At 44.2% G+C, this 144,179-nt stretch overlaps 4 protein-coding genes and 1 pseudogene across 12 annotated transcripts; 1 reads left to right on the top strand and 4 right to left on the bottom strand.

Moving 5' to 3' along the window:
• The first annotated feature begins 39,530 nt into the window (after positions 1–39,530).
• Positions 39,531–53,856, top strand: MPHOSPH6 (M-phase phosphoprotein 6). Its single transcript, XM_008168634.4, has 5 exons — positions 39,531–40,330; positions 47,555–47,667; positions 49,176–49,266; positions 52,170–52,267; positions 52,913–53,856. The coding sequence occupies exons 1-5, from the start codon at positions 40,280–40,282 to the stop codon at positions 53,046–53,048; spliced, it is 489 nt and encodes a 162-aa protein (XP_008166856.1). The 5' UTR covers positions 39,531–40,279; the 3' UTR covers positions 53,049–53,856.
• Positions 53,857–58,848: 4,992 nt separating this feature from the next.
• LOC101940914 (arylamine N-acetyltransferase, pineal gland isozyme NAT-10-like) lies at positions 58,849–63,775 on the bottom strand. The gene is given in 2 exon segments (XM_005292336.4): positions 58,849–61,027; positions 63,636–63,775. A coding segment is annotated over 1 exon segment (873 nt). The 5' UTR covers positions 61,023–61,027; positions 63,636–63,775; the 3' UTR covers positions 58,849–60,149.
• Positions 63,776–67,361: 3,586 nt separating this feature from the next.
• Positions 67,362–68,202, bottom strand: LOC135975635 (arylamine N-acetyltransferase, pineal gland isozyme NAT-10-like; annotated as a pseudogene).
• Positions 68,203–76,178: 7,976 nt separating this feature from the next.
• Positions 76,179–80,936, bottom strand: LOC135975634 (arylamine N-acetyltransferase, pineal gland isozyme NAT-3-like). The gene is made up of 2 exons (XM_065567275.1): positions 80,798–80,936; positions 76,179–78,164 (listed from the first exon to the last, which is right to left on the bottom strand). The coding sequence occupies exon 2, from the start codon at positions 78,157–78,159 to the stop codon at positions 77,287–77,289; it is 873 nt and encodes a 290-aa protein (XP_065423347.1). The 5' UTR covers positions 78,160–78,164; positions 80,798–80,936; the 3' UTR covers positions 76,179–77,286.
• Positions 80,937–85,577: 4,641 nt separating this feature from the next.
• On the bottom strand, positions 85,578–137,615 carry LOC112059549 (arylamine N-acetyltransferase, pineal gland isozyme NAT-3-like). Of its 9 annotated transcripts, none has more exons than XM_065567269.1 (8): positions 137,410–137,569; positions 116,369–116,562; positions 113,719–113,799; positions 107,843–107,902; positions 107,246–107,425; positions 104,395–104,570; positions 93,275–93,368; positions 85,578–86,592 (listed from the first exon to the last, which is right to left on the bottom strand). In XM_065567269.1, the coding sequence occupies exons 7-8, from the start codon at positions 93,297–93,299 to the stop codon at positions 85,715–85,717; spliced, it is 903 nt and encodes a 300-aa protein (XP_065423341.1). In that variant the 5' UTR covers positions 93,300–93,368; positions 104,395–104,570; positions 107,246–107,425; positions 107,843–107,902; positions 113,719–113,799; positions 116,369–116,562; positions 137,410–137,569; the 3' UTR covers positions 85,578–85,714. The 9 variants fall into 9 exon arrangements, 7 of the variants coding, with proteins under 7 accessions (XP_065423341.1, XP_065423344.1, XP_065423343.1 ...); XM_065567272.1 differs by having other exon boundaries at positions 116,369–116,462; XM_065567271.1 differs by lacking the exon at positions 107,246–107,425.
• Positions 137,616–144,179: the final 6,564 nt, after the last annotated feature.

Raw genomic sequence — 144,179 nt, 5'->3', positions numbered from 1 at the left:
CGAGTCAGTTCCTACCTCTAAGAATTCTAGATTTTCATGCAAGTGAGAATTCCGGCTGCTTCTGAGGCTGATTTTTAGGATGCACATATAAAATAACAGCACTTTGCATTTCTAAAGCTCCTTCCAACTTAGGATTTCAAAGGCCTTCTTGAATATTTATGAATTCAGCCTTGCTGGCCAGGGAAGAAGTGTTGTTATCCCCATTTTACAGATAAGGAAACCAAAGCACGAAGAGGTTACAGGACTTGTAGATGACATCGGAAGTCCGTAGCAGAGCTCAAACAAAACTCAGGTCCCCTGTGTCTCAGCCCTGTGACTTACTCAACCCAAAGGAAAATTGTTCTTCTAAACATGGCCCTTCCCTGGCCTTTCTCCCCAAAGCTGCAAGCTAAGTTTCTCTGATGACTTTCTTTCACTTCTCCACACAAGCACTGGATGTCTTCAAAGCTCTGCACAAACAACAGTTAATCCTTGCATCACTCCACTAGTCCAGGTAAGTGACTTCTCTCAATTGTGCAAATGGAGAAACTAAGACAAGTGCCTAATTCTGCACACAAAGGAGATCCTCCCATGTGCATTTCTTCCCCCTTCCACTGAAAAGAGGGGCTGAGTTGTCTCTATGGCTTCACCTCCACCCAGGGCCTGAGAGGAAATCCCAGGCTCCAGACCATACAGCAGTCTCTCCATGTGTTCCCCCATGACCACAAGGATCTATCGAGCTTGGGGACGGCCCATGGTATTTTCTGCAGGAGTTACAGCCTCCTCCCTGCAGCGGGACAATAGGAGAGATCTCCACATTACTATCTTTGTGGAGATGTCCTCTCAGAGCCCCCTCCGGTGGGTTTGCCCAGGGTGGGGGAGAGGGAGGATGGGATCTGAGGGAGGAGGGGACTGAATGACTTGCCCTAAGCCACACAGCTAATCAGTTAAAACAAACTGTGATGAGTGAGACAGTCTAAAGCCCCTGCAGTCATTAACTGAGCTCCGGTTTTGGACAAATACCATTGCGTATCATAGAGAAGGGAGAGGAAGGTGAGAAAAAAAACTGATTTTTATAATGTGTCTGAAAGTGGTTTAGCCAAATGTTTGCTTGTCTGGCTATAACAAATTTCACCCCCTCAAAGGCAGCGGTCAAATTCTGGGCCAGGGAGTCTATGACTCAATAGAATTTCCATTCTGGTAGTAAAAATAAGCTGACATGCTCACCTGCCAGCACAGTTTGCCATTTCAAAAACCACTGATGACCTGCATATTTGCTGATCCCATCTTCCTCGTAAAACCTGGGGCAGAAAATTGCTATTCATTGGAAAGACGGTGTTTGTTTGATATGTCGTATAGTGCACCATGAAATATTACAGGATGTAATGTATCAGAGGGGTAGCTGTGTTAGTCTGGATCTGTAAAAAGCAACAGAGAGTCCTGTGGCACATGCGTTTGACGAAGTGGGTATTCACCCACGAAAGCTTATACTCCAATACATCTGTTAGTCTTAAAGGTGCCACAGGACTCTCTGTCGCTTTTTACAGGATGTAATGTTTCATCTCAGGTCTGTTCTCGGTCTAGTCATAGAGAGGCTGCTGTATTTGCATCCACACAATTTTTGGTGGAATGGAAAAAGGCCAGTATGCAAGTTACTTGTAGCCCATAAATGGCAACTCTTAAAGGCGAGGGCATCTTTACAGCTATCTCATCATTTATCTAGAGGGGTGCTTCATCCCATGGGAGAGCAGGTCGTCATAGCAGTGGCCTGTAGGTTTTCTGCCAGTGGAGGGAAACTTTAATTCCATAAGAGGCAGGCTGGCAACCCTTGCTCTGATATGCCAAATCATCACATTTCCAGCTGACTAGACCCCATACCACTCCCAGCAAGTGACACCCATATCTTGGCAAAGGCAAGTTTGCAACTGCTTTCTGCTGCCACCACCCATCTCCTGGCCAATGTTCTGCTATCATGGAACTAGTACTGAGTGTTTAGCCCAGGGGTCGGCAACGTTTGGCACGCGGCTCGCCAGGGTAAGCACCCTAGCAGGTCGGGCCAGTTTATTTACCTGCTGACGCAGCAGGTTCGGCTGATCGCAGCCCCCACTCGCCGCGGTTCGCCGTCCCGGGCCAATGAGGGCGGCGGGAAGCGGCGCGGGCCGAGGGATGTGCTGGCCGCGGCTTCCCGCCCCCCCCATTGGCCCGGGACAGCGAACTGCGGCCAGTGGGGGCTGCGATTGGCCGAACCTGCCGCGTCAGCAGGTAAATATACTGGCCCCGCCTGCTAGGGTGCTTACCCTGGCAAGCCGCGTGCCGAACATTGCCGACCCCTGGTTTAGCCCTTCATGTTCATAAGTACTATTGCATCTCTTTGACGCTAGTTCAAAGCAAAGAGCATTCAGGGATGCATTTATAAAATCAGCACAGCTGCATTCTTGGCCTGTTTTTAAAGAGCAGGAAATGTTGTACATCCCTACATTTTTGGAGTTCCACAGAGTTTAGCCATGTAACTTCCCTTAAGGATAATTTGCACTTCTTCAGATTAAGGGTCTCAAAGCTTTCCCTGATTTAAGCCTCTCCGCCTTTAAGTCTGAAATACTATAATCCCCCATTTTACATATGGGGAAACTAAAGCCCAGAGTTATTACAGAACTTGCCAAATGTCACACAGTGACTCAGCGGCAGGGCTTGGAATTAAATCCAGGAATCCTAACTTCCTATCCCTTGTTTTAACCACTAGGCCACAATGTTTCCTGATCAAGTCAATGGGAGTTCTAAGACAAATCCCTGTCACGCTCTTTGAAAATGAGAGGGATTAATTAAATCTAGCCAAACATTTCTGTCCTATGGACATACACAAAGTGAACACTACACTCTTTTAGTACTGGTGCCGTATGAAGAGGTTTTACTGCCTGCTGGAGAGAAGTTGCGATATTTTTCTCACAGAAAAAGATGCATCTGATAGAAAGCCAGCAAAGTTATGATAAAATGTATTACTGGGGGAAAGAAGAACTTGAAGAGACTGGCTTTCAGTTGCAAGCGGTGGTTCATTCTCTGGGGTGGAGAGGGGACTCTAAAGTCTTTTGAAGGCTGTGACGCTTCTCAGGGGTACCCAGTGTTGTGAGGCACTTCACCAACACCTGACCTTAGCAGGAGGAAGTCTTGTCTTCTACAGCATAGTGGTTCCTGTTGTGGATCAGCTCCCTGAAACCTCTGGCAACACGAGCTACCTTTCAGGCCTCTGCAGGCCTCACTCTCTGTACAGGTTAGTGATAGGCACACACCATCTCCCTAGTCCTCCAGTCGTTCCCTGTAGTATCCAGCCCTCATTCACTGAACACTCACAGAATTACCTGGCCAGCTGTTCCCAAAGGACCAGCACACCACAGTTTACTAATTACAGTTTAGAACACAGCTCTGCTGAACACACAGCATTTAGATATATTTATAGTGAAAACAAGAATGAGTTTATTATCAAAGAACAGAAATTTAAGTGATTGTGAATGAGAATATTGGAAACCAAAGGTTATGATTTTGTTTTATATGTAACATGCTTTCTAGAGACTAACTTTAACTAACAAGTTCTCCTCCTATCTAAAGAAGCTGATCTCACCCAGGGCCGGCTCCAGGTTTTTTGCCGCCCCAAGAAAAAAAAAAAAAACCCGATTGCCGCCCCTTGAAAAGAGCCGCCCCCAAAGGGCCGGAATGCTGCCCCTTGAGAAGTGCCGCCCCAAGCATGCTTGGAACTCTGGTGCCTAGAGCCGGCCCTTATCTCATCCAAAGTTCTCCCCAGAATTTTCAAGCAAGCCTGGCTGAGATCCCAGTTTGTTTCATGAAACAAACTTGCTGTCCATTTACTTCCTGTGTGAAGGATGCCAGGGGTGTCTCTTTGCACCCTTACATATACCGGCACAGACCTTTGATTTGCACCTCAAGACACAGTTGTGCACCACCAGATTGGTTAGAAGAGTCAGCAGACCAGCTTCTCAGCCCAGCAGCAGCAGTTCAACAGCTCAAAGCATTTGCTCACGGCTGCAATAGCTCCTATGCCAGCCTTGTTTCAGCCTTAGAGCCAGCCTCACTCCAGGTAACCCAGCTGTGACCCTTCAGCTCTAATGCCTGATGCCTAACTTTGGCTCTACCCCTTGTCTCTGGCATCTAGCCTCTAATTCTGGCTCAAACCCTGGGCTCCGTTTCTTGGCTACTGACTCCCGCTCCAACCACTGCCCATGTCCCAGTCACTGACATTACCTTAGCAACTGCCTGGTTAGCCTTCTTTGCTTTGCCCGTTTGTGTGCATTTTTGATTGTTTCATTGTCATGACCTACTTCCTCAAACTCTTTAAATAATTCATCCTTTCTTTTTAGCTTCTCTTGTACCTCAGACTTCCACCTCCAGCTTGTGCTCTGACACACACACACACACACACACCCCCGCATCTTACCACTCGCTTTGCCACATGGTACCTTCACTGCCTTCATGAAACAATCTTCTTCCTCCATTGACTTCATTGCCAAAATACAAAAGTTGTCCTTTACTTTTTGGTAGAACTCTTCCTTACATAACTACCAATGCTATTTCCTCCTCAATTCCATCTTCTTTCCTGTTTTCTTAGTTTGCAGTCTAATTTTAGCTATTAATACCTTGTGTTGTTCTGTCAGACATTCATTTGGTAGAATTTATGTCATTCACCGTTTTCATATCTTCTTATCAATATTATCCACCTGAGCGTTACTTTTTCCACTGTAGTTTGTCACTGTAGTCATCAGGAGAGAGAAGAATAGATAGGCATAGGGAATAAAGATATCAAGCTAGGATGAAACTGGCAGCTATATATAGACCATAGGCTACCCACTTCTCAAAATAAAGTCCTTAAGGTGGGTTTATTTTCATGAGACAGAAGAAATGACAACTAAAGCTGGTTAAAATTTTCCAAATTTCAAAGTTTTAGTTTTTCATCAAAACGTCACATTTAGATTTTTAAAAAATCTGGATGATTTCAGGTGTAGAGCTGGTTGACATTTTTCAAGTTTTAATGAAGAATGTTGAAATTTAGCATTTCAATTAGAACAAAAAATGGGGTGGGGGGGTCAATTTTTTTTCATGCAAATTTTCTACCAGCTCTAGTTGCAACTTACATAGAGGTTTATCGTGTGAAAGGAGGAGACGGGCAGGTAATTTGATTTGGTGACTTTCATTTTGTGAATGAAATGGTGGTCCCATTGAAATCAATGGCAAAACTCCCATATATTGGGGTCAGAATTTCACCCTGTGTGAGCTGGAGTCAAATAGAAGCACAAGGGATACAAACTTCCACTGAGAGGATATACAGTGAAGAGAAATTTCTTGAAATGGAGAATAGCTTGTGTATGGAACAAACTGAACTGTTCAGAAATAGAGAAAATCATTTAAAACAAATCATTTTTAAAGGAATTTAGCAAATATTTGGAAGGAAAGTATATTGTAAGGTGAATCTGACTCCAGGAAGGAACCAACTATGATTTTTTGGCATCTTTCCAAATTATGATGATGACGATGATATTATTTTGCATATCTATAAAGCCTTTCATTTGAGGATCTCATAACGCTTAATTATGACTCACAGTACCACTTTGATGTTATTAAGTATAGTTTAATAAATATGTAAACTGAGATATAATGAGATTAAATGATCTAAAATCATAATGTAAATCAGTAGTAGAGTCAAAATTAATCCCTGAGGCTCATCACTAAATCCCACTGCTTTCTTAACTCCTAAATTGTGGTACTTATCATTAATAGTGGTAGTAGCAGTAGTAGTAGAATAATAGCATTATGTAGCATGTAAAGACCCAAGATCACAACTCTACTGCACTAGGCACTGTACAGATACAGAATCATAGAAATGTAGGGCTGGAAGGGACTTCAAGAAGTTATCAAGTCCAGCCCCCTGCATGGAGGCAGGACCAAATAAACCTAGACCATCCCTGACAGGTGTTTGTCCAACATGTTCTTAAAAACTTCCAATGATGGGTATTCCACAGCCTCCTTCAGAAGCCTATTCCAGAGCTTAAGCAGAGACTTTTTCCTAATATCTACCCTAAATCTCCCTTGCTGCAGACTAAGCCCATTACTTCTTGTCCTGCTTCAGTGAACATGGAAAACAATTGATCACAGTCCTCTTTATAACATCCCTTAACATATTTAAAGAGTGTTATCAGATCCCCTGCCAACCCCAGTCTTCTTTTCTCAAAACTAAATGTGCCCAGTTTTTTAACCTTTCCTCATAGGTCAGGTTTTCTAAATCTTTTCTCACTTTTGTTGCTCCCCTCTGGATTCCCTTCAATTTGTCCACTTCTTTCCTGAAGTGCAGTGCCCAAAACTGGACACAGTACTCCAGCTCAGGCCTCACCAGTACCAAGTAGAGGGGGACAATTGTGGTATGTGAAGCGGCCCAATATGTGGTAAGAGACAGTCCCTGCCCCATACAATCTAAATAGATAAGGCAGACAAAGGGCAGGAGAAAGCAAGTATTATCCCCATTTTACAGAAGAAGAACTGAGGCACTGAGAGAATTAAGAGGCTTGTCCACAGTTAGTTTGTGGCAGAGTGATGAATTGACCTCTGATTTCCTGAGTCACAGTTTAGTGCCTTAAGCACAAGGCCATCCTTCTTTCCTTATGCTGCTTTTAGTTTAAAGAGTACAGAACAGCGATTATCTTCCCCCCCCCCCAAAGGATGAGTCTGATACTACATTAAAATCAGATTTTGTATGGATGAGCTACAGCCTTGTGCAAAGTGATCCTCACAGCATACTTGTCACTCTTTAATTGTGCATCTTTTTTCTAACTTGTTACAAGAGTGCATGAAAATAGATGTATGACAGTAAAAGTCTACTAAGTAAATGGACATTGTGTTAAATGAGTTATTTCTTTGCTGCTATTATCTCTAAGTCATCATAGATTATTCAGACTGTGGGCTTTTAGAATCATAAGTGGCTAAGATCATTTTTCAGCTCATCATCCCATTATCTGTAATGAGAAAATACTTCCAAATGTGAAGATTACTCTTCCAAAAGATCCCTAGTGAATGATCCCACAGACATTAACAATATTTTTTTAACTCCTGTCTTGCTGCACGAAAGGGACATAGAGAAACTAAACTTCCCAAAATTCTGAGTCCTAAAAAAGATTTTGAAACATTCAGTGGCTCAACATTTAATATCCTTCTCCTATGGCAGGAAACTACCTTCACTTCTGCACTTCAATCTCTAAAATCATTCTTTGTTTTTCCATCTCATTAGCTGCATTTCTACAGTATGTAAACTCTGTTCCTAGTGCTGAACCCAGCTTCCTGAATGGAACACAATAAAGCAGGGGTCGGCAACGTTCGGCATGCGGCTCGCCAGGGTAAGCACCCGGGCAGGCTGGGCCAGTTATTTACCTGCTGACGCGGCAGGTTCGGCCGATCGCGGCCCCCACTGGCCGCGGTTCGCCGTCCCGGGCCAATGGGGGTGGCGGGAAGCCACGGCCAGCACATCCCTCAGCTCGCGCTGCTTCCCGTCACCCCCATTGGCCCGGGACGGCGAACTGCGGCGAGTGGGGGCCGCGATCGGCCGAACCTGCTGCGTCAGCAGGTAAATAAACTGGCCCAGCCCGTTAGGGTGCTTACCCTGGCGAGCCGCGTGCCAAACGTTGCCGACCCCTGCAATAAAGCCTTTTAAAACTCCATTTCGTTATTTTTAGTTGGCCCTGTTTTACCCTGATTTTCATTTCCATTTCATCAAGGCCCAGTTTTATTGTTTCTCCAGCAGCCAAGAATTTCTTCTTGCGTGCTCAATACAATGACAGTACATAAAAAGTGTCACTGATTGATATCATGTGTGTTTCCTCTTCCATCCTTTCCTTTTTCACAGTGTCAGTGGCTGATTTCCTCATTGGATATTTCTATACTGTAGCTGGGAGCATGCTTCCCAGCACAGGTAAACAGACATGCTAGCGTAGCCTGCAGTAGCACGGGCAGCAGCTCAGGTTAGCCACCTGAGGACAAACCCATGGCTAGCCCAAGCCATTGATCATGCTACCCCTGGCTTCACTGTCATGCTAGCTCTAGCAGAACTAGCATGTTGTCTGTCTACCCACGCTGGGAAGCACAGTCTCATCTGTAAAGTAGACGCACACCCATCGTGTGGGTAGAATTATTTGATTTACCTATTGGGCTGCACATTTTGAACATGGAATCCATCTAATGTACAGTTTCATGGGGCATTTTTCACAGAATGCAAGCCTTAAAACTCCACTTCTTACAGGGGATTCCTGCCTTGCACTCCACTGAATGACATAGAGTTCCTGTAAAACATACAGTCCCTTCCTGCAGGGCAGGTGGAATTTTAAGACACCAGGCCCGGGGTCTAACCTCAACCTGAAGAATTTTTCTCTTCTTGCTGGGCTGGGTTTCGTTTTGTTTCTAGAAAAGAAACATGGTTTTGTGGTTCAAAAGAGGACAGGGAGTCCGGAAACCTCTGTTCTATTATTGGCTCTGCTTCAGACTTCCTGCATGACCTTGGGCGTCATTTAGCACCAGATTCTTCCACTCTCATTCACAATAAGTAGCACCTTTCTCCACTGATATCAGTGGGACTACTATGAAATTAGGTACTACTCAACTTGATCATGGGGGGGGGCAAAATCTGGCCCTTAATACCTGTGTCTGGGGTTCTAGATCTTTAAACCGTGGACAATATTTTAAAACATAGTTGCCAACATGTCAAAAATGTTGTTTGTGGTAATTCTCCATCTCAGATTGTCTGTCAATAACTTTTTTTTTCTCCTAACTACCTTTATGAAAAGAAGATTTAGGCTCCTAAACCAGTTAGTCATTGCGACACTGAGCACAGCAACACCTAAATATCTTAAAAAATCTGAATATGAAGTATGTCTTGCTCCAGTGGGAGAGATGCTTGATTTTGCCCACTCACACTAACAAGTGTAAATATAAATTATTTTGCCGATGACAGACGTCCTTTCTAGTCCCTAGACCAGGGGTTGGCAACGTTTGGCACGCGGCTCTCCAGGGTAAGCACCCTAACGGGCTGGGACAGTTTATTTACCTGCTGACGCAGCAGGTTCGGCCTATTGCGGCCCCCACTGGCCGCGGTTCGCCGTCCCGGGCCAATGGGGGCAGTGGGAAGTGGCGCGGGCGAAGGATGTGCTGGCCGCAGCTTCCCACATCAGCAGGTAAATAAACTGGCCCGGCCTGCTAGGGTGCTTACCCTGGCGAGCCGCGTGCCAAACATTGCCGACCCCTGCCCTAGACTGATTTGGCAAGAGAAACATTTTTTTAAGGATATGCTTGCTGCATAGAATGACATTGCAGATGCTGAGAAAGTTGATGCAATGGGACACATTCTCCACTGGTATCAAGCAGAGAGTATCTATTGAACTAAACGTGTTGTTTAACCTGAGATGCTACTGTATCATTTCCAAGATGTTCCCAGAGGATGCTTAGACAATACAGCCTGCTCCATCATTTTCTTCTTGAAGACACAGCACTTTAGGGTTGTCAGTCAAGTTTGTTATGAAATGCAAAACACTTTAGAAATTAGTATGCTAGTGTTTACCAAATCCAGCACAGAAAGCAACATATTCATATGAAAACACATTTACGTGGATTGAACATATATTATCTTTTCCCCATTTAAAACTAGTGGTTAGGAAGATTCGCATGTGCATTTGGTTACCTTTGATCCTTTAAAACAAGTTCCAGGTAACACGCACATAAGTCATAAAACACACATAAAGAGAAGAATTACTGTCTCCAATTTCTGGCTGTCTTGGCTGGAAAAGACTCTAAGGGTTACGGTGCTTAGCAATGCATTTTTAGTTTTGGTGCACTCTCTAAATAAAAGATCATGTATGGAGCTAGGCAAACTATTTGGTGTGTGCAATATTATTTGGTGGATTTAAACTTTGTTTTCTCCATTTGGAATGTGTCTGCAAACAGCTCATAATTTTTGTGAATTCATTAGTTATTCAAAATGGTTTGAATAATTTTATGATCAAATGTCAATCTATGGATTGTTCACAGCCTGTTCTGAGCAGTTCTTCATTTAAGGCAGGGGTCAGCAACGTTTGGCACGCGGCTCGCCAGGGTAAGCACCCTAGCGGGCCTGGCCAGTTTATTTACCTGCTGACGCGGCAGGTTCGGCCGATCGTGGCCCCCACTCGCCACGGTTCGCCGTCCCAGGCCAATGGGGGCGGCGGGAAGCCGCAGCCAGCACATCCCTCGGCCTGCGCCGCTTCCCGCCGCCCCCATTGGCCCGGGACAATGAACCGCGGTGAGTGGGGGCTGCGATCGGCCGAACCTGCCGCGTCAGCAGGTAAATAAACTGGCCCGGCCCGCTAGGGTGCTTACCCTGGCGAGCCGCGTGCCGAACGTTGCCGACCCCGGATTTAAGGACAAATTGTGATATTCTTTATCACACTAAATAGTACCTTATACCTTGAGTATCCCCACCTTGTGGAGTAAGGTACTACACACAATGTGAGTGAGATATAACAATCCAGCCCTTAATTCTTTTCTAGCCAGAATTTGCTCTTTGAGCCGTGTGATTGGTCACCTATGTAGGTCACACGATATGGTATTTTTTTCTTTTCCCTGTTGGATGACCTGACTTTTATATATTATACTTCTGCTTCCATTGGAAAATTAATTTTGTTTCATCATAAACGTAATAGTCTCTCGTTGAACAAATTTTGGCTACAAGCCCAAAATTCACTTGCTATGAACATTCACTTAAATGAAACTTTGCTTGTGTGAGCAAAGTAGATGCTCACACAAGACCTAATGTTGGGGGCAGATTATCTCACAGCTGCCTCCTGCACGGTTCTTACACGTGCCTCTGAAATACCTGGAGCTGGTCACCATCAGGGACAGGATACTGGAGTAAATGGACCTCTGGTCTGATTCAGTCTGGTAATTCTTATGTTCCTGAAGTGGAATGTGATTCAGAATTTGTAAAAATGTTCATAGATGCTTGTTTCCACTGTTTGCCCAGCCATGATTCTATATAGGCATTCAAACATAGGACCATCTCAGCTAGTGCAGCTCATCTGACTTCAGTGAAACTATGGTTGACAGTTCACACCAACTGGGGATCAGGTCCATAGCATCCATGCATAGGCGCACGCTAAAACACACTATGGTAAGAGATTCATAAAATGTCAAGTTTAGTATTAAAATTAGACTGAATTATTTGTAAATGTCAGTCTCTTTCGACTTCATGCTATCATTTTGTTCCCCTTCTTTGAAATCATTCTATCTGTCTCCCCAGTCATCTTAAACTTGAGAAAAGGGGAACTGTGTGTTCCACCTTCAGACATTCATTTGCTTCTGCTGTCTGTGATATAGTCTCCTTATCACTTCAGAATTTTCTTAATTTTTATTTCAAAACTAAAATGCCAAAAAAAAAATCACCACCAAGGCAAGTATTCAAGAAGCTATTAGCAAGTTTGGCCCTTTTGTCTCTCTCTGTGCCATCATTTATAATGGTGCCATTTCCCTGGGTCATTGTGTGGCATCAAATCCATTCATAAACAATATATCACACAAAATTAAATCTATGTTGCTTCATCAGTTACACCAAAATCGGTTTTAGAAGTTGTAACAATCTTTTAAAACAATGCCTAAAGTTGGGTCAGAGCCTGGAAGTTTTTACAAGAGCTCTAGAACTTCATTTTGATCTCCATGCAAAAAAATAGGTCCTGATATTGTATTTTGGGGAGCCCAAAGGAAATACAGGATTGGGCCAAAACCGAATAACTTGGGGAGTGTAAGTATATTTTTGAATAGCTCTGATCAAGAAACGGTGCCTTTGGTTCCCATGAAAAATGTCAATGAAAACAAAAAAGTTTCACTTTTGTTGAAAAAGTGAAAATCCAAAACCTAAATATTTTCAGTTTCCAGCAAACATTTGTTTTTTGCTTTGTTTTTCCAGTGCAACCCTACTTGTGGAAATGTCCATTTTGATTAAAAAAAAAGGGGCCATTTTTCATACAAAAACATTTAAATCAAAAATTTTAACTAGCTTTATTTGTCATAGACTCATAGATTCTGAGGTCAGAAGAGACTATTATGATCATCTAGTCTGACCTCCTGTATAACACAGGCCACAGAACTTCCCCAAAATAATTCCTAGAACATACATTTTAGAAAAATATCCAATCTGGATTTAAGAATGGTCAGGTATAGAAAATTCACCACGACCCTTGGTAAATTGTTCCAGTGGTTAATTATTCTCACCTTTAAAAATTTCCACCTTACTTAGTTACGTCTGAATTACGCTTCAGCCTCCAAACATTGGAAGGTTTTGTACCTTTTCTCGGCTAGACTGAAGATCCACTATTAAATATTTGTTCCCCATGTAGATACTTATAGACAGGGCCCTACCAAATTCACAGCCATGAAAAACACATCACAGATGCCCATGAAATCTGGTCTTTTGTGCGCTTTTACCTTATACTAAACAGATTTCACGGAGGAGACCAGTGTTTCACAAATTGGGGGTCCTGACCCAAAAGGGAGTTGCAGGGGGGTCACAAGGCTATCTTTGGGGGTGTTGTGGTATTGCCCCCCTTACTTCTGCGCTGCCTTCAGAGCTATGCAGCCGGAGAGTGGCAGCTGCTGAATGAAGGCCCAACTCTGCAGGCAGCAGCACAGAAGTAAGGCTGGCAATACCATATCAGACCATCCTTACGTCTGCACTACTGGTGGCAGCGGCTCTGCCTACGGAGCTGGGCTCCTGGCTGCCAGCAGCAGCACAGAAGTAAGGGTATAATTACCGCAACCCCCCGACAATAACCTTGTGACCCACAACTCATTTTTGGGTCAGGATCCCTACAATTACAACACTGTGAAATTTCAGATTGTAATAGCTGAAATCATGAAATTTAGTATTTTTAAAATCCCATGACCATGAAATTTACCAAAATGGACCGTGAATTTGGTAGAGCCCTACTTATAGACTGTAACTAAGACATCCCTTAATCTCTTTAAGCCAAAATAGATTGAGATATTTGAGTCTATCACTCTAAGGCATTTTTTCTAATCCTCCAGTCATTTTTGTGGCTCTTCTCTGAACCGTCTCCAATTTAGCAACCGCTTTCTTGAATTGAGGGCACCAGAACTGGTTCCAGCAGTATTCCAGCAGTGGTCACACTAGTGCCAAATATAGAGGTAAAATAAACTCTCTACTCCTACTCAAGATTCCTATGTTTATGCATCCCAAGCTAGCATTAGCTCTTTTGACCATAGAGTCACACACAGAGCTCATGTTCAGTTGATTATCCACCATGATGCCCAAATCTTTTTCACAGTCACTGCTTCCCAGAATAGAGTCCCCCATCCTGTAAGTATGGTCTACAGTCTTTTTCCCTAGATGTATAAATTTACACTTAGCCATACTAAAATGCATATTATTTGCTTGTGCCCAGTTTGCCAACCCAGCCAGATAGCTCTTCATTATTTACCATTCCTCCAATTATTTTGTCATCTGCAAACTTTCAGTGATGATATTATATTTTCTTCCAGGTGTTTGATAAAAATATTAAATGGTGCAGGGGCAAAAGTCGATCCCTGCAGTACTCCTCTGGAAACATACGTACTCAGTGATAGTTCCCCATTTATAATTGCATTTTGAGCTCTGTCCGTTAGCCAGTTTTTAATCTATTTAATGTCGTCGTAGTTTTTTAATCAAAATGTTGTGTGGTACCAAATGAAATGCCTTACAAAAATCTACGTGTATTAAGTCAACCCTATTACCTACATCAACCAAACTTGTAATCTCATCAAAAAAAGATTGCAAGTTAGTTTGACAAGATCTATTTTCCATAATCCTAGGTTGAGTTGCCTTAATTACATTACTCTCCTTTAATCCTTTATTAATTAAGTCCTGTATCAGCTGCTCCTTTATCTTGCCCAAGATCGATGTCAGGCTGACAGGTCTATAATTACCTGGATTATCCCATTTACCCTTTTTAAAAATTGGCACAACATTAACTTTCTTCCAATCCCCTAGTGCTCCAAGACTTACTGAAAATCTGCTATTTCCACCTAATAGGCAATACCATTGTCAGGATTCTTTTTGTTCCTAATTTTTTTTTTAAACCTCCTTCTTATTCCCCTTAACTCTGCTGACCGTAGAGTGCTCCTTGTTTCCCTTTGCTTCCCTTATCAAATTTCTACAATTCCTACGTTGTGATTTATGTTTGTTATCAGCTTACCCTTTCTTCCTTCCCCCCCCCCCTCTCTCTTCACTTCCTCTCTAAACCAGGTTGGATTTTTAATCAGTATGGCCTTCTTTCTCGAATGTGGCTTTGGGTGCATCTAGTAAGGTGTTTTTAAATGATTCCCAGGTGTTGTTCACATTTTTCAGATTAATTTTTTCCTCCCCAGTTGATTTGACTCATAATTATTTTCAGCTTTGTGAAATCGGCCCTATAAAAGCACTAAGTGCGATCAAGTCATGATCACTTGTCCCTAAACTGCCATTAATTTTTAGTTCTGTGACCAGTTCCTCTTTACCTGTTAAGATAAGGACTAATAAAGAATTCTCCCATTTTGGCTGCAACTCTTTTTGAGTTAGGAAATTGTGATCTATAACGTTTAGAAATTCAAAGGATGTTTTATTGCTGGCAGCATGAGACTTCCAGCATATGTCACTCAAATTGAAGTCCCTCATGATCACACAGCTTTTTTTCCTACACATTGTAGATAGGTGCATAAAGAGGTGGTTATCCTGTTCCCTCGTGTGATTCAGTGGTCTGCAGCAGACACCAACTAATACCCCATCTTGTGATTTATCAGTTAGGACATTGATCTATAAACATTCGGGATTATTTTTTTCTGAGTTATCAGTGACTCAGAAACAGATAATGCTATTTTTGACAGAGTGCCACTCCCCCTCCCCTTTTGCCCACTTGATCCTTTCTAAATAGATTATAATAACCATTAATTTAAACATTCCAGAAGTATGAATCACCCCACCGGGTTTCAATAATACCCGGTAGATCCAATTTATGCTCATAAATGAGCAATTCCAAGCTCCTAGCACTGGTATATAGGCAATTCGCTAATTTCTTTTCTTCCTGTCCTTTGGTGCCTTGATTAATTGTGTTCTCAACATCTCAGTTTAGTGTTGAGTGCTCATATCTTCCCTCTTTTTACACTCCCCTGTTGATACTTGTTTAATGCCAGCCTGTCCTGAGGACCCTGTCTACTGAGGTGGAGATTATTAGAGCACAGCTTAAACCATAGATTGCTCTTTGTTTTGGCAAATCTTGTATGTACCAACCTGGCTATAATAAGCAGGGTTCCTTATATGGGCATCCTCCACACATGATCAGAGTTCAACGCATGCTCCTGATAATATTTTTGCCACTGCTGTTATTATTCTATCCTATGAATGCAGAAAGCTCTATATTGACTATGCATTTGGGGAGGCTTAGGTACAGTGTCTGTTCCATTCAGCACATGAAATAGCTAGTGATCATGAAACATGCCTCAGACACAATGGTTTTAAGCAGAACTCTGAAAGCCCCTGGTGGGTGGGACTAAGGGCATGTCTACACTACCTGCCGGATCGGCGGGTAGTGATCGATCTATCGGGGATCGATTTATCGGTTCTAGTGTAGACGCGACAAAATCAATCCCCGATCGCTCTGCCATCGACTCCGGAACTCCCACCGTGATGAGAGGTGGAAGCGGAGTCGATGGGGGAGTGGCAGCGGTCGACTTGCCACCATCCTCACGGCCAGGTAAATCGACCTAAGATACGCCGACTTCGGCTACGTTATTCACATAGCTGAAGTTGCGTATCTCAGGTCAATCCCCCCTGCTAGTGTAGACCTAGCCTAAGACCTCACACTTCCATTCAAACAGCTCTCCTTTTCAAAACCCTTGAATGCTGTCCATGTGCCTTTCAGAGCTCATTATAACCCCAGCACCATTGTTGTTTTGTAGCAGAGGCCACTACCAGCCTCTCAAATGCGTGTGATGTTCTTCTTTTTGATATAACTTACAGTCAGACACAAGACTCAGACTGAGCCCCTACAGACTAATGGCCAAATCCTGCCCTTTGGATTTAGACTTGGGCAACTCCAATTTGGATCAGCTCCTTTGTTGATGGGAGCTCTATGAATGCGTCATTGAAAGCCCATTGAAATCAATGGGAGTCTTCATGGACTTCAGTGGCCTTTGAATCAGGCTCTAAATGAATTTTCCCACTATATAAAAATGATTTAGTTTATAAATTTATAATAAAGTGTACAACATAATAAAAATAGATCCTGGATTTTTCTTCTTGAATAAAATACATCTTACTGAATAGTAAGATTCTATGTATTATTTCATCAAATTTTACAGACATATAATAGATGACAGACATAAGTGAAAACACAAATCACTGCGTGCTACAAACTAGAATATAGTCCTGTCATGTCCTATCAAAGAATCCTTTCAAACTATTTAATGTAGTCTTGGGTTGTTGGTTTTTTTTTTTTCCTTCCGACACACATTAGATGCTTAGAGTGATTTCAAAATGTAAAATAAATTAATTAATTAACAACCTTGGGTAGCATTTGAGACATTTCCATTTTGCTTTTATTGTGCCATGAAGGTTATACAAATAAAGTGAATTATTAACTAAAAAAAGAGAAAGACTGGCACAACTATCTGGTTTTTTTTTAAGAAATTTAATAACTTTAGAAAGCTGCAAACCTGGCAGGCATTGTCTTATGAACATTATCCAATAATGTAACATAAAATGTTCCAAGAAGAATATCTCCATCAAAAGGATGATTTTAAATTGATTTCCCCCATTTCATTGTTTAAGATTCAGCAAAAGAAAGGCAAAGATTGTTTGCTCAGTACAGCTACAATCCCAACATGTACTGCCAAAATCTGTAATTGTCACTCTTCCAGTGGGAATAGCGGTTTTAGAAATGTTTATATATTATCAAAATTAGGTTTCAAAATGAGCTATGGTATCTATAAAAAAGGGACAATATTATTTCAGAGAAACTAATTGGAAACTTGTTTTTTACTCAAGTAGTTATTATTTCCATTATGGTGAGCTGGAAGTACATGAAATTCACCTTTATCTTTCTCAGACTGGTGTCTTACATTATTTATTCAAACTGAAATTAAAACCTGACAAAATCCCAGTGAGGCATTTCATACCAGTTAAAGATTATTCTTCTGGAAAAGAACTTTTGCTCAAAAATTTCATTATGTTGTTACAATTGTGTTTATTATAAAAATGTAATATTTAAATCAAAGCTATCTGGTCTTTATTATATTTTTTTTAAAAACTGAGATATTATTCCCCACACACACACACACACAAAAAAGGTTGTAGAAGGAGGTAAGGTAAATTATCAGCATACCTCAACATAATCTAGAATAAAGTGTGGTAATGCAAGTAAAACTCTCACTGCTTCCAGTAGCAGTGAGTGCCTCAGTTTCCCCCATGTGAGTTATTCTAACATAGCAGAGTGGAACCTCTAAGTTTTAATTTGCAATCTCTCCCCTCTGGAAAGGGTTTGTTTCCTTGGCAGAAGAGAGCCATAGTTCCACCTCTAAACCTGTAGACCTCCACCAATCTACCGCTGGGAAGGAACTTCCATCTGAGATCTCTTTTCTCCGTATTATTGCCCCTCACTTCATGCTTCCGTCCATGGACAGTGCTTAACCCCAGGAGCCATTCCTACCACAAGAAGTGTTCTTCCATGTGGAAGGGGATGCTGTACAACTGGAGACTTGTGTGTATTAACTTCTGAGGCTCTACCCCACAGGCTTATGTGGAGAATCTTCTAGAACCCAGCTTCCTCCTCCCTTGCAGTGTCAACCTGTGGACTTTGAAATCTCATCAGTCACCTGCAGAAGGATTATTTGAAGAAGCACAATCTACTTTATACAGTAACTTAACTTCCACATGGTAGTGAAACCACTAGTTATTACTATTGTGGAAGAATAACACAGTCTTCACTCTTAGGTTGGTTGCAACATGTCAGAGGCAGTTTATTCTCAAGCAATATTGCAAGGGGGAGAGTGCACAACGGCAGGTCTCCCAAAAGATAAACAATTAAGGCAAGCATTTATCCCTTTTGTTACATACAGTAATGATCAACAACTGCATTTTGTTTATACATATTCCTTCCTGCTATCTTACTTTTCTCAGCAGTTCTTGCAATAGTCTGCGTTCCATTCTTATCTAACACAAGGTCAAAACACCCTCTCTTACAGTTCTTTTCCACGCGCCCAGGCCCTGCCTGGAAGTCTCGCATTATTAGCTGTTAGAGTTAGCCTGACTCTTGCTCTTCCTAGAAGACTAAGATGTCTGTGCTTTTTTCCCACTTCCACACCCTGCTTTGCCCCTTCACCCTTCGCCCCCTGCCCCGCTGCTCCTCCATATCCCCCCTCTCCTCCCCGGCAGGGCGCATCCCGCTCCCAGAGCTGTGCAGTGAAGCAGCCCCTGGTCGGAGCACTTAGCTCACCAACAGCCTGGCTGGCAGGCTCCTTCCTTCCCCCACTGCCTCTGGCTGGGCCAGTACCCCGGGAAAGCCCAAGACCCTCTGGCCCAGGGCGCTGGCCAGGAGGAGCCAAGCCCTGCATGTGCCAAAGCCCCACACAGCGCTGGCACAGGGCAGCCTCTCCGCCCCTCAGCTAAGCTCTGGAGTGGCGGGGGGGGACGGGACGAGGGGGGAAGCAATTTCCAGCCTGTTCATTCCCTGACCCTGCAGATGCCACAGCAGCCTCCCCGGCAGGGGCTTAGCACCCTCTTCATCTGTCCCCCCCACCCTGGGTCGTGCCCCCAGGGAACCTGGGGTTGCTCCATTCCCTAGGCACCCTCCCCTGCTGAGCCACGTCTCTGGCTGGGTTTGCTCAAGCCCCTGCAGTCAGGTTCTGGTGCACAATGCGTCCTTAGGGCTTAACTCCTTCCTGCCGGGCTGTAGCCTGGGGACAGGAAGCGGCTGGGTTATGTCGGTGGCCAGCAGCTGCCTGGAGGTATTAGCTGCCTTTCGACACTGTGCGGGCAGGAAGGGACAAGCTGCTTCCAGCCACAGCAGGGGACTGCAAAGACAGAGGCCAGGTCATCCCTTCTCCTTTTTTGCCCCTTGTGGCTGGAAGCAGCTCTGGTCCCTTCCCTCCCACACAGTGCTGAAAGGCTGCTGCTGGCCACATTCTGGTATGAACCCTGGCAGAAATCTGGGGGGGGGGGATGTGACCCTGTGTGCCCCCCTACGTGTTGCCATGGGAAGAGGCGGCGCCAGGTACCAGAAGAAGCGATCCATCCTGGGGGCCCAGCCAGGCATGAAGGGCAGAGAGCGCCAGGCAGAGAGGGTCAGGTCGGTCGGTCACCCCCACTGTGTGAGAGAGGTATACAGGAGTATGTGTGTGTCACCTCTTCCTGCGTGAACCCTAAAGCCTTAAAGATAAGTAGGTAAATAAAAAGAATCCAACTACACAATATTTATTTTTAACAGAGGCTCAGTCAACTTGATGTTAATTGAACGTTAGAACTGCATAGTTCTGATTGATTGCCGTTGAACTCGCTTGAATATGAGTAATTTTACCAGGTGTCCTGTATTCAACATAGGAAAATATGGTCACCCTAGATATAAGTGTCTCCCAGAATGGGATTTTCCAGGTTGGGGACAGTCTCCCAAGGTTCCTGGCTGCTGCAGCTTTTTCTGTCCCTCCCTGTGCCATGACCCTGCTGGACCTGTAGTGTGGTTCATGAGAGGAGAACGTAATCAAGGACTGCACATTCAGCCCAACAGGGACTTTTGGCTACCTTAGTCTCCTCCATAGATTTGCATAGGAGAGGAACATAGCAGGTTCTGAGTTTGTATATTTAGTGGTTAAAAACAGCACTGAGTTTAGTAAATTAGTGGCTGGCTGTAATTACCTGCAAGCTATGTGCATTTATTATGTGAATTTAGAGCTGTCAAGTTCTGTGGTCACATCAGAGCTGACCTTTGGGGCCTACAAGCCAAGGAAACCAACCCCAGCATAAGGCTCTAATCGTCGGTGGTGGAAGTCAGGTGGAAGGAAAAGGGATGAAAAATTGTTTCCTGTTGCAATAGCTAAAGCTATTAAAAGGGGTAAGTTCATGGATCAGTCTGAGATCCCCCTGCCTTTCAGAGGTGTTAGCTAGTTTTCACATTTGGGAGATTGTTTTGCCTAAGTGTAAAATGATAATTACATGGGCAGAGGTTTATCAATGATTTCTCCCTCTTCTCCCCTTAATTTGAAAGCACAAAAGTTAATTGCAGTCTGAGATAAATTCTAGAATTCTTCTAATCCCCAGTTTTAGTTGCAGGGCATTGAATACTAATGTGATACTCTCACAAAAGGATAAATCCTGAATCCATTGATATCAGTGAGAGTTTTGCCATGGAATTCAGTGGGAGCAGGATTCAGTTTAGATTCTCTTAACTATTTACATGTGAATGAGTGAACTGGTTTAGATAAATGAAGACCCATTGTGAACCTTCTCTCAGAACAGAAGCAAAACTTTCTTGGACGTTCTGAAAAGTTGGGAAAACTTCCTCCTCCTCCTCCCAAACCACTCTGCGCTTCCTGATTCAGGACATCGCAAGAGAGGCTGTTCTTTTTGTGGAATTCCCAGTCCAGCTCCACTGCCTAAGTAATTTTAACAAACAAAACCAGAAGAAATATATTTAAAAAACAAGAGAGGCATAACAAAAATAGTGCCATCCCTAGAGCAGTGTCTTCTCACTTTCAGTTGTTTCTCTGCCTTCCCTAACTTCCATCCCTTCACCAAACTCTGGTGTCAACCCACGTTGCATTAAATGTCTAATTTAGAACCAAATCTATGACTGCCTTATTCCTCTGAGTAGGCCCAGTGAGGTCACACCGGGAGACAGAGAGATATAGCTACAGGGATCCTGAAGTTTTGTCATTGACTTCAGTGTGTGCAAGATCTAGCATCAGGATGGGGACAGGGCTTTGATTTGTACCTCTTATATTGACTTACTGTGTGATCTTGGGCAAATTGTTTAACCTCTCTGCTTCAGTGTCCTTCTCTGTGAAATAGGGGGAAAGCTACCCTCTTTGTAAAGTAATTGGAGAGCTATAGATGCAAAGTACTATGTAATGGGTAAGTGTTGTTATTTGTCTGAGTTGGGTGAGCAGGATTTAACCCTTAAATTGTAATGTCCATGTGGTGGGCATCTTGCCTTCATGTATTCATAATATATAAACAAACTCATGCATACATATAGTCAAATATAATTACTAATATTTCTAGCCCAACCAGAAGTAGAAATTACCTGAAATCTCACAAGAAAACCTACTTAGGGTTTCCACAACTTTGCACATTTGGATAAGGATACAAGCAGTGAAATTTATCTGATGTGAATGAAACCTCCAAACCTTTTGAAGTTCAGTCATCATTGACATTTAAACAGTGGTTTGGCAATTTCTACTATTTAATACAGAAAGGAGAACCAGATCAGTTGCAAATTCTGTCGACTGTTTTCAAATAGTGCCCCCCATAGTAATTATTTAGAATGCAATAAAAATGCTGTTCAAATTAAATAGATTAATTTACAACTCATGGCATGAGAAAATAGGAATACAAACCCAGATTTATCTCTCTGGATTGAGTCCCTCAGTCATGGTTCATAGTTCTTTGGCTTTAGCCAATTCTCCTTGGACCTTCAAAAATGTGGAAGCAGAGATGCTCTGAGATTCCAAATGAAAGAATTTTAATGTCACAAGAAATGTCATTAAAACCACTCATTCTTTTAATAAGATTCTTCTTGGGAGAATGGGTTTCCAGCCTTCTTGCAGCAGTGTTCCATAGAATAACTACAGTTAAGATTTGTGCCAGTGTCTGTATTACAAAATCTGTTTCTCAAGGGTTTATAATTATAACATGCTGGGGAAAAAAATTACTTCTGACTGAAAATGAGTACACAGTGCCTCAGACTGGGAGGAAATCAATTTGAAGTTTAAAGAATCCAAAAATAATAAGGTCTGTGATTTTTATATGCTTTTCTCTGTGGTTCTGTAACTCAGTAAAAAAAAATCACTTTGTAGAATAAAATGTCACATATTTGTTCAAAAAACAGACTAGAGAGAAAAATAACTAAGATAATGATTTTTAAGTGGCTACTGAATATTGTAAGAAAATAATTTAAAGATGAAATTTCCCTATAGAACCTTAATATATCAATCTTGCTTTAAACAGATATCATGGTGTATACCTTAAGGACACAGTGGTGATGTGGTTCACAAGCATGTAAGACTACTCCAAGCAACCGTGGAAATGGAGGATGGTATCCTATGTGAAACGTCTTACATTTCAGCTGCTTAGATGAGGGGTAAAGAAAGTAGAGATTCTTCTATTGCTTCCCAACAGCGAAGAAGTGAGGAAGGAAGAAGCAATGATGAATGAAGATGCAGAGAGCATCTCATGACGCCATAACCTTGCATTGCAGTATATCTGCTTTGTGACACTGCCTAGTCCCAATACAAAATTGTATAATGTTACAACAACACTACGATACAACCGTTGCAACATAATGTGCCAAGATGGTGTGGCTCTCTCCATTTTATATTGACTGAAGAGAGAACAGAATATGCCCATGTGTTTCTAATAAAGACATCAATAACTGCACTTCAAACTACTAAAAGCTCCAGTTTATGCAAATATCATGTGATACCCTACAGTATTTAGCCTTTAGGTTTTAATTTATATGAATAAGAACAATGCTGCTGCTGCTAAACTGCAGTATTGATGAAACAGACGAAGCCCAGCAAAAATACAAGAAGAGACAATGGAAAAAAGGAACTGTGTAAATTGCAGTGCAATATTTTTAATTTTATTTTGAATTTAAATCAAGTCAGTTTAATCCAATTAAGCATTATTCATTCTGCAGGTGTCAGCTCTTCCCCATTAGACAAAATGTTCTACTTTTCAATACAATAGCCTACTTTTGTCTCACATTGACAGTCATTTTTCACACTGCACAGTGGGATTTAGGAGCTGATATTATACCATTGTACAAAGAACAACTAAAATCATGCTTTAAAAAAGATACTCACTTTCTTTTGTTGCTGTTAATCATAAGAGATTTTGATGTATTTGCCAGTTATTTCAGAAGGTTTCTGTACATCTTAAATTCTTCCAGGAACACACAAGACCAACTCTATTTCCCAGCTTTGGAAATCATGCTTGGAGCTGTGATTCTTAAACCACTGACCTTCCCATAAGCCTGATCCAAAACCCATTGAAAGTTTATTGGAGACTTTACTTTGTCTTCCATGGGCTTTGGAACAGGGCATATATTTGCAGTTGGTTCCTCGCCAGAGTGAGTTGATTAATAACTGATGGTATGGAGTCCCCACAATTAAAAAAATTGTTTCAGCTATCCATATTCTCTAAACATCTAGGTTTGTATAAGGTCACCCATCACCATGGTATCTGGGACCTTCATCAGGAAATTATCTGTTCAACCTTTTTGGAGGTTCATAAGATTGACTTTATTTCTGTCCATGCATTGTATTTAATTAGTTTCTGTGTTTGTAATTTACCTTTCCTGCTTGCTATTTAATGTGGCATCTTATATCAAAAAACCATTGACAATCTGAATAATGTTTTGCATGTATTCTATTTTATTCAGGTTCTTATTCTGTGCCTGCCACCATGGTATCTAAGAGCCTTCTAGAAGTGCATTAAGTGACATGAGTGTGACTGGTTGGATCACAGAAACCCCCTTGGGAGCTGCCACCCGATGTGCAAAGACTACCCCTGCTCCTGTTTTCCCTGCCAGCTCAGGACTCCAGCACCCTGTCTTGTTGAGCCAGACACTCCAGTCTGCTGCAGCACAGACCGAGGGTCTGAATCACTTGTCCCAAAGCTGCAAGTTTACCTGAAAACAGCTTACAGAAGTGTGTTTGTCTCTAGCACTCAGATGCCCAACTCCCAATGGGGTCTAAACCCAAATAAATCCGTTTTACCCTGCATAAAGCGTATGCAGAGTAAACTCATAAATTGTTCACCCTCTATAACACTGATAGAGAGATATGCACAGTTGTTTGCTGCCCCAGGTATTAATACATACTCTGAGTAAATTACTAAATAAAAAGTGATTTTATTAAATACAGACAGTAGGATTTAAGTATCAGAGGGGGAGCCGTGTTAGTCTGAATCTGTAAAAAGCAACAGAGGGTCCTGTGGCACCTTTGAGACTAACAGAAGTACTGGGAGCATAAGCTTTCGTAGGTAAGAACCTCACTTCTTCAGATGCAAGTGGCATCTGAAGAAGTGAGGTTCTTACCCACGAAAGCTTATGCTCCCAGTACTTCTGTTAGTCTCAGTAGGATTTAAGTGATTCCAAGTAGTAACAGACAGAACAAAGTAAGTCACCAAGTAAAATAAAATAAAATGTGCAAATCTATATCTAATCAAACTAAATACAGATAATCTCACCCTCAGAGAAGCTTCAATAAGTTTTTCTCAGACTGGACACCTTCCAGGCCTGGGCACAATTCTTTCCCCGGGTACAGCTCTTGTTGCAGCTCAGGTGATAGCTAGGGGATTCTTCATGATGGCTCCTCTCCCCTCTTTGTTCTGTTCTACCCCTTTATATATCTTTTGCATAAGGCGGGAACCCTTTGTCCCTCTGGGTTTCCACCCCCCCCCCCACTGGAAAAGCACCAGGTTAAAGATGGATTCCAGTTCAGGTGACAATTTAGGGTGACCAGATGTCCCGATTTTATAGGGACAGTCCCGATTTTTGGGTCTTTTTCTTATATAGGCTCCTATTACCCCCCCCCCCCCCGTCCCGATTTTTCACACTTGCTGTCTGGTCACTGTAGGTGACATGATCACATGTCACTGCAAGACTTCATTGCCCACTTGCCAGCACACACATATACAGGAAGACTCACAGGTAAACACAGCCATCTGCGGATAATGGTCTTTGTTAATGGGAGTCATCAAGATTCCAAACCATCATTAATGGCCCACACTTTACATAATTACAATAGACCCTCAGAGTTATATTTTATATTTCTAGTTTTAGATACAAGAGTGGTACATTTATACAAATCGGATGATCATACTCAATAGATTATAAGCTTTATAATGATACCTTACAAGAGACCTTTTGCATGAAGCATATCCCAGTTACGTTATATTCACTTATTACCATATTTTTCTAAAACTATCCCAGTTACATTATATTCACTTATCATGTTTTTATAAAACCATATAGACTGCACAACATCACAATGAGTACCAGTTGTCATGTGTGGATCTCTCCCCCCCCCCACCCCCACTTCTATTTCTGGTAGGGGTGTGTATATTTTAATTAATTATTTTTTTATGTTCATGTCTATATAGTACATGTATAACTTTTCAGTTAAAGCATGTGCTCTACAGTATGAAGTCAATTCTGTCTTCAGTGGTTTTGTGTTACATTATGTGTTACACAGTGATAATATCCACTTTTTCATTTCTATTAAATGAGTAAACAAATTATTTAAAAAGAAACTTCATCAAAGTGTGACACATGGCTAGAAAGGGTTAAACTGCAAAATAAAGGGTATTGCTGGAAAATAAATAACCCTCCAAAGACATGTGGGGAGATAATGTCTGTGTTGTCATTTATTTACGCGTGTATGAGTAGGGTCAACTGATGTAATCAACAGTCCCTGTCTTTGCTGTATTCTGATAATTCAGAGATCAAAAGAACATCCTAGCATTTAAATGAACTGTAAACGGGATATCGCTGTATTCATCTCTCTCTTTGAGATGTATAGCAAATAATCTGTGAATGGTGGAGGGACAAGCAAATTGCCTTATGTTAATTCTATAGCTAAGTATTGGTGACGGACCACCTTCAAAGTCATGATAATTATCTTTTGAACTACAACTTGTCAAAAAGGACATGAAATTGGATAAAAGATCCTTGAGTCCTGATTCTGTTATCTGAGATCTGCTTAGGCTTTATCAGGGGAAGTCTGAGTCACAAGGTCCCAGTTACGCTGGTATGCCCTGAATATGATATTTGGACACTAGTGTATAACCTATTAACTGAACTCTAAAGGAACTCTTTGCAACTACAAAGCTCACCATCTCTGCTATGAATCTGAACCTCATTGTACTGAACTCATGTCTGTATGTATATTGATCTTTTAACCATTCTCTCTCTCTCTCTTCTGTTTTTTAATACATTTTAGTTTAGTTAATAAGAATTGGCTGTAGCATGTATTTGGGTAAGATCTGGAATATTCAATAACCTGGGAGGTAATGTGTCTGTTCCTTTGGGATTGGTAGAACCTTTTTTTTATATATATATGATGAAATAAGATTTTCAGCAATCTTCATCACATTTGACTTAGGTACCTGGATGGAGGCCTGAGGCTGGATCACTTTAAGGGAACTCTGTTGTTTGGATTTCTGAGTAACCAGTAAGGGAATAAAGAAGCTGTTTTATGCTGGCTTAGTAAATCTAAGTATTGGAATATCCACCCGCTTTATGGGGATTGTCTGCCCCCTTCTTTGCAGTTCACCCTATTTGGGTGACCACAGCTGGCCCCCACTGGGACCCCGGTCACACAAGGAAACAATTATAAATGTATTTTACTCCTCCTTGAACTTTGAATATTAGTATTGCCAATTTAGGTCCCATTTGGAAGGAAAAAATATACCGTATGTGCGTGGGCATAAGGGAGAATAGGCACATTTTCCATGCACAGCAGAAATCCAGGTTTATTCCTAAATCCAAAAGAAACTCAGCACACAAGCCATTCTTATGCACGGTGTGGGAGGATCATTGCTGTATGGGTGTAGGTGGGCTCTAATGAACAGCATTACCGTACAACACCATGCATAATGACGGAAGAGTGTACTCGAATGGTGAATGATTGCATTGATAAACCTCCGTGGTGTTTTATACTGATTTGCTTGTTGCTCAGGAGCTTTTAAAAAATGGTTGCTATGACAGGCATGAAGCTCCGAAAGGAGCTGCCGGGTTATGCAGGTGTTTCAGGAACAATATATCGGACACATTCTCAACATTATTTTTTTCAGACTTAGAGCTGGACTTGTTACCCAGCTTTGCAATTCAGTGCTATCAGGGTTACAACAAAAAAGTTGCATGTGCGCGGATGTCTCTGTGTTTATGGAGGGACTAACGTTCACCTGCTAACTTATTCAACAAGACCTCATAAATCCACCTTTCAGGCCAAATTCAGCCCTGCTGTAAGGTTGCAAAACTCCAGTGAAACCAAAGGCTTTACACCAAGGCTAAATTTAATCCTTTCATAGCTAGTCCAGTAAGGAAATCTTCATTTATGAAGCAACACTGATAGATCATGCCATGTTTGTCAGTGGTGATGGAAAGTTCAAGTTCCAAAGAAAAGACAGTTGATCACTTAGGATATTCTCACTATACTCCAACCACGCTATGTCTGTTGGCAAGCAGCAGAAAAACTTTTCCTTTATTTGGAGCCATTTGCCATTTTTTGAGGCATTTTATTTCGTTCCTAATCTGGGTTCAAACCAAATGGCAAGAGCCTAGAGATCTGCACCCCCATGAGAGAGACCCAGGAACCAACCTCAGTTGCACAGGATTAGAGATGCAGAATGAGATTCTCATCCCTTGGTATAGTTCCAACACAGCCTTTGGTATAGACACAACATGTTTTACAATGAAGGAACCTAATTGACTGCTGTTTATATCTTCTTTTGTAGCTTGACCTGTTCTCTTTAAATGTCATAGAAGATTGATTAATCCTGTTTGCCTACAGAGCATAGCAAAGCCTGCTTTTCCCTCCATAACAAGAAAAACCCTTCATCATCATTGTTGTGCCTCCTAGCTTGGCAGTTGTTAGAACAAAACATATATGCAGACATGCCAAGATAAAGTGGGTGGGCTATCACATGACAAGCACATGTTGTGATCGGTGATAGAAGAACAAAGTTGAAACAGAAGAATTTGGAAAAACTAACTTTTCATAAGGTTTGTTCATCAGTCACGCATCACTCATTGGCCAGAACCAACTTCCACCCTATACTGAAGGTGTCTGGGCCCCAGCTATATAGCTCGGGCTTACCACATTGGTCTCATAAACTAGGAATCACAAGTTCAAATCTCACTGAGGCTTGGGTAGCAGTTTCTGGCTTGTAGTCTTGTCACTCATTCAACAGACACTCTTCCTGAACTGAAGAAGTATTTGTTCCTGCTTCTCTCTTCTTTCCTAGTGCAGATCTGGATCACCACAGCCAGCCGTTCTCCATATCCTTTCTCACATTATTCCATTGCTTTCATTCCCTCTTCAGATGCTGAGTTCTGTTAGTTGGTACTGCTGAGGGTCACTGAGGTTCTTCTTTTCTCCTATGCAGTGCAAGTCTGAGCCAGTAAAAAAGGGACCTTTCCTTTTCCTTTCTGATAGTTTTGTAATGAAAAAATAAATTGGGCCTCAAAAGTTTAGCTACCTTCAGATGTGTTTCACCTAAATGTCTGAACTTTTTTAGGGCTTATCTAAATAGAATGGATCTTTGAGCATTTGTCCGCAGCAGAAAGGGCTTGTAAAACTGTGTGATAAATGTAAGCCTCCCTTTCTTCAAGACAGCTGTGGGGAAAAGTTAAGTTAACAATGATTTATCAGTCCCTAGAAAGACAGACAGAAAAGATTATTTAGGTTAATGCTCTTATATGTGTAAAAATTATTTGGGCTTATTAACATTCATGTATTGCTTATTAGCTTCCGTGAAAAAGATGAGTTGTACCTCCAGACACCTTCATTTGAAATTTACAAGATGCTAAACACAACTCGTAGCCAAAATGTTCAGAATTGTTGCTCTTTTTCATACCCCTAAATCTAGACTGAAGTCAATGGAAATTAGGGGTAGGTGATCAGTACTTCTGAAAAGCAGGCCACTTACTTAAGTGCTTTGTTGTGGATTTGGGGACATGGATTTTCAACCTGTCTGCCTAAAGTTAGGCACCTAACTCTGTATTTAGGCATCTAAATAAGTGGGCTGATTTTTTCCAAAAGTGTATTGAGCACCTATAACTGTGATTACCTGAAACAAGAGCTTTGGCTGCTCAAAATATTTGAAAATCAAATACTGAGTAATGTGTCTTAGTATGGATTTCAGGGCCTAACTTCAAGTGCTTGCGTGTTCAAATTTTGGCCCATCTTTTTCATTTACAGAGTTAAATGAAACTCGTATTTTCAGAGAACTTAAGCTTTTCTGGACCTTCCTTTTAAAAATCCAGCTGAGTTTTCAATTATATATTCATATGCAGAGGCTCCGTCGCAGTGGGTTTGCGTTTGTCACGGCACCTCAATTTTTCTAATGAGCTGCTAATGAGAGGTCAATTACTTATGCAAATTAGGAAAACAGTCATTGAGGGGTTGCTGTTTTAAGAGGTGAAGTATACTACCTCATAATGTTATGATATAAATCATTATAGTTTTAATGAATGTTTTACCCTTTTTTGTCACAGCTTATTTCCTACTACTGACAAGGGCTTACAGATTATTCTGAAGACATGAAAATGACTACCCTTGACTACATATATATATATATATACCAGTATCCCATTGTGATGTCCTTCACTGATTAGAAACACAGGTGTTAGAAACACAGGATTTGCCACATTGGATCAGAGCAGTGATCCATCTGTAGCCCAGTATCCTGCCTCCAGGAGTTACCACTGTTGATACTTCAGTGAAAAGTTTACACACCCATAATGCACCTGGCTAGCTGTGCGGTGTTCTAAATTGGTGATTGGAAAGTTTCTTCCTGGCCCATGAATGGATCCACTTATCCATACTTGTAACAACTAGCAGCTAACAGCAGAGTTTCAGTTGGAGGGGGAGATTGTAGGGGGGGATTCTTTTTTCCCTTCCCCCCCCCTTGCAGTAGGGACTAGGAAGAGAAGACAATGGTGGCTACCGAGGCAGCATTAGAAGTGAGCTAAGGAGTAGAGGAGACAAAGAAGTTGATTAGATGCAAAAGTTGTGGGATGTATGTAATCCTTGAATGGATATCTGATGGAAGGTACAGACGCATGGCAGAGAGGATCCGAGGATTAGAGATGGAGCTGGGAACGATGATGGAACGCATACGGGGAAATGAAGGTATAATGCAGGAGAGGATGAGAGACAACTCAAGACTTGTGAATACCTGACAAACAAAAGGACCTGGAGGGTGGGTTGCCAGGAGAGGAGAGTGATCTGTGGAAAAATGTGACCATGAGGATAAGGCAGAGGAAGAGACTGGCTAGTGGAAGTGAAATAGAATTGAGTAACAGGTTTGCTGCACTGGTGAACAAGGAGGAGAAATAGGCAGAAGACAGGGTGGCAAAGGAAAAGAAGGGAAGCCAGTCCCTGCAGAAGGGAATAAGGGACCATGGAGATAGTCAGAGACCGGAGCCCAAGGAAATGAGGATGATGTTCACAGGACTGTGACAGAGAACATAAGACAAATTCTCCTCAACACCAGGAAGAGAGAGGTCTGTGATCGGGGGCTACGTACTAAGAAGAATCGACAGGCCTGTCACTGGACAAGATCAAGAGAACAGAAGAGTGTGCTATCTGCCGGGAGCAAGGATACAAGATGTGGACAGGAGGCTGAAAAGGATCTTAATGGGAGTGGGGAAGAATTCACTGCTTATGCTGAATGTCAGGATGAAAGACACTGCTAGGTTCCCACTGGTATGGATCAAGGCAAGAAGTGAAAGGTCTGGTGATTTTCAGCAGAATACTTCCAGACCCTGGAGAGAGAGGATAAAGGTGTGCCAAGATAATGAAGATCATCAGATGACTCAAGGACTCAAGGTGCTATGAGGAAGTTTTGGGGATGATCGACAGTTGGAAGGCATTCACATGAAGAAAACTCTTCTCGACTCATGGATTCCACTTGAGTACCTTGACTACTAGCTGCAAAAAAGGCAAATGTGATCCTAGGATGTATCAGGTGAGGCATTTCCAGTCGAGATAGAGAAGTATTAATGCCATTGTACAATGCACTGGTAAGGTCTCATCTGGAATACTGTGTACAGTTCTGGTCAACCATGTCCAAGAAAGATGAATTCAAATTGGAACAGGTGCAGAGAAGAACAACTGATCAAGGGAATGGAGGGCTCATCTTATGAGAAGAGACTGGAAGAGCTTGGCTTGTTTAGCCTAGCAAAAAGAAGGCTGAGAGGGGATAGATTGCTCTCTATAAATACATCAGGAAAGTAAACAGCAGGGAGGGTAATGAGATATTTAAGCTATTAAAGGACAATGTTGGTACAAGAACAAATGGATATAAACTGACTATGACCAAATTCAGGCTGGAAATTAGAACGTTTCCAATCATCAGAGGAGTGAGGTTCTGGAACAGTCTCCCAATGGCAGTTGTGGGGGAAAACAACTTAATTAGCTTTAAAAGAGAGCTGTAAAAATTTATGAGTGGAATTGTATGATGGGGTTGCTTTTGAGGGTAGGGAGCAGGGCTCTGTATTCCTGGGGATCTCTTCTGGTGTGTCTCATGTTCCTACAGCTCATGCTTCAGAGCTTCAAATAGTAACCTGCAGGGGTCAGAAAGGGACTTCCCCCACCCTGCCCAGTGTATTCTGGGGTTTATTTGGTTTTCTTCCTCTGAAGTTTTAGGGATGGCCACAGCTGGAGATGGGACACTGGCCACAGCTGGAGATGGGCTAGTTTTCTGAGATGGCACCAAGCATTCTCTCTCTCCCATGCTTAGCTGGCTGGTTCTTGCCCACATGCTTAGGGTCTAACTGATCACCAGATGTGGGGTTAGGAAGGAATTTTCCCCCAGGTCACATTGGCAGTGAACTTGGGGGTGGGGAGGATTGCCTTGCTCTGCAGCATGAGATGCCGGTCACTTGGCTGGATTATCTGGGTATATCTCACAATCAATTACTTGTCATTGCAAGTCCTTGGGCTGATGCACCTCAGTCCCTCTTATTGTCTGCCCATGACACATAATAGTTTAGTTCCTGTGAGCTGTAATACTTTTGGTCTAATTTAGATAGTTGGGTTTAATATGCGGGTGCTGGGTGGGGTTGGTGGCTGGTGATATACAGGAGGTTAAACTAGATGATCTGGTGGCCCCTTCTGGCCTTAAACTCTGTGACTCTACGGGCTGGTCTACACTGGGGGGGGGGGCGAGAAATCGATCTAAGATACGCAACTTCAGCCACGAGAATAGTGTAGAAGTCAACGTATCGTAGATCGATTTACCTCGCGTCCTCATGGCGTGGGATCGACGTCCGCGGCTCCCCCGTCAACTCCACTTCCGCCTCTCCCTCTGGTGGAGTTCCGGAGTCAACGGGGAGCGCATTCGGGGATCGATTTATCACGTCTAGACGAAACGCGATAAATCGATCCCCGATAGATCGATTACTACCCGCCAATCCGACGGGTAGTGAAGACGTATCCTTTGTTGCAGTGATCAATGGTCATAAAACAATCTACCTGCAGCATATCAATCTATGACCTCCAATTTCAATGAATTCCACTGTAACCATTTTAGCAAAAGACCTGCCAGGACTTAAGGCATATAAGAAGTTTGAAGTTTAATGTCATCATTGGCTTGATAAAAGTCGTGATTTAATGATAAAAATGCTCTCTGTGGACTTATGTAGCATGCTTCATCCAAAGATTTGTAAAAGTAGGCAAGTATCCCATTTGACATGGTGAAACTGAGGCAAAAACAGTTTGATGGAATAACTAAGATTACGTTGCAAGTTAGTGACTGACTCGGGTTTACAGCTCAGAGGTCTAATTTACCACTGTGTTATTCTAACATAAGCAATTACATCAGATAAACCTGGAGTAACATAGATATGAATAAGGCCTAAGTCTCCAGCCCGCCAATCCCTGCTCTAATCAGTATCTCCCCTACATACATTGGTCTGCTGCCACTGGTCTTACATTAAAGACAAGCATGTTTGTTGTTTGATTTGCAGACTATGTGATTGTGGAATGCTGATTTAAATCAGGTCAGGGAGAAATATACTGTGCAGGGCCTTGGAAGCAAACAGCTAGTCATATGGAGAACATGGGTGACCGTTCATGAGAGTAAAAAACATCTGCATCACGTGGACATGAGTTTCTTTGCATCAAAAATGATGAGCCTTTTACCTGGACTTGGATAGCTGGTTCAGGACTGGGCTAGGGTGACCAGCTGTCCCGATAAAATCAGGACCGTCCCCATATTTCGGTATCTGTCCCGCGTCCCGACCGATCTTTGGTTGGGATGCAATTTGTCCCAATAGCCGCCGGCAGCACTGGGGTTTTTTTGTTGTTTTTTTTGCTCAGCCGGCAGGACTCGGTTTTTTGTTGTCGTTGTTGTTGTTTGCTCAGCCGGCAGGACTTAGCTTTGTTTTTGTTTGTTTTTCTCAGTCAGCAGGACTCCTCCTCCCCCCATGTGTCCCGATATTTCCTTCCCCTCATCTGGTCACCCTAGACTGGGCACACACTGGGAGGTGCTCAATAACCTCAAGTCTGGCTGAAGTCAAAGGAATTTGGGGGTGTTCAGAAGCTCTTTGGATCACAGCTCATCATTTTGGTGCAGGGAAATACATGCCCATGTGGTGAAATAGACCTCTGCCACTGATTTATAGCATGATCTTGGGTAAATCCCTTAAACACTTTGTCTCTGTTTTTCCATGTAAAATATGATACTTGCCTACCTTTATAAATTGCTTTGTAATGTTTGGCTGAAGCTTGCTACGTAGAGGAAGGATTGTTCAATGATTAAGATGCTCGCTTTGGACTCAGAAGACGATAGCTTGATTCTCAACTTTGCCCAAACTTCTGGTGTGACCTTGGGCAAGGAGTTTGGCACAAGTCTCTCTGGCTCAGATCCTTAAAAGTATTTAGGCACCTAGCTTCCATTAAATTGGGCCTATGGGCCTCAGTTCCCTACCTGTAAAACTGGGATAATTGTACTTCCCTATCCTATTGGAGGATGAATCCATTTAAGATGGTAAGGTGCTCAGATACTATGTGGAGTCCATATAAGTACCATATATAAACCAGGCCTATGATATGTTAAAGAAGGAGCAGGTTTAAATCTGGTGTACTTTCCGTTTGTGTCATAATCTCGACATTATTTTCCAATGCTTTTTTGAGGTAGTGGTGAAAGGCTGAGTACACATAGCGAATTAAAGCTCCTTTTTCTACTTAAAAATTATCAGCTAGTTTGCTGTATCAAAAAGCTGTCTCTTTACACAAATCACACTGTTAAAAATGCCAAGTTATAATTCAGCAACTAACTCAAACAATGACAATTTAATCAATCAGAACCAACCCTCCTGAGGAAAAAAATACAAAAAGCCTCCAACTTTTCATGCAATGATGCAACGTGAGTGGCTGAAACTATAAAAAGGTTCAATTGTTCTGGAACAAGCTTCCAGCATGAATGTTAAAGTCATGGGAGCCATTTATTGACCTTGGAAATTGCAAACCATCACCATTTCTTTTGGATTGCATTTTTATACACCTCTACCCCGATATAATGCGACCTGATATAACACGAATTTGGCTATAACGCGGTAAAGCAGTGCTCCGGGGGAGCGGGGCTGCGTACTCCGCCAGATCAAAGCAAGTTCGATATAACGTGATACGATTTTTTGGCTCCCGAGCACAGCCTTCTATCGGGGTAGAGGCGTACTTAACAAATGGATTGTGATGTTTTCCTTTTTCTTTTTTAATTGTGATTATGGCAAAGCCAGAAAGTTTAAGCCCTCTAGCTCTTTTTCAAGGAAAGCAAAGAGACTGACATTATGTAAAGGCTTTTCGCTCTAGGCGCCAGCATCAGGAGACAGGCAAGTCATTGCAACATGGGACCAAACTTCCAGGCTTGTCTACATACCAAGGGAATAACAGACATCTAGAGCACTTCCAGTGTAGGAGGGGGGTTGAAATTAGGGAGCCGAACTGCTATTATGAGGCTGTTGCTATCCGTAAGCAGAAAGGAATTACTGTACTTGTTATACATAAATAGCCTCCCTGCCATTTGGGCTGCCAAACACTTTAGAAAAACTGTCGTTTCCCAGATTGAGAACAGATGTTTCCTCAGATTAAAAACATCTCTCTGTCATTTTGAAACACTTCCCCTTATTTTGTTCCAAGGTGTATTCTAAATTCATGACTCTTCACTCTATATTTTGAGGCGCAAGGTTATGAAAATCCATTCAGAGGGAAACACAGATTCGACATAAGCAACGGGAACATGAAACTGCACATATGAGTCTATTGCCACAAAAATGTTTCAGTTTAACTCCTATATAGGACTTAGTCCTGCATTCCGTTTGCACCCCAAACTCCCACTGCCATCACAGGAGTTTGGAGTGCACAGAGGAACGCAGGAGCTCGGTGTAAGATAATCAGATGTACATGTGTGAAAACTGCCATCTCAGTCAACACCAGGATTTGAACTGGGGACTTCACGAACTAAAAGCGTGAGTTATTGTAGTTCAAGCTAACCATTCAAACAAAGAGCTGTAACACACCTACATACTCTGTTGATTCAGAACAAAGCAGATTGCATACTGACCAGTGGATTACACGTGCATGCAAAAGGCTAATATTTTAACAAATCTCTGGCCACCTAGGACCCTCAGAGGTGTTAGAATGCTATACCTGCTGTTTGCTCAGAATTTCATGTCAGTATCTGAGAGAGAGAGATTAGCTCTTCCCCTTTCAAAACACAGGACTCGACCCCTAAAGCTAAAAGAAAACTCATTTAGCTGCTATTTCTGTATAGGGCTTAGGATACACAACTAAGTAGTTGTATTGCATTCAGTGGAGGGCAGTCGTATGCAACCTACAGGCCATTACAACATCTTTTACAGTTTTCAAACTCACCATCAACACCTACCTCTGTCTCATTTGCGTGTTCTTAGACACATTGTGATGAGGTGTACGAGGCCTACTCCTTGCTGGAGGCATCACCAGCCCAAAGGAAAAGTATCACTGGGAAAGAGGGGCAGTGAGTTTAAATCTCTGAGCACTGCCTAAAAAGGCCTCTCAGGCTCTGAAACCAGCAGAACTAACAAGATTTAGATATCCAGTGGCTAGAAGGGCCAAGAGAAGGCAGCAGCCAATCAGGATCCAGTAGGTGAAATTAAAAAAATAAAGCGTGCTTACATCTTCTTAAGGGGAGTGCTAGGTGAAGTTGGGACAGTAGTGGAGTGTCCTTGTTCTGAATCTAGAAATGGGCTTAACAAACTGACTGCATCTTACCATAGGACAAACTATTTGTTGTGGAGTTTAAAAGCCCAGGTGGTCATTTCAATGAACTATTATCTGGCTAGGCAGGGGCTTGCTGCACAAGGATCTTAGCACCTGGTGAGTCCTGGCACATATGTATTATCCCTAATTACAATATAGTTGAGGATTTGGGCACAAATTAATGACCTAGCTGCTATACTTTAAGTGGCTTGTTTTTACAGAAATAATCAGTTAAAAATATTCTGAGGCCTTTAAAAGGCAACTCAGAATCCAAAGGTAGTTCAAAGGGAATCCTAGTTAATTCAAAGGCCAGTACAATGCTTGAAATAGGTATAGTGTGCTAGAATTCCAATCATTCTGGAAGTATAAATGCACTTTTTAAAGGGGAGAAATAATATTAGCAGGTAGGTAACCTCTGCATTATCTAAAACTGGAGCACACTGGGCATGAAATCAGTTCACAAAGATCATTTAAGAACTATTTCACATTGTTTAAAGAGAAACTACTCTTTAAATAATGTTAATTAAAACTTTGATTTAACTTTGATATTCACTGAAGAAAAGGACCCTCTGTCTCCTAGGAAATAACATCTTTGATCTGTCCGTTTAATGTAGAATCTTTGATGATTTAGGTTTTTTCTCCCCTGTGCTGTTTCAGTGAGCTATTCTCTTTTGGAAAAAATAAATGCATTTGTAGGTTGAAAGCAGAGTTGCAATTTTAGCTGCCAGAATTGGGGCGGGGGGCATTCAGAATGACTCTCCTACCCAGGGCCGGCTCCAGGCACCAGCTTAACAAGCAGGTGCTTGGGGCGGCCAAGGGAGAGGGGCGGCATGTGCGGCAATTCGGGGGCGGCAGGTCCCTCACTCCCTCTAAGAGCGAAGGACCTGTTGCCGAACTGCCGCCACCGATGATCGCGGCTTTTTTTTTTTTTTTTCCCAATTGCTTGGGGCGGCAGAAATGCTGGAGCCGGCCCTGCTCCTACCTCCCATCACTAGAGCCACTTTTTTTAATTCTTTCATTTAGACTAACCTCATATCATCAGAGGTTGAAGCGCTAGGGCCAGATTCTGCTCTCCTTGACACAAGTGTAAATTGTGAAGAGCTCCAATAGAATGTTTAATCAGTGTAATACACAGCATGATCTTGCCCAAAATATGTCTGATCGCTGTCTAGCCTCCTCACCATCCAACTGAGGGGTATAGATGCTCAGAGATGCAATCTAAAAAATTTTCTTTGATGCTTTTTTATGGCCCACGTACATCATATGTTGAGGCCCCCTTTTTACAATCTCTGCCTCTCTAAATAAACATAACATCTACCATACTGTATTGACTACAAAACACAGTGCTTCAGACTTGAACATACTGGGCCAGATCTTCATTTGGTGTAAATCATTATACAACTACTTTACTTACACAAGCTGGGGCTCAGTTAGGTAAAACCAGTGGATGGTGGTGTGGAGGGGCACCAACACAGTGGGAGCTCTGGAATGGCACAACTGTCCTGGAGCTCCCCATTGGGCTGGGGTCATGGTCCTGAAACCTCCCTGCCCCACAAGGGGTGCAAGCAAGGAACAATCCCTGAGCTTAGGAGACTGCAAAGCCTGACGTTCTGGCTGGCGATGTATGGGAATGGGGCCAGATTTAAGGTGGGAAAGTTGCCCATCTTCCCCACCATTCCCATCCCTTAGCATACTTGCAGTTGATGACAGATTTAAAGGACAATCCAATGGTGTAAATCAGGGGTCGGCAATGTTTGGCACGCGGCTCGCCAGGGTAAGCACCCTAGCGGGCCGGGCCAGTTTATTTACCTGCTGACGCGGCAGGTTCGGCTGATCGCGGCCCCCACTGGCCGCGGTTCGCCGTCCCGGGCCAATGGGGGCGGCGGGAAGCGGCGCGGGCGTGAGATGTGCTGGCCGCGGCTTCCCGCCGCCCCCATTGGCCCGGGACGGCGAACCGCGGCCAGTGGGAGCTGCGATCGGCCGAACCTGCCGCATCAGCAGGTAAATAAACTGGCCCGGCCCACTAGGGTGCTTACCCTGGCGAGCCACGTGCCAAACGTTGCCGACTCCTGGTGTAAATTATAGTACAATTGGCACCACCATGGTCCCCGAAGTCAGAGGCATCAGCAAAGTGACATGTGCATCAACTGCATACCGAAAGGATGCTACCAAAGGAGCAGGGTTCATTGATCAGTGGGCGTGGGCACAGGAATTCTAGCAAAGCAATAGCTCTACTATCGATAAGGTTAAGACCAGCTTTCTGTTTAAAGCTTGACTGTTCTAAGTGCTCTAAAATCTGTCTGGTTAATCAAATTGCCTTGAAATTTGGTGTGCCTCGTGGGGCTGCGAGGTAAGGGCAGTAATCCAAATTTGGGGCCATTTGATCAAGGGGTCCCAGGATACAGCCACCAGGAAAAAAACCAGCTTGCATTCTGACAAAGTTTTGTTGCTCACAGATAGAGATCAAATCAGGGGTCAGATCATTGCACCAGGGTCTCAAACAGTACAAGGTACCTATGACAGCTAGAGCAATTTCCTGCAATATCTTTGTAGATCTTACTATATTAAATGTATGTATCATTGTGGGTCAGGGATTGTATGTAATTTCTCCCATAGAATTAAGAACTGAGAGTGGGGGAAGGAGGAGTAGTTAGGCAAATTAACTCAGGTTGTAACATCCCCAGAGAAGTACCACTACCTGGAAAGGCTCAGGTATACTAGTTCAAACTGGATTCCCCAGAGACTAACAGACAAAGAATGAAGTTTGGATAAATAGCCTGAGTTTAAACTGATACATGACCTTCTTTCTGATCCAGCAAATGGACAGGACCTTCTGTCCACAGGGGGCCTCAATCATTCCTGGGAGGTATTGGAAGGACTTTGGCCTACTGAGACCCCATAAGACTGATGGGTGACCTCTGGTAAGGTTTTGCATGCATGTAGGAACTCTTATTGTTTTTAATATGTTTTCTCTGTAATGCTTTCACCTTAAGAATAAATATACTTGCTTCTAAAAAGCTGTGTGGTAACTTATAACTGCCGGCAATTACATTGTTTGTAGCCTTCAAAGAAAAAGTGAAGCACAGATGACGGCCTGGTTAAGCAGTTTGACTTGCTGGGAATAACACAGAGTAGGCAGGGAACCCCGCAGCCCAGAAAAAAAGCCCAGTCACGAGGGAGAAAGATGTGGGTCTCTACCCAAGAGAGATGATGGCTGAGGAGCCAGCAGCCTGGAGTGGGTGCCTTTAAGGGACCATGGAGGTGGGGGGAGAGGAGGATACATTAAAATGTTCTTTGAAAAAGAGTTTGCTTCTTCAGCTAGGCTCGCGGGTCCATTTGTAATCCTAATGGAGTACACTGAGCATATGCAGAGAGACAGGCTAACTATCTGGGAAATTATCACCATGAGAACTTGGGTGGCTCTGAGGAGACTCTAACCATTATTAAAACTAAATAGCATCCCAGGTACTGTGAGGTTTGAATCCAGCTCCGGGCAGAAATCTCAAGTTCTAAAAAACCAGGAATATTGCTCCAATCTGCCTCTGCCAAAGGGGGAGTCTTGTTTTGGGGAATGTAATGAGTACAGCAGAATATTGAGAAGGTGCTAAAACTGGGTTTTGGAAAGAAAATAAACTACAAACAAGCCAATGCTCGCTGGGAGGGGAGGGTCTGAGCCCCACTCTCTGTCCCCGTGGATACACCAGGCTCTGGGGGGCCCTGCCCCTCTATGGATGTGACACCCCCCATCCCTCCCAGCCGCGTTTCGCGGGCCTCTTCCGCTTTGAAACACGCCTGTCCCGGGTGAAGCGGCTCCAGGCGGGCTGGGCTGAGCCAGTCGGATCGCTGTTGGGCGGCTGCTTCGCCACCCGCTCCAGTCCGGCCGCACAGGCCCCTGGTCGGAAATCTGGCCCTGCCCACCCCGCCAGCTCCCGGCTTGTGTGTGTGACACCGGCCCGGCTTCTGCAGCAGGCGAGGGCGGGGATCGATCGGGGCCTGCCCGCGGCCCAGGCCCGGCCCCGCAATGGCCGGGGAGGTGAAGACCAAGCTGTCCAAGAACCTGCTGCGCATGAAGGTGAGAGGCGGCAGCGCGGCTCGGTTCGGCTCGGCTGCCGGCGGGGGAGGCCGCTATCGCGGGGCGCTGGGGAGCAGCAGGCCGCGGGGTGGGCCGCCGCTGGGAGCCCGGGCGGGTTGGGGGGCCGATCCGAGTGAGGGATGTCAGGCGGCGTGTGGGGACGGATCGGGGGGGAGGGGAGAGCTGGGGGCTCTGGGGCAGAGAGTGGGGGGTGTATGGGGCGAGCTGCCCCTTGTGTAGGGATGGGGGTTATGGGGAGAGCTGGGGGCTCTGGGGCAGAGAGTGGGGGGTGTATGGGGCGAGCTGCCCCTTGTGTAGGGATGGGGAGGGGATGGGGTTATGGGGAGAGCTGGGGGCTCTGGGGCAGAGAGTGGGGGGTGTATAGGGCGAGCTGCCCCTTGTGTAGGGATGGGGAGGGGATGGGGGTTATGGGGAGAGCTGGGGGCTCTGGGGCAGAGAGTGGGGGGTGTATGGGGCGAGCTGCCCCTTATGTAGGGATGGGGGAGTGGCCCGGGTGATGAGGGGGGTTATGGGGCAGAGAGTGAGGGGGTTTGGGGTCAGGTGATGGGGGTGTATGGAGCAAGATGTCCCCTGGGGAGGGCTTGGCGGCAGTGGGGAGTGGGGAGAGTTGGGGGCGGTGGGAGAGGGAGTGAGGGAGGTCAGTTTGGGGGGTTAAGGGGTAAGCTGCCCCCCCAGGGAGGGATGGGGGGTTCCCAGGTGCAGAGGTGATTGGGGGAGCCTATCCTGGTGGCAGAGCTGGGGCTGTAGGCTTAGGGAGCAAGGTTTGGGGTTGGTGCCCCGTGGGTGGATTGTGGGGCTGTAAGGCAAAGGCCTGGCATGTAGGGATGGAGTAGGGTATGGTATTTAGGAGGCTTGGAGGGAAAGAAGGGCAAGTTGCTCTGGGGTTTGGGGCTCATGGGAAGAGATCTGGGAGGATTCTCCACATGGCATGAGATCTGTGGAGGAGACAAAGGGAAAGTTTGCCCTCCAGTGTTTGCGGGGGAGGGTGGTCACAAGGGTTCGCAGACCCAGAAAAATATTTTGTTTTAAATTGACCTAGGCCCCTGAGGGATCCACATTAAGCTCTGTTTCACAAAAACTACTGCTCCTGCATTATGATAACCCCCCCCACACACACACACACACACACACACACACTCCCCACTGTGAAAGGATTGGGGAGTCACAGAAAGGAGACCATTCCCAGGGGTGGTGCAGATGAGGAAGAATGCCTCTTCAGGATAGAAGGGGAGATGACCTTGGCCGTGGGGAAGCTGAAGTAGTTAGGGCTCTCCAGAGATGAGAGGATAGGGAGGGAGTAGGGCATTGGGATTGGGGGGCTGGCATGAAGGCTGAGGGTGAGGAGGTGAGGATTTGTGTGTCTGCCTAGGCATTTGTACGGTGCTGCTTGCTGTTGAACTTGGAACTATGGGGGGAGGGGGGATAAAAGACTAAATGGGGCTATGCGATATGGGGTGATGGAAACCTGAGGGCATCTGGGGGCTTGGAAGGACATGGAGAAGAGCATGTTTGAAGGGTATGGAGGTGAGAGACTAAACACATGCAGAGCTAGATCACAAGGTGGCTTTTGCAGTATAAACAGGGAAGAGACATGGCATTATAACCAGCACCCCCTTCTCTGCTACAGGCTCTTCCACACCCAGGCCAGCCTGTTCTGACACAGGGCTTGAATCAAGGTGCTGTTTCTGGAATCAGGTCCCTTGTCCTGAGCCAGTGCAAAGGGACAGATGTCATCAGGCTTGTAGAAGGCATAGACACCAGTGGTGTATATAAACTAAACCAATGTATAAAATAAGCCACTGGGTGCTACACTCATCTGTGTAGATAAAAATGTGTAAATACAATAGAAACCAAAAACCTATTGTAAGTATTCTGTAGTAAATACGTAGTCTAGGAAAAGCCTTCTTGAAAACAGTGGTCAAATAACATGATGAGGATTAAATGTTCCTTGAGATTTTGAGTGGATGGAAGGGGAGATGGACTCACAGTGTCTGCTACTGTTACATGATTCAGGACCCAAACCTGGAGTCCTGATCTAGGTGGAAATTTGCCTGATTCGGGATTGGGTCCTCTACAGTAAATGAGGCCCTGGCTCAGCAAATTAATGGATGAGCCATAAGTCATGGGTAGAAAATACCTGGCAAGGGATGTCCATGTAGAAACCTAGGGTTAACCACAACGATCTAATATGGGTTTAAACACAACTGTCCTTATCTGCACTAAGGGCAACATTGTATTTTAATTTTATTAGTTAACACGTTTTCTACTACAGTACATTTTCCCAGGATAAACAAGGCCACACTTTTAAATTTGCCTTGTCTTGTTGTTGTCATTTCAAATTATGTTCCTCTTCATCTCACTAACTGACTTAAATATTTCTTATATGCATGTGGCCATGTTGGTCCCAGGATATTAGACAGACAAGGTCGGGGTGAGGTAATATCTTTTATTGGATCAACTTCTGTTGGTGAGAGAGATGAGCTTTCAAGCTACACCTGAAGAAAAGCTTTTGGTCCAATAAAAGATATTACCTCACCCAGATTGTCTCTTGACATTTTTCTTATTTGTTTTGGTTAAGGTCAGTTATGTAGTGAATGCCCCTCTTGTCCTTGTTAGGAATTTTTAAAGATATATATAATTAACCCTTTAAGGAAAAATTAGCATCCGGTAATTCTAGCTTCGCTTGCTCTCTTCACCAGTTCTCCAGCTTTCTCAGATGTTCATTGTTAGCGCTCTAGAAATATACTAAACAACATGGCACTGGCAGGTTTTGCTAAAGAAAATCCATAGTTCTTCTGTGGTAACTACTAAACTGATGATATGAAGTTCCACTTTGTAGCTGTACTACAAATACTAGAAAAAATGGCTGTGCTAACCCCTGATGAAATGGCATTTATAACACTGTCTTGAATACCACGGTATCTTCACTTGTAGCCAAATATTTAACTCCTTAGACTCCCAGAAGAAGTCTCCAGTGGTTTTATGAACTACAGCAGGGGTCGGCAACGTTAGGCACGCGGCTCGCCAGGGTAAGCACCCTGGCGGGCCGAGACAACTTATTTACCTGCTGACACGGCAGGTTCGGCCGATCGCGGCCCCCACTGGCTGCGGTTCGCTGTCCCGGGCCAATGGGGACAGCGGGAAACCGCGGCCAGCACATCCCTCGGCCCGCGCCGCTTCCTGCCGCCCCCATTGGCCCAGGACAGCGAACTGCGGCCAGTGGGGCCGCGATCGGCCTAACCTGCCACGTCAGCAGGTAAATAAACTGGCCCAGCCCGCCAGGGTGCTTACCCTGCCAAGCCGCGTGCCAAACGTTGCCGACCCCTGAACTACAGAGTGCCTGTTGTTTTGATCCAGGAACATACTGTGAACTACCTTCCTTATTTCAGAAAATCTTGCATTAGCAGAACTGGGATTTCTTTGCTGAAAAACATCTGGAAATTCCTTTCTTCCCATGAGCTATCTGTGCTGGCCTCTTTATCATGAACATAAATGCTCAAACTCTTTTTCTTTATAACTTTAATTTAAAATATTCCCTTTGCTTGTCACATCTGGTTGAGCTGCCTTGACTCAAAATATTTCCTAGCCTTGGATTTTGTTGTGCACTGATTTTTCTGGACAGTTCTCCTTTGACTGCTAGAAGAATATCCTATAACGGGGTGAACTTAGACCATTGTCCCTCCCTTCCCTCTCCCCTCCCACCCCCCACTCTTTTCCCAACTCATAAATGTAGTAGCATGAGAGAGGGATATTAATAAAGTACCGACCTAGCCATCGCCCTTGGAATTGTGAATCTAGCATCAAGTCCAAAGTGAAATTAGTCTCAGCTCAGTGGCTAATGGACTCTGGTTCATGTCGTGTAATGCAACACATAATTCAGTAGAGTACACACTGGCATGATTGATGCTCTCTCTGTTTCTGCAGAACAACACAGAAGCTGAATCGCCATTAATTTTTTAAAAATATAAATATTCATTAAATATTTATAACTTAATATAGCAATGCCTTCATGGCTTGTTTGCTTCGTTTTAGTTGTGCTGTTCCTTTTTTAGCTTGTTATTTGGGGCCATAGTCCTTCAAAGTACTAAGTGAAATGAGTTTTGCAATCTCCGTTTAGTCCTCAGCTGTAGCAGAGTTCACTTTCCATAAAGGTAGCAGAATAATTAGCACAATTACAAGTCGCTGCTCACCAAAGGCTTAAATCTGTGTTTCTATGGAGACTAAACTTTGACCCAAAGAAACACTCAGCATGTTTTATGTGCTTTGCAATTATTGCAATCTGTATTTTTTTTTAATCATTTTAAATGTAAGTGACCAGATATTTTTATCCAAGGGATCTCCCAGGTCATTTGTTTTTAGGAACATCATCAATAAAAATGAACATTAATTGGATGCTTATAATAAAATTTCTCCCATTGAGATTCCAGTTTCCTTGATTAACATGTTTTTCCACATAGACTCCCTCATTTTACTCACTTCTGAGAAAATCCAGATACTGTAATTTTAAATGGAAGGCTATGACATATTTTTGAATTATTTCAGAAAACAAAACTCCATTTTCTTTACTTAAGAAACTCACACAGAGTTGGGTACATATAGCAGTAAAAATGGAAAATGAGAAATTAAGATGGCTTATCACTTTTCAGACTGTGCTATAGAATTAATATATAAATAAACAAAATTTAAAATAATACACTTACTGTTTTGCATAGCCTGAAAAGTGATAAACCAACTTTTAATTTCTGATTGTCCATTTATATATATATTTGTATGGGGGTGAGGAAGTAGTGGCACATTGCAATTTCCATTCACAAGCCAAGCTCTGTCTACTTGGGACACCAAAATGATTTGTCACAGTAAATTGTGCAGATGTTTGAAATAGGGTCTTGCATGCTCTGCTGTGCTTTGCTAGCATCTTCTCTGGTAAGGTTTGGATGTTCTCATGGCTAATGCCAGATAAAGATGCAAGTGTGATAGGGATGTGCATAAGGGCTTGTCTAAATACAGGTTGTACTGCTTTACCAGTGCAGTTAGAGGTACACCTGTCTCCCCTTCCCCTCCTCCTACCCCTCCCTCCCCCCGCCTACTATGAATGCAATTATACTTGGGGCTCTACCAAATTCATGGCCGTGAAAAATCTCCCCTGTGATATCTGGCTATTGTAGGGGAGGGGCAGGGCTAGGGGTGCCCCACTCGGGGGCTCCTACCATGCGCCAGGCTCCGGCTGCTAGTCCCCTCTGGGCTGGGGAGGGACGGGACTTTCTCTTTCCTGCAGCGGCCCCCGCCCCTCCCCTACTGCGGCATGGAGAGGTTCCCGGAGGTGAGTCTAATCCAGCCCTGGGAGTATCTCTTCCCCTGGCCCTCTCGGGACTAGCATCAGGAGCCCAGCACATGGTGGGAGCTCCTGGTTGGGGCGCCCTCAGCCCTGCCACTCCCCAGCTCCAAACCCAGAGCTTGAGGTTTAAAGGGGCCATGGGCTGGCGGGGGGGGGGTGAGAGGGGACCACAGTACCCCCCAACCATGGGCCCCGGCCAGCCCTGTCCCCCTGCAAAAGTGATGACACCCCACATGTCCTGTGTTCTTCCTCTCCCCCGACACACACAGTAGCTTTGTGACCCCCCCCCACAACACTTTTTTGAGTTGGGACCCACATGGTTACAACACATGAAATTTCAGATGTAAACATCTGAAACGGTGAAATTGACGATTTTTAAAATCCTATGACTGGGAAATTGACCAAAAAGGATTGTGAATTTGGTAGGGCCCTAATTATACTGGTATAAATGTGCTTATACTAGTATAACTTATTCCCCTTCAGGAAGAGGAATACGCTATAACAATATAACTGCATCTACACTAGGGGTTGTATCGGTATTACTGTGGGTAAAAAAATCACATCCCCTAACAGACATATTTATACTGATACAAAAGCTGTCTGTAGACCAGGCCTGAGGCCCCAACTCCATTCATGGTGATGTCAAACCCTAAGCATTAATTTTAAAAGAAATGTTTATAGCCTTTCTCGTTGTGGAGAAAGTGAACCTTCAACGTTCGGTCGTGATTTGGTCACTGAAATAGTTAACATTGACTTTTAATTGTACTCAGTGGGCACTTGAGTTAACACTTCATGGAGATGAAATGGGCAGCTCACACTTCTTCAAGCTATTGTTGCAATCTCTCTGTGAACTCCTCAAACATCACTGCATTATGCCATATCTACACTACGGTCATAGCGTAGACACTTCCTACAATTTTCCCATTGCTGTAGTTAATCCACCTCCCTGAGTGGCATCTACACTGGGGGTAGGTCAGCTTAACCATAGCACTCAGCAGTGTGAATTTTTCTCACCCCTTAACAATGTAGCTAGGTCTACACTAAAAACATTAGGTTGACCCATTTATGTCTCTCATGGGTGTGAAAAATCCACGCCTGTGAACGATGTAGATAAACCAACCTAAACCTTAGTGCAGAGAACACTAAATCGATGAAAACATTCTTCCATCTTCTAGGTGGTAGATTAACTACAGTGACAGGAAAACCCGTACTGTTGCTGTAGCGAGTAGCTATGCTGAAGCACTCTAGTGGTGCAGATGCAGCTGTGCTGCTGTAGTGGTTTAAGTGTAGACATAGCCTAATTTTTAAGTGAAGACCAGGCCTAACATTCAGGTAACATAAAGGCTCTCTTTGCAGCCTCGTGGGCTAGAGGCTTTTTTTTTTTTTTATGAAATTTGAGAACCTGGAGGACACAGGGACTCCCTCAAAAGAATACAGTAAAAAAACAAATGCTAACCTGGCCTAAGCCAAGTCCAGTTTGTCCCCTGACCTCTTTATGTGGTGGAGTATAACCATTTGGCATCTGGTATGCAGCAACAGCTTTGAAATCGTTAAATTTTCCTCAGTCCTTTGCCAAAGCTCCAGGAATTGCGGGATGGTAATATGTCAAGGAAGTCAAAACTATCTCCGGTATTACTAAAGTGCTGGTCACCTGGGTATATAAGTGGTGATGCAACTGAATTTTAATATTGCAGTTATTTGTCTGTATGTTGGCAATTGCCCTAACGTTGAGTCAGGCAAAACGTCTTAACATTTTTCATGAAATACTGCATGAACAATAAATGTCAGGCAACCTATTAAATAGTTGTAAATTACATTAGGGAAAAAGAAACTTTATGCAGAAAAATCTTTGTGTGTGTTTCTTTCAGTTCATGCAAAGGGGATTGGATTCAGAAACCAAAAAACAACTAGAAGAGGAGGAAAAGAAGATAATCAGTGAAGAGCACTGGTATCTGGATTTACCAGAACTCAAGGAAAAGGAGTAAGTTGGTCATATTTTTTCATTACGTATATCTAGACCAGGGGTCGGCAACGTTTGGCACGCGGCTCGCCAGGGTAAGCGCCCGGGCGGGCCGGGGCAGTTTATTTACCTGCTGACGTGGCAGGTTCGGCCAATCGCGGCCCCCACTGGCCATGGTTTGCCGTCCCGGGCCAATGGGGACGGCGGGAAGCTGTGACCAGCACATCCCTCGACCGCGCCAGTTCTCGCCGCCCCCATTGGCCCGGGATGGCGAACTGCAGCGAGTGGGGGCCACGATCAGCAGAACCTGCCATGTCAGCAGGTAAATAAACTGGCCCGGCCCGCCAGGTGTTTACCCTGACGAGCCGCCTGCCAAACGTTGCTGACCCCTGATCTAGACTATTTGGGAGGCAAAGCAAAGTGTTGTGTATTAATCCTTTTCTGTCCCAGAAACACCTCAAGAATAATAGTAACTCTTAGTGACCAGTAGACATTAGTAAAATAGATTGGTAGGTGTAGCGTACTTATGCGGCATTTTATTCTTAGGAACCACTCTCAAGGTTTATAAGTCCAGAGTTTGACCTACTTCCCCTTTTTTCATCTGTATGTTTTTCTGGTATCAATGTAATTATTTTCTTTTTAGTGACCAGGTGATTTAATGCTGCTTTTGCTTTTTTTTTTTTTTTTTTTTTTAATGGCTGAAACCTTGTTAATTAGGCCCCAATCTTGCAATCAAGTCCACGAGAGAGAATCTGGCTCCTGCATGGAGCTCCACTGATTTCATTAAGGTTTCATGCAGGCACAGAGGTCAATCCAAGAATATCCAGTTGCAGAATCTCTAATGGAGATGCAACAATAAGGAAAACCTCTTCTAGTAAGGGCACAAACGTCCATTCCTGCCTTCAGAAGAGGTGCTATAAACAATAAGAAAACTATTTTTAAAATGTTTATTTTATCCTTTAAAAGAGGGAATTTTTTTAACAAGAGGGAGTCTCTTCTTAACATCTGGAGTTCAGAGAATTAATTACATGTGATTAAAGTGAATAAGGTTACTGATATTTAGTATTTTACGTGTGCAGGGTGGGGATGAGGAGGTGAAACACTTCTGCAGTACATGTATGTGATCATTCCTGAGGGCGGACTTCTTTTTGTTTCTTGTTTTGTTCATTAAAAGAGAAAATAAAACAATCTTTGAAGAGAGAACCACACGGTTTTATTTCCTACCAGTCTCTACTAAGGCCAGCTCTACACTAGAAATTTGCTGGTATAAAAATGTCACCCGGGATGTGAGGTTTTGTGTGTTTGTGTTTTTTGAGGGGTTTTGTTTGTGTTTTTTTGGTTGGATGGGTTTTTCAGGTCTGGCTGGGCAGGGGGCAGCGGCAACATTTTGTATACCAGCAAATTTTTTCAAACATAGATCTGGCATAAGACACTTAATTTTTTTGGTTTTGCTTTTTATTGCCTTTGGTTATTGTGACTATGTTAAGACACGCTGTTCAGACAAATACTTGGTTTTGTTTGTTGTGCAGGAGTTTTATAATAGAAGAGAGAAGCTTTATGCCATGTGAAGACCTGCTTTATGGCAGAATGTCCTTTAAAGGGTTCAATCCAGAAATTGAGGTACTGTCAAATGTTCTACTTCTGTTAGGGTCATGGAGTGTATGTACCCCACACTGGACCAGCAACCAAAGGGTTAATACAGGCACGGCCAGCCACTGCTGTTTGGAAGCCTCACAGCAGCTGGGAGGGTTAAAAGGGCTGGGAAGCAGATGGGTGGAGTGGCTACCAGAGGAGTGAGCAGGCTGGAGAAAGGAGTTCACGCCAGCAAGCTACTAAGGAGCTGCCCAGAGGCAACAGCCCAGGAGGGGATGAACGGATCAATAGGCTGGAGAGCCTGCAGAGACCCAGGGGAAGGTGGGAAGAAGCTCAGGGCACTGTCATTGTTGAAGAACCCTGATCCTGCTTACCTAACTTGAGGGCCCTGAGCTGGAACCTGGTGGAGTGGGTGGGGAGTGAAGAAAGAGTTTTCAGACCCCTGGGCACCAGGAATAGACTGACAGCCCCACTGGGGGCTGCACTACGCTTGGCCAGAGGGGATGGCACCAATGCACCACCCCAGTTAGTAACTAAGAAAAACTATAAATTGGAATTAGGTTTCAACGTAACTTCCATTGAAATCAAGAAGTGTCTTTCTGTTGACTTCAGTGAGAGTTAACTGAGCTTTATATGCTTTGTAGCACAAAGTGGATTATTGCTAAATGTGTCCAATCTTCGTGCTTCTAATTTGAGCTCCGCTAGGTAGGATGAAAATGGTAATTTCCACCTCAACTCCCCGTCTTCCTCTTATTCAACATTCCCATTGCTGTTCAGCAAAATCAGCTGCTCTTCTAACTGGATTGTTGATATTCGGTCATTAATTCGTGTGTTGATACGCTCTCTCTGTGCTCACACTTGTTGTTTTCAACTTTTAGAAGTAGAGCTATTTGATTGCAGGAATTTGAAAATAAATTAAAATGCAGGCAAAGCATTTTGAAGGATTTTATGAAATGTTTGCAATTCTGTACTGAAAATACAACATTCTGGGGAGTATTTACTCTTGATCACACTGCCTCAGTAAGAGCCTAGGTACTGGATTGGTATTTAAGAGACTTGTTCCTGCTTCTGCCTTTCATTTGCTCTGTGACCTTGGTCCGAGTCTCTTTACTTCTCTGTGCCTGATTTATCCAGCTGTGAAATGAGGTCCCTAATAATTTAAAAAAAAAAAAAATTGTGGATGAAAAGTGTTGTGTTCACTTGTGTTGTGTGTGTTTGATCCATTTGAACAAATGGAGCCTTTCACCTCTGAGGCACTTTTACTCAAGTCAAGAGGGATGAAATCTGCCTGGCACTATGAAATGAGTCTTTCCAGTCCCAGATTGACACATGTCCATGTCACACACTAGCGTCCATTGGCACCCAGTGTTGTTTATCTCAGCTGAATGAGTGTGGAGGCTGAATTCCCATCCTCCACTGAGAGGTGGCTCCAGATTAGCATTAAGACATACAAGCAGGTGATATGGAGGAGTTCATTTTGTTTACTGGTCCTCTGTCAATGCAGTGCTTTCTGCAGGCGCTGTCTTAAATAAAATGTATTTCTACATTGTGATTCAATGTGATTGTGATTCAAGCCAAGATTTTGGAAATAAATAAAATGCTATTTCTGGTAAATATCTGGCATTTTCCCCCCATATGTCAACAGCTCAATAGTTCCTATACATGATACGTGATTCCTATACATTTTCCTCCCTTCAAAGAACAAAGCCTCCATGCACTGCTCAGCAAAAGAACTGCCCAATCTCACTGCTCTCCCACTTTTCTTCCAGTCTGGATCTTCAGTCATCATATTGCTCCTTAAATTAGGGGCCAAACTTGCAAACTCTCAGCCCTGTTGACTGGAAACTACTCATGTGAATAAGGTCTTGCAGAATCATGCCTTTAAAATAAAAACTCTTTCGAGCAGAGGTGTCTTTAACTTCTCTTCAACATCACACACGTCTATGGTGCTATAATAGTAACAACAACACTGCCATTAATCTGTGTCTCACAGCTAAATAACTGCCTACGATGAAAAGTTACTGATGCTGAATTCAGATCTAATGTGATTTAGGGGGAATTATGATTACTGTCTCATCAGGGTTGGCATTTTCACTGGCTTTTTTTTAATGCAAGTAGTATTTTATTGTAAAGCTTTTCAGACAGATTCTCCCTGCTGAATAAACATTTTCAAGTTGCTTAGTTCCTAAATTTGACCCTCCCTTAAGATCTGGGAATTATATACACTAGATTATACTTGACAATGAAAAAACAGATCTGCTACATAACTTTTTAAAAAAGATTTATCCACAGTTTTTGTAGAACCTACGATCGATAGTGCATTGTCACTTAAGTGCCAACAATTGTAAAGAGTGCTAAGAAAACCTAGTCCCAGATGCCAGGCACGCATGCTGGTGTGCAAACAAGGAAGGAACAAAAAATAGGTTATGTTTGTATTAGAACAATTTTAAGATGCAGGAAAATTATAAGAAAACTCATTATTTTAAGTTTTGTAAGGGCTGAGTCATGAGCTGTTTTCAGGGCCAGGCTGGGTTGTATGGGGACCTAAGACACTCCCCTACGCAAGCTATCTGAATCACTGTGCAGTGGGGTAACAGTGGAGGAACTAAACTCCACCCAGGTATTGCACTGGTGCAAATCACCATCACTACCAGCCCGTGGAGCAAGGGGGAAGCAGCCAGTCACAGTTCATTCCCTTGTCTTCTCGCAGCAAAGCATTGCTGCCTGCTCCCTTTTATTCACGGTTCATGGTAAATCCATGATCTAGCCCTAAGTTTATACTACGAACAAAGGAAAGCAGCTTCAGTTAAAACTTGGGGGAAAGAGTCCTGCTTGTCCGTTTTAAAAATGAGTTTCTTATCAGTAATATCTATATAATTGAAATTCTGTGAAAGAGTTAACTGTAAACTGATTTCCCATTTCATTTTCAGAAGTTAATGATCCAAATGAACTCTAGGTACAAGAAAGAAGAAATTGAAGCAGATGATACAGCCGAGGCTGACGTATCAGATGAAGAAATGGCCAGAAGGTAATTTATGTTTTATGGCATAGTTAAAATTACCAAGATGATGTGTTGCTGCACTCTCATCAGAGTGTTTATAAAAGAGCAAACTTTTGTGTTGTGCACAAGATTTTTTAAATAAGAATTTTGAAGAATGTGTTCAGTGGAATAGCTTCATTACGTCCTAGGGAAATAACTTGGGGCCATTTTTTACCCTCTGCTACACCTTTGTACTCTCTACTCTGTCACTCTGTACCACACTGTGTGACAGAAGGCAAAATTGGCCCCTTAATACTCTGATAGCTTGATACAGGCAGTAGCTGTGTCTCTTAACAGAGTGCTGTAAGAGGAGTGGCATTGGCAGTCCTCTGTTGCACCACAGATTCGTATTGCTGATAGGATTTATGACTTGCTTTGATTTTATGAATAATAGTGATTTGTGTCAGAGTCCAGTGGCACCTTATAGACTAACAGACGTATTGGAGCATGAGCTTTCGTGGGTGAATGCATGCATCTGACACAGTGGATATTCACCCACGAAAGTTCATGCTCCAATACGTCTGTTAGTTTATAAGGTGCCACAGGACTCTTTGCTGCTTTTACAGATCCAGACTAACATGGCTACTCCTATACTTAACAGTGATTTGTGTATTAATTTAAATATCTTAACAGATATGAAACCTTAGTGGGAACTATCGGGAAGAAATTCTTGAAAAAGAGAGACCAGCGTGTGCTACAGGATGAAGATGAGAACAGTAACATGAGACCTAGCAAAGCTAAGAAAATGTTCTTAAAACCCCAGGATTGATGTGAACTGCACAATTGAAGCTAATAGAAATGTTATCTACAGGGTAGAGTAACATGAACTGGGCAGTGTTTATTTTCCACCAAATAATGTAAGATATGTTTCAAAATCTAAGTCTATTCTGATTGAAATTTCTGCTGTCCACATGACAAACATACTTTCAAAGCGGGTGCTTATATAATGGATGTCATACATCCTTTCCCGTCTGAGCAAGTTGTACTGACCACGGGGCTCTAAGCCAGTTAGCTGTTTAAATGTTGTGCATAAGTAAGATGGCTATCCCGTGTGTTTGAGAGCAACAATCTTTACATTTTATGATGGTAATTGAATGCAAGTATTTCAACTAATGATGAGTTATGGCCAATCTTATAAAGCAATTCTGCTTTCAGTGCTTTTTTTACTGTATAAATTGAAACCCCTTACACTTTTTAAATTGAAAGAAATAGTCTGCAGAAACTTACACGTTTCTTTAACAATTCTAAAATTAAGTTGAAAAAGGAACAGAGAGATTAAATCCGTTTAGTTGAATTTTATTTTTTTATAAAATCTATTTAAAGAGAGGTTTTTGTAATAGAAGCCATTTTTTTTCTAGAATAAGCTAAATATTTATATTGGGTGATGTTTTCACTTTGACACTTATGAATCATGATCTGCTCAATCTCTCACCTCCAAAAATTTTTTTTGATGTTCCTTTGGTTGTGGTTTTCTTTTCTGGCAAAAAATTTCCAATCTTATAAACAAGATCTGTGATAGCAGAATAATGACCGCTTCAGAAACACATCATAAAGCTGAATAAAAACTTTTAAAAGACTTTTGTGTCTGATTATTGTGGTTTAGGTAATATAATATAAACACTGAAACTTAACGTAGCCTGTGAGATGTTTAGTGCATTGTTTGATAGTGTTTAGATTCAGGCCCAGATTTTTAAATGTATTTAGACATTAATGCTCTCAGCATTGCAATACCAACTGATTTAGGAGCCTAAATCTAATTTTCAAAAGGGCTTTAGAGATTGACTGTCAATGGGATTTAGATTCCTAAATGCCTACATCCCTTTTGAGAATGAAATTTGGGATCCTAAATCAATTAAGCATTGCAACTCTGAGCATAGCAACACCTCAATACCTTTAAAAAACTGGGCCTTAAGGACATGCCCCAAAATATTAGTTGAGTTGAAATGCCTTTTCTAGTTAGAAAGTAATGAAGCAGTTTGAAGCATTGTTGCACAGAGAGACAGTACTGGCCTTCCATCAATTGCTGCTCTGGGCACGTTGAAATTTGTTGTTCGCATGTGTCAGATCTAAAATTATAGTAGTTTTCTGTATCCCAACCTTCAGCAAGAAATATGCTCTCTGTTATTTTATTGCCCTGGCTAGTTGTCCAGGTTGTCGTCCAGGATGCTGGCTCTCTCGAGAAAGGAGGGATTGGAGGAGTTTGCTAAATTAAAGCAAGTAGTGGCAGTTCCATCACAGACACGAGTCGTTGGGTTTTTTTCCTCTCTTCTTTTTGGAACAGCTCAGTGAAGCAAGACACGAAACTCAATTATATAAAGTAAGAGGCCGTACATCTACAGTAGTTTGCATGTATGATATATGGACTATAATCCATATATCAAAAGCACCTCGTTAGATATTTAAGATGGATCACACATGGAAAGAGAAATACACTTTTAACCTAGTAAGGGAGCTTCATAAAGGTGGAAAGTCTATGATTCATGATCTCATATAGGTTTTCAGAGCTAATTAAATGCTACTGGTTCAATTACTTAAAACTTGACTATATATAATTGTCAATTGAACAAAAGTTAATGATCGCAAGACATTTTTCTTCCCAAATGTGACCTGAACTACGAAGTGATTTATTGTTGCTCATCACAAGAAAAACTCAGAATATATCCCATTATTCTTTCTTGCTTATTACTAGGAAATGACTACCCTGTTATATGAATAAATTTCTTTGCTGATGGCAGGATTTCTGAATAATAGTGCTAGGTATTTTGGGGAAACTATATTCTAGTGAGACACTAGTGACCACTAGATGTCACTAAAATTTTGTTTGGGCTTCAGGATTCTTGAACTGATGACATTCTGTTGCTTTCACATAATCTGGTCTGAAAGTTCCTTTGATTGGATAATTATTTGAGGCATGCATATAATAAAAAGAGCATTAAACTTTACACAGAGGCTTCTCTGCACAGAGAATGTATGCAGAGAGGACACCTTCTGTGTCCTTCATTCCAAGGCAGAATAGCTGCATGTGATTGGGAGAAAAACAAAAATAGCTAGGTAGTCGGATATCTCTGAATCCTGGAGGGTACTGTGCATTGCATGTGTTTGGGTGGAAGGTTTTGCAGGTTAAGTGACCTGAATTTCAACAGCTTCACAGAAAACTTATATTCTATTACTGGAGGGTTATAAGAAAATGCGTAACCTCGCTACAATTATTAGCAGTGTATAATCTTTAAAGGTTGGTACCCTACTGGCCAGAAGTTTGATTGAACAGCTTTCGATGATGGCTAGATGAACTCTTCAAATGCAACTTTAAAAGCAGCTGCTGAGGTTAGGGAAACCTACTTATTCACTCAGCTATCTTGGAGCGTCAACTGTATTGTAGAATCAGCAAAATGTAAGTGCCTAGTCGGAGTTGTAAAAGTGCCTAGATGCTTGTGAAAATCCCAGTAGGTATCTCTCTGGTGCCTATCTGCATCTTTAAGTGCCTAGATATCTTTAAAAATCTGATCCTAGGCTCCTAAGTCATCTAGGTGTGTTACAGAATTTTGCTATACATAGTTCCTTACTATAACTAGACCACTATGGAGGCTTAAGTGTAGACGTGAAATGTTCATGATGCAAATCTACATTTAATCAAGCATTCTTGCCTTTGTTACAAACTCAAAAATAGACCCATTGTTGTGGACAGTTTTGTTAAGCTGAAGTTTTTAAAGCATAAATGGACCTGTTTCTCAATCAAAAAGGACCCCTTTTTGATTGAAGATGTAATTTGGATTTTAGAATGAGCATTTTTGGTTTGGAAGTAGCCATTTTCTCAAGCTTGCAAATAAAGCAAAGTTTGGACGGGGGAGGTGCATAAAACAGCAGAATTGTTTGTGCAAATGGTGTGAAATGAATAATCTGTGAATTTGGCACAACTCTGACCAAGAACGAGAGCAAGGGGTGATTGTTACAATCTACAGCAGCTGGCATTCATGTGCTCATTGAGAGCTCATAGCAGTAAGAATAGTTTAAACTTTGTCTTCAGACATCTAGAACTATTTGTCCTGTCCTCTTTGAGAGTGACCTTTTAGGTCCAGATTCATCATCTGTCTAATACTGCATTGCATGAGGAAAGCACATATCATTAGCCATCATCACTCTTCCTGAAGTGTCCTATTTGAGGTACGCTGGCTGAGAGGAGCCAGAGAAGGAATTCAGGAAAACTACAAAATTAGTTGGCAAGTCATCAGTTTCTTCTGCTGCTTAGTGTTGTTAACAAAGAAACTGAGGCAGGAAACTAGATTTTGTTTTTATTCACCCACTGTTTGGATGCGCTAGTCAGTCAACGCATCCAGCATTGTTAAGAATGGATTAACAGCTTATCTAGCATGCTGTGAATAATTAAATTGTACTTATCGGGATCCAATAATAAAAACACAAGTTGGTTTATTTTATATTATATCTCCTCCCCCTACCCCTGAAGAGGCATTAAAATGTGGTGGTTTCCTTTTATGTTTGCTAGCTGTTGCCTACGCAGTTTGAGTAAATGAAACTTGCAAGAGAAAATAACTCTCGAAGATGATTAACTTAAATGATTTGTCTGAAATAATAGTGCAACAATTGAGCTAGTTCTCTCTTTCCTCTCTGTGGTGCCAGTTGGGTTGAAATTTTTACTACTACTGTAGTTGCCAATGCTGGGAATAGATGAGGACTGCACAACTTCCCTTCCCTTCTTCCTATCTTGTCTCTTTTGATCTAATTGATGCTGGACCTTAAAAGCCATAGGGGCAGAGTCTAGCTGAAGTGAGTGCTCATCCTGTATCTTACCTCTACTGATCCAAGAGCTGATTAAACTTTGTTCCTTGTTGTTTTTTTAATTGCTTTTTCCAATGGTGAAATGAAGCTTGAACTGGTTTTCTCCTGTTACTCGTAGTTCTTTTCTGAAAGACACTCCGAATACAATTGTTAATGGATGGTATTTTCCTTTGGGCTTTGGGTATACGTGATGGGCAGTTAGGCTGAGATTATTCAGAGCCATCTATGGGATTTGAACACCCAGCTCCCATTAATTTTACAATTATTCAGATCTCAGCCTGAAAGCAAAGTTGCCTTGTCTTCCTGTAAATCAAGATACCGTGCTTTCCTAATTCCCGATACATTTTGAACGTGTTGGGATATAGTGTTAACAGTGTTGGTGCCAAGTGACTTGACAACAGGTTGCAGCTAAAACGCTGCACAATAGTTTGGCGTCTCATTAAACTAGCCTGAAAGAGAGAGAGTCCACTTTAACTTTAAAATGTATTGCAGGGGAAAGGTGTCGGCTGAATTACCCTGTAGACGTAAGATCCCGTGTTTATCAGCATAACAGGAGTATAAATCTCTCCTATGCCTCCTGCCGGATCCTTTTAGGAATTAGTCATTCCTTTCCCTTTTCCTGTGGGAAGGCAGCTATCACAAGGCCTCCCTAATGGTATGAGGCTGTGGTTTGGTGACTCTAAGGGTATGTCTATACCCAGCCGCTAGTTCGGCGGCTGGCAATCGAACTTCTGGGTTCGACTTATCGCGTCTTGTCTGGACGCGATAAGTCGAACCCGGAAGTGCTCGCCGTCGACTGCGGTACTCCAGCTCGGCGAGAGGAGTACCGCGGAGTCGACGGGGGAGCCTGCCTGCCGCGTGTGGACCGAGGTAAGTTCGAACTAAGGTACTTCAAACTTCAGCTACGTTATTCACGTAGCTGAAGTTGCGTACCTTAGTTCGATTTGGGGGTTTAGTGTAGACCAAGCCTTAGGCTAGGTCTACACTACCCGCCTGAATCGGCGGGTAGAAATCGACCTCTCGGGGATCGATTTATCGCGTCCCGTCAGGACGCGACAATCGATCCCCGAATCGGCGCTCTTACTCCACCAGCGGAGGTGGGAGTAAGCGCCGCCGACAGAAAGCCGCAGAAGTCGATTTTGCCGCCGTCCTCACAGCGGGGTAAGTCGGCTGCGATACGTCGAATTCAGCTACGCTATTCACGTAGCTGAATTTGCGTATCTTAAATCGACTCCCCCCTGTAGTGTAGATGTACCCTTATATTTAATACCATTCTTATCTTAGGCCTAGTTATCTGTCTTTCGAGAGGTTTGGGGTACAGTATTCACAGCTAAATAACTACTGTATTTCTCAACTCTGAGAGAATTTGCCAGGCTGAAAAACTGATTTTTAGCAGGTGTAAATCAGCAGAGCTCCATTTGACCTGACACTGCAAAGCCAAGACCTGGTAATAATTGTCAAGTCTGGGGAAAAATCTCTGTGGGAGAGTTGTTATAAATGACGGTGCAGAGGGTGGGAGGGTTGAGGACTGACCCATGTGGAGCTCTACAGAGAATAGGCCTTTAGTAGATAGCAGGAGCAGTTAGGTGGCAGCAGAACCAGAGGCGCTGATGGAGGCGACACAGGAGGATGGAATAACCAGGGTGTCAAAGGCCACATTGAAGCCAACCAGAGAAAGAGCCATTATCAGCATAAAGGAGGCAGTGGTCTGCTACGTAGAAGAGAGGGGGTTCTGTGTTATGGATTGTGAGCACCAGATGAAAATTCCTCCCAGCTAAAGAGAAAGTGGCAAGTTTTCTTTGAAACACATAGTACTTATCTGATATTTGGGGAATAAAAACTTAATTACAATTCATACTTACAAAGACTTGTTTTCATTTATTTATTTTTAATATGTTTTTGTATTTCATGAGAGTTTTTCATAAATCATGTTAGAACAAGGAGGCTGTCCACTGAAAAGAAAATGTCTTGATTCTCTTCTTTAACCTGCTATTGTTAAAAGCAGCATGTAAGATTACCATCAGGAAAAACGACTGGAGAATTGTTTTTCTCAGTGGTCTATTCTGTTAACTTTGTTTTGACACTGTTTCCCCTGCACAGTCAGTTTCTCTGTTTTTATGGGTCTTTCACATAGCAACATGATGGAGAGAAACATTTTTAGAACAGGGAACTGCAATTGCAAAACCACAGATATTAGAAGAGGGGACTCATTAGTTAGACAAGGAGTTTCTTTAAATAGACTTGATTCAGTTGGATGCTTTTTATGCTCGTCACCTTGATAACATTCCCATTTGTATCTGTCTTTAAGGAATTTCAGTTTGTGGCCATGTGGAATGGAAGTAGGCACAATAGAGAAACAAGTTTGGGCACCATATTACAATTCATCCTTTAGACAGGATGTGAATTAGTACCACTACAAAAGCATCATAAGCAAAAAATGAACATACTAAACAAAATGTGTGGTTTGTTGTAGTAATCACAGAGAGAAACTGGATAATACTCTGCACTTGTAAGTCTGGGGACCTTAAAATGCCCTACATACATGAATGAATTATTCCTCCTAACACACCCTGGAGGTGGGGAAGTATATTTTCCCCATCTGTAAAATGGGGATATGGAGTTGAGTGCTTGATACAGTACTTCTAAATCCACATTTCAGACCTAAATAAGTGGTCTGATCTTCAGGTGTCTAAATTTAAGCAGCCAAGTTTGGAAATGTGATTTCCCTAATGGTCACATAGCATATATATGTCAGTAGCACAGAAATCCCAGTACTCCTCTCCGAGTTGTGTTCTTACGCCACTAGAAAACTTTTCCTCCCTGTACCACATATCCTCTCAGATCTTCAGCCAGCCTCAAACCAGTCTCTAAATTTGTGCCCACAAAAGTGTGTGTGGGCTCCATTTATTCTCTCGGTGATAACTAATCAACATGGGACTCTGAAGTGCCTGTTTTTCTGAACTTAAGTTCTCATTTTAACCTGGTATTAATGGATTTTAGGTCATTTATTGAATGTCATATTAGACTGTGAAAGATGCTGCAATTGCATAGAATTATTGTATGTTTTAGCACTACACTAAATCACGTACAATCCTTTGAGGTTAATTGGGACAAATTTTCTCTCTAATGTTAAGCTGAATTTATCTTTCAGTGTCTCCTCCACCTCTTCATCTTTAAGAGTCATGAATTCTACCAGATCTGTGTTGTCCTTGTAGTTGTAAGTTGTCTCAATGAGTGTCCACCCAATTAAAGCTCAAAACCCACCAGTGGTCTGCAGGCTGCAGATTGACTTCTTTGTAAACAGGGAATCTGGAGATGTCTGAAGATACGTACATTGGAACTGGAAATCTCTGATTGTTCGTGGCTCAAGACTGAACAAGTAAATTTTCCTGCACTCACTTCTTTCCAGAAGATCAGAATTAGAGAAGCTTTGGTTGGCAATGTATTGTTTCCTTCTTATTTTCTCAAAGTACCAGGTCCCATTGTTTTCTGTGAAGCGAAAGATGCCAGGAGTCTGAGGCTGGTCTTTCCCAGAAATAAGTTCCATTGGTTGCCAAATTTGATAGGATACACCAAAGCCTCCATCCAGGATATAGGCTCTATCATCAATATCCACCTTTAGCAGAAGGTGGGTCATGTGGGAAGCATATGTGTTTTGGTGCAGGTTGTATATATATGCTCCTAAAAGAGTGGTGTCATATCCCAGTGTTTTCAGCACCCAACATAAAAGTTGGTTGTGTTCCATGCACCATCCACCACGCTTTTTCCTTACAATTTTGTTGTAAACCTGGTCTAAATCCAAGGTAATGGTTTCCCCACAATGGATGCTGAGATTTTCAAATGGAACAGTTCGGATGTGGTGCTGGAAGATTGCAGTTAAGGTTTCCAAATCATGTTTTTCATGGGAGCCTTTGTATCCAATTCTTGCTAAATATTCTTCGATGTACATATTGCCTGTAAAAGAAGTAACATTAACAAAAAGTTAATTATTTATGATGATGTGAAGGGATTTCTTGTTGATTCCGACTAGCACAGATGCTATGATCTACTGAACCCCATCACAGTAGTATTGAAAAGAAAACTGATTCTTGTGGTAGAGAAATGCAGGAGTAATGATAGGGCATGGATGTTGGGATCTGGGTTTTTTGGTCCAAGGCCATCTCTTGACAAGGGTGGACACCATAGAGCAATTACCCCCTTGTGTGCACAAGTGTATGTAAGGAAGATTTTTGGTATCTACATTAGGTCAGTGTGATACCAGGACTCAGTCAAAATAGGACAAAATTAGAAAACAATTTTTGAATAAGACAGTTCTCATGTCCATATTCTCATCTGAAGAAATGATGAAGGAAGCAGTGTGATCTAATGGTCAGAGCAGGCACTTCGGAGTCAGGAGTCCTGGGTTCTGTTTTTGAGTCTGTGTCTGAGATCATAAGTAAGCCACTCATTTTCTGTATGCCTCAGGTTCCTCATCTGTAAAATGAGGAAAATAATATTCCTTGCACATTGGTAAAGCACTTGGGAGATTATTGGATTAGAGATGCCATAGAAGTGTCAAGTCTTGTTATAAATTCAGACCACTGATTTTTTTTGAGAGTCACAAATCACTAAGCTCTAATCCTGTCTAGTTTGATATAGTCGTGACACTTTGGTGTTGGCATTGGGATTCTCAGAAGAGGCAGGTAAACTCCCAGAAAGACTAAGACCATAGCCTCTGTTCTCAGCCGTGCTCTCGCTCACCTAGGTGCAGATGAAGGTGGTAGAGGGCTGTTTGCAGCTGTCTGATATGCCTAGCTGTCCATTAGCCGAATTGCTGGAGCACAGCACAATGCGGTCATGTTCTTTCCCCAAACTGGAAATGCTCGCCACACAACCTCTGTGATAGCAGCAGCAAGAGGTGGTATAGGAACCCATTACCCGGTTTGATGGCACCCAAGGATTCCCCTACACCAGAACTGGGGAGAACTGGTCCATATCTGTCCCTTTGAACCAGGCTTTCTCAATCCTATTAGGCACCCCCAGCTGGCATACAAAAGAACTGGACCAGTTCCATTATGTCTTCTTGAGTCTTTTGTGCGCATGAAGGGGGAGCAAGATTCAGCCTATCCAAGCAGGCGAGTTTGAACAGCCCCAATAACTGCTCACTGTCAGCATTTCTGCATAGGAATTATTCAGCTGGTTTTCCTGCCTTGCTGTGCAGCTGAGAAGTCATGCCTTGAAATGTTCTGAGTCTTCTCAATGGCTTGCTACAGTCCCAACATTCCAAGTGGGAGAGCCAGCAAGTGGCTGTATGTTGCTCCGTTTGAAAGTGGGACCTGTGCATAAAATGCTTTGAAGGTTTTCTTACAGCCTGTCCCCTTGCTAGGAACACAAACCATTTCGAGCACTCCATGTTGCTTCAAATGTTTAATTTCTTGATAACTCGTAAACCTACCTTGAAATATTTATGTGTACACAATGGGAGCTCTATGGTAAGCTGATGTTTAGACTGTTAGTACCATTCTGTCAACTCAGGGAATCAATCTACTGCATTGAGATAAACTCATCAGGGAGCTGCTGAGCGTTTACTGCCAGATGAAATTTCTCAGGATGAATCATAAAATGGTTTTCAGTGACAGATTCATGCTATGCGTTGTATAGGCAACACATGCTGTCCAAAGTTAGTAGAGAGCCCCAGCACTAGCAATATGATGCAATCAACCTCGGCTGAAAGGAGTTTAGTATTTGGGTACGTTTAAGTAACACCAGAAAATGGCCAAGAAAAGGATCGTGAGAGTAGCTGCTGTGAAAACTCTCAGAACCTACTAGAGTGGAATGGTTTACAACATATGTTCTGCTTTCTGCAGTAGGGGCAGCTTTGATTGTCCAGTGGAGACGTAACTATCCTACTCAAACTCAACCACCATTATACAGAGAAAATCATCAACAAAAGAAATTTTGTGGCCTGTCAGAAGTCTAGGAATGCAGATGCACATCCAAAAATGTGTGGGCATTGGTGCACTATATTTGCATATTCAGTTACCATAACTGTACACACTATCACAGTAAATCCATTTGCAAATGATCCATCTATTATTAACCCATTGTTCCCAGAAAATGGATCATTTTGCAGTAAGGAAAGCAAAGTCTGATAACTTCATATTTTTTAAAGTTATTTTTAAAAGGTTGTCGTGAATTCTTACCCCTTTTAATATGAACTCTATTTTTGGCTAGTTTATTTGTCTTTGCTTCCTTTATTAAGAATCTACTGCATGTGCAAAATTAAAAAACAACAAAAGAATTAGTAATTTCTGGGAACAGACTGTAGAATCTGGAATATCCGAGTTTAGATGAATAGGTCTGGTGGTAAAAATAAGAGAGAGAAAGCCAATACATATTTCTATAATTGTTTTGCAACTTTCAAGAGATGGCGTTAAACCAACATGGCTGTGTTTTGTTTCCATTTCTGCACCATTTTTCATACACCATTTTCTACAAACCTTAGTCCTACGGACATTTGTATTGCATGTTTCTCCAGGACCTTAACTGTACACAAAGAATTTGGTTTTAAAAAGGAGCTTACCTGTGAAAACGACCCAGCAACAATTGTATCAGGTTTTGCACCCGTTTGAGGTTTTGTTTTTTGGTTGGTTGGTTTTTGGATCGCTAAATCAGGAACAGCCATGGAGTGCAAGGCTTCCCCTCTACAAGCTTCTTTTTCTAAGTAATATATGTCTGCCTCAGGGCTGTTCTGTACTAGATCTTAAAATCCAAGAGAGGGCAGAGTCCATGAGATGAGTGCACATATTTGGACTTCATTGATCCATGAGCTGATTAAACTTTGTATCTTCCTTTTAAGAGATTTGCTATTTTTTCTACTGGTTAAAACCAGAATGAACTAGATTTTCCGTCCTCCCCCCGAAAAAATTCCATAGATTGCTGGATGATGTATTTTCTCTTGAACAGCAAACAATAACCATTGGCATTAGGAAAGCCAGTCTTCTCTTTCTTCTTAGTAAACTGAGTATGTTGTTCAGGTGTTGCAGGTTCAAATTTCAAAGGACCAAGTACATAGAACCATTCTTCACTAACAGAAGTTCCTGGTTTTTTTGGATGTTTTTAAAACTTTCATTGCACTGACTTGATGTTTTATAGATAAACAATGAATACCATGACAAATACATCTTAAACACAATTTTATGTATATATGAGGAAAAAATAAGTAGTTTATTTCAATAGTAATACTTGGCACTTTCCATGGCCAAAGTGTTGTACAGACAATTAATTCTACCTCTGTGGAACAGGTACTATTCCCATTTTACAGAAGGAAAAAGTGAGGCAAAAAGATTGAGTGCTTCATCCTGCAAAATGCAGGGCATGTTGGCCCTGATCCAGCAAAACACTTAAGTATGTGCTTAGCATTAAGCACATGAACAGCCCCATTGACATCAAGTGCTTAAAGTTAAGCACGTGGTGGAGTGCTGTGCTGGATCAGGGCTATCATCAGCACCTTGCCATGATCAAGCCCTAAGTCAGGGGTCGGCAACGTTCGGCACGCGGCTCACCAGGGTAAGCACCCTAGCGGGCCAGGCCAGTTTATTTACCTGCTGACGCGGCAGGTTCGGCCGATCGTGGCCCCCCCTAGCCGCGGTTCGCTGTCCCGGGCCAATGGGGGCGTCGGGAAGCAGCGCGGGCCGAAGAATGTGCTGGCCGTGGCTTCCCGCCGCCCCCATTGGCCCGGGACGGCGAACCGCGGCCAGTGGGGGCCACGATCGGCCGAACCTGCCGCATCAGCAGGTAAATAAACTGACCCGGCCTGCTAGGGTGCTTACCCTGGCGAGCCACGTGGCGAACGTTGCCGACCCCTGCCCTAAGTGATTTGGCAAAGGCTTCACAGTGCCTCATTGGCAAAGCAGGAATTTGAACTCAGGAAAACCTGGCTCCAAATGTTCAGACCATGCTGTTTGTCAAAGGTCCCAAATCTGCCTAGAACACTGAGACCTGACCAAGTGTGTAGCAGAGCCCAGAAAGAATCTGGTTCTTGCAAGATCTTGCAGCCCCAAAGATACTGCATGGAGTTGCAATATCTGTTACATCCCCCCCACCCTAGAGAGGTTATACAATCCCAGCTAAGCCCACAATACTACATAAAATTAAAGTATTTCAAGAATATTGCAAGAAATGTCCATGTCTGCCCATTTTATAGCTGGATGAAAAATAGGCATAAAGAGGTGAAGGGTCACATTTTCAAAGGTGGCATCTAATTTTGATTGCCTCCATTTTAGATCCCATGGGCCTGATTTTTCAGGAGCATCCTGTGCTCCTGTTGCCTTCCTTACAGTTGTAGATACTCAAAGACTTAGAAAATCAGGCCCTTGGCATTGAAAGTTGGGCACCGGAAATTACAGGGCATTTTTGAAAATGTGACCCGATGTAAATTGCCCACCGTTTCTGATAAGGAAATGGAATTCAGGACTTACAACTAGTTTTCAGTGTCATTTAATCACCTCCTACACTCTGGTGTGTTCTGACTAAGTCATAACCTCTCCTGGGTGTTATTGTGGACTGCTGAAGAAAGACATCTGCTCAGCTATCAATTACAGTCTGTTCAAGGACGTGAATAATTTGTAAAAATGTACTAAGGAGGAGATGGAGAATTATACTGAAAATATTAGAGGACTTTTGTGATACAGCCTCACCTTTAATTCTGCACTAGAGTTTGGCCACCCACTTTAAAAAAAAAAAAAAAAAAAAAAGGAATACCAGAATTAAAACAAGATCCAGAGAAGAGGGACAAAAAATAATAGAAATATAAGGCAATTTCCGTATTAAGAGATTAAAAGGACTAGGAGGATTTGGTTTGAAAGGGGGAAGAAGCTTAAGAAAAGACATGATACCGGTATATTAAAATTAGTTAATGGTATAGTTACGTTTATTGTGAATTTATTTGCTCAAGTTGGCAGTCAGTTTAACATATTTTTAATGTTAATTTTATGGAAGATTTTACCTTGAGATTGTAAAAGCTCCATCTAGCATAGTTGTTTTGAATTAGATCAGGGGTCGGCAACGTTCGGCTCACCAGGGTAAGCACCCTGGTGGGCCGGGCCAGTTTTATTTACCTGCTGACGCTGAAGCCGTGGCCAGCACATCGCTCGCACGCACCGCTTCCCGCCGCCCCCATTGGCCCGGGACGGCGAACCGCGGCCAGTGGGGGCCGCAATCGGCTGAACCTGCTGCGTCAGCAGGTAAATAAAACTGGCCCAGCCCGCCAGGGTGCTTACCCTGGTGAGCCGCGTGCCGAACGTTGCCGACCCCTGAATTAGATAATATCCACTGTGCAGGATATTGTCAGTCTGTCACAAAGCCTTACGGAATTAAGATAAGTTTTATTGAGTGAAGATAAATTTTACTGAATTAGCACCTGTGGGGTACATTGTATTAAAATGTGACTGTGTATGTGGTGGTGTAGTATTGTATATACCTTCTCTGACGGGGAGGGGGAATGCCAATGAACATCCCCCATTATCAGCCTTTGAAGCCTCTTCCCCTACCCCAAGGAAAAATGCATATACTCTGAATACTCCAGAGACCAACAGAGAGAAAATATTATGATGTAAAAGCCTAGGATTTAACTTGACTCAGGGCTTTCTTCCTGACAGGTCAAATGGACAGGACTCCTGGTCCACAGAGTACCCCAATCTTTAGGGGAGGATTGGAAGGACTGAGGCCATAAGACTGGGTGGTGTTCTGAGCTAAAGCTGTGATGAACTTGTAACCACGAGGCTGCGCCTAGGGTGGGGGAGTTCAAGGACTTATCCTGTCAGCACCCATGTTAGAGTTGGGATGAACTCTGGTAAGCTTCTTGGCATGCGCGAAGGTTCTTTTATTGTTTTTGTATGTTCTCTCTGTAATGCTCTTTACCTTCAGACTAAAGTAGGCTTGCTTAGAAAACTCTGTGTGGTACTTATATCTGTAGCAATCACTCTATCAGTCTCTGAAGAGAAAGCAAGCAGCTCTGTTTAGGCAGACTCGGAAATGGCCAGGGCCAGGGCCTCCGTGTCCTCTAGAAAGGCATTGTTGAGCAGTTGAGAGATTTTCAGAAAAGAAACAACTCTAAGCCCCCACTGTCTTTTTTTAGATTTACGCAACCCTAGGTCAGTTCCTAACCCCATCCTCGACTGTCACTTCTTAATCGTTCATTTACCTGAGCGACGTCTTTTCCGTTCACCTTGTCCACCAGTGACTCCCATGAGCCGGGGTCACCTTCCTCCTCTACGGGGTGGACAACGAGAGGCCATCCTGCTCATCAGTCTTCCTCATAAGCGGTTGGTTTTGACTTCCATGTGAGGTCCCAGGCTTTTAACCCATCAGTGATCTAGAGGCGGCTTTCTAAACAGAGAATCTGGAGATGCCTGAGTGTACATGTTTAGCTGTTGAAAATAATTCATAGTCTATGGCTTGAGAGTGAATGAATATATTTTCCTGACCTCTTTTGCTTCCAGATTATCAGAGTTAGAGAAGCTTTGGTTGGGATTGTATTGCTTCCTTTGGATTTTCTCAAACTACTAGATCCCACTGTCTTCTGTGAAGCGAAAGTTGACAGGAGTCTTAGGCTAGTCCTTCCCAGAAAGCATCATTTGTTGTCACATTTGACACCTAGCACCAAAGCCACCATCAACTATATAGGATTTGCAACCAAAAGCCACCTTCAGTCGAATACGATTCATGTGAGGAGTATATATTTGTTCTGTTAGATCGTGAGTGTTTCCTCCAAGGATAGAGTCAACCCTGAAAGACCCAAAACAAAAGCTGATTATTTTCCATGCACCATCCGCCACATTTCTTGCTCACAGTCTTCTTGTAAATAGGTTCTACATCCAACTCGATGATTTCTCCACAGCGTATGTTGAGTTTTTCGAATGGAACAGCTTGAATGTAGTGCTGAAAAATTGCAATTAAGGTTTCCAAGTCCACTTTTTTGTAGGAATATTGTGAAATATTCTCTGATGTTCATTTTTCCTGCATGAAGAGAGTGAAACACTTGTTATAGTTGTGCTGATCTCAAGGGATTCACCCCTGTTTTTGTAACGCAGGTTGCCTGACCTGCAAACTTCCCCCTTACCCTTGACTCTAGTGTTTTGAAAGAAAGCTAAGTCCATGCAGGAGATAAGAACAAGACTGAAACACTAGATTGGTGGGTATCACCTGTTTTAGAAATATGTATTTACAAGGCATTCTCAAAATCGAGATAAGGTTAGGAGCTGATGAGAATTGTGCATCACCTTCTCAGCAAACTTCTATAAGTAAGGACCATCTTTATTGTTTTTGTACCATGCCTGACTCAATAGAGTCCTGGTCCGTAACTGGGGCTCCTAGGTGCTATTGCAATAAAAATAATAATATTTAGTCTCTGGATTACATTACTGATCCCTTCACTCAGCCGAACTCTAAATGGATTTGTGTTGTTTCCACTTTTTTAGATTTAATTTAACATTTGTCTGTGACTTGATTTTTTCCAGAGCCATTCAACAATCTGTTATGGATTATTTGACTTTCAGTAAGAGCTGTGGTCACCTTAGAAAAGAGAGTTCTTTTCTCTTCCAGAAAAACTTGCCAAGAATCTGTTGATTAGAATAAGGGGAAAGTAAACACCTCCCAGCTGTGTCCATTACACTAACTGCACTGTGTGAATTATAACCAAATTTCATACACAGAATCAACAACTCAGAGCTGTGTTCCTGCAGTTCTGAAATCCAGTAGGAGTTTTATAGTACTTGGCTGACGTTTTGTTGAGTATATTGTCACACCTACACTGTGTGAGACTGCCGTGTTCGTGTATGAAACAGCCCTGTACCTGAATACACACTCGGGACTGATTTGTACTGCATAGAACAAAATGTTTCTGAACAGTAAAATGCTGTATTGCTTAAAGAAATATAAAATGGATTGGTTGGCTTTCCACATGTATTATTAGCCTGTCTTGCAAAACTGCATTTCTCCAGCTACACTGCATGCACGTTGTGCAGTGAGATTAATGCTGAAGCCTATCACATTACTGGAGCCCGAATGGGCTAGAATGTGATCTAATGACAGATTATGTGTTGGCACATTGTTCCAGCAAATTTACTATTGTCAGTGAGTGCTTGCAAATGGTATCATGCCTTTTGGAGCTAACGGCAGGGAGAGAGAAGCACCGCTTGTTACTCAAAAGACATTGACTGAGTGGAGAAAACCCAGAGAAGAGCAACACAAAGGAGAGGGTTGGGAGAACTGACTATTGAGGAAAGATTAGGAGCGTTAAATATGGACTGTTTGCCTCAGCAGCAATGAACAGGGAGCAGCCCACGAGTACCTGAAGGTTGTCAGCACTGAGGAGGGAAAGGAACGATTCAGCATAAGAAAGGTTGCGGACAGGGGCATTAACTAGCAGGAATATACATTAATATATGGAAAATTTACCCTTAGCAGGACAAACCTCCGGAGAGTGAGATGTCTCAGACTATGGAATAGTCTTCCAAGTGAAATAGTTGAAACTACATCCCTGGGTATATTTAAAAGCTACTAAACTTGTATTAATCTAAATCGAGAGATGAGTGGGATTTTCAAAAGTCTCAACATTGGCATTGCTGCCATGGAAGTCAGTGGGAGCTTCTCCATGCACTCCCAGAGGAGCGGAGTTAGGCTAATGCTGAGCACTTTTGAAAATCTCACTCCAGGTGTACAATTGGGAATAATGCTATCTTGGCAGGAAAGTAGACCAGATGACCTAACAGGCCTCTTCATCTATAGCCTGTACCAGCCTGTCATCAGCTATAGGTTTCCCAGCAGTGTAACTCCAAATTTCAGTGAAGTAACTCCTGATTTACACTGGTATGAGGTCAGAATCAGGCTCTATGATGAAACAACAGAGGGAAATGTAATATAATAGAGAAAAAAGTTCCCCATTGAGGGGCAGGAGAGGGGGGGAAATTATCACCTCAGAATAGCCAAAGTGACCACAAAAAATGTGGCAACGCCTCTTTGACACCACTTCCTGCATTGCCCCCCTTCCTCTCCCGCCCTTTGTTTGAGGAGGGGGGCACTCTGCCACAGCCTCCTCAGCTATCCAGAGCTGCAGCATCGTCTCCTCACAGTCAGTCCCCAGGATGCTGTAGGACTCTGCAGAGAGTCTGTTATTTCTGTTCAGATTTGTGGTCCAATATTCATCTCTGGATAGGAATGTCCAGTCACTATTAATAGGCCAAGCTGTTCCAGACAGAACCTGGTAAATCTGCTTGGCCTGATGGGCCTGAATTATTTTTTTAATGTGTGGCACCTACTTGAGTTTTACTTTGTTCAAGAAGCTATAAGTTCCCTGTTGGATCAGAGGCAGCTTTGGGGAAGAGATTTGATTCTACCTCTTAGTCAATAGTATTGGACTTAGGCCCTGCAGGTTACCTTCATATGTTGTCACTCATCCCAGAGCCGTTAGCCATAGTGCCATTGGCCCAGTTGCAAGGAAGGAAGGAGCTAGATCAGGGTTTCTCAAACAGGGGTCGCCGCTTGCGTAGGGAAAGCCCCTGGCGGGCCGGGCAGGTTTGCCGGTCCGGCCAATCGCGGCTCCCAGTGACCGCGGATCGCTGCTCTGGGCCAATGGGAGCTGCTGGAAATGGCGCGGGCCAAGGGACATATTAGCCGCCGCTTCCAGCAGCCCGCATTGGCCACACACCTACACAATCTTGCCAAACACAAGGGCTCGCTATGCCAGCCAGTTAATGAGCTACTTTGCAGGTTATTGGCTAGGGCACTGGATTGGGAGTCAGGAGACCTGGATTCTATTTCTGGCTCTGCTACTGACAATGCGTGTGACCTTGGGCAAGTCACATCACCCCTCTGTGCCTCCATTTCCCTTTCCACCATTTCTTTGCCTCTGTCTATCTAGATTGTAAACTCTCCAAGGTTGGAACAGTCCCTCACTGGGTATATGTACAGTACCTAGCATAATGGGTGTGGTCTCAATTAGGCCATGTGAGTGTTTGTGTCTCTGGTATAAAATCATTGGCTTCATGAATGTAGACAGGCGGAAATCATACAAGCTATGTGCCTTTCATTTTAAATTTCCTAGAGCAAGTGTCCCTTCTTGTGACAGGCTGGATTGCTCTGTGCAACTGCTCTCACTGCACTAGTGATAATACTGAAATGAGAGCAAGCCCTGGTATACTAGGTAGTCTGTGTGTTACCAGTCTCTATTCCAAACCTGGATTGCCAAAAATATAGGCCCTGAACCTAATCTGACTCATTTATTTTTGTTCCCACGGCAGCAGGATTTCATTCAGCATTCATGGGATCAGCTAGCAAGATTCACACATTAACTCTGTCTCTCTCTGCGAACTGCCCTGGGAATATCTGTATCTTCTCATAATTAGAATGAATAGCAAGAAATAATTCCTCACTGCTAACATTCATGAAAAACTTGTGAAGTATGAGTCTCTTGCATGCAACTAAACTGTTCATTTGATGTAAAGTTGCATTGCATCTGAGATTGGAGCTGATTTGTATCCACTGCCATTGGACATGCTTAGTTTAAGTCTCAAACGTTTTAGCTTAAAAACACATAAACTTGATACTTTTACTTAGAAAAGTCTGGCTGCTGCCTTGCAACACAGTTCACTGGTTTATTTTTAAAACTTAAACTTCTCCAATGTGAATAGCAGAAGTAGGTGCAAGCACTGGAATGCTGCAGCCACAAAAAAAAAGTCATTTCTGTACGCCATTGAATGTATCTAACAGATTAAGTTAAGAATAAGGCACCTAGGCAATCTCCTGTAAACTAGCAAGTGTCAGGCTTTCTCTTCTGGCTCTCTCCAAAGTTCCCTGAAAATATTTGCATTGGAAACTCCTGCTCTTAAAGGTGCAGACCCCTTTTCACCATATACCAGAACTGAGTGTTTCACTCTCTGGCAGAGCCATTTAGGGAAAGAGGGGTAGTGTCCTCTTTTGTGTTATACATTATTATTAATAATCATAATTTTGTTTATTTGTACTGTCATAGCTCCTAGGACCCCTAGTCATGGCCTACGACCCCCTTGTGCTAGGTGCTGGTCAAACACAGAACAAAAGGCTCACAATCTAAATAAGTTTAAACCTTCAGCTTTGCACATTGGATCACCGTTTCTTTTGAAGACAGAAGCTCTCTAGCAATCCAAAGAGCGAATACGGCACAGGCATCACCAGGGTAAATTTTCCTTGTGCAATGTTCCAAAGTGCCCCCGCAAACCTGCCCTCCAGGGACAATCAATCAGAGCAGTTCTGTCTCTATGGACTTCCCGTCCTTGGCCCCCCTGCTCAGTACTCTACAAGCCCCCATGACTGTGATGGTGGTGTTTGCATGGAAGACACCTGCCCAGACTGAGATGGAGAGCTACCAATTCATTCCACTAAAGTCACTGATCTGCAGACAGGCTGAGCAACTTTTGAACTGGTAGTGTAGTGGTGAGGAGTTCTTGTATCCCTATATCAAGCCCTGGAGGTGCCTTTGTTCTTCATTCAGTGGAGGGGGGGTTCTATTCCCAGCCAGCCCCTGAGGGTACATCTACACAGCCCATGGCAGCAAGCCTCCCAGGCCAACTCGACAGACTCGGGCTCCTGCTACAGCATTAACGATAGCTGTAAGAGACTGTGCTTTTATGTTGCACCTCGGACTGGCGCTCAGGCTCTGAAGCCTAGGGATGGGGGTGGACTTCAACTTCGGCGCTCCAGCCCAAGCCTCAATGTCTACACAGCTCTTTTCAGCACCTAGCGTAAGCCCGCGTCCGTCGCCCTGGGCTCAGGGATTCACTGCTGTGGACAGTGTAGACAGCATACCCTGAATTATCTGAGCCCATATGGCTGCTCTGCCTTTAAGACTCCAACAGCTGAGATAACATTAAGAAAAGACCAAACCGTTGACATGTGAGAGTGTGGGTTTGTTGAATGACCCAGGCTTGGCCCAGTGATCTTATCAACTCCTCTCTGAGCAATAAGTCCGGAACAGTGTGCACCGAAACAGTTGACGGAGAAGTGTTTAGCTGTGTAACAGGCCACAGGTCGCAGGGAGAGTGACTGGAGGAAGAGTCAACTAAGGGTATGTCTGTGTTGCAGTCCTGGAGTGTGATTGCAGCTCAGTTTTAATCTAGCTAGCTTAGGTTCTGGAGGCATGGCATGCCATGGCTTCACGGCTGGATTTCAGCATGGGCATGTTTGCCTGAGCTGCCATCACACCTTGTGGCTGTGGATATACCCTAAGAGATTGGTCCTTTTGGTTCCCGCTGCTAAAGCTGTTTTTGCAGGGTTATGACACACTGGAAATATCTGTATGACCGTGTAGAAATCTTATGTCTGATTTGATTTCCTCATTCAGGTTTATACTGCTGCCTGACCAATTGCACAGAGTTAAATCAAAACAGACTGTAAAGGGGGGTTGTTAAGGAACCCAGGAACAGTAAAACAATGAGACAGATAAGACAGTCTCTGAGGTGCCCACTTAAAGGAGTTAAGACAACAAGGGCCTGGCCATCCGTTGGGGAAAGAAGCGGGAAGCATCCAGCCTAAGATGGATGCTGGAACCATCCAGCTTAAGATATTTTTCTCTTCCCAGGGCTGACTGAGTTCCAAAGACCCTCAGGGGTTAAAAAGCTGCCCTGGCAGAAAGGGAGGGAGTGGGAATACGGTCAGCTCAGCTGGCCGGGATACAGCAGCAGCGAGGCTGACAGACCGACTGTCCTGAGAGCCAGGGCCTACAGCCAGCTAGCTATAACGTGATACCCAGAGAGAATAGGGACACCAAGGCTTAGTCATGTCTACCTCAGGACTGGATGGGGAGTGCCAAGCATAGGTAAAACAATATCTGTGTAGATCTCTCTGTTATTTTTTAAATCTACTCTCAGCTCTGTGTGCAGTTTGGTGTCACTGCATAGTGTTACTGACCATGGGCTCCCAAGGAGAACTCTGGCAGGGTCACGTCCACCATCCACGGGGAGCTGCTCGGTATCATGGTATACCAGGGAGGTATAACCCAGAGAGCCAGTCAGAAAGTGGTTGGATTGCACTGCAGACTCCTGCCCCAAGAAGGGGTGGAGGAACAGGCCTGTCACTTGGAAGGGGTGCATTCCGGGGACTGGAAAAGGCTCTCAGAAGGAGGAGCAACTACCTAGGTACTGTGACAAGAGGAGGGTCTGGAACTGCACAACAGCCCCTTCTGGGCCATCACTCCAGCCCAGGTGTGGGGATCCACATTAGCTAGTGGACTGGCTCACCACAAATTTCCCCCCCCCGCCCTGGCTTGTGTAGAGCTGGCATGAAGTCCTGGCCCACCCTGTCCAGAGTACCCTGCCTACTCCTAAGAAGCCTTTCCCACCCACCCCTCATAGACATGGAAGTGCAGCGGTCCCCGCAAGGTGGGGGCATGCCGTGATGTGAGTACTGCTGAGTGAATTCTCCGTAACTGTGTGTAACTTCCCAGGTGCCCCTTGGCCAGCTGAGATGACCAGGTGGGTTCTGCCAGCACGTAATCACCAGGTGTCAGTATTTCTGTGAGTAACATGTTATCTGCATGCATAGCTGGGATATTTGGTCTCGTAGTTTCCTCCAGCACTTCTGGACTGAGCATCAGGCCTGTCTGTCAAACTGCTCCATCCAGTTTGGGGTGCTGAGTCTGTGTTGCCTGCATTTCCCCCATTCTTTGGGGACCCTAACATTTCCCATGTGTTGTTCAAACCGTAGTTCCAACATGCCCACAATAACTTACATTTGGGCCGGAGGAGAGGAGCACTCTGCAGCCCAGTCTTTCAGGTAGCCCTCAGGCCCAGGTGTAGTGCAGCCATTCTCTATGTGGCCTATTGACTAGGATGCTATTCTGAGACTGAACAGACCTGACTTCAAATCCCTGCTGTGCCACAGCCCCTCTGTGTGACCTTGGACAAGTCACGTAGGCCCAGATCCTCAAAGAAATTTAGGTTCCTAATTTCCATTGAAATCCTGAATACCATTGAGGATCTAGGCTTTAGTCTCTCGCTCGCTCTTTTTTTGAAGATATACCGATCTCACAGAGCTGGACAGGACCCTGAAAGGTCATCGAGTCGAGTCCAGCCCCCTGCCTTCACTAGCAGGACCAAGTACTGATTTTGCCCCAGATCCCTACGTGGCCCCCTCAAGGATTGAACTCACAACCCTGGGTTTAGCAGGCCCATGCTCAAACCACTGAGCTATCCCTCCTTCTCCCCACCTCAGTTCCTCCTCTGTAAAATGGGGATAATAGTGCTTTCCTAGATATGGGATGCTTGTAAGGATAAATACATTAAAGATGTGACAGTAATGAGGGTGATATATATACTTAAGATAGCTAGAGTTGATGTCTCTTATATTATGATGTGTGATGGGACACCCATGTTGCTAGCTAGACTCTGCAAGAATTTCATTTGAAGATCAGGACACCCTGCAATGAACCTGTTTCTATGGTGATTCACTGTATGCTTTAGATGCTTTAGAATTTCATTTCCTCTTGTGGCAGGAAGAGGGAAGGCATGAGCGGTTATAAATAACCATCACACAGCCAGGCTGACTGGATTCGCCATGTGAGAGTCTGGGGGCACGTGAATGTCGCAACGGATGGTGCAGTGGGAAGTTATTCTGTCTACATGGAACACTTCACGTTTCTGTTCCTTTACCACATTTAACTGATGTGAGCCCATTTTTTGTGACTGCTCAGCATTTCTATCATATCTTTCAAATGACACTACTGATGAATGGATGGAAAAATACCTATTAGCTGAGTGAGTCAATTCCCCTTGAAGGAAAGGATACAATCTCCTGATAGAGGCCCTATCTGATAGTAAACTGATACTAAGCTTGATTTTAATGCAAAAGCTTCTTTTTAATAATTCATCATCAACAACCAGAATATTAAATGACTTTTTACCTGAAAAGGAATCTGGGCTGCTGGTCAATAAAAAGAACAGAACACGGGTCACTTCCTGTGCCCCTCACATACGGAAGCAATCCCATTAACTCATGTATCAATTACGTATATGACTAAGATTTTGTTAGCCAGCAGCCCCTGTTATTAACCAGTGCATACAATGACTACAACCACCCACATCACACAACAAAATGGGCCTCAGATATTTTATTGTACAAGGCTGGTCTTCATAAAATATTTCTGAACGTACAAATAATCATGACAAACAGAACAGTCTTTAAGAATGCTTAGTTGTTTTGGGCAGGGGAATAACAGCCCTTCCCAAGTCTCAGTGATGAGTGTAGGACCAATTGGTAGATTGATTAAAAAGAAATGACCAAGTTCTTCCTGAAGGAGAGTAAAAGTCATTATGGTGAGTAGAAATCATATGCATTTCAAGGGGACGGTGGGTTGCAGAGAGACCATGGCTGGGTCAGGATTATAAATGCAAAAATATGTGGTCCATGCCTCAAAAATTGTTCCCTAGAATTGCCCCTTTATGGTTATATTATGGAGATGCTGCAGGTTATGTGGGGAGCCACAAAAGGGGCAGGAAATTCCCACCCAGTGCTGCAGTTGTGTTCATCCATGGCAATTTTGATAGCTGCAAATAGTCAGTCCCTAAGTATTAATCCCGGTATATCACAGCTGTGCAGCTATGTGACTACATAGTGAAAGACCCTTTTCCTAATGCAATTGCAAAAGAGGGTAGACCTAGGGTGACTGTGGCAACCTGAACGCTGAATGTCCTAGCATCTCTGGATATTAAATTGCAGCTGTAATTTAGCATTTCTTTAGAGCCTGGGTATGTTTTGCTCTACATGGCAGTGCAGGGGAGCAAGGAGGCATAAGGGGATTCCTTGCATGGCCTCCTCACTTTGCCATTCTGCATATGGAAAGGGCAGCTCCATAGAGTTAAAGAAGCAGGGAAGGGGCAGAAACTTGCCTCCAGCCCACACACCCCCAACCCAACCCCATGTACCAGCCAGCGCAATGGAGCCCACACAGAGTGGAAAGTACTCTGCTACTGGCATAAGCCTGGAAGACTTAATTTACCAGCAGAAGCCAGGAGAGAAGCAGGGAAGAAATTGTAGCTCCAAGAGTCACAATTTCTTTGCTGGGATAGCACTGCTACGTGCCACCCCTTGTTCTATGCTAGCCAGAAAGTGACAGCCTAGCCCTTCATTTTTTGCAATAATTGGATCCTGGGAAAGAGATTCTATTTGATGTAGCTGTATCAAATTATATTCTGGCCAAGAAACTAAACCATAGACAATCTGCTCCTGTTCACTGGGATGAGTTTATGATCTAGCATTACTCTGAATTTGTCTTTCACTGTTTTTAACACCTCCTCATCTGTAAGTGTTGTGGTTTCCACCAGATCCATGTTCTCCTTGTAATTGTATTTAACCTTGGTGAGTTTCCACCCAACTAAAGCCCAAAGGCCATCACTGGTCTGGAGGCTGCAGATGGACTTTTTAACGAACAGAGAATCTGGAGATGTCTGGAGATACACACTCTGGGGCCTGAAATCTTCTATCTCTCGTGGCTCAAGGGTAAACAGGTAAACTTTCTTACATGCATTTTTTTCCAGATTATTGGAATTAGAGAAGGTTTGGTTGGGATTGTATTGCTTCCTTTTGATTTTCTCAAAGTACCAGATCCCATTGTCTTCCATGAAGCGAAAGATGCCGGGAACCTGGGGCTGGTCTTTCCCAGAAATCAGCTCCATTGGCTGCCACATTTGATAGACCATTCCAAAGCCGCCGTCCACTATGTAGGCTTTCCCATCCAGGACCACCTTTAGCAGAAGGTGATCAATATGATGATTATATGCATTTTCTTCTGGGCTGTAAACTTTTGCTCCTATAATGGTGGTGTCATATCCCAGCGTTTTCAGAACCCAATATAAAAGGTGGTTGTTTTCCATGCACCAGCCACCACGTTTCTTCTTCACTATTTTGTCATAAACTGGTTCTAAGTCTAACTCGATGGTTTCCCCGCAGTGGATGCTGAGGTTTTCAAAAGGAACAGCCCTGATATGGTGCTGGAATATTGCAGTCAAGGTCTCCAAATCCGGGTTTTTGTAGGAGCCATTATAAGAAATTCTGGTGAAATAGTCCGTGATGTTCATGTTACCTGTATGGTGAATAAAAAAACAATTGTGTGTGTCTGAAATGCTTGGATGAGTGTCACCAGCCATCATAGGAGCAGAACCTCTTTACACCCTGATTGTTTAAAATGACTAAGCCCCTTACAGAAGACAAGGAGACGAGTTTGTTTGTTTTACCGTTGTGCCTAGTGACTTCAGGTGTGCTAGGCACACTACATACACATTTTAAGAGGTACTTCCTGTCCAGAAGAGCTTACTATCTAAATAGACCAGTCAGACAAAGGAAGTGGTATTGTTCCCATTTTTCAGGTGGGATATTGAGTCAGGGAGACAACTGTGGCCCAGATTATCAAAGATATTTAGGTGCCTACCTCAGGGGGAGTTAGATGCCTAAATACCTTTGAGGATCTGGGTTTAAAGGACGCACTCAAGGTCATAGTGGGAGCCAGAAACCACACCGAGTGCTCCTGAGCCCTGATCTAGTTCTTTAACTGCAAGGCCAGCCTTCTAGGCACTGCTTGGTTAAATATTTCCTGTGCTATTCATGTTCGTTGGCAGAAGGCACACATCCCACTGTCTCCTGCTCTTACTGCTGACAGGAGCTAGAAGCAGATTCGCACTCCTGGTGCTGTGGCCTTTCAGTGAGCCTGGCAGCTCCATTCTCCTCTCATTAGCAGAGGTGAATGGGAGGGGCTCGTTTTCTGCCTCTTACTCACCACCATCCCTGGTGGCTCAGCTCCCCAGCTTTGTGCCTCACTGGTCTAAGTGAGGTGTTAGGAGCAGGAAGGAGACGCTCACTTTCCAAAAGAAGGAAATCAAGGACCGTGACAGAGCATCATCTCCACCGCGGCTTTTCCCCTCCCACTACATAATGTGAGATACAGCAGGGAGGATGGGTTGCCCTTATTCTCCCTACTCACTGTTTCTTCCCACAATCTTCAGAGGCAACCAGCAGGCCCTATGCCTGGAAGTCAATTGTCAGGAATGGGCAAGTAGATCTACAACCCCTTTACCTGACAGCAGCAGGACCTGGCTCTCTCCGTCTGCACCGTTGTTCCTGCCTTTTAGAAACCCTGGGGCCTGAGAGGGAGCCCCAAATGCACTGGGATTAGGGAATGCGCCACCCATCAATTCAACGCACTTTGGGGTCTCCCAAACTTCGGTGTACAAAGGGCAGTGTGGCCAGCAATGAGACCAGGTTCTCCTTCCCACTGTTGGGGGAATGAAAGACAAGCCAGCCAGCAACAGCTGCAGATCAGATCAAGGTGCGGAGGCTAGCTGGCTGTTCCCAGAATATAATGTCCTGGGTGGGCAGAGATCACTACTCAAGATCACAGCTCATGGTAAGCAATGCAGGAGAGAAGCCAGGACCTGGTGGAGAAAACCCAGGGGATTGGTGGCCCTTTGGGGAGGGAACAGGGATTTTGATATGGACAAATAGGCTAATAGTTATACGCAGAGGACCAAAGAGTTAAAACCACCAAACATCAGCCTACTCTGAGGATCAGATTGAGAATGACTGGTCAGAGCACAGATGATTGATCTGAGAGGCCTCAAACATTCTCAGGTGCCTTCTGTGCCTTAAAATAAAGGTGTCCTAAACCCAAGGGATAAAAATCCCATTGCGCTGCTCTCTAGGTAGACTTCCTCCTATGATTCATGTATTTAAAACTTACCACACTAAGGATATAAGAAGTATTCAATCTGGATAAAGTTATCAGTATGCAGTACTGAAAAACCCTCAAAAAACCCATCATATGAAAGAAATGGGGAAAATACCCCAAATATAAAACAATATTGCTCCCAATTAGAACAATATACAGGCAGGGTCAGAAATGTCCCCAACTGGTGCTGTTCAGAATGTATAGAAATTTAAATTGTAGCTATCCCAGTATTGTCAACCCCAAAGGTTCAAATCTCAGGCCCCCCAAAATCACCCGATTGGCTTAAAAATCATGATATTATAAAAAATAGTAAATTTGGGTTCCTTTTCTTTACATTCTGGAACTGGCGCATTTTGGGGTTACATTTTCAAGCTTTTCACAGCAACCAGGAGGTCTAGAAAAAAAAAATTTTTTTAAATGAGATCTGAGATTATCAAGTAATAACCTGATTCCAGCTTTGAAATTGTTAAGAAAACCACGAAATATCACAAGAGTTGTCAACACTGCTATCCAACTTCACTTCCTTTTGTTTCTTTTCTGGTAGAAGTAAAAACAGTATTTTAAATGATTTTTCCTCTTTAAGGGAAATCTTACTGTGTTGTTACTACTCTAATTTTAAATGTATTGAAAGTATGTTGGCTTTGAAAACAAAATAAAATGTATTATTGCTTACAACTATCAGAACCAAGCATAACATCAGAAGTGTTTGAATCTGTCCATCTGTCATGGTTATTTCTGGGTCACCTTTCACACTGGCATCTGAACCAAGTCAGATGATGTGAATGTGTATTCTGGCTGGGCTGATAATTGAGAGAATAAGCCAGTAAGTCTGTTACACTGACACAAGAGAAGTCAAGTCTGAAATTGGCTGAAGATTCCCTCTCAGTTCTTATGCAGTGTAGCTGTTTCCTGCAGTGTTTGTTCATAGGCCAGATTTGAATGCACATTTATGACCAAATCAGCCACAAAGATTCTGGGTTTAAAAGGTGTCTTACCTGTAAAAACAGTTCAACCACAAGTGTATTAGTTTTCACTCTCTTGCTTCTTTAGGCACTAAACCGTCTGGCCCGGTTTTCAGTCCTTTATGTAGTGAAGAACTTGGGAATAAACAACAGTTCTCCAGCTTCTCTTGAGAGAAACTCCTTCTTTCATCACGTCACTTTCACTCTCTTCTGTAACTGACCAATGCCAGAGGAGGGAGGAGTTCAGCTGTAGTGAGCTAGCAAATTTTAGTTGCACTGAGTTAATGAGGATTCTAACTCTCCTCGTTAGAACACACACTGCTTTGTCTTTTTCAGTGGCTAAATCTACTGGTTGGCTGTCGGGGACAGGGAGAGTTATTTGTTTCAATAACATTATAATATCGGAGGGTGGTACTTTTTTCAGGATATTAGGCAGCTAAGTGTTGGTCAGGAATTTAGGGCTGAAAGTTCATGAACAGTTGATCTGAGAAGATTTTCACTATTTGATATGTCACAAGAATGACAAGATTCTAGCACTGTTGAACACAAACACAAACCCTAGTGCTGATTGGGCAGCAAACCCAAATTCTTGTATTGTAGCTGTTGTCAGACGCCACCGGTGTGGTGCTCTGCTCTGTCCAATGTTGGTAACTGTCGGCTTCGTGCGTGTGTTCCCTCTGTGTGCTGCCCCGGCTCTGCGCAGATCGCTGACACAGCAGACCCCAAGAGAACCCCCAATAACCACAGACTCCGATAAGGCACGAAGGCACCCGGCCAGGTTTATTGTCAAACGAAACAGTCTCTAGCTCCCCGGATCAGATGTCTACAGTTCTGCTAGTACATATGTGCTCCCTGACAATGGACCGGCTCAGTCAGTGGCGGGACACTCCACTGCCCCCTATGCTGGACAAAGACACCGCCCCAGGGATGCATTCTTATACACAGGTACAAACAAGTTACACATCATTCCTGACGTATTGAGGTGCAACCCCTCCATGCAGTAAGGTGCTGCCTCTCACCTTGTTCATGTTGGTTAGAACAAAACAACTCCATCCATCATAGTACCCTTTTGCCCCTGTCTTTAGGATGGCTTCGCCTGTTCTTTGTTATCTATGTGTGTAATGTGCAAGTATCGGAGTGTTCTGGTATCATCCTGGCATATGTTTCTATCTTTAGTGTCCGGTACCTTTTAGGTAAATGTATTTTTGAACCATCAGCCCCTTTGTTGCCAGCTTCTGCAAGCAGGGCCTGCCTCTGGCTCATAGCTTAACTTTGCTTTATGTTAGCAAAGTCTTGACCATTACTTTAGTTCAGGCCTTAGGCCTCATACCGGGCCTCTGATAAGGGTTTATGTTTCAGGGCCTCATCTTACTACAGTAGCTTAGTGTCTAATTTGTTATCCTTTGTCTCTGCTACATTTCTTTGTGGATTACAGTAGATTTTGTAGAATGTAGAATGCGTCTTCTTGGATGTTTGAACTGTGTCAAGCGTTACGGGACTCTAACAGTGACTGGAGCCTCTGGATGCTACGTAAGAATTAAAGAGTAACTACTGCTATATAGCATTCCCCCCGTCATGGAGTATAACTCATATTGCTTTCCACCTAAGGATTAGTGTGAATTTTTCTAAGCTAAATCTCATTTTGCTATTTTCCTCCCAAGCCTCAACTATTTCTACATTCTTTTGTATTAATTCTCTGTGCTCAGCGACATCCTAATTTAATATCAACAAAACATTTCACTAAACTGCTGATTGTGCAGATAAATAAGTTCAGGCACAGATCTCCATGGTAACCCACTGCATAACCTGTCCCCCATCTCAATACTTTGCTCTTTGTCATTGCCATCTGTGGATGGTCTTTCACACCATGTGTCTGTGCTCAGGTCCAAGCCACGTTATCGTCAAGGGAACAGGTTGCCTGACATAGGCAGGCATCCCCTGGGAAGCTCCATGTTTGTAAACAGACAAAGATAACTGTCCGGATTGCAACACTTATCAGATTTCACTGTCCAGGTTAGATCCTGTCGTACTTAGAGTCAGAACCCAGTGTTTTACTGGAGAGCAAGCCAAACCCCAGGCAATCAGACAGCAGTGTCCGCTAAGCATTCTTCTGCTTTTTAAAATCTCGCTGAGAATTTCCCCATTTGGGGTGTTGTAGGAAAGTGAGGGACTGATAGCACTAACTAGAGACAAGCTCACTGTAAGTACTGACAGTCCGACACCTACAGGAACCCATTTCCCACAACACAGCCTTAAACTGCTTCTTCCTTGCAGAACATTGTTGATTTCAGGGGAGATCTCTGCCCTCTCCTCACACATTTCCCCTTCCATCCCTCCCCTCTCTCTGAGCCTTATCCAAAGCCTAGTGAACTTAGTGGGTCTTTCCACTGATTTCAATGGGCATTGGATCATGCCCTGAAAGAACCTGCTTCCCAGTGAGCTTCCAGCTCAGGGGGAAAGGCTGACCACGGCTCTCATCAGCAGCTTCCCTTCAGTCAGCGACAACGTGTCATTTGGGAGCAGCACAAAGTCCATCCCTCAGGTCAGAACCCACTGGCTCTGCGGGGCTGGGAAGAGGCTCAGGAATGGGTTCAAGAGGTGCATGCTGAGCCCTCATACGGCAGCTGAGCTCCGGGGCAGCAGGCCCACTGCTGGCAGTGGGGACTATTCTTTCACAGGGTAACCCACACACACACTCAGCGTTGGGCTCTGTCCCTCTCTAGTGGTGGCTTGGCCTGAGAGCGATGAGCCTGTTGCAGCACTGGCTTACAGAGCCAAGTCTTCTAGCTCAAGCAGTAGAGGCTTATGCAAAGAACCAGAAGTGCCCAGGTTTGAGCCCTTCTGCTGATGGCCCAGCTGAGACCAGGTCATTACACAGGCTAAGTATAACAGACTCCCCACTCTGAAGTGACCAGAGCGCCATCTGATTCTTTACTAAGGATGATTGCAGAGTCCAGTCCTGCATTCCTTGAATGCCTGAAACTTCTTTTGCCATCCGAGCAGTTTGGGTGGATGAGGGATGGCAGAGCGGGTCTGTGGCAGCCCCCATGAAGGCATTAGGATTCAGTCACCACTGTGGGTCTTAAACAGGGTGCTATTGTAACCCCTTGGGGGGTTAAAATGACAGCAAGCACCCCTGGCTCAATGCAGAAGGATACAGCTGAGTCTTATGAGTCCAAAGCAGTCCAAGTTCAGACTTTGTCACTGCCATGTGTGTCCTAGTGCAGGTCTTCTCAGCCCAAGATCCAGGCAGAGTGCTCTCCTGCCTGGGATTTCAAACTGACGTGCAGTTTGGGGAATTAAAATGCAACCACTGTGCTTGGGAAAAGTGTATCAACTACGTGTATGACTAAGATTTTGTTAGCCAGCAGCCCCTGTTATTAACCAGTGCATACAATGACTACAACCACCCACATCACACAACAAAATGGGCCTCAGATATTTTATTGTACAAGGCTGGTCTTCATAAAATATTTCTGAACGTACAAATAATCATGACAAATGGAACAGTTTTTATGAATGTTTAGTTGTTTTGGGCAGGAGAATAACAGCCCTTCCCAAGTCTCAGTGATGAGTGTAGGACCAATTGGTAGATTGATTAAAAAGAAATGACCAAGTTCTTCCTGAAGGAGAATAAAAGTAATTAAAATGCAATAATATGATGAGTAGAAATCATATGTATTTCAAGGGGATGGTAGGTTGCAGAGAGACCATGGCTGGGTCAGGATTATAAATGCAAAAATATGTGGTCCGTGCCTCAAAAATTGTTCCCTAGAATTACCCCTTTATGGTTATATTATGGAGATGCTGCAGGTTATGTGGGGAGCCACAAATGGGGCAGGAAATTCCCACCCAGTGCTGCAGTTGTGTTCATCCATGGCAATTTTGATAGCTGCAAATAGTCAGTCCCTAAGTATTAATCCCGGTATATCACAGCTGTGCAGCTATGTGACTACATAGTGAAAGACCCTTTTCCTAATGCAATTGTAAAAGAGGGTAGACCTAGGGTGACTGTGGCAACCTGAACGCTGAATGTCCTAGCAGCTCTGGATATTAAATTGCAGCTGTAATGTAGCATTTCTTTAGAGCCTGGGTATGTTTTGCTCTACATGGCAGTGCAGGGGAGCAAGGAAGCATAAGGGGATTCCTTGCATGGCCACCTCACTTTGCCATTCTGCATATGGAAAGGGCAGCTCCATGGGGTTAAAGAAGCAGGGAAGGGGCAGAAACTTGCCTCCAGCCCACACACCCCCAACCCAACCCCATGTACCAGCCAGCGCAATGGAGCCCACACAGAGTGGAAAGTACTCTGCTACTGGCATAAGCCTGGAAGACTTAATTTACCAGCAGAAGCCAGGGGAGAAGCAGGGAAGAAATTGTAGCTCCAAGAGTCACAATTTCTTTGCTGGGATAGCACTGCTACGTGCCACCCCTTGTTCTATGCTAGCCAGAAAGTGAAAGCCTAGCCCTTCATTTTTTGCAATAATTGGATCCTGGGAAAGAGATTCTATTTGATGTAGAAAGAACAGGAGTACTTGTGGCACCTTAGAGACTAACAAATTTATTAGAGCATAAGGTTTCGTGGGCTACATCCCACTTCTTCGGATGCATATAGAGTGAAACATACATTGAGGAGATATATATACACACATACAGAGAGCATGAACAGGTGGGAGTTGTCTTACCAATTAATTGGCCTCTCAGAGTTGGTAAGACAACTCCCACCTGTTCATGCTCTCTGTATGTGTGTATATATCGCCTCAATGTATGTTTCACTCTATATGCATCCGAAGAAGTGGGCTGTAGCCCACAAAACCTTATGCTCTAATAAATTTGTTAGTCTCTAAGGTGCCACAAGTACTCCTGTTCTTTTTGCAGATACAGACTAACACGGCTGTTCTCTGAAACCTATTTGATGTAGCTGTATCAAGTTATATTCTGGCCAATAAACTAAAACCTAGACAATATGCTGCTGTTCACTGGGATGAGTTTATGATCTAGCATTACTCTGAATTTGTCTTTCAGTGTTTTTTCCACCTCCTCATCTGTAAGTGTTGTGGTTTCCACCAGATCCATGTTCTCCTTGTAATTGTATTTAACCTTGGTGAGTTTCCACCCAACTAAAGCCCGGAGGCCATCAGTGGTCTGGAGGCTGCAGATGGACTTTTTTACGAGCAGGGAATCTGGAGATGTCTGGAGATACACACTCAGGGGCCTGAAATCTTCTATCTCTCGTGGCTCAAGGGTAAACAGGTAAACTTTCTTACATGCATTTTTTTCCAGATTATTGGAATTAGAGAAGGTTTGGTTGGGATTGTATTGCTTCCTTTTGATTTTCTCAAAGTACCAGATCCCATTGTCTTCCATGAAGCGAAAGATGCCGGGAACCTGGGGCTGGTCTTTCCCAGAAATCAGCTCCATTGGCTGCCACATTTGATAGACCATTCCAAAGCCGCCGTCCACTATGTAGGCTTTCCCATCCAGGACCACCTTTAGCAGAAGGTGATCAATATGATGATTATATGCATTTTCTTCTGGGCTGTAAACTTTTGCTCCTATAATGGTGGTGTCATATCCCAGCGTTTTCAGAACCCAATATAAAAGGTGGTTGTTTTCCATGCACCAGCCACCACGTTTCTTCTTCACTATTTTGTCATAAACTGGTTCTAAGTCTAACTCGATGGTTTCCCCGCAGTGGATGCTGAGGTTTTCAAAAGGAACAGCCCTGATATGGTGCTGGAATATTGCAGTCAAGGTCTCCAAATCCGGGTTTTTGTAGGAGCCATTATAAGAAATTCTGGTGAAATAGTCCGTGATGTTCATGTTACCTGTATGGTGAATAAAAGAACAATTTTGTGTGTCTGAAATGCTTGGATGAGTTTCACCATCCGTCATAGGAGCAGAATGTCTTTACACCCTGATTGTTTAAAATGACTAAGCCCCTTACAGAAGACAAGGAGACGAGTTTGTTTGTTTTACCGTTGTGCCTAGTGACTTCAGGTGTGCTAGGCACACTACATACACATTTTAAGAGGTACTTCCTGACCAGAAGAGCTTACTATCTAAATAGACCAGTCAGACAAAGGAAGTGGTATTGTTCCCATTTTTCAGGTGGGGTCTGGTAAGGCGTACCAGCAAGAGCTGGTACCCTATGCCATAGCGGACCAGCTTCCCCAGGCAACAATTTAAAGGGCCTGGGGCTCCCAGCAGCAGATGGAGCCCTGGGCCCCTTAAATTGCTGTCAGAGCCCAGCTTCTGGAGCCCCCTGGTAGCAGAGGTAGCTGGGACCCCAAGGGCTCTGGCGGTGATTTAAAGGGCCCAGGGCTCTGCTGTGGTAGCAGCGGCTGGGAGCCGCTGCCCCGTTAAATCACCGCCGAAGCCCCGCCACCGCTACCCCAGGGCTCCGGCAGTGGAGCTCAGGCGGTGATTTTAAGGGCCCAGGCTCCAGCCACCGGTACTGCCCCAGGCCCTTTAAATCTCCGCCAGAGCTCCACTGCTGGAGCTAGTGGAGATTTAAAGGGTCCCGGGCGGTAGCAGCGGCCGGAGCCCCAGGTCCTTTAAATTGCTGACCGAGCGCAGCTGCCGGAGCCCCAGGGTAGCGGCGGGAGCCGGGAGCCCCAGGGGCTCTGCCAGCAATTTAAAGGGACCGGGGCTCCGCTGCGGGAGTGGTGGCTGGGAGCCCCTGACCCTTTAAATCACCACCCAAGCCCTGCTGCTGGAGCCCCGGGGTAGCAGCGGCAGCCAGGGGAATTAAAGCGCAATCACTATTTTTAACAACCTGCCATTATAGAGACCATGAAACTGTTCAATACATTGATATTTGTCTTCACATGAAATTGTACAGCTCTAGCTGTTTATACAGATACATTTAATAAATGGGCAATTGCAGATCTTTGCTACATTAAATTTCTCCAATTTCTCTTATTGGGGACAGGCAGGTGATCTGGTGTTTCTCGGACCTCAGAGAACTCTCTATTAACCACACTCTCCTGTATTTCAGGCTGAATAAACATGTTGCTTTCAATGCATTCACATTAAGCAGGTCTGATTGTAATCATTCTTTGCATTCTTAAGAATTTGCAAGCCTGTTTTCAATAAATTATAGGGTTGGTCACGTTATTACATCCATCAGCATTTTAATTCATTCTCTTACAAATTTTAATAATCGAATTCTGAATACCGTGTGATTAAAATGTTCTCTAGCAGCAAATATATTCTTCTGTTACTGGTAGTACAACTGTGAAATCTTAATGGTCACTAGATGTCACTATAATTTTACTTGATCTTCAAACGTAACAAATTGATGAAATTCTCGTGCACTCTGATAGCCTTATGTTAAAGGCCCTATAAAAAAAACCATTATTAGTGATCAGAAAACTATTCCAAATATAATGTTTACAGAAAAGAAAGTTGTCTGTATTGTTGTTGTAGCCATGTTGGTCCCAGCATATTAGAGAGAGGTGAGATAATATCTTTATTGGACCAACTTCTGTTGGTGAAACAGACAAGCTTTCCAGCTATATAGAGCTTTTCTTCAGGTCTGGCAAAGGAACTCAGACCTAAACACTTGGCTTTGGTTGAGCTATTACCAGTACTTGTGAGGTTGAGTTGATGTGCAAGGAACTATCAATTTTTTTTTTAAAAGAGCCTTGGTGGAGAACTGCATAGCCCAGATTTTGAATATGTCAATTTCTCAGACCCAGAATATGACTGGACATGATTTACTTTTTTTTAATGAACTTATAACCCATGTGAGTACTTACCATTCCGATCCTGATGGTTCCTATATACCTCAGGGTTAGCTATGGGTCTTTGGACTTGTGCTGTAGAAACTGTTTGTATTTGAAAAGACCTCTGCTCAAGCAGCAAAATTCAAGAAATTAAACTGCTGTGTCACTTTTGTCAACACATACATTGTATCTCTTCCCACAAGGCTCCACCGCTTCCCAGCCCCACCCCGCCTCTTCCCAGCCTCTTTCCACCCTCTCCCCCCAGCGCGCCCTGTCCATGCTCCTCTCCCTCCATCCCAGCGCCTCCTGCACACCGCTGAACAGCTGTTCCACAGCATGCAGGAGGCACTGGGAGGGAGGAGGAGGAGTTGATCAGCGGGGGCCACAGGCGGACGCGAAGGGAGGGAGCACCCGCTCTCTGGTCTGAACACTAGACCACACTGCCTCTCGGATGGTCCAAGGAGCTAGTAAAATAGTATTTCCCTGTCATCATTGGCAGTAGTGGTCAGGCACAAGGTTTGTAGGGCTGTGACAGAGTTGGGGCAGGGGACAGTCCTTGAGCCACCAGCAGATACAAAGGAGGAGAATAGAAAGAGCAACCCCCCAGGATGCCCATGGTGTGAAGAGTTGTGGGCCGAAACCAAGCTATGGAGGTGACCACCCCCCACCAGCAGTGATTTCTATGGGTGAAGAATGAGTGGGCCCCACAAGCAGGACCTGGAGGATTACTAAGGGAGCCCCAGGGGGTAGCACCTCCAGTAAGAAGGGAGAGAAAACACCTTCCTGTCAGGTAAGCAGGGAGATGTGTGACAGAGTGCTGGGAAACAACAACTGAGGCAGCACTCTGGGCGCTGCAACAACAGCAGTTGCTCTGGAGTAGCCCTGATTAGGAAGAGCTGTGCCTAATCGGTGGATTGGGATGGGCTGAGGAGAGTTAGCTAGTTAGCCCTTTACCCAAGAGGTAGAAAAGGCCGTGTGTGGATTCATTCTCATATAAACCTGAAGAAAAGGAGAACCCTAAATTATTGTTTAGTAGTATTCAGTTGCTGAACCAAACTATAATATTCGTGGACATTGGCAGAACCCACCAAAGAGTATTTAATAAACAAATGGGGATCTCCTATATGCAATTTCCCAGTATAAGGGACAAAGAAAAAGACTTGGATGAGAGACTAATTGTAGATGGTAACTAAACCCCACACACACTGATTCAGTCAGCAAATGCAGGAGTGGCATGTTAGGGATTAAATTTGATCGAGGCATGTGTGATGTCATTTATTTGTATTGAGAAATGGCAACGTAGAAGTATTATTAAGGAATATTTGGTACAGGGTTTAATGTTGAAATTGAAAGAAAGACCTACATTTTATAAGGCCCAGAAAACCTCTAGGTGAGCGTTGAGAGGTACAGATTAGTGCTTTGTTTCCTTTCTGATGATTAGTTTACAGCTTTATGCTGCCTGCTGGAGCCCTTATCTATTCTTTGGAAAGAGCAATAAATTGTGTGAAAGGAGGACAGCCAGACTGCCTTCTTTCATCCTTGAAACTATCCTAGCTGTGAAGCTCACAGGGAAGAACTTATCTTCTGTTTCACCCCTCTGGGGTTGGTTTTGTTTCCACCTTTTTTAAGTTGATAAAGGGATTGATACCTTTCCAGGATCATAATATTGCATTGGTAATTGGTACAATATGAAATATGTGACAATCACAAGGTATATGCCCACTGTAGACCAGGGCCATCCCTAGCTATTTGGGTGCCTGGGAGGCAGGAGCTGTGGGGAGCCACTTTTGGGGGCCCCACAGGCCCAGAATGGCCCCGGGATTAGTGGGGGGGGGGGCGGGAGCAGCCCGCTCCGCTTCCCTCACCCTGACCCCAGACATGTCGCTCGGGGCAAGGGGCTTGGGGAAGGGATCCCTCCCCCCCCACTCACCGGCAGTGACGGGAAGCGGAGCAGCCCGGTCCCAACCCACTCTACCCCGCCAGCTCCCAGCCACGGTCCTCCGCTGGTGAGCGCTGGGAGCGGTCCTTCCCCTAACCCAAGCGACGCGGCTGGGGCACGACAAGGGAAGCGGAGTGGGCTGAGGCCGCGTCTCTCTGCTTCCCGCTGCCAGTGAATGCGAGGGGCGATCCTTTCCCCGCACTCAGCGCCGCCAGGCAGTGTAGCACCGCGGCTGGGAGCTGGCAGAGTAGAGCGGGTTGGGGCCGGGTTGCAGGGGGGAAGGGTAAGAGGCAGGGCGGAGGGAGTTGTCCGGGGCCCCACAACCCCTAGGGACGGCTCTGCCCCTTGCAGGGGGGGCCGGCCAAGGGATAGGGCTTGTCGAAGGGGCTGGTGCTGCCACGTGTGCAGCACGCAGCTGCCTAGGGCACCATAAATTTGGGGCAAATTGCTGCCCCAATTTCATCGTGCCCTACGCAGCTGCGTATGCTGTGTATGTCTAAGGATGGCCCTGCTGTAGATGTTTCATGCACTTACCAGGCTCCTGGTAAGATAGGGTTACCATATCTAATAAATAAAAAAAGAGGACCCTCCACGGGCCCTGGCCCCGCCCATTCCCCACCCCTAGCCCGCCCCAACTCCGCCCCTTCCCCGCCCTAACTCCGCTCCCTCCTCCCTCCCACTCCCAGCCACGGGGAAAGGGCTGCCCCAGTGCTACCGGCTTCACGGTTTGCCGGGCAGCCCCCAGACCCTGCGCCCCCGGCCGGCGCTTCCCCAGCGCAGCTGGAGCCCGGGAGGGGAAGCGCCCAGCCGGGGGCGCAGGGTCTGTAGGCTGCCCGCCAAACCGTGAAGCCGGTAGCGCTCGGGCTTTGGGCAGCCCCTATGCCTCCGGACCCTGCGCCCCCAGCCGGGCACTTCCCCTCCCGGGCTCCGGCGGCGCAGGGTCCGGAGGCACGGGGGCTGCCCGAAGCCGGTAGCGCTCGGGCAGCCCGGCTCTTAAACAGAGCCGAAGAGGAGCAGAGCCTCCAGCCGTGGCGGCTCTGCTCCTCCCCGACTATTCGGCTCTGTTTAAGAGCCGGGCTGCCCGAGCGCTACCGGCTTCGGGCAGCCCCCGTGCCTCCGGACCCTGCGCCGCCGGAGCCCGGGAGGGGAAGCGCCCAGCCGGGGGCGCAGGGTCTGTAGGCTGCCCGCCAAACTGTGAAGCCGGTAGCGCTCGGGCTTTGGGCAGCCCCCGTGCCTCCAGACCCTGCGCCGCCGGAGCCCGGGAGGGGAAGTGCCCGGCTGGGGGTGCAGGGTCTGGAGGCACGGGGGCTGCCCGAAGCCGGTAGCGCTCGGGCAGCCCCGCTCTTAAACAGAGCCGAAGAGTCGGGGAGGAGCAGAGCCGCCATTTTCCCGGACATGTTTGGCTTTTTGGCAATTCCCCCCGGACGGGGGTTTGACTGCCGAAAAGCCGGACATGTCCAGGAAAAAGAGGACGTATGGTAACCATAGGTAAGATGTAAATCAATATAAAAGTTTCTGGTGAAGTCCTCAAAATGTTTAAGTTGGGAACCACTAGCTTAAGTGTAACTTTTATCATCTTTGTAAAATACAAAACCAATAGCCCAAAGAGAGATTGTGCTGGTTATGTCAGAAATCAAATTGACAACAAATATTCCTTTGTATGATTATATCTGAAGTTCTGAGTAAAGCGCGGTGGATTAAATTTCACTAAATATCCAAGTAAAAATAGTTACAAATTTAATTGTAGTTAGTTAATATTGTTTTAAGAATTGTAATGAAGTTGTTTACTATCAGTGAGATGCTGAGTTACATATACATGCTTTTATATATGAGAGTGTCCTTTAACAATTACTTGGAGCTATGTTTTAGTATTAGAAAATAGTATTCATTATAATCAAGTTGTTTATTGTATTAATTTTGGTTAATGAACAAGTGTTTAATTTGAAATGATAAAAAGCATTTTAGTGTTTAGCATTGGAATGTTAATTTAATAGTGAACTCTGGATTTATCTAATGTAGAACAAAACTGTTCTAATGTAGAACAAAATTGGGTATAAAATTTCCCATACTGGAGGCTGGAATAAATAAACTCACCTGGAATTAAAGTTAGTTTTAAGATTAAAGGAACTTTTAAGAGTATAGTACTATTCAATACACTGTTACAGCTTCTTGTTGAATATAACAATTAGAATTAAGGGAAAGCAGAATTAAAATAGTAATAATTCAGTTTCTATTATATTTTCAATTATCATTGAGGGTTCTGAGATTCTAAAAGGAGTCGCGATTGGCCGAACCTGCAGACGTGGCAGGTAAACAAACCGGCCCGGCCCGCCAGGGTGCCAAAGGTTGCCGATCCCTGGTATAGACATTACATACGCTGATGGGAAGAGTTCCCCATCAACATAGGTAATTCACCTCCTCGAGAGGCAGTAGCTAGGTCAATGGATGAATTCTTCTGTCGACCTTGAGCTGTCTACACTGGGGATCAGGTCGGCTTAACCACGTCACCCAAGCGTCATCCCTGAGTGACGCAGCTGGGTCGACCTAATTTTTTTATGTAGACCAGGCCTAAAAATATGCCAAAAGACAAACCTTTGTGAGATTGTGATAGCATCAACTGAATGATGGGAAAGAATGCATAATACCTGACTTGTTTATGTGATCAAATTTATCACCTGTAGTCTGAAGGAGGATCATCCCCAAAATTTGCGTTGTTGAGTGGTAAGTGTCAACATTAGAAACAGATCCTAAAGGGTGTGATCCAAACCCATCAGTGCAACTGAATGGAAAACATTCATAAAAAGCAGATTCTACCACAGGTTGGTAGAGGAGCAACCTCACCTGAAAATCCTGAGCAAAGAATCATGTTGTTCTGGATCCAGAAAGCTCTTCCCACTTCCTTTAGCAGTGGTCCTGAAGGGTCAACTTCCTCGCCCTATGAGAGAGGAATTTCCTTAACTGAGTCCTTCACAGACAAAACCTATGGCGGAGTTGGGTACACTGGTCCAAAGCTGCCTTGGGAAACTTTCCTAAAGGAAGGACAATCCAGTGGTTAGGCTGTTAGCCTGGGATTCAGAAAACCTGCGTTTAATTCTCTGTTCCACCATAGAGTGAGTAAGTCATTTAGAGGTACATCTATGCTGCCATAGGCGCCAACATTCCCTGGCGCCAGTGGGTGCTAGCATCCCCCCCCCCACTCCACCCTTTCCTCACCCCTGCCCCACCCCCACACACTCTGGAATGATGCCCAATTACTTTTGTATGTGCATAATGTGAGATCACATGTGTAGGTATGCAAGCATGCTAGATTTTGCACACATAAAGGGGGCCAAGTATGTGCCCCACCATTGAAAATCAGGCAATTAAGTGTCATCCTTTAAATATGCATCTCTGCTAGGCCTGCCTGCATATCTAGTCACCACCAATCTGGAGCACAGGTAAACTAATATATCCTAGAACTGAAAGATTCTGTGTTTAATGGCAAATCACCCTGAGTCAGCTGACCCACTGAGATGTTAAAATATGCTATGAAAATGATGTATGAATCCCTACATTGGATCAGCTCTTAAACTGATTGACACCAGTTGATCTCCACTACGTCTGCTTGTGAATCTGTCCCACTGTGTTTACTCTCCATGGGTCAATTTTTCCACAGGTTTCACTAAAATTGCCGTCACTTATCCCGTCCTAGCCATGAATTTGACTCTGTTTCCTGCATTTCTTCTTGCCACAGGTACGCAAGAGGGAAACTATTATACCAGCAAAAATCAATCACATGTGCCTTGGCCAAAACCAAGAGTTGTTTGTTTTCTCTTTAGCTATGAAACTTTCCATCCAGCTCTACTCTTTAAACTGATCATCTTTGTTCTTTTGTAACACAAGTTAAGCAGGTTTTCTGAGCCTAAGGAAATCTATCTGAGCATTTCATCGAGCTTACTTGCCTGTACAGATTCAATAACAGAAAACTCCTTCGAAGTCAACTCAGAGCCTCACCATTGAAGTCATTCGGAAGTGCTCTTTAAAACTTAGTGGCGTAATATGGCCCCTCAGACCCACCATTCCAACCAATACATTCTACATTCCCAAAGGATCCACACTATCTATCTCTTAGCCTCAGGATCTGTAACCAGCTGTGTCATGGAAGTGAAGATTTTTTTCTCCCCTAGCTTTATCCTGTTTCTCCTCTTGCAACCAATACTATTCATCCCCGGCAAGAAGTACTGGAGACGTCCTTATTTAAAGGATCTTTCCAGTTCCCCTTCTATCACAAAATCCTTTTAACTACTGAGGCCCTGTTGTCTTTCAAGACAAGTCAAACAAAATAGTCTGTATAAAGCCAAGCTCTTCTGAGCTTAATTCAAATTTGTTTTCTTTTGCTTGGTGAAACATAGTGTCTAAGTACAAAAGAAAGTGTGCATGGCTCAGAACTTCAGTCAAGACCGGCATGTGTAAAAATGATCTCCACTGATTGCTTTGACTTGCAAATGTTTCCACTCAGAAAAAATGCTTGCGTTTTTGGGGGTCTTCATCAGACACTGAGACTGTCGTCCAGGTGCAATTTGACTTCAATAGTTTAGAAACAAATGTGAAACGGCTGACGTATACAATCCATTCTGCTTCCATAAATACAGAAGAGCAAAGGGTTGCTTAGATACTATATTCCAGTAATTGTACCTGTACATTTCTCACTTTCCTGCCTGCCAGTGATTAGTAATGTTGGTTCAGGTTATTGGTTTATGATCATCGTTTGCCTTTGGAGGTAACAATTTGTGCTCTTGGGATTAGCGTGCTGATTTAAAACACGTATGTTTACACATTCAGTCTAATAATAATACGTATGTTATATGCACTGGCAAGTGTTCAGACCTTGCCACAACATCCTCCGTAACTCCTAGCTGAACTTGTCTTTCTGGCCTACATCCTCAGAGGTATTTAGGCACCTAACTCCCACTGAAATCCCTACAGCTCAGACTCTCATCCAGTCCGTCATTATCTCATATCTTGATTACTGTCATTCTCCCCTCTAGTCATTCTTGTTTCCTATACTGTCATTCTTGTTTCCTATATTGCACCCACCACTCAGTCCATTAAAATCACAGCTGCTCGGATCACCTTCCTTGATTGAATCACTTCTCTAGATACCTGCCATCAGGTGTGTGTGTGTGAGAGAGAGAGAAAGAGAGAGAGAGAGAGTGGATCTTACATTCCCTGGCATTGTGTGCAACAGTATTTACGCATGGATACAAAGGCAGACAGTAACATCTCTGTGAAAATCATGCAGTATTGAATGACAACAGCAAATCAGTCCGTCCCCCGTTCCCTCACTCACACACACACACACACGGCAGGTTTAAGCAGAACTGCGCTAGCACGAGCCAGTTTACTAGGCAGAGCTACCTCTCAGGTGATGCTGAAGCAGAGGAAAACCTACATAGGTTCTTCCATTACCACCCATCACTGGCGCATCTGACCAGGGTCTCTCTTTTCCAAAAAGCAGATTTACTATAGTATAAAGGATGAGGCTCAGTGCCACTCAGCATCTTCCAGCTGCTTCTGGGCAATTTTCTTAGCTTGAGCTAGGAATCAGGGCATCAAAAGGGAGTCCTATCATTCACATGCAGCCTGAGTTGTACTCTGCCAGTAATATACCTGCATTTTTTGGTGGTGGCTCACTAAATTCTGTTGACAGCTGAAGTAATCATTGTGTAAAGAATAAACCCGATGGCTTCACTAGTTTAAAACATCTTAAAGTGCAACTGCTGGGGCAAGACGGCATTTCAGGGTGTTAAATCACCTATCTGCAGCAGCCAGGGAGCACAGCTGGACTCTGTATCGCCCCTTCCCCAGTGGAGAATCTTCCACCCTGCAACTAGGCTCTTGTGAATGGCACTAGGGGATCTGCTGAGCATACTGCAGAGAGTTTGTCCCAGACAAGTTACCTGAGCTGAAGCTACCATATTTGCATCTATTTCAAAAGCTCCAAAGTTGAAGGGTGTCTGGGTCTGAGGTTTGGATTCATTCTAAATGGACTGTTAAAAATTCTGATGTAGACCTGCATTCATAATTCTGACACCTTCAAAATTCAGAAGTGCTTGGATCTGGATACTGGGGTTTGATCCACGAATCCTTTTCCTGTTGTCTGATCATCAACCTGCTAAGAAAGGAATTAAATGGCCCTTAGTTCAAAGTTTGTTCACTAGCCCTTCCCCTCCATTCCTGGCATTCACCCAGGGGAATCAGGAACTTCTGTTGTCAGGGATGGAGAGGCCGGTGCATAGGGAGCACCGGCCTCCATGACCGACCTCAGAAGCAGACTGGTCAACCAGATTAGAGCTGTAAAAGGAGCCAAGCAAAGCTAGCTATTCAGAAACAATATCTTGTGCTTAAGAATCCTAGTTCCCAACATGTATTTCCCTCCAAGGCCTCATGAATGGGAGAGACAAGGTGGGTGAGGTAATATCTTGTACTGGACCAATTTATGTGGGTGAAAGAGACAAGTTCTCCAGCTCTTCTTCAGGTCTGTGTAAGCTCAAAAGCTTGTCTCTTTGGTCCAATACAATTGGGCCAATACAAGATATCACCTCACCCATCTTGTCTACCTAATATCCTGGGACAAACACAGCTACAACACTGCAAACATGAATGGGAGGGACAGGCACCTTTCCCTCCCGCTTCAAACCATGGCTTCCTAAAAGCTGGAGTAACTACCATTTCCTTTGTGGGCACAGACAGGGGTAAAGGAGGGTTTTTCTTGAACTCCCTTCTTCCTGGTAGGCACTGCATTTTGGCTCTGCCATTTTTGGTTTCAGAGATTCAATGATGGAGTAACCTTTACTTGGAATAGGGTCTCTGTTGGTTTCTACTGATCTCTGTTAGTCGGAAGACTGATAGCTCTGGGGAAGGGGAGCCCGTGGATCATTTGTTCTGTTCCAAAAGCTAAGTGACAGCTGCTACCAGTAGGACCCAGCAGAAAAGTTTCAACTGGAATGTCCACAAAGGGTTATGTTCTTCTAAACCAGGTCTCTAGTAAACAGGTTGATTTCAATGGGAGCTAGCCACCTAAATACCTTTGAGGGCCTGGGCCCACGTGTAACCTACCACAGGCACTAATGGGAGCTGAGGCTAAGCCCCAACACTGCTTTAGGTGAACTTTTTTATGCAAAGCAGTATACGTCTTGCTATTTTTCATTCTTGTTAGTTTAAAATGAGTTATTCCACTTGTCTACCTATATTAATCCCAACACCTCAGGTGCCCTCATACATTGGATTATTTTGTTTGTTGCTGTGTTGTTGCAGCTGTGTTGGTTCCAGGATATGAGAGACAAGGTGGGGGAGGTAATATCTTTTATTAGATCACTTCTGAACTCACCTTGTTTTGCTTTTGGCGTTCCTTTTTGTGATTCAGTATACAGTGGCTTTGTGATCGGTATTCTGTCTGAATGGTCTTTCTATTTATCTACAAAGCTGCCATGTGAATGTAATCTGTTTCCTTGAGGTCGACCCCTTTCATCTTATAGGTGAGCAGAAGAAAACTGATAGCTTTAAACTCTCTTTGAATTTTGTTGCCCAGCTGGGGGGAAACTAACCCTCTCTTTATAAATTGTGAAGCAGAATTGTCTTCACTGTAAATTTATGCCAATCTTGCACACTGAACTCCACCTAATGCATAATGTCAAATGTGCAGACAAACTAGAAGATAACGACCGTTGTTGAATGAGTATTAGTGATACTATTATCAATTACTATTGCCCCCAAACATTTCCTGTTTCCTTTCCTTAGGGTGGTGTCAAGGCTGTATCCCCACTTTGAACTTTAGGGTACAAATGTAGGGGCCTGCATGAAAACTTCTAAGCTTAACTACCAGCTTAGCTCTGGTTCCGCTGCCACCATTTCAATGGATTCCCCCCCTGGGAAGCCTTGAAAAACCTTCACCAATTCCCTGGTGAATACAGATCCAAACCCCTTGGATCTTAAACAAGGAAAAATCAATCAGGTTCTTAAAAAGAAGGCTTTTAATTAAAGAAAAAAGTAAAAATCATCTCTGTAAAATCAGTATGGAAATTAACCTTACAGGGTAATCAAACTTAAAGAGCTCAGAAGACTCCCCTCTAGTCTTAGGTTCAAAGTACAGCAAACAAAGATAAACACTCTAGTAAAAGGTACATTTACAAGTTGAGAAAACAAAGGAAAACTAACACGCCTTGCCTGGCTATTTACTTACAAGTTTGAAATAGGAGAGACTTGTTTAGAAAGATGTGGAGAACCTGGATTGATGTCTGGTCCCTCTCAGTCCCGAGAACGAACACACTCCCAAACAAAGAACACAAACAAAAGCCTCCCCCCCCCCCCCCAAGATTTGAAAGTATCTTGTCCCCTTATTAGTCCTTTGGGTCAGATGCCAGCCAGGTTACATGAGCTTCTTAACCCTTTACAGGGAAAAGGATTTTGGAGTCTCTGGCCAGGAGGGATTTTATAGTACTGTACACAGGACAGCTGTTACCCTTCCCTTTATAGTTATGACAGGTGGTATTTTCCAAAGACTTCAGTTATTGGCCTAACTCTGCTGCCATTAAAATCAATAGGAGTGTAGTGAGGCAGCCTGGCTCCCAGCCGCCCCAGAGAGGGACGAGCCCCTCCGGATGCCAAGGTGGGCGGAGCCACTGGAGCCTGTGCCCGCCCCCCAAAGGTCAAAGTGCAGGACAGGAAGTATAAAAGCCCCACCCGAGGGCTCAGAAGCTGCCAGGCCACCGGAGAAGCCAGACTCTGGGGGCCTAGCTCCCGCTGGGGAGACTCCTGCAGCCTGTGACCGACCCGAGGACTGGCCATACCAGTCAAGGCCTGATGGCGACCAGACCCCGGAGAAGTTGTTAAGCCTACCGGTGAGAAGCAACCCAGAGGAGCTGCCAAGCCTACCGCTTGCCGAGTACCCTGAGGAGCCCATGGTGCTCGATTCCATGGAGGACACCGACCAGATGCAGATACTGCTAGAGGGGGAGGTAGGAAGTAGCCCGGGGGCAGCCGACCCTAGTCTGGCTGCGGCACACCCAGAGCCGATGTCAGTGTGTTGCGGCCAGGATCCCCACTGACATAGCAGCAGGCTGCCTGCCGCTGTTAGGGCCTTGGGCTGGGACGCAGTGGAGTGGGTGGGCCTGCGTCCCCCCTGCCACCCCACTCACGGGTGGCAGTCTCCCCCTCGCCCCAGACACTCAGAACCAGGAGCCTGGGTTTTGTTCCTGAACTATTTGCTCAGCCCCTGCCTGAGGGCCTGAGGTCCTGCTTGTTTGCTGCCCCACCCTGACCCAGGGCCTGGGTTTTGTTCCTGAACTATTTGCTCAGCCCCTGCCTGAGGGCCTGAGCTCCTGCTTGTTTGCTGCCCTGACCTGACCCAGGGCCTGTGTTTGTCCTGGACTATTTGCTCAGCCCCTGCTTGAGGGCCTGAGCTCCCAACCGGGTGCTTGCTACCCGCCCTGACCCAGGTCCAGGCCTGGCACTGAACTATTTGCTCAGCCCCTGCCTGAGGGCCTGAGCCCTTGACTGTTTCCTGCCCCACCAGGCTAATTCCCCGACCCACCGGACCTAAGTAGTGAGGTGGCCTGGCTCCCAGCCGCCCCTGAGAGAGGCGACCCCAACCAAACTCTTCTATAAGGAGTTTTATCACTGACTTCAATGGGAGCATATTTAGGCCAATGCTGGATGGATTTGAAAATCTCACCCTGGTGACACACTGTGACATTAAGAACAGCCCCAGGGCAGAGGGCTAGGGGCACCAAAATATCTGGTAATGAATTGCAGCTGGCTTAACTAGTTCAAGTGTACCCCAAGTCTGTAATGTCGTGAAATGTATCTGGTAAGTGTCATGCAAGGTTTCAGTGAAAATCTCATGACTCACTGGTTATTAATACCATCATGTAATGTAGATGCAAGCATCTAATGCAAAGTTATGGACATCAACTGAAGTTATAATTCTTAAAATGTGTTTTCCAGCCACGCAGGAATTACCCCACCTTAGACAAAGGAATGTCATTTCCTCACCTGGAAGTTACTTCTAAAATACTTGGAAAGATAATGAGAATGTATTTACATCCCACATAAACAGACCCATCAAGCTAACAAGGGGTGAAGGCAATTGTCACACTATGGTGTCGGGGGGAAGGAGATTGGCGATCGCATGTCTAATGTTCATTCAATTGTACCAGTGGGGGCAGAAACTAAATAATTTGCATTTTAGCAGACAATCCAAGCACGGGAAGATGCAGCAGAACACTCCCTTCAAGACAGACTCCATGTTGCCTACTTCACAGCTGGAAATAGACTTTTGTCTGGATGTCTCCTTCAGAAGAAGCCTCTTCAAAGCTTCAATGGACTATAAAAGAGAGGGGTCGAGAAACCCAATGTATCTGTCTTTCACCTAAGAAGACAAGGATACCAGCCTTTTGACTTTGGAGGATAGATCCTGACCCAGGCGCTCCGTCAGCCATATTGATGGAAACATGTGGTGAGGATTTTACCTTGAACCAAGTTTAGCGTGCTAATTTTTAGTTAGTAGAAAGCGTTTTATCTATATTTCTCTTGTAACTATTGCCGACTTTAATCCTTGTGCTTGTACCCACCCAACACCTCTCTCTTTGAAATGAAAATTCACTTGTTTTACATTTAATCCAAGCCAGTCCAGAGCTGTGTTTGAACTGAACTGTTTGGTAACTCCAGTTAAAGTAACAAACTGGTGGATGTTGACTCTTTAAAGAGCAATGAATGTTAACATTCCGCTGATTGTCCGGGACAGGGCCGGACATTTCAGAATACGTGTTTTGGGGGAAATTCTGGGCTGCGGAGAGTGTGAAGTCAAAACATTGAACCAGGGCTGCCCAATACACAGACATAAAGCGCATGTTTGTTTCTGACTGTGGACATCCCCAGCAGAGAGCTACAGTAGCAAAGTTTTAAGACACTTAAAGGTTATAGAGTCAGAGTTGACAGCTCTTCACTGGTCTGGATTGCACCTCAGAATGTAACACACATCACATCAATGCTATTTCATCTAATGAAGGATCCTAGTGTAACCCCCCATATATCAGTAGACTTGCCCCCTCAGACCAACTTAAGACCTGGTGTAAGTGGGTGTAACTCCTTGGATTTCAGTAGCTCCATGTGTACTGCTCAAAAAATTAAGAAAAATCACAAAGATGAAATTTCAGACATTTGGGAGGAAAGGAGAATCGTAACAGAGGGCCAGATCCTCTCCTGCTCCCTGATGTGGTGCTGGAATATCGCAGTCAAGGTCTCCAAATCCAGGTTTTTGTAGGAGCCATTATAAGAAATTATGGTGAAATATTCTGTGATGTTCATTTTACCTGTCAGTGAGTAAAATAACAATTGTGTGTCTGAAATGCTTGGATGAGTATCACCAGCCATCATAGGAGAAGAACCACTTTACACCCGATTGTTTAAAATGACTAAGCCCCTTGCAGAAGACAAGGAGTTGAGTTTGCTTGTTTTACCATTGTTCCTAGTGGCACCAGGTGTGCTAGGCACTCTACATACACATTTTAAGAGGTACTTCCTGTCCAGAAGAGCTTACTATCTAAATAGACCAGTCAGACAAAGAAAGTGGTATTGTTCCCGTTTTCCAGGTGGGGTATTGAGTCAGGGAGACAATTTTGGCCCAGATTATCAAAGATATTTGGGTGCCTACCTCAGGGGGAATTAGATGCCTGACGACCTTTGAGGATCTGGGTTTAAAGGACACACTCAAGGTCCTAGTGGGAGCCAGAAACCACACGCAGCACCTCTGAGCCCCAATACAGTTCTTTAACTGCAAGGCCAGCCTTCTCGGCAGGGCTGGCTCCAGGCACCAGCGCAGCAAGCTGGTGCTTGGGGCAGCCCATGGAAGGGGGCGGCACGTCCGGGTCTTTGGCGGCTATTCGGCGGCGGGTCCCTCAGTCCCTCTCGGAGGGAAGGACCGGCCACCAAATTGCCGCCGAAGAATGAAGGGGCGCGATAGAGCAGCCGCCGAACTGCCGCAGATTGCGCCTTTTTAGTTTTTTCTCTTCGCCGCTTGGGGCGGCAAAAAAGCTGGAGCTGGCCCTGCATCTAGGCACTGCTTGGTTAAATATTTCCTGTGCTATTCATGCTGGTTGGCAGAGGGCACTCATCCCACGGTCTCCTGCTCTTAGTGCTGACAGGAGCTAGAAGCAGATTCGCACTCCTGGTGCTGTGGCCTTTCAGTGAGCCTGGCAGCTCCATTCTCCTCTCATTAGCAGGGGTGAATGGGAGGGGCTCGTTTTCTGCCTCTTACTCACCACCATCCCTGGTGGCTCAGCTCCCCAGCTTTGTGCCTCACTGGTCTAAGTAAGGTGTTAGGAGCAGGAAGGAGACGCTCACTTTCCAAAAGAAGGAAATCAAGGACCGTGACAGAGCATCATCTCCACTGTGGGATTTTCCCCTCTCACTACATAATGTGAGATACAGCAGGGAGGATGGGTTGCCCTTATTCTCCCTACTCACTGTTCCTTCCCACAATCTTCAGAGGCAACCAGCAGGCCCTGTGCCTGGAAGTCAATTGTCAGGAATGGGCAAGTAGATCTACAACCCCTTTACCTGACAGCAGCAGGACCTGGCTCTCTCTGTCTGCACCGTTGTTCCTGCCTTTTAGAAACCCTGGGGCCTGAGAGGGAGCCCCAAATGCACTGGGATTAGGGAATGCGCCACCCATCAATTCAACGCACTCTGGGGTCTCCCAAACTTCAGTGTACAAAGGGCAGTGTGGCCAGCAATGAGACCAGGTTCTCCTTCCCACTGCTGGAGGAATGAAAGACAAGCCAAACAGCAACAGCAGCAGATCAAATCAAGGTGCGGAGGCTAGCTGGCTGTTCCCAGAATATAATGTCCTGGGTGGGCAGAGATCACTACTCAAGATCACAGCTCATGGTAAGCAATGCAGGAGAGAAGCCAGGACCTGGTGGAGAAAACCCAGTGGATTGGTGGCCCTTTGGGGAGGGAGCAAGGATTTTGATATGGACAAATAGGCTAATAGTTATACCCAGAGGACCAGAGTTAAAAATACCCAAACATCAGCCTACTCTGAGGATCAGATTGAGAATGACTGGTCAGAGCACAAATGATTGATCTGAGAGGCCTCAAACATTCTCAGGTACCTTCTGTGCCTTAAGATAAAGGTGTCCTAAGCCCAAGGGATAAAAGTCCCATTGTGCTGCTCTCTAGGTAGCACTTCCTCCTTGGTTTATACGATTCATATATTTAAAACTTCCTACACTAAGGATATAAGTAGTATTCAATTTGGAATAAAGTTATCAGTATGCAGTACTGAAAAACCGTCAAAAACCCATCATATGAAAGAAATGGGTAAAATACCCCAAATATAAAACAATATTGCTCCCTATTAGGACAATATACAGGCAGGGTCAGAAATGTCCCCAACTGGTGCTGTTCAGAATGTATAGAAATGTAAGTTGTAGCTATCCCAGTATTGTCAACCCCAAAGGTTCAAATCTCAGGTTCCCAAAAATCACACGATTGGCTTAAAAATCATGAGATTTTAAACAATAATAAATTTGGGTTCTTTTTATTTATGTTCGGGAACTGGCGCATTTAGGGGTCACATTTTCAAGCTTTTCACAGCAACCAGGAAGACTAGAAAAAAAATTTTTTTTAAATGAGATCTGAGATTGTCGAGTAATAACCTGATTCCAGCTTTGAAATTGTTAAGAAAACCACGAAATATCACAAGAGTTGTCAACACTGCTATCCAACTTCACTTCCTTTTGTTTCTTTTTTGGTAGAAGTAAAGACACAAGAGAAGTCAAGTCTGAAACTGGCTGAAAATTCCCTCTCAGTTCTTATGCAGTGTAGCCGTTTCCTGCAATGTTTGTTCATGGGCCAGATTTGAATGCACATTTATGATTAAATCACCACAAAGATTCTGGGTTTAAAAGGTGTCTTACCTGTAAAACACTTGCGGTTGAACTGTTATCAGTTTTCACTCTCTTGCTTCTTTAGGCACTAAACCGCCTGGCCCGTTTTCAGTCCTTTATGCAGTGAAGAATTTGGGAATAGACAACAGTTCTCCAGCTTCTCTTGAGAGAAACTCCTTCTTTCATCAGGTCACTTTCACTCTTTTCTGTAATTGACCAAAGTCAGAGGAGGGAGGAGTTCAGCTGTAGTGAGCTAGCAAATTTTAGTTGCGCTGACGTAATGAGGATTCTAACTCTACTCGTTAGAACACACACTGCTTTGTCTTTTTCAGTGGCTAAATCTACTGGTTGGTTGTCGGGGACAGGGAGAGTTATTTGTTTCAATAACATTATAATATTGGAGGGTGGTACTTTTTTCAGGATATTAGGCAGCTAAGTGTTGGTCAGGAATTTAGGGCTGAAAGTTCATGAACAGTTGATCTGAGAAGATTTTCACTGTTTGATATGTCACAAGAATGACAAGATTCTAGCACTGTTGAACACAAACACAAACCCTAGTGCTGATTGGGCAGCAAACCCAAATTCTTGTATTGTAGCTGTTGTCAGACACCACCGGTATGATGCTCTGCTCTGTCCAATGTTGGTAACCATCGGCTGTGTGCGTGTGTTCCCTCTGTGTGCTGCCCCGGCTCTGCGCAGATTGCTGACACAGCAGACCCCAAGAGAACCCCCAATGACCACAGAGTCCGATAAGGCACGAAGGCACCCGGCCAGGTTTATTGTCAAACGAAACACAGTCTCTAGCTCCCCGGATCGGATGTCTACAGTTCTGCTAGTACATATGTGCTCCCTGACAATGGACCGGCTCAGTCAGTGACGGGACACTCCACTGCCCCCTAGGCTGGACAAAGACACCGCCCCAGGGATGCATTCTTATACACAGATACAAACAAGTTACACATAATTCCTGACGTATTGAGGTGCAACCCCTCTACGTAGCAAGGTACAACCCCTTTACGCAGTAAGGTGCCGCCTCTCACCTTGTACATGTTGGTTAGAACAAAACAACTCCATCCATCATAGTACTCTTTTGCCCCTGTCTTTAGGATGGGTTCGTTTGTTCTTTGTTATTTGTGTGTAATGTGCAAGTATCAGAGTGTTCTGGTATAATCCTGGAATATGTTTGTATCTCTAGTGTCCAGTACCTTTTTGGTAAATGTATTTTTGAACCATCAGCCCTTTTGTTGCCAGCTTCTGCGAGCAGGGCCTGCCTCTGGCTCACAGCTTAAGTCTGCTTTATGTTAGCAAAGTCTTGACCATTACTTTGGTTCAGGCCTTAGGCCTCATACCAGGCCTCTGATAAGGGTTTATGTTTCAGGGCCTCATCTTACTACAGTAGCTTAGTGTCTAATTTGTTATCCCTTCTCTCCACTACATTTCTTTGTGGATTACTGTAGATTTTGTAGATGTAAATTCTTCGGGGCTGTGTCTTCTTGGATGTTTGAACTGTGTCAAGCGTTACAGGACTCTAATAGTGATTGGAGCCTCTGGATGCTACATAAGAATTAAAGAATAACTACTGCTATGTAGCATTCCCCCCATCACGGAGTATAACTCATATTGCTTTCCACCTAAGGATTAGTATGAATTTTTCTAAGCTAAATCTCATTTTCCTATTTTCCTCCCAAGCCTCAACTATTTCTAGATTCTTTTGTACTAACTCTCTGTGCTCAGCGACATCCACTGATTTCAATGGGCACTGGATCATGCCCTGAAAGAACCTGCTTCCCAGTGAGCTTCCAGCTCAGGGGGAAAGGCTGACCACGGCTCTCATCAGCAGCTTCCCTTCAGTCAGCGACAAAGTGTCATTCGGGAGCAGCACAAGGTCCATCCCTCAGGTCAGAACCCACTGGCTCTGCGGGGCTGGGAAGAGGCTCAGGAATGGGTTCAAGAGGTGCATGCTGAGCCCTCATACGGCAGCTGAGCTCCGGGGCAGCAGGCCCACTGCTGGCAGTGGGGACTATTCTTTCACAGGGTAACCCACACACACACTCAGCGTTGTGCTCTGTCCCTCTCTAGTGGTGGCTTGGCCTGAGAGCGATGAGCCTGCTGCAGCACTGGCTTACAGAGAGAGGTCTTCTAGCTCAAGCAGTAGAGGCTTATGCAAAGAACCAGAGGTGCCCAGGTTTGAGCCGTTTTGCTGATGGCCCTGCTGGGACCAGGTCATTACACAGGCTAAGTATAACAGATTCACCACTCTGAAGTGACCAGAGCGCCCTTTGATTCCTTGGGGGGTTAAAATGACAGCAAGCACCCCTGGCTCAATGCAGAAGGATACAGCTGAGTCTTATGAGTCCAAAGCAGTCCAAGTTCAGACTTTGTCACTGCCATGTGTGTCCTAGTGCAGGTCTTCTCAGCCCAAGATCCAGGCAGAGTGCTCTCCTGCCTGGGATTTCAAACTGACGTGCAGTTTGGGGGAATGAAAGCGCAATCACTATTCTTAACAACCTGGCATTATAGAGACCATGAAACTGTTCTACACATTGATATTTGTCTTCACATGAAATTGTACAGCTCTAGCTATTTATACAGATACATTTAATAAATGGGCAATTGCAAATCTTTGTTACGTTAAATTTCTCCAATTTCTCTTATTGGGAATAGGCAGGTGATCTGGTGTTTTTCTGACCACAGCGAACTCTGTTAACCACATTCTCCTGTATTTCAGGCTGAATAAACATGTTGTTTTAGATGCATTCACATTAACTAGGTCTAATTGTAATCATTCTTTGCATTCTTAAGAATTTGCAAGCCTGTTTTCAATAAATTATAGGCTTGGTCATGTTATTACATCCATCAGCATTTTAATTCATTCTCTTACCGATTTTAATAATCGAATTCTGAATACTGTGAGATTAAAATGTTCTCTAGCAGCAATATATTGTTCTGTTACTGCTGGTAATCTTAATGGTCACTAGATGTCACTATAATTTTACTTGGTCTTCAAACGTAACAAACTGATGAAATTCTCGTGCACTCTGATAGGCTTATGTTAAGGGCCCTGTAAAAAAAACATTATTAGTGATCAGAAAACTATTCCAAATACCAAGCTTACAGAAAAGAAAGTTGTCTGTATTGTTGTTGTAGCCATGTTGGTCCCAGCATATTAGAGGGAGGTGAGATAATATCTTTATTGGACCAACTTCTGTTGGTGAAACAGACAAGCTTTCCAGCTATACAGAGCTTTTCTTCAGGTCTGGCAAAGGAACTCAGACCTAAACACTTGGCTTTGGTTGAGCTATTACCAATAGTTTTGAGGTTGAGTTGATGTGCAAGGAGCTATCATTTTTTTTTTAAAAGATCCTTGGTGGGGAACTGGATAGCCCAGATTTTGAATGTGTCAATTTCTCAGACCCAGAATGTGACTGGACACAATTTACTTTTTTCTAATTTACTTATAACCCATGTGAGTACTTACCATTCCGATCCTAATGGTTCCTATATACCTCAGAGTTAGCTATGGGACTTCGGTCTTGTGCTGTAGAAAGAAGAAACTATTTGCATTTGAAAAGACCTCTGCTCAAGCAGCAAAGTATAAGAGTAAACTGCTGTATCACTTTATCAACACATATGTTGTATCAGGGCCGGCTCCAGGCACCAGCTTACCAAGCAGGTGCTTGGGGAGGCCACTTCAGACAGGGGTGGCACATCCAGCTGTTCGGTGGCAATACGGTGCACGGTCCCTCACTTTTTGTTTGGCTGCTTGGGGTGGCCAAAACCCTGGAGCCGGTCCTGCGTTGTATCCCCTCCACAAGGTCCCCCCCCCCCCGCCTCTTCCCAGCCTCTTTCCACTCTCTTTCCCGAGCACGCATGCAGGAGGCACTGGGAGGGAGGAGGAGAAGTTGATCAGCAGGGGCCACAGGCGGACGCAAGAGGGAGGGAGCACCTGCTAATTTTTTTCCTGGAGCATCCACAGAGTCGGCGCCTATGCTTGTATATGATGGAAACCACTTCAAGCCAGGGGGTGCTGCTGCATCCCCAGCACCCCTAGTTCTAGCACCTGTGCCTAACTGCTTTTCTTTACAGAGGTTAGTTCAGTAGGCTGTCTCTGAACACTAGACCACACTGCCTCTCGGATGGTCCAAGGAGCTAGTAAAATAGTATTTCCCTGTCATCATTGGCAGTAGTGGTCAGGCACAAGGTTTGTAGGGCTGTGACAAAGTTGGGACAGGGGACAGTCCTTGAGCCACCAGCAGATACAAAGGAGGAGAATAGAAAGAGCAACGCCCCAGGATGCCCACGGTGTAAAGTGTTGTGGGCCGAAACCAAGCTATGGAGGTGACCATCCCCCACCAGCAGTGATTTCTATGGATGAAGAATGAGTGGGCCCCACAAGCGGGACCTGGAGGATTACTAAGGGAGCCCCAGGGGGTAGCACCTCTAGTAAGGAGGGAGAGAAAACACCTTCCTGTCAGGTAAGCAGGGAGATGTGTGACAGAGTGCTGGGAAACAACTGAGGCAGCACTCTGGGCACTGCAACAACAGCAGTTGCTCTGGAGTAGCCCTGATTAGGAAGAGCTGTGCCTAATTGGTGGATTGGGATGGGTTGAGGAGAGTTAGCTAGTTAGCCCTTTACCCAAGAGGTAGAAAAGTCCATGTGTGGATTTATTCTCATATAAACCTGAAGAAAAGGGGGACCCTAAGCTATTGTTTAGTAGTATTCAGTTGCTGAACCAAACTATAATATTCATGGACGTTGGCAGAACCCACCAAAGAGTATTTAATAAACAAATGGGGATCTCATAAAACATAAGAACATAAGAAAGGCTGTACCGGGTCAGACCAAAGGTCCATCTAGCCCAGTATCCTGTCTACCGACAGTGGCCAATGCCAGGTGCCCCAGAGAGAGTGAACCTAACAGGCAATGATCAAGTGATCTCTCTCCTGCCATCCATCTCCACCCTCTGACAGACAGAGGCTAGGGACACCATTCCTTACCCATCCTGGCTAATATCCATTAATGGACTTAACCACCATGAATTTATCCAGTTCTCTTTTAAACTCTGTTATAGTCCTAGCCTTCACAACCTTCTCAGGTAAGGAGTTCCACAAGTTGACTGTGCGCTGCGTGAAGAAGAACTTCCTTTTATTTGTTTTAAACCTGCTGCCTATTAATTTCATTTGATGACCCCTAGTTCTTGTATTATGGGAATAAGTAAATAACTTTTCCTTATCCACTTTCTCCACATCATTCATGATTATATACCTCTATCATATCCCCCCTTAGTCTCCTCTTTTCCAAGCTGAAGAGTCCTAGCCTCTTTAATCTCTCCTCATATGGGACCCATTCCAAACCCTTAATAATTTTAGTTGCCCTTTTCTGAACCTTTTCTAGTGCCAGTATCTCTTTTTTGAGATGAGGAGACCACATCTGTATGCAGTATTCGAGATAAGGGCATACCATCGATTTATATAAGGGCAATAATATATTCTCAGTCTTATTCTCTATCCCCTTTTTAATGATTCCTAACATCCGGTTTGCTTTTTTGACCGCCTCTGCACACTGCGTGGAGAACTATCCACAATGACTCCAAGATCTTTTTCCTGACTTGTTGTAGCTAAATTAGCCCCCATCATATTGTATGTATAGTTGGGGTTATTTTTTCCAATGTGCATTACTTTACATTTATCCACATTAATTTCATTTACCATTTTGTTGCCCAATCACTTCGTTTTGTGAGATCTTTTTGAAGTTCTTCACAGTCTTCTTTGGATTTAACTATCTTTAGCAGTTTAGTATCATCTGCAAACTTTGCCACCTCACTGTTTACCCCTTTCTCCAGATCATTTATGAATAAGTTGAATAGGATCAGTCCGAGGACTGACCCTTGGGGAACACCACTAGTTACCCCCTCCATTCTGAGAATTTACCATTTATTCCTACCCTTTGTTCCCTGTCTTTTAACCAGTTCTCAATCCATGAAAGGACCTTCCCTTTTATCCCATGGCAGCTTAATTTACATAAGAGCCTTTGGTGAGGGACCTTGTCAAAGGCTTTCTGACAATCTAAGTACACTATGTCCACTGGATCCCCCTTGTCCACATGTTTGTTGACCCCTTCAAAGAATTCTAATAGATTAGTAAGACCCAATTTCCCTTTACAGAAACCATGTTGACTATTGCTCAACAGTTTATGTTTTTCTATGTGTCGGACAATTTTATTCTTAACTATTGTTTCAACTAATTTGCCCAGTACAGACGTTAGACTTACCGGTCTGTAATTGCCGGGATCACCTCTAGAGCCCTTTTTAAATATTGGCGTTACATTAGCTAACTTCCAGTCATTGGGTACAGAAGCCGATTTAAAGGACAGGTTACAAACCTTAGTTAACAGTTCCGCAACTTCACATTTGAGTTCTTTCAGAACTCTTGGGTGAATGCCATCTGGTCCCGGTGACTTGTTAATGTTAAGTTTATCAATTAATTCCAAAACCTCCTCTCGTGACACTTCAATCTGTGACAGTTCCTCAGATTTGTCACCTACAGAAGCCAGCTCAGGTTTGGGAATCTCCCTAACATCCTCAGCCGTGAAGACTGAAGCAAAGAATCCATTTAGTTTCTCCACAATGACTTTATCGTCTTTAAGCGCTCCTTTTGTATCTCAATCATCAAGGGGCCCCACTGGTTGTTTAGCAGGCTTCCTGCTTCTGATGTACTTAAAAACATTTTGTTATTATCTTTGGAATTTTTGGCTAGCCGTTCTCCAAACTCCTCTTTGGCTTTTCTTATTACATTCTTGCACTTAATTTGGCAGCGTTTATGCTCCTTTCTATTTGCCTCACTAGGATTTGACTTCCACTTTTTAAAGAAGTCTTTTTATCTCTCACTGCTTCTTTTACATGGTTGTTAAGCCACGGTGGCTCTTTTTTAGTTCTTTTACTGTGTTTCTTAATTTGGGGTATACATTGAAGTTGGGCCTCTATTATGGTGTCTTTAAAAAGCGCCCATGCAGCTTGCAGGGATTTCACTTTAGTCACTGTATCTTTTAACTTCTGTTTAACTAACCCCCCCATTTTTGCATAGTTCCCCCTTTTGAAATTAAATGCCACAGTGTGGGGCTGTTGAGATGTTCTTCCCACCACAGGGATGTTGAACGCTATTATATTATGGTCACTATTTCCAAGCGGTCCCACTATAGTTACCTCTTGGACCAGCTCCTGCGCTCCACTCAGGACTAAATCTAGAGTTGCCTCTCCCCTTGTGGGTTCCCGTACCAGCTGCTCCATGAAGCAGTCATTTAAAGTATGGAGAAATTTTATCTCTGCATTTCGTCCTGAAGTGAAATGTTCCCAGTCAATATGGGGATAATTGAAATCCCCCACTATTATTGAGTTCTTAATTTTGATAGCCTCTCTAATTTCCCTTAGCATTTCATCATCACTATCACCGTCCTGGTCAGGTGGTCGATAATAGATCCCTAATGTTATATTCTTATTAGAGCATTAAATTACTATCCATAGAGATTCTATGGAACATGCGGATTTGCTTAAGATTTTTACTTCATTTGATTGTACATTTTCTTTCACATATAGTGCCACTCCCCCCCCTGCATGACCTGTTCTGTCCTTCCGATATATTTTGTACCCTGGAATGATTGTGTCCCATTGATTGCTCTCAGTCCACCAGGTTTCTGTGATGCCTATTATATCAATATCCTCCTTTATCACAAGGCACTCTAGTTCACCCATCTTATTATTTAGACTTCTAGCATTTGTGTACAAGCACTTTAAAAACTTGTCACTGTTTATTTGTCTGCCCTTTTCTGATGTATCAGATTCTTTATTATGTGAATGTTTATCATCTGATCTGCCCCTACTTTATCCTCTTCCATCCTCTGATCCTGACTATAACCTGGAGATTCTCTATCATTAGACTCTCCCCTAAGAGAAGTCTCTGTCCGAGCCACATGCTCCTCTGCAGCAGTCGGCTTTCCCCCATCTCCTAGTTTAAAAACTGCTCTACAACCTTTTTAATGTTTAGTGCCAGCAGTCTGGTTCCACTTTGGTTTAGGTGGAGCCCATCCTTCCTGTATAGGCTCCCCCCATTCCAGAAGTTTCCCCAGTTCCTAATGAATGTAAACCCCTCCTCTCTACACCATCGTCTCATCTACGCATGGAGACTCTGAAGCTCTGCCTGCCTACCTGGCCCTGCGCGTGGAACTGGGAGCATTTCTGAGAATGCCACCATAGAGGTCCTGGATTTCAGTCTCTTCCCTAGCCGCCTAAATTTGGCCTTCAGGACATCTCTCCTACCCTTCCCTATGTCATTGATACCTACATGTACCACGACCACCGGCTCCTCCCCAGCACTACACATAAGTCTGTCTAGATGCCTCGAGAGATCCGCAACCTTCGCACCAGGCAGGCAAGTCACCATACGGTTCTCCTGGTCATCACAAACCCAGCTATCTACGTTTCTAATGATCGAATCTCCCAATACTAATACCTGCCTTTTCCTAGAGACTGGAGTTCCCTCCCCCGGAGAGGTAACCTCAGTGCGAGAGGCAACCCCAGCACCGTCTGGAAGGAGGGTCCCAACTATGGGAAGGTTTCCCTCTGCTCCCGTTGACTGCTCTGCTTCCCTGGGCCTTTCATCCTCCTCAACAGCGCAGGGGCTGTCTGACCGGTGGTGGGACAATTCTACTGTGTCCCAGAAAGCCTCATCAACATACCTCTCTGCCTCCCTTAGCTCCTCCAGTTCCGCCACCCTTGCCTCCAGAGTCCGTACATGGTCTCTGAGTGCCAGGAGCTCCTTGCACAGAATGCACATATATGCCACCCGCCCCTGGGGCAGGTAATCATACATGCTACACTCAGTGCAATAAACTGGATAGCCCCCACTCTGCAGCTGGGCTTCTACCTGCTTTTTCTCCTAGTTAATGAAGGGGTTGTTTAAAGCAAGAAGTTTTGAATGTAGTTTGGGCTATAGGTTTTAAGGGGAATAAAGGGTATAAGATAGAACTGGCAAGGGACCCACGCTCCCTTCCTGCTCCCCTTCCAAACTCCCTTGCGAAGCTCCCTGTTAGCAGGCCCTGGTCGCAAAAGCTCCCTGGTCGCTTGTGCGCTGCTTTATAAAGCCCTGGCCTGGGTGAATGCCCCGCCCACTGATTAAGGCTCAGACAATTACCAGAGGCTTCTAGCCTTCAGACCTTCCTTTGAAGCTCACAGCTTCCAACTGCCAGCCACAGCACACGGTCCTTCAAACAACCAAACAAACAGACTGACAAACACAAGCTCAGCACTCAGCAAGTAACCCCCAAAGACAAACAAACACACACTACTGACAGTCACTTACCCCAAGGGTCCTGTATTTGCTCCTCCTTCACCTGGAGAACTCCCTTGCGAAACTCCCTGTTCATCTCCTATATGCAATCACCTATATGCAATTTCCCAGTATAAGGGACAAAGAAAAAGTCTTGGATGAGAGACTAATTGTAGATGGTAACTAATCCCCATACACACTGATTCAGTCAGCAAATGCAGGAGTGGCATGTTAGGGGTTAAATTTGATCGAGGCATGTGTGATGTCATTTATTTGTATTTAGAAATGGCAACGTAGAAGTATTATTAAGGAATACTTGATACAGGGTTTAATGTTGAAATTGAAAGAAAGACCTACATTTTATAAGGCCCAGAAAACCTCTAGGTGAGCGTTGAGAGGTACAAATTAGTGCTTTGTTTCCTTTCTGATGATTAGTTTACAGCTTTATGCTGCCTGCTGGAACCCTTATCTATTCTTTGGAAAGAGCAATAAATTGTGTGAAAGGAGGACAGCCAGACTGCCTTCTTTCATCCTTGAAACTATCTCAGCTGTGAAGCTCACAGGGAAGAACTTATCCTCTGTTTCACCCCCCGGGGTTGGTTTTGTTTCCACCTTTTTTAAGTTGTACAGATTCCAATCATTAAGAATCTAAAGGGACTGGTACCTTTCCAAGATCATAATATTGCATTGGTAATTGGTACAATATGAAATATGTGACAACCACAAAGTAAATGCCCACTGTAGACATCTCATGCACTTACCAGACTCCGGGTGAGATGTAAATCAATATAAAAGTTTTTGGTGAAGTCCTCAAGATTTTCAAGTTAGGAACGACTAGCTTAAGTGTAACTTTTATCATCTTTGTAAAATATAAAACCAATAGCCCAAAGAGAGATTGTGCTGGTTATATGAGAAATCAAATTGACAACAAATATTCCTTTGTCTGATTATATCTGAAGTTCTGAGTATAGCGCTGTGGATTAAATTTCACTAAATATCCAAGTTAAAATACATATCTACCCCGATATAACGCTGTCCTCGGGAGCCAAAAAATCTTACCGCGTTATAGGTGAAACCGCGTTATATCGAACTTGCTTTGGTCCACTGGAATGCGCAGCCTCCTCCCTCCCACCCCCGGAGCACTGCTTTACCGTGTTATATCCGAATTTGTGTTATATCGGGTCGCATTATATCGGGGTAAAGGTGTAGTTACAAATTTAATTGTAAAAAGCAACAGAGGGTCCTGTGGCACCTTTAAGACTAACAGAAGTATTGGGAGCATAAGCTTTCGTGGGTAAGAACCTCACTTCTTCAGATGCAAGAAGTGAGGTTCTTACCCACGAAAGCTTATGCTCCCAATACTTCTGTTAGTCTTAAAGGTGCCACAGGACCCTCTGTTGCTTTTTACAGATTCAGACTAACACGGCTACCCCTCTGAAATTTAATTGTAGTTAGTTACTATTGTTTTAAGAATTATAATGAAGTTGTTTAGTATCAGTGAGATGCTGAGTTACATATACATGCTTTTACGTATGGGAGTGTCCTTTAACAATTATATGGAGTTATGTTTTAGAATTAGAAGGTGGTATTAATTATAATCAAGTTGTTTATTGTATTACTTTTGGTTAATGAACAAGTGTTTAATTTGAAATGATAAAAAGCATTTTAGTGTTTGGCATTGGAATGTTACTTTGATAGTGAACTCTGGAAGTTATCTAATGTAGAACAAAATTGGGTATAAAATTTCCCATACTGGAGGCTGGAATAAATAAACTCACCTGGAATTAAAGTTAGTTTTAAGATTAAAGGAACTTTTAAGAGTATATTACTATTCAATACACTGTTACAGCTTCTTGTTGAATATAACAATTAGAATTAAGGGGAAATAGAATTAAAATAGTAATAATTCAGTTTGTATTATATTTTCAATTATCATTGAGGGTTCTGAGATTCTAAAAGGAACTAAGGGCTTGTCGACACCTGCAATGGTGTAGTGGTACCACTGTAGGACTTCAGTATAGACACTAAATACGCTGATGGGAAGAGTTCCCCATCAACATAGGTAATCCACCTCCTCGAGAGCCAGTAGCTAGGTCAATGGATGAATTCTTCTGTTGACCTTGAGCTGTCTACACTGGGGATCAGGTCAGTTTAACCACATCACTCAAGGTGTAGATTTTTCACATCCCTGAGTGACGCAGCTGGGTCGACCTAATTTTTTAGTGTAGACCAGGCCTAAGAATATGCCAAAAGACAAACCTTTGTGAGATTGTGATAGCATCAACTGAATGATGGGAAAGAATGCACAATACCTGACTTGTGGCACCTTAGAGACTAACAAATTTATTAGAGCATAAGCTTTCGTGGACTACAGCCCACTTCTTCAGAGTAACAGCCGTGTTAGTCTGTATCCGCAAAAAGGTGCCACAAGTACTCCTGTTCTTCTTTTTGCGGATACAGACTAACACGGCTGTTACTCTAATACCTGACTTGTTTATGTGATCAAATTTATCACCTGTAGTCTGAAGGAGGATCATCCCCAAAATTTGCATTGTTGAGTGGTAATTGTCAACATTAGAAACAGATACTAAAGGGTGTGATCCAAACCCATCAGTGCAACTGAATGGAAAACATATTCATAAAAAGCAGATTCTACCACAGGTTGGTAGAGGAGCAACCTCACCGGAAAATCTTGAGCAAAGAATCGTGTTGTTCTGGATCCAGAAAACTCTTCCCACTTCCTTTAGCAGTGGTCCTGAAGGGTCAACTTTCTCGCCCTAAGAGAGGGGAATTTCTTTAACTGAGTCCTTCATAGACAAAACCTATGGAGGATTTGGGCACACTGGTCCAAAGCTGCCTTGGAAAAGAGAAACTTTCCTAAAGGAAGGACAATCCAGTGGTTAGGCTGTTAGCCTGGGATTCAGAAGACCTGCATTTAATTCTCTGTTCCACCATGGAGTGAGTAAGTCATTTAGGGGTACATCTATGCTGCCATAGGCGCCAACTTTCCCGGGTGCCAGTGGGTGCTAGCCCCCCCCCACTCCACCCTATATCCACCCCTGCCCCGCCCCCATTCCAACCCCTTCCCGAAAGTCTGAAGATTTGCAGTAATGCTCATAATACCAAACAGGAGCTTCTGTGACCTTTATTCACAACTGGCACAAGTTCATGTGAGAGCAGCAAAATACTACAATAGATTCTTGCAGCACATTTCAAAAATTCATGGCTTTCAAGTCTAATTTTCAAACCCAGCCTCCATGTGCAAAGCAATTGTGCGCATCTATACCCAAAGATATACACACTCTGGCATGATGCCCAATTACTTTTGTATGTGCATAATGTGAGATCACATGTGTAGGTATGCAAGCATGCTAGATTTTGCACACATAAAAGTGGGCCACGTATGTGCCCCTCCATTGAAAATCAGGCAATTAAATGTCATCCTTTAAATCTGCATCTCTGCTAAGCCTGCCAGCCAGACTAGGAATTAGTGCTAATTGGGCTGTGTGTGTGTGAGCGACATGGGCATGTGCCCATTGGAGGCAGAACTGAGATCGGGCAGCATCCAAGACACTTCACCTAGACTAGTAAACAGCCAGCATATCCAGTCACCACCAATCTGGAGCACGGCGAAGCCAATATATCCTAGAACTGAAAGTTTCTGTGTTTAATGGCAAACCACCCCAAGTCAGCTGCCCCACCAGGGTGTTAAAATATGCTATGAAAATGATGTATGAATCCCTACACTGGATCAGCTCTTAAACTGATTGACACCAGTTGATCTCCACTACGTCAGCTTGTGAATCTGTCCCACTGTGTTTACTCTCCATGGGTCAATTTTTCCGCAGGTTTCACTAAAATTGCCGTCACTTACCCCATCCCAGCCATGAATTTGACTCTGTTTCCTGCATTTCTTCTTGCCACAGGTACACAAGAGGGAAACTGTTATACCAGCAAAAATCAATCACATGTGCCTTGGCCAAAACAAAGAGTTGTTTGTTTTCTCTTTAGCTATGAAACTTTCCATCCAGCTCTACTCTTTAAACTGATCATCTTTGTTCTTTTGTAACACAAGTTAAGCAGGTTTTCTGAGCCTAAGGAAATCTTTCTGAGCATTTCATCGAGCTTACTTGCCTGTACAGATTCAATAACAGAAAACTCCTTCGAAGTCAACTCAAATTTAATCTCCATTTTGTCCTAGTACATTACCATGGCTCTGTTGTAAAGGTGTAATATATGGTATTTGAAATGCCATGGGTGATATAACATCACTGATTATTTTTCAATCAGAGCCTTGCCATTGAAGTCATTGGGAAGTGCTCTTTAAAACTCAGTGGCGTAATATGGCCCATCAGACCCACCATTCCGACCAATAGAGATATCTGTTCGTTCTACATTCTCAAAGGATCCACACTATCTATCCCTTAGCCTCAGGATCTGTAACCAGCTGTGTCATGGAAGTGAAGATTTTTTCTCCCCTAGCTTTATCCTGTTTCTCCTCTTGCAACCAATACTATTCATCCCCAGCAAGAAGTACTGGAGACGTCCTTATTTAAAGGATCTTTCCAGTTCCTCTTCTATCACAAGATCCTTTTAACTACTGAGGCCCTGTTGTCTTTCAAGACAAGTCAAACAAAACAGGTCGTATAAAGCCAAGTTCTTCTGAGCTAAATTCAAATTTGTTTTCATTTGCTCGGTGAAACATAGTGTCTAAGTACAAAAGAAAGTGTGCATGGCTCAGAACTTCAGTCAAGACCGGCATGTGTAAAAATGATCTCCACTGATTGCTTTGACTTGCAAATGTTTCCACTCAGAAAAAATGCTTGAGTTTTTGGGGGTCTTCATCAGACACTGGGACTGTCGTCCAGGTGCAATTTGACTTCAATAGTATAGAAAGAAATGTGAAACCGCTGACGTATACGATCCATTCTTCTTCCATAAATACAAAAGAGCAAACGGTTGCTTAGATAGCATGTTCCAGTAATTGAACCTGTACATTTCTCACTTTCCTGCCTGCCAGTGATTAGTAATGTTGGTTCAGGTTATTGGTTTATGCTCATCGTTTGCCTTTGGAGGTAACAATGTGTGCTCTTGGGATTAGCGTGCTGATTTAAAACACGTATGTTTACACATTCAGTCTAATACTAATACGTATATTATATGCACTGGCAAGCGTCCAGACCTTGCCACAACATCCTCCGCAACTCCTAGCTGAACTTGTCTTTCTGGCCTAGATCCTCAGAGGTATTTAGGCACCTAACTCCCACTGAAATCCCTACAGCTCAGACTCTCATCCAGTCCGTCATTATCTCATATCTTGATTACTGTCATTCTCCCCTCTAGCTTCTTGTTTCCTACACTGCACCCACCCCTCAGTCCATTCAAATCACAGCGGCTCGGATCACCTTCCATGACTGAATCACTTCTCTAGATACCTGCCATCAGGTGTGTGAGAGAGAGAGAGAGAGAGAGTGGATCTTACATTCCCTGGCATTGTGTGCAACAGTATTTACGCATGGATACAAAGGCAGACAGTAACATCTCTGTGAAAATCATGCAGTATTGAATGACAACAGCAAATCAGTCCGTTCCCCCGTTCCTCACTCACACACACACACACACACACACACATGGCAGGTTTAAGCAGAACTGCGCTAGCACAAGCCAGTTTACTAGGCAGAGCTACCTCTCAGGTGATGCTGAAGCAGAGGAAAACCTACATAGGTTCTTCCATTGCCACCCATCACTGGCGCATCTGACCAGGGTCTCTCTTTTCCAAAAAGCAGATTTACTATAGTATAAAGGACGAGGCTCAGTGCCACTCAGCATCTTCCAGCTGCTTCTGGGTAATTTTCTTAGCTTGAGCTAGGAATCAGGGCATCAAAAGGGAGTCCTATCATTCACATGCAGCCTGAGTTGTACTCTGCCAGTAATATACCTGTGTTTTTTTGGTGGTGGCTCACTAAATTCTGTTGACAGCTGAAGTAATCATTGTGTAAAGAATAAACCCGATGGCTTCACTAGTTTAAAACATCTTAAAGTGCAACTGCTGGGGCAAGACGGCATTTCAGGGTGTTAAATCACCTATCTGCAGCAGCCAGGGAGCACAGCTGGACTCTGTATCGCCCCTTCCCCAGTGGAGAATCTTCCACCCTGCAACTAGGCTCTTGTGAATGGCACTAGGGGATCTGCTGAGCATACTGCAGAGAGTTTGTCCCAGACAAGTTACCTGAGCTGATGCTACCATATTTGCATCTATTTCAAAAGCTCCAAAGTTGAAGGGTGTCTGGGTCTGAGGTTTGGATTCATTCTAAACGGACTGTTAAAAATTCTGATCTAGACCTGCATTCATAATTCTGACACCTTCAAAATTCAGAAGTGCTTGGATCTGGATACTGGGGTTTGGCCCAGGAGTCCTTTTCCAGTTGTCTGATCATGAACCTGCTAAGAAAGGAATTAAATGGCCCTTAGCTCAAAATTTGTTCACTAGCCCTTCCCCTCCATTCCTGGCATTCACCCAGGAGAATCAGGAACTTCTGTTGTCAGGAACTCCCTATGCACCAGCCTCCATGACTGACCTCAGAAGCAGATTGGTCAACCAGATAAGAGCTGTGTGACGTTATTGACATAAACTGGGACCATATAGATCATTGTTGTAACCAAGGTCCTGTAGTGGCACCCAAATCTTGTATAAAGGGGGTCAAATGGGGTGTCTAAGACCAGGTTATGGTTTACTGGTTATGATTATGCTGTCTATATGTGTGTATCAGTTTTGTAGTTGAAGTTATGAATGTTGGCTCTGTACTGTCTGTATGGCAAACTTATGCTATGCTTCTGGGTGACATCCTAGACAAGCTGGGATTAGCTCTGCCTAGCCTGCTTGATGGCCCATTAAGGATCATCAGCTATACAATGGACCCATTGAGAGAAGGCAAATATGCCTTCAGACTCAGCAAAGTATGCAGAAAGTGACCCATGTGACGCCAGACTCCATTTTGCTGTAATTTTCCACAGTAAGAACAAAGAGGTGTTTTTACACCTGGAAAAGACTATAAAAGGCTGATGCCTCATCTCCATTTGGTCTTCAATCCTGCTTCTTACCTCTGCAAGGACTTTGATACAAGCTGTAGCTTTGAACTAAGGACTGAATGACCCTTCCCAGCGGGGGATGTATTCCAGAGACTTAATTTGAACCTGCAGTTTATTCTATCACTGCTACAAGCCTGAACCAAGAACTTTGCCATTACTGTATGTAATTAATTCCATTTAACCAATTCTAACTCTCATCTCTATTTTTTTTCTTTTACCAATAAACCTTTAGATTTTAGATTCTAAGGGATTGGCAACAGCGTGATTTGCGGGTAAGATCTGATTTGTATATTGACCTGGGTCTGGGGCTTGGTCCTTTGGGATCAGGAGAACCTTTTTTCTTTTATTGGGGTATTGGTTTTCATAACCATTTGTCCCCATAACGAGTGGCACTGGTGGTGATACTGGGAAACTGGAGTGTCTAAGGAAATTGCTTGTGAGACTTGTGGTTAGCCAGTGGGGTGAGACCAAAGTCCTCTTGGTCTGGCTGGTTTGCTTTGCCTTACAGGTGGAAAAACCCCAGCCTTGGGCCATAACTGCCCTGTTTAAGCAATTTGTCCTGAGTTGGCACCCTCAGTTGGGTCCCGCCAGAACCACATCGTCACAAGCTGTAAAAGGAGCCAAGCAAAGCTAGATATCCAGAAACAATATCTTGTGCTTAAGAATCCTAGTTCCCAACATGTATTTCCCTCCAAGGCCTCATGAATGGGAGAGACAAGGTGGGTGAGGTAATATCTTGTACTGGACCAATTTATGTGGGTGAAAGAGACAAGTTCTCCAGCTCTTCTTCAGGTCTGTGTAAGCTTAAAAGCTTGTCTCTTTGGTCCAATACAATTGGGCCAATACAAGATATTGTCTACCTAATATCCTGGGACAAACACAGCTATAACAACACTGCAAACATCATGAATGGGAGGGACAGGCACCTTTCCCTCCCGCTTCAAACCATGGCTTCCTAAAAGCTGGAGTAACTACCATTTCCTTTGTGAGCACAGACAGGGGTAAAGGAGGGTTTTTCTTGAACTCCCTTCTTCCTGGTCAACACTGCACTTTGGCTCTGCCATTTTTGGTTTCAGAGATTCAATGATGGAGTAAACTTTACTTGGAATAGGGTCTCTGTTGGTTTCTACTGATCTCTGTTAGTCAGAAGACTGGTAGCTCTGGGGAAGGGTAGCCCATGGATCCTTTGTTCTGTTCCAAAAGCTACGTGACAGCTGCTACCAGTAGGACCCAGCAGAAAAGTTTCAACTGGAATGTCCACAAAGGGTTATGTTCTTCTAAACCAGGTCTCTAGTAAACAGGTTGATTTCAATGGGAGCTAGCCACCTAAATAGCTTTGAGGGCCTGGGCCCACATGTAACCTACCACAGGCACTAATGGGAGCTGAGGCTAAGCCCCAACCCTGCTTTAGGTGAACTTTTTTATGCAAAGCAGTCTACGTCTTGCTATTTTTCATTCTTGTTAGTTTAAAATGAGTTATTCCACTTGTCTACCTATATTAATCCCAACACCTCAGGTACCCTGATACATTAGATTATTTTGTTTGTTGCAGTGTTGTTGCAGCTGTGTTGGTTCCAGAATATGAGAGAGACAAGGTGGGGGAGGTAATATCTTTTATTAGATCACTTCTGAACCCACCTTGTTTTGCTTCTGACATTCCTATTTGTGATTCAGTATACAGTTTCTTTGTGATTGGTATTCTGTCTGAATGGTCTTTCTATTTATCTACAAAGCTGCCATGCAAATTTAATCTTTTTCCTTGAGGTCGAACCCCTTTCATCTTATAGGTGAGCAGAAGAAAACTGATAGCTTTAAACTCTCTTTGAATTTTGTTGCCCAGCTGGGGGGAAACTAACCCTCTCTTTATAAATTGTGAAGCAGAATTGTCTTCACTGTAAATTTATGCCAATCTTGCACACTGAACTCCACCTAATGCATAATGTCAAATGTGCAGACAAACTAGAAGATAACAACCGTTGTTGAATGAGTATTAGTGATACTATTATCAATTACTATTGCCCCCAAACATTTCCTGTCTCTGTTCCTTAGGGTGGTATTTTCCAAAGACTTCAGTTATTGGCCTAACTCTGCTGCCATTAAAATCAATACGAGTTTTATCACTGTCTTCAATGGGAGCATATTTAGGCCAATGCTGGATGGATTTGAAAATCTCGTCCTGGTGACACACTGACATTAAGAACAGCCCCACGGCAGAGGGCCAGGGGCACAAAAATATCTGGTAATTAATTGCAGCTGGCTTAACCAGTTCATGTGTTCCCCAAATCTTTAATGTGATGAAATGTATCTGGTAAGTGTCACGCAAGGTGTCAATGAAAAGCTCATGACTCACTGATTATTAATATCATCGTTTTGCATCTGATGCAAAGTTATGGACATCAACTGAAGTTATAATTCTTAAAATGTGTTTTCCAGCCACGCAGGAATTACCCCACCTTAGACAAAGGAATGTCATTTCCCCACCTGGCAGTTACTTCCAAAGTACTTGGAAAGATAATGAGAATGTATTTACATGACACATAAACAGACCCATCAAGCTAACAAGGGGTGAAGGCAATTGTCACACTATGGTGTGGGGGGAAGGACATTGGCAATCACACGTCTAATGTTCATTCAATTGCACCAGTGGGGGCAGAAACTAAATAATTTGCATTTTAGCAGACAATCCAAGCAGGGGAAGATGCAGCAGAACACTCCCTTCAAGACAGACTCCATGTTTCCTCCTTCACAGCTGGAAATAGACTTTTGTCTGGACGTCTCCTTCAGAAGAAGCCTCTTCAAAGCTTCAATGGACTATAAAAGAGAGGGGTCAAGAAACCCAACGTATCTATCTTTCACCTAAGAAGATAAGGGTACCAGCCTTTTGACTTTGGAGGATAGATCCTGACCCAGGCGCTCCGTCAGCCATATTGATGGAAACATGTGGTGAGGATTTTACCTTGAACCAAGTTTAGCGTGCTAATTTTTAGTTAGTAGAAAGCATTTTATCTATATTTCTCTTATAACTATTGCCAACTTTAATCCTTATGCTTGTACTGACCTAACACCTCTCTCTTTGAAATGAAAATTCACTTGTTTTACATTTAATCCAAGCCAGTCCAGAGCTGTGTTTGAACTGAACTGTTTGGTAACTCCAGTTAAAGTAACAAACTGTTGGATGTTGACTCTTTAAAGAGCAATGAATGTTAACATTCCGCTGGTTGTCCGGGACAGGGCCGGACATTTCAGAATACGTGTTTTGGGGGAAATTCTGGGCTGCAGAGAGTGTGAAGTCACCTTAACAGTTGTTAACCATGGCTAGTGGGGACCAGTGGAAATCTGTAGTATTGCAGGCAGGCTTCTGGATCCAAAACATTGGACCAGGGCTGCCCAATACACAGACATAAAGCGCATGTTTGTTTCTGACTGTGGACATCCCCAGCAGAGAGCTACAGTAGCAAAGTTTTAAGGCACTTAAAGTTTATAGGGACCGAGTTGACAGCTCTTCACTGGTCTGGATTGCACCTCAGAATGTAACACACATCACATCAATGCTATTTCGTCTAATGAAGGATCCTAGTGTAACCCCCCCATAAATCAATTGGCCTTCCACCTCGGACCAACTTAAGACCTGGTGTAAGTGGGCATGACTCCTTGGATTTCACTAGCTCCATGTGTGCTGCTCCAAAATTTAAGAAGAAAAACCACAAAGACTAAATTTCAGACATCGGGGAGGAAAGGAGAATCGTAACAGAGGGCCAGATCCTCTCCTGCTTTCTGGTTGTTTGTACTGCTCAGGTATTGCCACACAGTCAGCAATATGCCCTAATGAGCTGGCTGGAGATTTATGCCTGCTTAGGGAAATCCCCGTGAGGCATAAAGGAAATATAGCCAGCTTTATGCCAGCTGCTTCTGCCCCCCTGCATAGCAGGCATGTGGGCAGGCTGGGGAAGCTGGGAGTTGGGTCACTGAAGCACGCTGTGCTGCAGTGATCCTGAACCTGATCGAAATTCTACCTGAGCCAACCCCTGGATCGAGCACAGTTTGAGCAGACGTCAGGCTGTGCCCCATGTCGCTCCGAGGAGAGAATTCTTCCAGACTGGAGCCAGGAATCTGAGTAGGGGAAACAGTAGGGCTGGATTAACTTGTAATTCCTGGCATGGGTGTGAAGGATGCACTGGAGAGAACTGAGAAATCATAGCAATGTGCTTATTTTTAAAGCAAAATAATTTTCTCCATTCTTTACAGAGCCATTTGGGTTGCGGGTGGATAAGTAGCAGGAGGAATTACAGATGGGCTGATTCTTCTCTCGCTTATCCTCATGCAGGTGCAGAGCAAGGAGAAGCTCCACTGAAGTCAATGGAGTTACACCAGTGTAAGTCAGCGAGGGATCTGGCCCTATACGGTGCCTAGAGGATGCAGGCATTTTATCACTATCTATAGGTATCATTTAAATAATTAGTTGATGATGGTAAAGCACTTTGAAGATGACAAGCACTGGATAAGTGCCAGGTATTATTATTTATTATTAGCTGTCAGTGATCACAGGTTTTGAGTTTCTTTCAAACTTTTCTTTTCAAAACTCTGCCCTCCTTCCGTCTCTCCTCCACCCCCCGAGAACTCCTCCTTCTTGGAGTGCGTCATCAAGGATGTGCAGATTATAGAAATGTACTGGTCCATTTTGTTGCTCAGAAGGCCAAACCCATGATGGATAGTTGCAATTGCATCACATCTATCATTTGGTTACATTGCTTGGACTAGTATTGAAACATTTTTCATCAAAATCACTTTTAAAAAAATGCAACCGACAGAGAAAAACTAAAGGACTAAACCATGTTAAATAATAAAAATGAAATCTTGGATTCTTTTCACATATCGGAGACTTTTCTTATTGAATTTTATGGGGAAGGGAGGGGTATTAGTTATTTTTTTAAGAACCAAGAGTAAAATGTTCAAAAATGCCTAAGTGACTTAGGAGCCTATAGGCTTGTCTGCATGAGAAAGCCACACTGGTTGAACTAAAGGTAAGGTGTGATTTTAAACCAATTTAGTTATCACTGTGCAAACCCGTTTGAATGAATGGCTTATTTTTGTTTAGCTTAAATTGATTAGGAATCAGCTTAAGCTAAACAAAAATATGCCACTTTTAAACCAAAATGAGTGTCCACACAGGGGCAGAAAGAAGGACCACATGGGGAAATAATCTAGGTGGGTCAACACTTCCCATCAGAGCTGAAGACAGGACAGTGAAGGAATGGAATGGTTAACCTTTTATCTCTAGACCGCCGCTGTTACATGCAATTTCTGTGGTATATTCCCCTGTGTTCTCTCATTACTGATTCATTCAGGTGTCAGCAGTGTTTTCTGGATATCCATAGTATGTCTCCAAGGCATTTGTGCTTTTTTACATTTGGAGTTAATAGGTAGGCGATTGCCTACCCATCCTCTGAAAGTCCTGAGTTCTGAACAGTACCTTCAGTCAACATTAGTAGCACTGGGCATATTAATGTTCTCGAGGTCTGTGAGCTCTTGTATGCTTTATATTCATTGGCTTCTTTAAATATTTACATGTATCAGTAATAATTGCAGCTGGCTCTGTATTTACAGCATCTGTCATGCTGTATTTGTTTTTGTTCTTAGTGGTGCAGTGACTGACTGAATTCCCATACTCTTCTCCTCCCCTTGACTAATGGGGAACGGACTGCTCTGTGACTGTGTTCTTAACGACATGCTCAGAAGCACTTTGCCTAAAGAATAATTACGGAAGGAAATTACTGTGCTGAATCTTTCCTTTGCCTCCTCTCAGAAGAGTAATGAGGCATAGGTGATGCATGGGAGGTCATGGCAGGGTCAATTGCCCTCCCAGATTTCTTGGCTTGCCGGGGACAGGGCTGGAAGAGAGGCTCTGTCCTCCTACTGGGCCTTCCCCCCCTCCCCCCGGCATGCTTGACTCCCATCCCTAGCAGCAATACCCAGGTGGGGAGCGGAAGGGCAGGACCAGCCTCTTCTCACGCCGGCCGGGGGCTAGTACACTTTGTATTGTGGGGGTGCTAAGAGTCATTGAACCAAACTGAAAACCTTGTATCTGATGGAAAACACTTCAAGCCAGGGGGTGCGGCAGCATCCCTGCCTCCAGCACCTTTGACACCGGCCACTCCGGGTTGCTGCTCTGCGCAGCGTGGCGGCTGCCTGCGAGAGCCCAATTGGGGAGCCCGACTCCTCTGCTCCCCGCCCCGGCTTGGCTTCCAGGGACTGGGGCCAAGCAAGCCGGAGCTTCCCATCCCCACCAGCATATTTTCGGTTTGCTGGGCTTCTGTCCCCGGCAGCCAGGCCCGGGCGGGGAGTGGTGGGAGCGGGCCACTGCCAACTCCCCAGCTGGCAGCAGCCACCCTGCACAGAGTCCGCGATTTGCAGTGGCCACGAGAAGCGGCTCCATCCTGCTCCCTGCCCATGCCTGGCTACCTGGGACAGGGGCTGGGGGAGGCTTGGAGGCGCAGCGGGAGGACAGTGGCCCCAGGTAACTCTGGTGCTAGGTACAGGGTGGGAGGGTGCTAGGGAAGGCTCTGGGAGCAGGTTCCCTGGCCTCTGCTCAGCCAAGGCCAAGGCTGGCCCCAGCCAGGCCCAGAGGCACGTGCTCCATGCTCCTGTGGCCCCAGGAGCCGGCACGATTGGCTGCCCTGGCCCAGGGAGATAGGGCTGGAAGTTCCTCCCAGAGGAGACATGTTGAGTGGTCACAGGTCCTCCCCTTTACATTGTGCCCCTCCAGTATCAGGAGGCACCCATCATCTGTGTAATAAGGGAAAGTCTCAGCCCTTGGCAACAGGAGCTGACCCCACAGTCTCAGGAAACACTTTCTAAAACATGCACTTGGTTGTTGTCAGGGGCGGTTCCAGGCACCAGCGCACCAAGCACGTGCCGGGGGGGGCCTGCTAGTCTCCGTGAAGACGGCAGTCAGGCTGCCTTTGGCGGCATGCCTGCGGGAGGTGTTGTCAGATTGCACAGTTGTCACACCAGCAACTTTCACAACAACCAGGGGCGGCTCTATGTATTTTGCCGCCCCAAGCACGGCAGTCAGGCTGCCTTTGGCGGCATGCCTGCGGGAGGTCTGCCGGTCCTGCGGTTTCGGCGGCAATTTGGCGGCGGGTACGCCGAAGGCACGGGACTGGCGGACCTCCCGCAGGCATGCCGCCGAAGGCTGCCTGACTGCTGTGCTTGGGGTGGCAAAATACATAGAGCCGCCCCTGGTTGTTGTGAAAGTTGCTGGTGTGACAACTGTGCAATCTGACAACACCCCATCAGCATGAAAGATTCTCCCACAAGGTCAGACCAAAGGGTATCAACACAGACCGCTAGTGGTTACAGAGAGCACTTCAGCTTCTAGGCCTGAGGGTAAAACCGGAGTAATTCCACAAGGAATCAGGCCTGGGGATTCTGTGGAGATTGCCACCTTGACTGCTGGCGGTCAGCAACTATTCTGCTAATCATTTTGGGGATGAGGAGACAAGTCCATATAGCTCCAAATCATTCCATTTAACCTCCAATCAGCTGCCAGACAATAACAGAATTGGTCACTAGCACCCTAACCATGACTGGCACTGTAGCAATAACCCACATAACATGCACTGTGACTGGCTTCTTGCTCTAAGTCAGAAGGTCAAGTTCAAAGAGACGATGACTCCAGTCCAACTTAAATTAGGTGTGAAAATGCTTGTTAAGTTATACATGACAGCACCTATCGGTAAGTAACTTGGCTCTGAGAATCATGATGTGTAGCTGATTTAGGCCACCTGGGTTTGTGGGCCTGGAACAAGATGGCTGACTTGCAGGAGATGTACTAAGCACACTGAGGAGAGGCAGCTGCCATTAAAAGTGACAGAAAGCTGATATAAGATGGTGATACAAACAGAACATGGACTACGTGTTGGGCTATGTATGGGTTAAGTAGAGACCTGGGAACAGGGCCGGCTCCAGCGTTTTTGCCACCCCAAGCGGCCAAAAAAAAAAAAAAAAGAAAAGAAAAAAAGCTGCGATCGGCAGCACTTCGGCGGCAGCTCTACCGCCGCCACTTCATTCTTCGGCGGCAATTCGGCGGCCAGTCCTTCCCTCCGAAAGGGACTGAGGGACCCGCCGCTGAATTGCCGCCGAAGAGCCGGATGTGCCACCCCTTTTCGTTGGCCGCCCCAAGCACCTGCGTGCTGCACTGGTGCCTGGAGCCGGCCCTGCCTGGGAAGCTGCTAATGTGCTGACATGACATTAGGGGACAAAGGCATAAGAAGGCTGGAGTTCTTTGTTTAATAAATAAGCTGCCATATTTTGCCCTTCCCTGTTGCTTGTAAGAATTGATAAGTGTTGCAGCTGCATAAGAAATGTGGGGATCTAAAGGATACCTTTTGGGTAAAACAGTGCTATCTCCTTCTCCCTTCCTTTCCCAGCTATATAAACAAGCCCTGGCTTATGGCCCCTTCCTCCCTCCCCTGAGAATTGCTCATGGCCCCTTCCTCTCTACCCTGAGAATTGCTGACCAGGAAGATTCGTGGCAACAAATTGTTGCAAAGAAATATATTTTCAAGGTAAAATGCCTGTGTAATATGTGTAATGCTGTGCACAATAGCTAGGGTGGGTTTACTAACAAAATGGGTGTTTTTATTACTTAATAAGGGTTTTTGGGGTGTTGTAATGGTTGTGGGCATATACATACTAACAAACAAAAAGGATGTGCTGTAACTAATTCAGGGTTTACTGGACAATTGGGTCCAGGGGAACAAGTATCTCAATAAAGAAGCCTGTACTCATATCCGCCTCTAGGTCTGAGGTGAAGTTCCAGTGTGTTAACAGAGTGAAGTACAGAGTGCCCAATTGCACTCTTAATAAATTGTGTCTGGTTGAACTTTAACTCGATGTACACAGTGAGTTAAAGTTTAATCACTTGCAATTTATCATGAGTGGCTATTAATGCCATGTTTTATCAGCTTCTTATCTCCACAAGCCAGCCTTTCCCTAATGTGAAATACTGATGCAATTAGCAAAGAACATCTATTAGTTAAAGCATTTCAGGTTGGTCCTCAAAGTTTCAGAAGCAGAGCTATTAAAAAAAATTTAAGGCAGAGGCCAAAAACATAGGGTCCTTTTTTCTTTTGCACTCCAGCCTCTTTGTGCACTGCTCTGAGGACACGAAGTGTCTGGAAAGGTAGTAGCTCTCCCCAGTTAGTGATTCCCCCAGCTGGCAAAGCTAGCTCCTACACCACCCCTTTCCACAGACCAGGGGACAGGAAGGTTGGAGGACAGGTATAGACAGAACATAACCACGCTGCTGAGGACCATAGGCAGCCAGCCAAACTTAGAGCAGACCCTAGATGGCTCTAAAGTATCTGGGGACAATATGTTTCTAGTCCCAGAATCAGAGGGCTGCAAGGGGCTTCTTTGCAATGCTTCTTTTCCCAGCTGCAGCCAGAAGATAGGAGTGAGAGAAAAATCTGGCTTACTGTCTTCAAAGCGTGTTTGAGTGTGTGGTTTGCTTTCTTCAAGGAGCGCTGCTCTTCGTCACATTGCTTTCACTGCTCTTCCCTTTGTGGTTTTGTCCCCAGCTCTCCTCGATGTCCTCCCACAAACACTTCTGCAGACAGTGAGAAGCTACAATAGCCCCAGTAATTTAAGCAAGGCTAATGCCAGTCAGCAGAAAACATTTGCTAATGGACATAAACTTTGTTTGATGCCTGTTCTACCAGGAAGGGGATGTGGCCATTGCAAAACTTAATGCCACTGGCTCTCTGGGCCAGGTTCATTGACTTCACCAGCAAATATTTGCTTTGTGGGACAAATTAGTTTTTTTTCAAGCTATTACAATTTTGAGTTTAGCTGAATAATCTTTTATGATGTTGATCTACATTGTTGACTTGACTATGTTGTTTAGTTTGTTCCCCTCTGATCATAAACTGTTCCCTTGATTGAGCAATAAAATGAAAGCTCTCATGTCACTGGGTTTTTTTGTTTTTCTTCTTTTCCACTGGGAGGCTTTCGGGGACAGACAGCTGTTCTCGCGGGATGGACTTCACCTGAGTAGGGAAGGAAATAGACTTCTGGGAGGGAGGCTGGCTCATCTTATCAAAAGAGCTTTAAACTAGGAAGTTTGGGGAGACGGTTGGGAGATGTACAGTTAATCTCCACGCCAGATTCCAACATTGAAAAGGTGAGTGAGATAAGAGGAGATATAGCCGGGGAGATGAGATTGGACATAAGAAGGATAGGGGGGATGAACACAAAGAGGCCTGTTACATATAGCGTTACTAATGGGAGACAGGCTAAACAACATACATTAGGGTGTTTATACACCAATGCGAGAAGCCTAGGTAATAAAATGGAGGAATTGGAGCTCTTGGTCCGAGAATTGAAACCGGATATCGTAGGAATAACTGAAACGTGGTGGAATGGCAGTCACGACTGGAATACAGGTATGGAGAGGTATGCGCTGTTAAGGAAAGACCGGAACAAAGGTAAAGGTGGGCGGGTGGCATTGTATGTCAATAGTGAGATAAGCTGTAAAGAAATAATAGTTGATGGAATAGATAACACGGAGTCCGTCTGGGCAATACTCACACTGGGTAAAAGGACTACTAGAGCCTCTCCAGGGATAGTGCTTGGGGTGTGCTATAGACCGCCGGGATCGACCCAGGATATGGATAAAGAACTATTTAATGTGTTTAGAGAAGTAAATACTAATAGGAACTGTGTAATTATGGGGGACTTTAACTTCTCAGATATAGATTGGGGAACAAACGCTAGTAGCAATAATAGGGCTCAGATGTTCCTAGATATGCTTGCTGATCAATTCCTTCATCAAGTGGTAGCTGAACCGACAAGGGGGGAGGCCATTTTAGATTTGATTTTGGTGAGTAGTGAGGACCTCGTTGAGGAAGTGATAGTAGGGGACAACTTGGGCTCCAATGATCATGAGCTAATCCGGTTTAAACTAAATGGAAGGAGTAACAGAATTAAATCAAAGACTAGGGTTTATAATTTTAAAAAGGCTAATTTTAACAAATTAAGGGGACTGGTAAGGGAAGTGGATTGGGCAAACGTATTAATGAATCTTAAAGCAGATAATGCCTGGGATTACTTTAAGTTAAAGATGCATGAGCTGTCAGAGGCCTGTATCCCAAAAAAGGGAAAAAGATTACTAAGCAAGAGATTTAGACCGAGCTGGATGAGCGACTGACTCAAAGGGGTGATTAGGAAAAAACAGAAAGCGTACAAAGAGTGGAAGAGGGGAGGGATCAGTAAGGAAATTTACCTTAGTGAAGTCAGAGAATGTAGAGATAGAGTGAGAAAGGCCAAAAGCCGTGTAGAGTTGGACCTAGCGAGGGGAATTAAAAGCAATAGTAAGAGGTTTTACAGCCATATAAATAGGAAGAAAGCAAAGAAAGAAGAAGTGGGACCGCTGAAGACTATAGCCGGAGAGGAGATTAAAGATAATCTAGGCATGGCGCAATATCTCAACGAATATTTTGCATCGGTGTTTAATGAGGCCAATGAAGGTATTAGGGATACTAGCACCGTGACAGAGGGGCATACAGGATGGGGGATTACCATATCCGAGGTAGAAACAAAACTTGAACACCTTAATGGGGCTAAGTCGGGAGGACAAAGACGATCTTCATCCGAGAATATTGAAGGAATTGGCACGGGAAATAGCAGGCCCATTAGCGATGATATTTAATGAATCTGTAAACTCGGGGGTGGTTCCGTTAGACTGGAGAATAGCTAATGTGGTTCCTATTTTCAAGAAAGGGAAAAAAAGTGATCCGGGTAACTACAGGCCTGTTAGTTTAACATCTGTAGTGTGCAAGGTGCTGGAGAAAATTCTGAAAGAGAAACTAGTTGAGGACCTTGAGGTTAATGGCAATTGCGATAAATTACAACATGGTTTCACGAAGGGCAGATCGTGCCAAACGAATCTGATCTCCTTCTTCGAGAAAGTAACGGACTTATTAGATAAGGGAAATGCGGTGGACCTAATATACCTGGATTTCAGTAAAGCATTTGATACTGTACCCCATGAGGAATTATTGGTTAAACTGGAAAAGATGGGGATCGATATGAAAATCCAGAGGTGGATAAGGAATTGGTTAATGGGGAGAATGCAGCGGGTCGTATTGAAGGGTGAACTGTCAGGTTGGAGGGAGGTTACCAGTGGAGTTCCTCAAGGTTCGGTTTTGGGACCCATTTTATTTAATCTATTTATAACTGACCTCGGAACTGATTGCAGGAGTGGACTGATAAAGTTTGCGGATGATACGAAGGTGGGAGGCGTTGCCAATTCGGAGGAGGATAGGGATATTCTGCAGGGAGACTTGAATGAGCTTGTGAATTGGAGTATCAGAAATAGGATGAAATTTAATAGTGAAAAGTGTAAGGTGATGCATTTAGGGATGACTAACAACAATTTTAGTTACAAGCTGGGGACGCATTGGTTAGAAGTAACGGAAGAGGAGAAGGACCTAGGGGTCCTTGTAGACCGCAGGATGACTATGAGTCGACAATGTGACGTGGCGGTGAAAAAAGCCAATGCGGTCTTGGGATGCATTAGGCGAGGTATATCTAGTAGGGATAAGGAGGTGCTGCTTCCGTTGTATAAGGCGCTGGTGAGACCTCATTTGGAGTACTGTGTGCAGTTCTGGTCTCCCATGTTTAAAAAAGATGAACTCAAACTGGAACGGGTGCAGAGAAGAGCCACTAGGATGATCAGAGGAATGGAAAACCTGTCGTATGAAAGGAGACTACAGGAGCTCGGGTTGTTTAGTCTGACAAAACGAAGGCTGAGGGGGGATATGATTGCTCTCTTTAAATATATCAGAGGGATAAATACAAGGGAGGGAGAGGAATTATTCCAGCTTAGTACTAATGTGGACACGAGAACGAATGGATATAAACTGGCCGTGGGGAAGTTCAGGCTTGAAATTAGACTAAGGTTTCTGACCGTCAGAGGGGTGAAATATTGGAACGGCCTTCCGAGGGAAACGGTGGGGGCGAGGGACCTGTCTGGTTTTAAGATTAAGTTAGATAAGTTTATGGAGGGAATGGTTTAATGGTAAAACATATTAGCCAAGGAATACCAAGCAATGGCAGGTAAATAGTATAATGGCTAACAGGGGTCAGGCTGGAGACTCTTGCCTACATGCTCGGGGTCTTACTGATCGCCATATTTGGGGTCGGGAAGGAATTTTCCTCCAGGGTAGATTGGCTGAGGCCCTGGAGGTTTTTCGCCTTCCTCCGCAGCATGGGGCAGGGATCACTAGCAGGAGGGTTCTCTGCCAATTGAAGTCACTAAAACACAGGATTTGGAGACTTCAACAGCAGAGTCAAGGGAAGGGGTAGGGACGGTTGTGCGGCCTGCAGCATGCAGGGGGTCAGACCAGATGATCATAATGGTCCCTTCTGACCTTAAAGTCTATGAGTCTATGAGTCTTGTTGGTTAATTCAATTCCCCTGCTCCATGAAAGATGATGTCGACTTCTTATTAACTAATCAATGAATGTACAGTGCATCCCAGGACTCAGCAGTTGCACCCCCATATGTTCATTTTCCCCACGCCCGGTGCTTGGTAACAGATACAGTAAAACCAGGCAGATGTTCACTCGACCACGGCATTTGGATCTGGCGTTGGTTGTTGTCTCTCGGTGGATGTTCTGCACTGTTATAAGAGAGCTCAAGCTATGGCTGTCAACTGGCCAGCACAGCCTAGGTGGGGGCCAAAACCCGCAATCTCTGTCACAGGGAGGCTGGCCCTTTAAAGGGATATGAGCCTTAGCCCCATCTGGGACACAGCCATCTTGCCTCCCCAGATGGGGAAAATGGGTCATGTGACCCAAACAGACTTCTGCGGTGGATGAGGAAGAGGCCTGGGCAATGAGTGGGGAGACATTGGTAGAGGCTGGGATAGAAATGCTGAAGGAGATGGACTTCATCTCCAGCTGTCTGATGTGCCCGGAGCGCTGGGAGAGAGGGACCAGTTATTGTCAAAGATCAGTCAGCTGAAAGGGGAGGGGAAGGACTGTGGAGTGAAAAACAGACTGGCACGGGGCAAAGGAAGAAATAAAGTTTGGACTGCAGAGAGCTTGCCTCGGGGTGGGCAAGGATCTGGGGAGGGGATGGTCACAGGGTGACTGGCCCTTTGAAGGGAGATGATCCTCAGCCTCACCAGTGTGCCTCCCCCTGTGAGGGAAATGAATCAAGTGAGTCAATCAGGGAGAGACTTAGGCAGTGACAGAAGCGGGAGAGAGACTTCCACAAAGGCCTGGAGAAGGCATGTGAGGAGACTCTGAGATCCCAGGGGAGAAAAGATTCCAGCTTGGCAGGTCTGGGAGTGGCTGCTCTGGGAGGAGCAGTGAACAACCCAGAGGAGCCCAGGAGGAGCTCAGAAGAGACGATTCTATGGCCAGAAGGATACTCAGAATGGTGCTCACTAAATAATCTAATGATCCCTTCTGGCCTTAAAATCCACGATGAAAAAATGTCTCTGGAAAACAGCTGGGAAACGGAATTGAAAGGGAGAAATACATCCCTGGCGGAGCATCACTGACTTCACTGGAATTACACCAATGCATTTTTACATGTGCAGACCCCAAAAATACAGGAAGCCTTTCACCTCCCAAGAGCCACTTTCCCACAGGGAGGGAGATTGACAGTCCAGCCGCAGGAACGGCTCACGCTGGTTTGCTCTGATTTTTGTTTGTAAGCATACGCGATCTCCTGACTAGGACAACTTGTGTTTCATGCAAACAGCCGGTAGACAAAAAGAAGAGTGCAGTGCTCTAGAGTACTCCAGAAGCTTTCTGCCAGTCTGGTGTCAACAGCTGACAAATCCAGCCACTGGAGTCTCCCACTAGAGAGGAAGCTTTCTGTGCTGTAGAGACACCATAAAGGTCCTATGATGGCCCTGTGCAGGAGGAGTGACTGGATGAAAAGTGGGTGTGGCCAGGGCACTTTTGAATCCAGCTGAGCAGATCTGCCATAGCAGCCCCTGGGGGCCATTAACCTTTTGGTGCTGAAGAATCTGGCGTTCTCTGTCATCACCATAGAAGCAGACAACCACAGCTGTCCAGTCCCCTTACTACTTCCATCCCCTTTCTCTTCCCACGCTGAGACACTTTCTGTCCCTTAATAAAGGGAATGCAAGGGGTGCCCTGTGATGTTTTCTCCTCTGTTGATTTGCTGTGAAGTTGCAGTGAACTGAATAGCCATGTGTTTGCAGCAGTTTTTGAGCAATGTGTTCAGTACTGAAGCATCTGCCTTACCAAATGGGAAGAGACAGCTCCTTAGAGGAGGCAGAGTCTCATTTTCCCACCGCCTACCCTGTAATTTGCAAAGTACACTTCGCTTTTCATGCCTTCCTGGGATGGTGAGTTTGACTCTGGCTGACAGCAGCTGTAATTGCCCGGTCCAGAATAAAGTGAACTGTTGCAAAAGTTTAACTCAATTTGCTTGCTCCCTTTTTGCATTGTGGCTTGTGTTCCCAGAGATCTATGCAGAGGACACATGAAACAACATGCTATGTTTCTACATGCCAGAGCCCGCAGAAGTCCAATGATCCCCTTGGTGAAGGTGAAAGTGAGAGTGTATTCTTTTTGAGACAATGAACCTTAACTCCCATTTCTTAGTCTCTTTCACACTAGGAGACTTTGCTAGTAATTTTAAACTTTCCTGCTGTTTTGCAAGACAATCAATTGTCGGTGTTACTAATCTAGTTTAAACTGGCAATTTAAATTGAAGGTGTTACCCAACCATCCTTCTGCTGGGCCAAAGACATGAAAAAATTGTAAATCTAACTTCTAAAAAAGCAGAGTTATTTCTATGCTGGTGCTGAGAGACAACAAGTGGGACTTTGGAGACCTGATTCAATTTCCTGCTCTGTCACAGAGGTCCTGTGTGACCTTGGGCATGTCATGGGAGTTAGGTGCCTAGGGGCTTTTGAAACCTAAACACCTTTGAAAATCTGGTCTCTGTGTGCCTCAGTTACCCATCTGCAAAATGGGGATAACAGCATTGCCCTACTTCACAGAGAAATTGTGTGAATAAATACATTACAGATTGTGGCGCACTCAGGTACTATGGGGATGGGGCCAAATAAATATCTAAAATAGACTCATCTCTCCAGCCAAGCCCCTGAAATTGTTGGGTACAAAGGGAATGTCTCTGCTGCAATAAAACACCCTTGGGCTGGCCCGTGTTATCTGACTTGGGCTTGGACTGTGGGGCTATAAAATTGCAGTGTAAATGTTCAGGCTCAGGGTGGAGCCTAGGCTCTGAGACCCTGCCCCTTGCGGGGTCCCAGAGACTGGGCTCCAGCCCTATCCTGAACATCTACACAACAATTTTATAGGTCCGCTGCCCAAGCCCCACGAGCCTGAGTCAGCTGACATTGGCCGTCCACGGGTATTTCATTGCAGTGTATGTTACCCGGTGTTCTTTCAAGCCAAAGCTCTTGGTAACTTTTACTCTGTGCGAGGTGGTGTCAGGAAATAAATCAGGGGAGACACGGCTGTCTGACTGATAGATGGCTGTCACAAACAGGCTGCTTTCACTTAAAGTTAAACTTTACTTAGTCTCAAGCGCTTACCCACGTCCCCAACCCTTGATAATTACCGAAGCTGAGTGTCGCTCTCGAGTGACACAGCAGCAGCCTTCCGGTGGCCAAATCTTCCATCTCCCAGTGGGGACTGCAAGATGTATCCAGAGGGAGAGTCCAGAAGAGTCCAATTATCTCAAACTTTCCCCCTTATTTATACATTAGTAATAGAATGACATGTCCCTTAAAGAAAACTTGTTAAGTAAGCCGTTTCAGTGGTCAAGCAAGAGGTTCCATCTGATTATTGATTAACCAGGTGTGGGGTTTTCCAGAGTTTGCAGCCTTGAGGCCCCAATAAAAATTCCTAGGGCACATCCTGCTCTTCTAAAATGCATGTATCAGCAACTTCAACACAATTCTTATCAGGAAGGACGTGGGGTCAAGCTGCCCTTTCTGTGGCACCCAAAACTCCCTCCCCTCCTGCCTTGGTCAAGCTGAGACTGCTGAATGGCCAATTTACAGTCTGCTGACTTGGCTGCTTTTAGCAATAAGCCATAGTGGTTTCAGGCACTTTACTGGTTTGCTGGCATCTCCCCGTACATAGAGACATACCCTAAGGGCCCGTAAGCCGCAAAAGGAAATTATTTCACCATTCATACACATGCTCACAGCCAAAAGCAGAGCAATATAGCAGTGAAAACAAAAATGATCCTGCTTAACCGACATGGGGCATAGAAGCCCAGAACCAATGTAACAGACCAGGTCTCTACGCGAGAGGAAATAAGCTGATCTGTTACAGAATTACAGAATCCTAGAACTGTCGAGAGTAGACGCTGCAGGACCTCCATGGGCTGGCGGCTGGGGCTGTTACCTCGCACTCCCCCATCTGGCTGCATTGATTTGTTGTCTTCTGAATGATATTTAGGTTGTAGACGCACAGAGATAGGGACCACTGTTTTGTTCTGGTTTTGTACAGCACTTAGCACAATCAGGGCTATGACCAGTGACATAAGTAGTAACTAATAACAAATAGGACTCTGACATGAATGTCATTGTGGCATTCCCAATCCTAGATTCCATTTTTAAGTTGTTTCTTGGGTTAATTTCCTGGGACAACTATTATTTCTAACCTCTGGTCTGGAAGGCTCAAGAACATAACAACGGCCATACTGGGTCAGACCAAAGGTCCATCTAGCCCAGTATCCTGCCATTCCGACAGTGGCCAATGCCCCAGAGGGAATGAACAGAGCAGGTAATCATCAAGTGATCCATCCCCTGTCCCCATTCCCAGCTTTTGGAAAACAGAGGCTAGGGACACCATCCCTGCCCATCCTGGCTAATATCCATTGATGGGCCTATCCTCCATGAACTTATCTAGTTCTTTTTTGAATCCTGTTATAGTCAAAGGAATGAGCCTCATGTACCATATTGAAAGCATTCATGATCTGGATCATTGGCACAGCGGCTGGCCAAGTCTAGTCTCCACAAAAGCATGTGTTCCCATTATAGGGATCATCAACATAGGTAATCCACCTCCAAAAAACAGATCATCAGTGAGGTTAGGGATGCCCCGGGTGGAAATGATAGTTTGACAGCCTATATGAGTCCTTTTTATCTGGGGTGGCATAAATACAGGCAACGTCAAAAAAAGAGAATCCTTTATAACTGGACTGATTGTGAAACATCTATTCCTGGATATCCCATAAGGACATCTTCACCACCATCCAACTCTTTGTGCCATCCTGACTTCTGATTTACTGTGGAGAAATGGCATCCTTTCAGGAAGGAGGAGAAGCAGTGAATTTGCAAGGACAGCTGGTGATATAAATTCTATCCAAGCTGTCTTTTCAACCACACTTGTAAGGCAGGCGACGGACTGCAAACAAAGCTATAACTTCTCACATTTAAGTGCTGATGAACCTGCCTTTCTAATTGCATAAAACATGTCTTCACAAAATTTGTCACTGGGTTCTGTGCATAAAGTCATAGATTCGAAGGTCAGAAGGGACCGCTGTGGTCATCTAGTCTGATGTCCTGAATAACACTGGCCATAGAACTGCCCCCAAAAGATGCTTAGAGTAAATCTCTTAGAAAATAATCCAACCTTATTTTCAAAATTGCCCATGATGGTGAATCCACCACAGCCCTGGGTAAATTGTTCCAATGGCTAATTACTCTCACCATTACAAATGTCCACCTTATTTCCAGTCTGAATTTGTCTAGCTTCAATTTCCAGCCATTGCATCATCACTTTCTCTACTAAATTGAGGAGCCCATTGTTAAATATTTGTTCCCCGTGTAGGTGTTTATGGACTGTAATCAAGTCATCCCTTAGCCTTCTCTTTGTTAAGTTACCTGGTTTTCTAAGCTCTTTGACACACCCACATATGCTTGCCTGTGCATTTTTGACATTTTCCTCCTGGAAAATGCAGGACCTTTGTTATGTCTGGTTGTAAAGCCGGTTTGCCATGAATCAGCTTTTAATCAGTGTCCCAATGAACTCTAACTCAATCCATCCACTTTTAAGCACTGGGTATTAGATACATTTATTCACTAACAGAAACCCAGTTGCTGTATCTCAGGGGTTCTCAAACTGGGGGTCGGGAACTCTCAGGTGTTCGCGAGGTTATTACATGGGGGGGGGTTGCAAGCTGTCAGCCTCCACCCCAAACCCTGCTTTGCCTCCAGCATTTATAATGGTGTTCAATATCAAACCAAGTATTTTTAATTTATAGGGGGGGGGTCGCACTCAGAGGCCTGCTATGTGAAAGGGGTCATCAGTACAAAAGTTTGAGAACCACTACTTTAACTGAATGAGTTTACCTGAAGGCTGGCTGATGGCCAGCCAGCATATTTTTACTTTTCTATTTCCTTAGCTCAGTTACAAATTTTGTGGGGTGAATTTCAGTTCAAGTTTTATTCTCCAGCTGATAGGTATCCTATACATGTTCTCAAAGCCCTAGCTGCATCATTCATTGAAATTGGCTCCTACTATTTTTATCTTTTATTCTATACTTAAATATATTCAGAAATATAACCATTCTCTTTATAAAGACAGAAAAACCTGTTCACCACATGTCATATGACTGGGAAATATTGCAGACTCAATCCTGCTCCAACTGAAATTAATGGCAAACCTGCCATTGACTTCAAAGAATGCAAGCCCCTCTATTTGCATACAATGTGAATGTTACTTCTTTAAAAGATTTGAGATTAGTCTTTCTTCTCTTATAAAATGACACTAAGCAATTGCCGGAAAGTATCTGGAGGCTTCCAGGTGGAAGGAGAAACTTTCCTCCATTTTCTAGGCATAATGACCTCTGTCCTCTCCTGCACTTCCTCCTAAGTGAGATCCTCTGGGGACGGCAGGATAAATCACACCTCCTCATGACAACTTGCTTGAAGCTGGCCCTAAATGGTCATCTGTTGCTAGCACTAGAGTTCCAGACACTAATGATATATCTACAGTGCAGTTAAGGTTTAATTTAACTGGCTCAGGTACCAATAGGAGTGAAGCTTCACAAACCCTGGATACTTATTTGGGCAGCTGGCCCATGCTGAAGTCCAAGATTAACTGGAATATGTGGCCACTTACTTAGGTGCCTAAATCTGTCTCATCACAGTGTTAATTTTTAAAAGCTAACTCCGCTGCTTTCTAGCCAAGATTGCATTACTCTGCCATTGTGAAACATCCCTGGTGTTTTGTTCTCCAAGCATTTGAAGGGTTTATTTTCTCCTCACAACCCCGAATGTAAGGCCCATTGGAAGAAAAGTTTTACTTTTTGTCACATTGGCACTCATCAAAAGGGCTGTTCACATAACTGCTGATTCAGGAAGTTGCTTTTTAAAATAGGACTGAGCCCTTTACCTTTTCAGTGGAGCATTTAGTCTTCTAATATTTAGAGAGACAAATATACTTTGAGAGCAATAAGCCATCATCTTATGACAGCATTTCACATGCTTTCATTCTGGCCACTTCAAATAGCAAGGTAATAAAGAATCTCTGTAGAGCGCATTTCATTTTCCGGATGCATCAAGTGATGAACAGTCAAGTTCTCTTATTTTTCAACCAGCTTAATAAGTTTAGTGTGAACATCGTACATTTCCTTGCCCACTAAAACGCCCAATTGCAATCCCCCAGCCACCACAATATCAGACTGAAATTGCTAAATCTGCTATTTTCCGCCTACAATCCTTTCAGTTAAATCTTTATAGCACAGACAACTCAATTAGCATGTTAAAGGGACCCTAACTTAGGTACTGAAGAAATGTTTCTGTTGAACAATAACTGCTCTGAGGACTTTAGCTCATTGCATAGTCTATTTAACTATCCAACAACATAGATCTTGAGTAGCCCATGCATGAAGTTATGCTGGAGTCTCCACTTCACTAAGTGATTGTTACTGAACTTTTCTTACTCATTTACCTATTTTTAATCAGTGATAAGTCATGCAGGGGACTGGAGCAGATGACCTCTCGAGGTCCCTTACAATCCTATGATTCTATGTGTGTTTCACAGACTCTGGGATCCAAGCAGTCATCCGACCCTGGGCTGTCTTGCCTAGATTTAGGCCTGCTCTACACTTAAAATTTAGGTTGACAAAGTCCTGGTGCACAGAGGTACGTATGCATCATAAATAGATTGTTAACTTCTAAGTGATGGGACAGTGTGCGCTCAACAGAGAATCCTCAGTCACATGCTGTGCTCAGAGCACTTGAAAAATCTGCTTCAGCTATGAAGAGAAACCTTGGGCCTGATCCTTTCATCTCTAGTCCCGTGAATTTTAAACAGGGAACATTTAAGCAGTGAACTGAGATCTTCCAAGTAATTATTTGGAATATCCTGGAAAATGCATGGAAAGACTCTAACTAATTTTACCGCTCAGCTGCATTTTGGATTCTATTCTTTTGGGATGACTCCACAGAGATTTTTGCAAGCCAGCAGACTGATCCATCACTGCTCCAAATCTGATATAAGGACCTTGTAAGTATTTATAATGTATAATCAGGGGTTTTCAACCTCTTTCTTTCTGAGGCCCCCACAACATGCTATAAAAACTCCATGGCCCACCTGTGCCACAACAAGTGTTTTTCTGTATATAAAAGCCAGGGCCAGTGTTCAGAGGTAGCAAGTGGGGCAATTGTTCGGGGCCCCATGCCACAGGGGAACCCAACAAAGCTAAGTTGCTCAGGCTTTGGCATCAGCCCTGGGTGGCAAGGTTCAGCACCAGCGGATTCAGCCCTGCACGACTGGACTTCAGCTTTCTGGCCTGGGTCCCAGTGAGTCTAACGGCAGCCTGGCTTGGTGGACCCCCTGAAACATCCTCGCAGCCTCCCAGGGGGGCACCGGCCCCCTGGTTGAGAACTGCTGATGCATATAATCTTTTAACCATTCAATAATTCCATTCTTTCCTTTTATTAATAAATCTTTAGTTGGTTTACTAAGGATTGGCTGACAGTGTGGTATTTAGGTATGATCTGAGATACCTATTGACCTGAGGATAAGTGTCTGATCCTTTGCGATTAGTAGAACCTAACATATGGTGAACTGGATTTTCAGTAATCCCTCATTATATTAGACGTGTTTGCCTAGATAGAAGTCAAGGACTGGAATGCCTAAAGGGGAATGTGTTTGGCTTCCTATTCACCAGTGTGGTACTGCAGAAGCTCTTTTGATCACTGGTTTGCTGACTATTATAGAATAAACCCCCAGTTTGGGGGATTGCCTGCCCTATTTCTTGTTCCCTGAGTGTGGCATTCTCAGAGTGGCCCATCCTAGGCACCGGTCACAGCCCCTATAGACCTAATTACCATTGCACAGGGAGGTAGTAAAGTGATGGAAAAACCTCTTCTGTCTCTGTAGGCTGCATGCGAATGACGTAGCCACAGGTGGGCCTGAGTGGGCCGCAGCCGATCCACTTAGCATATGGACCCACCCAAATATGGCTCTCTCTGCCCATGTCAGACTGGCTCCGTGGGGCTCTGGGATCCAAAGCCCGGCTCCCTCTGCCCGTGTCAGGCTGGCTTCGGGGGGATCTGGAACCAAAGCCCGGCTCCCTCTGCCCGTGTCAGGCTGGCTTCGGGGGGATCTGGAACCAAAGCCCGGCTCCCTCTGCCCGTGTCAGGCTGGCTTCGGGGGGGATCTGGAACCAAAGCCCGGCTCCCTCTGCCCATGTCAGGCTGGCTTCGGGGGGATCTGGAACCAAAGCCCGGCTCCCTCTGCCCGTGTCAGGCTGGCTTCGGGGGGATCTGGAACCAAAGCCCGGCTCCCTCTGCCCATGTTGGCCAGTTCAATGTGAAGTTCAAATACATTTATACCATGATTTTTTTTTAATGATGCATTTTATTGGGCAAATAGACAATTTTTGAAAAGACTTTAGCCATGCCTGTAAGGAAATGTGTGGGTGGGATATTGCCCGTCCGTAATAATTTGCGGCCCACACAAACGTACATTCCTAGCTACTCCACTGATGCCATGGAGTTATAGCGGCATAGTTATGGTGCCATGGCTATGGTGTTATATTCCCCCTAATGTAAACATGGCCCTAACTAATGCACCTTGTGTTAAATGATTGGGTAAATTAGCATTCTTTAATCACAGAGAATAGTTCCATCTCCTTAATGGACCTTCAATGAGGTATGGCATGTACAGGATTTAGGGTTGCCCAGCCTGGAGTTTCCAGGAATTAAAGATTGCCATGTGATGAAATCTCCAGGAATACATCTGTCATAACTATAAAGGGAAGGGTAACAGCTGTCCTGTGTACAGTACTATAAAATCCCTCCTGGTCAGAGACTCCAAAATCCTTTTCCCTGTGAAGGGTTAAGAAGCTCAGATAACCTGGCT

This window comes from Chrysemys picta, chromosome 14 (genome assembly GCF_011386835.1).
Source record: "Chrysemys picta bellii isolate R12L10 chromosome 14, ASM1138683v2, whole genome shotgun sequence".
Classification (NCBI taxonomy): Eukaryota; Metazoa; Chordata; order Testudines; family Emydidae; genus Chrysemys; species Chrysemys picta.
The sequence above is the reverse complement of the archived record's forward strand: the minus strand, read 5'-3'. Positions and strand labels throughout refer to the sequence as shown.

Coding starts and splice junctions, on each gene's coding strand:
- MPHOSPH6 (XM_008168634.4), top strand. CDS start 40,280: ATGGCCGGGGAGGTGAAGACCAAGCTGTCCAAGAACCTGCTGCGCATG. Junction 40,331..47,554: donor AGAACCTGCTGCGCATGAAG/GTGAGAGGCGGC, acceptor TGTTTCTTTCAG/TTCATGCAAAGGGGATTGGA. Junction 49,267..52,169: donor GGTTCAATCCAGAAATTGAG/GTACTGTCAAAT, acceptor TTTCATTTTCAG/AAGTTAATGATCCAAATGAA.
- LOC135975634 (XM_065567275.1), bottom strand. CDS start 78,159: ATGAACATCACGGACTATTTCACCAGAATTTCTTATAATGGCTCCTAC.
- LOC112059549 (XM_065567269.1), bottom strand. CDS start 93,299: ATGATTCTTTGCTCAGGATTTTCAG. Junction 86,593..93,274: donor TCTTTGCTCAGGATTTTCAG/GTGAGGTTGCTC, acceptor TTCACCATACAG/GTAACATGAACATCACGGAC.